The following is a 144,179-nucleotide window of genomic DNA, read 5'->3' on the forward strand; positions in this document are numbered from 1 at the left end:
TCTTTGCGGCACTGGTGGTGATGACAAGATGGATTTGAGCTCGGCGAACGCTTTCTCGCATTCCTCTATCCATTGAAACTTTTTATTCTTCGTTATGGTTTGGAAGAAGTGGTATGATCGACTTGATGCTGATGGTAGGAACCGAGATAGTGCTGCTATCCTTCCTGCCAATTGTTGTACTTCTTTTATTGTTTTAGGGCTCGTCATGTTAAGTATTGCTTCGTATTTTTCAGGATTCGCTTCGATTCCTCGTGAAGTTAGCATGAATCCGAGGAATTTGCCTCCTTGCACCCCAAAGGCGTATTTCTCTGGGTTGAGTCTCATCTTGTATGCTCGTAACTGTTCAAATATCTCTTTGAGGTCGTCGCAGTGTGACCTCTCGTGGGTGGTTTTGGCGACCATATCGTCGACATAGATTTCCATGTTCCACCTATTTGGTGATGGAACACCTTGTCCATCAGTCGTTGGTAGGTTGCGCCTGCATTCTTTAGACCAAATGGCATTACTCTATAACAAAAATTTCCATGTTCAATTATAAATGCTGTTTTGCTTTGGTCTTCTGGATGCATAAGTATCTGGTTGTAACCAGAGTATGCATCCATGAAGCTCAAGCTTTTGAAACCTGATGCACTGTCTACGAGTTTATCGATGCAAGGTAAAGGATAGGTATCTTTAGGGCATGCCTTATTTAAATCTGTAAAGTCGACGCACATGCGCCATTTACCTGAGTTCTTCCTTACCATTACCACGTTCGAAATCCATGTGGTGAATCTGATTTCTTTGATGAATTTAGCTTTAAGAAGCTTTTCGGTTTCTTCTAGTGCTGCCTTTGATTTTTCTGCTCTGAGATTCCTCTTCTTTTGAGATACAGGTCGGCTTGTTTTGTTTGTGGCAAGCTTATGGCAGATGATGTTCGGGTCTATTCCTGGCATGTCCGCTGGAGTCCAGGCAAACAGGTCGGTGTTGTCTTGCAATACTTTTACGAGCTCTGATCTCTCTCTTCTTTGTAGTGCTTGACCGATGTATGTGACCTGTTCTGGTTTCTCCGTCAATGGAACTTTTTGGAGCTCGTCTGCTGGTTGAGGCCTTTCTTGGGTGTCCTCCCGAGGATCAAGCTCCGCTAAGGAGAGTACCTCAGTTGTGTTGTGGATTGCTTTGACCTCTTGCGGGAACTCTGGTCTCGGAGCCGACTTTTTTAGACTTGCATTGTAGCATTGCCGAGCTTGTTATCGGTCTGAATGTAGCGTCGCTATCTTTCCATCCTGTGCCTGGAATTTTACACATAAATGAAAAGTTGAAACTACTGCCCTGAACATGTTCAGAGCAGGTCTTCCGAGGATGATGTTATAAGGACTAGGACAGTCGACTATAAGATATTGTGTGTCAATGGTTCGTGACAATGGGTGGTTTTCCATCATTGTCTTCAACCATATGTAACCTTTAATTGGCACTCTCTCTCCAGAGAATCCGACTAATTCTCCAGATGAGGGTTGTATAAGTTTTTTAGATATTTTCATTTTTAGGAAAGTAGTGTAAAACAGAACGTCGGCACTGCTACCTGGGTCCAGAAGGACTTTTCTTACCAATAATTCGCCTGTTTGGATAGAGATTACCACTGGGTCGTCTGAGTGTGGCGCAGCCGAGCATATGTTCTTCTGGTTGAAAGTGATTTCTAGGTCTGAGGCATCCTTGTTGCTGTATGGTGTTGTTCCTTCTATTGCTAGCATTGCGCGATAGTTACGCTTTCTTGCCGAAGTTGTTTCTCCTCCCCCGGCGAATCCTCCTGATATGGTGTTTATGACCCCCTTAGGTGGTGTGTTGTTTGACCATTTATTGGTTTCTTTGCTTCCCGAGGTTTGTTGGCGTTCTTCCCTATCGTCCTCTTTATATTTTCTTCCTTCGATGTATTTGTCTAGGAGGCCCTGCCGGGCCAATCTTTCTAATAGGTCTTTGGCTATTACGCATTCATCGGTTGTGTGGCCGTACTTTTGGTGAAAGGCACAGTGCTTGCTCTTGTCGACGAATCTCTAATCTTGATAGCTCCCGGCTCTTGCTGGTGGTTTTATAATTTTAGCATTGGGTATTTCTTTGATTATTTTTTCCCTCCTTGTGTTGAACTTAGTGTAGTTGTCAAACTTTGGGGTTAGCCTGAAGGGCTTTTTGAGGTCTTTGACATTTGCCGATCTTGTGGCTTTGTCATCTTCTCTTTTGGGTTGTCTTCTCTCCATTTTTTCAGCTTCACGGAGTTCTTCAATCTCCATTTGTCCTACTGCCCTCTCTCGGAATTCTTCCAATGTCTTCGGCTTTGTTACCGCAATTGTTTCTCTAAACTTTCCGGGTCGGAGTCCGGCCTTTATGGCATGTAGGTGGACGGCGGGATCCAGGTCGGGAATCTCCATTGTTGCTTCTGCAAACCTGGTCAGATAATCTTTCAAGGTTTCTTGGGGACCTTGGCGGATGGTGCCGAGGTAATCCGATCCGTGTACGTATATCCTTGCTGCAGCGAAGTGGTCTATGAATGATTTTGCCAGTTCCTCAAAAGAAGAGATTGATCCTGCAGGTAGTTTTGAAAACCAAAGTAGAGCTGCGCCATCGAGGTAAGTAGGGAAAGCTCTGCAAAGAACAGGTTCGTTATTAGGGCCATTAAAGAACATCATAGATTAAAATTTCTTAATATGAGCCCGGGGGTCACCAATCCCCTTATACGGCTCGAGTGAAGAAGGTAGCGTGAAATGTTTTGGCATCTAGTAATTGGTGATCTCTTCCGAGAACGGATTGTCCAAGGTCAGCTTCTCCTTTGGTGGGTCGACGCTCAGTAGGTTTGTGTTGCCGTTTCCTTTATGGCCATTATCCTCATGCTTACTAGCGTTGTTTTGGGTGGATAACTCGGCAAGCCTTTTGACTTCCGCTTGCAGCTCGGCCATTTGAGCCATGAGTTCGGCCTGAGTGGGTTGATGAACTCCATTATCAGCCATGTGTGAAGGTTGAGAACGCCTGCGTAAAGAGAAAACACAAAGTGCTATACAGGAGAAAGAGTGGGGCTAGTATAACTTTCGGGCCCCACTGTGGGCGCCAGATGTTCCGTCCGGGAGGAGCTGAGGTATACGACGTCTTGCTAACTACTGGACTTCGCGGAAGAGCTATAAATCGTCCAGGAAGCAGCGCTATAGAGGGACCTCAACACCTTGAAACACAGAGGCGGGAGCACCTGCAAAAAGCACTCCGACGCTCAAGTTAGAATGAGAATTGTCAGTAAGTGAAGGGAGTAAACTAGAGTGAGTTATGTAACCTGTCTTTTCTGGGTTATTTGGGTTTGGTTTTATAGATGGATGAGGTGATGTACGTTGCTTGGTTGTTTCGTTATTGGTGGCTTTAGAGAGTGTGTTCTGTTGTTGTTGGTAACGGCTAATGGATAGTTTTTGACTTGTACGTGTATTTAGTCAAGTAGTTCGTTTCTGTTTTGATTTATCTGTTTCTGAGATTTATGGTCGGTTATTGATGTTGATAGGATTTCCGAGCTTAGTGGGGTACACGTCATAGCCCCCAAGGTCGGCTAGCATTGTGTGTGAATGGTAGGCGAGCTTTTTTGCTTTGCGTTCTTGGACTTTTCTCAAATGAATTTTAGAGGAATTTTGAGTGACCTTGAAAGACTCTCGCTGTTTCTTCTCTTGCAAAACGTGCTCGCTTTTAATGTGCTCTCTTGCCATTTGGGTTTTCCACATTTTTTAGTGGTTGCGGTTTAAGTTACCCATGAAGTTAGTGGGCTTTGCAATAATTTTTCTTTGTTTCGGGAATTGCTGTTTCAAATTCTTTCTAGTACCTGACTCTTGCTATGACTTCCAAAGATTTGTCCCTTTCTCTGTAGTTTGTTCTTGTTTCTCTGTTCTTTCTTCTGAAATGGCGAGAGATAAAGAAAAAGAGAAGGTTGTGGAAGACGATGAGGTGAATCCGTATCATTGGGTTCATGATGACGTGAAGACTCATTCCTCCTCATTTGTTAGTGCTGACTCTATGGGTGAGATTCGGGGTTTGAATGTTGTAAAGGAGGGTTCGGGTGCTGTTGTTGAGTTCCTCCCATGCTCTAGTGAAGATAGGGTTTGTGAAAGGAGGGAAGATTGGTAGTATTTTTACTTTTATACGCCTTGTCTTGTTGAGCTTCATGTGAAGTTTCCTTTTTCTGCATTTGAGTGCGACGTTTTAACTCAGTTAAACTGCGCGCCTTCACAGTTGCATCCCAATTCGTGGACGTTTCTGCGTGCTTTCCAATGTTTAATGAGCTTTCTGTCTGTTCCCTGCTCTCTTGCTGTATTTTTTTCTTTGTTCCAAGCGAAGGGGGTTCAAAAGGGTTTGTGGGTATGTTTGAGTAGCTACCCCGGTCGTTCTCTCTTTTTTCTTTATAAGTCTTCCTTCAAAAATTTTAAGTCTTTGTTTGTGAAAGTAAGATCATTAGAGTCCGAATACCCTTCTATCTTGATGACGAATTGATTGAGAGGTTTCCCCTGTATTGGTGCTCGGAACCCTGTCAGATTCTCGAGGCTGTGGAGCGAAGTGAGGAAGAAGAGCGTTTGTTAGACTTTTTGGTTGAGAGTTTTGCCGGGGGGGAGTGTTTGTCTATTCCTGATCTTCTTCGCTATCATGACTCTGGTGACGTGGAGGGTTTGAAAACATATTTAGGTACTTCTTTGATTGTTCTATGTTTATTTCTCATTCGTTTTATTTATTCTGACCTTTTGCTTCTGTGTAGGTGGGCGAGTTCCTCTCCTTGATCTGTCACGTCTTCAGACTTTTCTGAAGAAGAAGAAAGAGAAGCTTACTGATGCCACTATGGCCGCGAATGAGGGGGTGGTGATGCTGCTCAATCTGTTGCTCAAGCGGCGTCCTCTTTCAAAAGGAAGAGGGATGTTGCTGAAAAATCTGTGGAGGTAATTTCGGAAGAAATCAGGGAGGTTGTTGGAGGTGGCATGTTTGCTTTTGATTGGCAGAAGAAACTTCATGGTTTCATCCCTGGTTCTGGTTCGCATTCCCTATGGAGCGATCAATTTGACTTTGTCGATCTTGCTGATAGGGCGTCTCAATATCCTGGGCGTCGGTCCGCCGGCGCTGTGCGCCGGTTCATATTTGACACCCTCCTCAAATTTATGATCTTTTGAGATAGGACTCTAAGTTTGATTTTGAATTTTTCAAAGCTGTGAAGAGAGAGAGGTTTGATAAGAAGGTCTGCTACTTGGTCAATTGGTGGAATGTGCACTACAATAAGTTGTTTTTGATTTACTCTTTATCAAATAGAATGAAGATCCAAATCAAAGTGCTTGGTTTTGTTGTGTAAAACAGGATTGACAGTGAGCATTATAGCACTAATATTGTCATTGTAAATTACTAAAACATGACTGTAGTTGATCTGAAGTTCTATAAATAGGTTAAGAATCCAGCGAACATCTGTTTCTACAGCTGCAATGCTCCTAAATTCAGCTTCGGCACTAGATTTGCTGACTGAAAGTTGCTTCCTACGTGCTCATGAGACCAAATTGGTTCCTAAATAGACACAAAAGTCTGTGGTTGATCTTCTATCATCTTTGTCTAAGCCCCAATCCGAATCTGCAAAAACAAATAATCTATAGTCAGTACATGGTTGAAAGAAGATTCCTTGATCCTTAGTACCAATCAAGTATTTTAGAATTCGTTTGAGAGAGGATTGTGTATATATTGTGAAACTTTATTTACTGCACATGCTATATTCAGACGAGTAAGGGTGGCATATTGTAAAGCATCTATAATAGATCTATAAAGAGCAGGTTTATCAAAGGCTTCTCCAGCATAAGCTGAGAGTTTAGTAGTAGTAATTATAGGAGTATGCACTGGTTGAGAGTCATACGTATGTTCTCTAATTAATAGGTCTTGTATATACTTTGTCTGAGATAAAATATATGATCCAGTTTTAGTTTTGGTTGCTTCAATGCCTAAGAAGTAGTTAAATTCACCTAGGTCTTTTAAAGCAAAGAAAGAGTGCAACTCATTCATGAACACACCAATTTCATTTTCATTATCGCAAGTTACTAAGATATTATCCACATATACGAGAATGTATATTGTTGTTTTGGATGTTATTCGAATAACGAGAGAAAAGTCTGACCTTATATTTTTTAAACCAAAATGAGAAAAAGTTGTAGAAAGCTTAGTAAACTAAGTTCTTGGAGCTCGTTTTAATCCATAAATAGCTTTGTGAAGCTTGTAAACCTGAATTTGTTTGTCCTTGAGAAAAGGAGGATAGTTGTTGCATAAACACAGTCTCTTGAAGGTCACCGTTAAAGAATGTGTTACTAAAATTTAAATATAAATAAGTTATAATTTATTTTATTAACTAGAATTTTTTATTTTTAAAAATTATTTTATTAAAAGTAATTAAATTAATTTTATAACTATTTGAGTTTAATTAAATTCAGATTCTTATATATATTTTTATTATGATAAAATATTTTACATAATTAACACTATAATTTTAGTAATTTATAAATAATAAAAATTATATATATTTTAATTTGAGTAATTGATATTTTTAATTTAAAAATAAAATTTAGATAATAATATTATTATCGAACTAGATATCCGCTGATATGAGTAAATATCGGTATTTTTCGGTGAATTTAGTTTTGTTAATGCTTCACCATATATTTTTAATATCATTTATATTAGTAACTCATATATATTATTACTTGTGTTTTAATATATCCAATTTTCATAATTATTCGTTTAGAATATTTATAACTTGAGTCTTATAACGCGGACACCTAACCCCATTCTTTGATAACACATTACTACCTTAATTAATCATTATCATTACCCTTCGTTCTCTCTTGGAACCGAACCAAGAAGAATTAAATAAAAAAAAAAAGAAAGAAGAAGGCCGTGAGGGAGAGAGAAGGAGAAACCATGGAAGCCATGAATTTTCGACATTCGATTTCTTGAGATTCGTAACTCCAATCAAGAATCTAATCTGATAAAAGTGTTTGATGGTTATCAGTGGCTAAGAGAAGGGGATTGAATCTTATCCCCTTTTTTTGCTTATTAACACTTGCTGGCCTTTGAAATAATTTTTGGAGATTTTTTTACTTTTTGTCTCGTACCTAACCACAAGACTTTTTCTTTTTATCTCGTAACCAGGCAAGAGATATTTTTCAATTTTATCTCCTATGCAGCAGAAACAGAAATGGAGTAGAAGATAGAGAGAGAATCACACCACGAAGTATCCTGATTCAGCTGCCAAGTGCAATGCAACCTACATCCAGTCTCCATCACAACAATGATGGAATTTCACTATAATCATCATGATTACATACACCAATTCTCCTTAGGAACTACCCTTCCTATCCGGGACAAGTCCAGAATCTAACCCCAATCCTGAACTTGACTTGATTACCTACTAAGCTTTCAACTGCTAAGTGCTAACCCAACTTGCAAGGGGATTCCCACAGAATCATGAAACACAACACAGATGTACAAAGGACATCTAGGACATCTATGACTTTTTCTTTTAATTTTGTATACTCTGCCTTTTTTCGCTCTATGACTTTTTCTTACAAACCTCACTGTTTGCCTTTTTCCATGAGACTCAAGACAAACAAAACTAAACAGAAAAAATACAAAATGAAAAATATTGAAGGAGAAGAACTTCTGTTAAATTGGGTAGCTATGAAAACTCTGTGCTTTCACTCTTTTCTCCTTGCCTCAAGCCCTGGCTGTTCTCCCTTATTTATAGAAGGGGAAGCCTCCAAGGTTGAAACTGTTGAACCGAGCCAACTTCTTCTTCTTTATGCAAAAACCGGTTTGGCCAAAGAGAGAAGAGAGGAAATCGAATGCAATAACTAACATGCAATTACCTCTGTGTCATCCCTTCTCACCAAGATCCATCAATCCAGGCCTTCCATCTTGACTTGCTCCTCAAGAAGGATTCCTAGCCCTTGATGAGTCCTTAATTGCTTTGACAGCTCCTCCTGCTCTTATCTTCTGCCTCATTCTCCACGTAGCTACAGTAGCTACCTCCTATGGTAGTTGAGCAAAAGTAGAGATGAGCCACTTCCAAGGGATCTTCTTCCTCTGACCGAGATGGATTTCTTCCATTTTTTATTATGGAAGGCTTGAGACTTCTTCACCACACCTTACCTTTAGTGGCAAAGATCTCAGTCACACTATACTGTAGATTTTCTTTTTCTTACCGCCATCATCACACTGGCTTCATGCTTGAGCCTGGCTTCTTCTACCTGCTTCTAATAGCTTGTGCTTTCTTCCATTTTTTCTGTGAAGTGACCGAAACTGATGAGAGAAAGGAGAGAGAAGAGAGAAAATTTTCAATGTGATTTGAACAAAGGAATTAAATTGAATTAATTTTCACTTCCCTTTTGCTTAGTAACGTGTAGCACATTAAAGGTTATCAAATCAATTTCCTCTTTCTCTTTCCTATTTTCAATATCTGCATTAATATGCATTTAATCAAAATTTGAAATCTATCAAATGATGAGAGTGAGATCCGTTAAAGGCATGCAACTTTGGCTTTCTTCTCTTTTTGATTTCGAACCAAGTTAGTTGGTCTCTCGTCAAAATTAATTTGGGCTAATAATTATTAAGTCTGATCTATCTAGTACAATAACAATTCAGCCACAATTTTTTAAAATATTTTTTGTAACCAAGGCTGAATATTAACTTTCCATTGGGCTTGCTATTTTTCGACCCAAGCTAAAATCTGCACCACACAAAATTATTAATTAACAAATGTTAATTAAAGATCAAGTTCGGTCAAAAAGCTTCTCCGGAGCTTCTGTTATTTTGATTTCATACAGAAGTAGGATTTCATCGGTAATAAATTCTCAACGATTAAATCTATATTGAATAAGTGATTTGATGTTGTGATTGATTATTGATTGAATTTATGTTGAATTTTTGTGATATATTGATGTATTTGTGAAGTTCATGGCTTGACTATGATAAAACCAGCAGGAACCAAACTATTTTGGTGATTTTTGGGCTGGAATATCGTTGAAAATAAAGTAAAAATTGGTGAAGTGTGATGACCGAGAGATTAAATTAAAAGTTACGAAGAATCAGTAACCAAAAAATCAAAAACAGATTAAAATACAAGTAATATTTTAAAAGAAAAAGGCTAAGAGTTTCGATTTTGGTATAAGAGGGATATTAGTATTAAATTTAAGCAATATATTAAATATTTGATAAAAGCTACTAATATATACATATATATATATTATATATCATTTTCAATCCGCTAGGTGAACTAACACGTGCCTATGCATGATGCTTACATTTCATCCAACATGACATTTTCACAATTTAGAGTAATAAAAAAATCCTCACGAGTTTCACCTCACTAGTAATTATATTATGTCAAAGCGTATATATATTAAGTTGAATTATAATATCCATAACTTTTATTAGGTTAATGTATAATTTAGACTCTTGGTTACATTCTGTTAGCTAGTATGTCTCACAACAGAGTATACAATTATTTAATCCCGTTTATTTACTTTTATTTAATGATTTTATGTCATATTACTAACAACTACCACTTTAAGTAAAAAATTATGACATAAATGGTTTAATATTCTGAACAAGTTAAAACCCACTTGTTTTCTCTCTGTCCTTTGTATATCAATATATGTATAATAATATTACTACTGCAAATTATTGCAAAGGTCAACAACAATAGTGGCCATATGAATGTAATCTACTCCATGTGTATGCATACAAATTTAAGATCAAAACTTAGATGATTTATTTAAACTCTCATCAATCATTAACAACGTTCTTTTAAAAGTGTCACAAATAATCTTATATATACTTCTATTTGAATATTTAATATCGTCATTCATCATCATGTTAATAACAACAAACATTACTCTTAAAATTAAAGTCTATAAATTAGTTATATTGTTACTAATAAAACTAAGTCATAAATATTTTTATGGTACAATATTTTTAAACTTTTGAATATTACGCTGAAAAAAATAATTTTTAGCTTATAACATGTTAATAGCAATCAGAGACAAGTGTCTCATACATAATACAAAATGACATTATATGTAAGCGAGTATTTAATTTAGATGATGAAGCCATGAAGATTTCATGAAATCAAGAATAATGATGTGAAATTGGTTTTTCTATCGTCCCAACTATTTCGGTTCTTATCTCACGAAAGAGGCCCCAAAATTCTTTTTCAAATCAGTCTCCAAAAATTTTAAAATTGGATATTTTAATTTCTAAAAAAAATTAATATACAGATAAATTAGTCCTCAGTTTATTTTTGGCAGAGAATTATCCAGATTAGTCCCCAAAAATTTAAAAAATAGACATTTTAGTCCTCAAGAAAAATTAATGTATAAATCAATTCCCAACGTTTCTCTACATTAGATATAACAGTCCTCTGTCCAAAAATAAAATAAAATAATAATAATAATAATAATAATAATAATAATAATAATAATATTATTATTATTATTATTATTATTATTATTATTATTATTATTATTATTAATTGCATAATAATATTGTACTATAATTTTTTGTATTTTTTGGACAACAATAATGATAAATTTATTTATTAGATTCTTATATATATATAGTCACTCATCAATAATAATAATACTAATAATAATAATAATAAATAAATAAATAAATAAATAAATAAAATTACCAGAGATTATTTTACAAAAAATTAAAGGTTAAAATTATTTGATATTTTTATTTAATATAATAAAAAAAATATTATTTTAAAAAATATGTTTGTATTAAAAAAAATATGTATTTAATATAAATTTAAATTAAAATTTTATATATATATATATATATATATATATATATATATATATATATATATGATGGTTTCAGTGGCTAAGAGAATGGGGGTTGAATCTTAGCCCCTTTTTGCTTGCTAACACTTCCTGAATTTAGAGGAGACTTTTCTGTTTTTAGCTCGTCCCTAGCTACGAGACTTTTTCGTTTTGTCTCGTCACTTGGCACGAGACATTTTTTGTTTTTGCTCCTGTGCAGTAGAAAACAGAAATGGAGTAGGAGAGAAGAGAGATTACACCCAGATATATCCTGGTTCAGCTGCTAAGTGCAGTGCAGCCTACATCCAGTCTCCATCACAAACATGATGGAATTTCACTATAATCTTCCAGATTACAAACTGTAAAGTTCTATATTCCCACAGAATCATGAAACACAACATAGATGAACAAAGGAACTCTAAGACATCTATGCCTTTTTCTTTTAATTTTGCACTCTCTGCCTTTTTCCGTTCTATGGCTTTTTCATACAAACCTCACTGTTTGCCTTTTTCCATGAGACTCAAGACATGACAAAATTAAACAAAAAAAATACAAAACAGAATACATTGAAAGAGAAGAAAATCTGTAAGCTTAGGTAGCTCCGAGAATCCTGTGCCTTGCACTCTCAATGCTTACTTCTAACTCCTTGCTTCAACCAGTGACTGTTCCCCCTTTTTATAGAAGAGAGAAGCCTCCACACTTGAAGCCAAAACCCCAAGCTAACTTCTTCTTCCTTCAAGAAACCGGTTCGGGCACACAGAGAGAGAAGAGATAACCATGCAAAACCCAACATGCAATTACCTCTAGTTCTTTCTTGATCATCACCCTTCATCAATCCGAGCTCTCCATCCTTGGCTTGCTCTCCAAGATGGATTTCTGGCCCTTGATGCTTCATGATGATAATGACTTCATCTGCTTTAATCTCTGCCTCAACCATCACTTCGCCACTCTAGCTACTTCCTGTGGTGGTTGAGCAGAATCAAAGACAAGCCATGCTTCAAGAATCTCCCTGGCTGGCCGTGATCTTCTTCTTCCTTTTTGAGCATGGAGAAGCCAAGATTACCTCACAAAATCTATCCAAATATAGTGATAATCTCAGCCACAGCTCATTTTTATTTTAGTATATTTTCTTGCCATCATTGTGATGGTCTTTAGGCTTGCTTTCTCTTCCTTTCGGTAGCTCATTTTTGCTTCCATGGCTGCCAATATTTTCTGTGTAATAACCGAAGAGAGAAAGAAGTGAGAGAGAAGAAAGAATCTGAAGAAAAGCAATTCAAAGTTGTTAAACTAATTAATTGAAAATAGCTTGCTTTTGCTTCCCTTAGTTGGCGTGTAGCAATGATGCCTTTAGTCAAATCAATCTTCTCTCACTTGCTTATATTCCCAATGTTTAAATTAGCTTTGAAATCCTTTCAGGAAGTGTAATGGAATCCGTTGGAAGCATTTGATGATTTGTTTTTCTTTGCTTCATGGATTCGGACAAAGCATGAGGAACTCTCATGGAATTGGGCTTAGTTGCAATAATAATTAAATTTCTGGCCCAATAATAACATTTGCTTTCCTGATGAAATTTGGATCAAGCAATGAGCAATTGGGAAAGCATGTAACAAACTTGGGCTTAGAGCAATCAAAATCATTTGGGCCCAAGTAACATAAAAATCAAATCAGTCATATTCATCATATATTATCAAAACCAAAGGCTGAATGTAATTTAGGCTTGCACCAGAATTTTATTTTTCGGCCCAAACTGAACCTGCATTGCAAAAATTAATTTAATCATTTTAATTTAATATCAATAATTTTTGCAACTGATTTTATTAATAATGTTTGATCATCACATAATTGGAAATAGAGTTTTCCAAACTCATCAATCTCCCCCTTGATGACAAACATTATTAAAATTGAAATGAAAAGAAATTTAAAAGAATTGAGTATGAGTACTCCCTTTGAAGATTGAATTTCTCCCCCTTTCTAAATGTCACATGGCTCCCCCTTAGTATATACCATTTTACCAAGGGAAGTACTAACCTGTAACATTTCAATCAAGTTTCAAGAACAATGTTATTTAGCATGTTATATGATGCTAAATGCTTGATTTATGAGCAGTTTTAATTGATAATCAAAACTCATTTGATATCATAAACTGATTTACTGCTCAAACCATACAACAAAACAAAGTTGTTTAAAAATTTCAAATATTTTCCAGTCAAGATATCAGAGCCATATTATTCAAGTAAGGAAAATATTTTGAATCACATATGATCATATCAAAACATGGCAACAATTTAAAAGAACTGCCAAAAATAAATTTTCAAACCAACATGTTTACCAAGATGCATAAGAATATTCCCATTTCAATACAAGCATGTTCATCAAAATGAAATAACAATCAGGCATTCATATGATCAATACAAACATATTGTCAAACATCATTATAAGCCAAATGCCAAGTGCATTTCCAACAGCAGTAACCATAGTAAATGCAATAACAACATGCATTCTTTAAACAAGGGAGATCATGAATTTTCAATTTGAAAATTTCATCCCCTGTTTCAGCAAATCCTCCCCTGTTTTATTAGTTTCAATTTCAATTTTGGAAACTAATTTTCCTCCCCCTTTTGTCATCAAGGGGCACCTGCACAAAATGTGAACAACAGAACAAAATATCCATAATAAAGTAACAAGAGAGTAGCAAAGTATCATAGATCAGTGAGTATCAAGTCATGCCCCTACAAAAAACAGATTGAGCCTAATGGAGCCAATATCAAATAAAGTAAAGAAACAGTCATTAATCATCAGAAAGATTGATCTCTGAACTGGAATCATCATCATAATCCCCTGTTCCCATGTCATCATCAAAGCTTTTAATCATGAAACCAACTCTTTCGTGACATTTCTTCCAAGCCCTTTCCTGTTCATATTCCAATTTCCGGGCAGCTTTGTGAGATTTACGCATTAGCTTGGCCATGTTGCGAAACTCTTTGAGAACTTCCCGGATTGATTGAGTGACATCTGAGGGTTCAGGACGGCTCTCCAGATCACTGAGAGATGGTTCAGAGGGAACAGATCGCTTGCCTTTCTTGCCCGAAACTCCTCCTCCTTTAATCATGGAAATCTTGTTTTCAACAGATTCATTAGACAAATCAACCTTAAAGTACTCAAATATGCATGTGAGAAACATGCCATATGGAAGATTAGCCTTTTTAGTACTCTTTACTGCTTCCCACATATGATGTATCATAATATAAGCAAATGAAATTGGGGTAGAAGTAATGAGAGCAAATAGGATAATAGAATCAGAAACTGTTACTCTATGGTGAGAACCACTTTGAGGAGTGAGGATATGAGTGATGATACGGTGCAATAGAGAGTTTTCCGGGCCGAGTGCTTTGTGAGTTGGGATTAATCCATCTAGTCCAAAAAGGTTTGCACAGATGTGTTGCAAGACAGCTTGTTGTGTGACTCCTACTTGATCATCCCATTTATCAATCATGTAAACTTTTGGTCCTTCATCTTCATACCCAAGAGCAGCACCTATAGTTTGAGGATTGAGAGTGATGTAAACACGCTTGACGTAAGAATGGATTGAGCCATCAATCAAACGCATGTTTGCATAGAATTCCCAGACCAACCCCGGGTAAACCAGTTTCTGAATATGAACCAGAGGGGTCCATTTCAGAGCATCAAACAGAGAGGAAAAGTTGATTCCTTTGGTGGCCAGATTTTCAAGATTCACCAAGTAAGAGGGGCAGAGATGGCGTTTCAGCAGGACTTCTTTGTGAAATTCATAGAATGCACATGAGTAGAACCTAGAGGGATCAAAATGGGAATGAGGTTTGTGAAACTTGTTCTTGAATTCGAGTGACTCCGAATTCGCAGGTTCGTTAGTATCATGCAACACAAAGCTTTTCTGCCTCTTTTGAGAGCTCCTTGCATGTGGGGTGGATCTTTTCGGCGATGATTGAGAGGGCGAGGTGTGAGCCTCGTCTTTATCTTCTTCAACACTAGGTTCCTTGGCCTTTCCAGATTTGCCTCTTCCAGATGTTTTCTTGGCAACAACCTTACGGCGCATGGTTTCGGTCCTTTTGGATGGAGGGGAATGAGTAGAAGAGGAGGTAGAATGGAGATGGATATGTGTATGGGTTGGAGGTGATGAAAAAGGTGGGTTTTTTGGAATGGGGGTTCGGTTACTTCTCCTAAGTGCAGTTTTCTTTTTCATGGTAGGAGAAATGAAGAGTTGAATATGAAGAGGTGAGTGCCGAATGAGAGGAGGGTGGAAGGAGGTTAGTGGTGCAATAAAATGAGGATTGGAGAGAGATGATGGGAGGTTAATGACCATAATGGTGCGGTTATTAACCACATGGGAGTTTCAAAAAAGTGATAAAGAGAGAGTTTTCCTTGAATCAAGGGATTAGTTGGAAGGAAAAGATATGATTTGACAACATACTTCTTCCAACAAGATTTGAAAAGACAATCCAAGGGATTTTGTGATTTTATTTTTCAAAGAAGGAATAACTAACTAAACTGCCATGGTAGGGTCAGGAATTATTAGGTGGGGCCCATGAGAATTTAAATCTGCGTTGCCTCCCCCTTGATCATAGCTCCTCCATCAAGCTTGCGTTTTTATCTCGTTCAAACCTACGAGACAAAACTGAACAGAGTTAAAAATTCACAAATTTTTAATGAAACTTAAATCAAACATTCCCAAACTTTTTCCTAAGGTGCAGAATCTGTCTTCACAGAGAGGTTTTGTAAAAATATCAGCAATTTGGTCTTCAGATTTTACAAATTGAATATCAATAGTTCCCTTTTGCACATGTTCTCTAATGAAATGATATTTAATTTCAATGTGCTTTGTTCTTGAGTGCAAAACAGGATTTTTTGAAATGTTTATAGCACTCATATTATCACAAAATAAGGGTATACTATTGATTTTTAATTTGTAATCTTCTAATTGTGTTTTTAACCAAATTAATTGAGTGCAACATGCAGATGCGGAAATGTATTCTGCTTCAGCTGTGGATAAAGCCACTGTGGCTTGTTTTTTGCTTGACCACATATTGAGTGAGCTTCCAAGGAAGCAACACATGCCGGATGTGCTTTGTTTATCCACTCTATCTCCCGCAAAATCTACATCACAAAACCCTACTGCACAAAAGTCATCAGATTTAGGATACCATAATCACAAGTTCCCTTAATATATCTAATGATGCGCTTAACAGCCGTGAGATGGGATTCTTTTGGGTGAGATTGGAATCTTGAACATACACCCATACTTTGGACAATGTCCGGTCTAGAGGAGGTAAGGTACATGAGTGAACCTATCATTCCCCTATACCTTGTTTCATCCACATCTTGACCATCATCATCCTTTTCAAGTTTTGTGTTGGGATGCATTGGTGTACCCATTACTTTGGAATTTTCTAGGCCAAACTTTTTGATAAGCTCTTTTGCATACTTTCCTTGGTAAATAAAAGTACCACTAGGAGTTTGTTTAATTTGGAGGCCAAGAAAGAAAGTAAGCTCTCCCATTAAACTCATTTCAAACTCACTAGTCATGAGTTTTCCAAACTCTTCACACAAGGAAATGTTGGCCGATCCAAATACAATGTCATCAACATTAACTTGAACAAGGAGTATATCGTCATTAGATGCTTTAATAAATAAAGTAGTGTCGGTGGTACCCCTTTGAAATTGATTTTCCAACAAGAAGGCACTAAGCCTTTCATACCAAACTCTTGGAGCTTGTCTAAGACCATAAAGAGCCTTAGTTAATTTGAAAACATGATTTGGAAACTCTTTTTGTTCAAGACCGGGGGGTTGTGCCACATACACTTCTCTATCATTAAAGCCATTAAGGAAAGCACACTTAACATCCATTTGAAATATTTTGAAACCTTTATGGGCGGCATAGGCAAGAAGCAATCTAATTGCTTCCATTCTAGCTACCGGAGCAAAAGACTCATCAAAATCTATACCCTCTTCTTGATCGTAACCTTGGGCCACTAATCTAGCTTTGTTACGAACAACTTGTCCATCCTCACCAAGTTTATTTTTAAAAACCCACTTAGTACCGGTAACTTTCTTACCATCCGGATGAGGTACTAGTGTCCAAACCTCATTCTTGTCAAATTGAGCAAGCTCTTCTTGCATTGCTTTAACCCATGATGGATCCTCAAGAGCTTGTTTGACATTGTTGGGCTCTATTTGTGACAAGAGAGCAAGATTGCTAGGTTCGGCTTGCCTTTTGGTGGATGATCTTGTTGTTACACCATGAGAGGGATCACCAATGATGAAGTCATGAGGATAACCCCTCATAGACTTCCATTCTCTAGGCTTTCGGACAGGTGTAGAGCTTTGATGATCTTCTGGTGGTCTCACTGTTTCAGTTGCTCGTGCCTGCTCAGGAGCCAAAATGGAAATGTCTCCTCCAATCTGACGAGATAAAACCGGGCTGACAGATTCTTCACTTTGCACAGATTTGGGATTTTCTTTATTTGTTCCAGCCTCTTCACAATCTGAATCAATATCCTTCACAATACTGGGAATTAAGTTAGAATCACAAAAAGTAACATGTATGGATTCCTCTATTGTCCTATGCTCCTTGAGATAAACTCTATAGGCCTTGCTTGTGGTGGAATATCCAACAAACATTCCTTCATATGATTTTGGATCAAATTTTCCAAGGTTTTCCTTATTGTTAAGTACAAAATATTTACATCCAAAAACATGAAAATACTTAAGATTTGGAGGGGTTCCTTTCCATAGCTCATATGGTGTTTTCTTTAACCCTTTTCTAATGATTGTTCTATTCAAAATATAACATGCTGTGTTCACAGCTTCAGCCCATAAGAATTTAGGAATTTCATTCTCACATAGCATAGCCCTAGTCATCTCTTGAAGGCTTCTATTCCTTCTTTCAACCACCCCATTTTGTTGGGGGGTTCTAGGGCATGAAAAATTATGAGAAATCCCTAAGTCATCACAGAATTTTTCAAAATCTTGATTTTCAAATTCTCTTCCATGATCACTTCTCAAATGGGCAATTTTCAAATCCTTTTCATTTTGAATTTTCTTACAAAGGGTGGAAAAAGCATGAAAAGCATCATTCTTATGAGCAAGGAAAAGTACCCAACCAAATCTAGAGTAATCATCTACCACCACAAGACCATAATATTTACCTCCTAAACTTTGAGTTCTAGTAGGACCAAAAAGATCAATATGTAACATTTCTAATGGCCGTTTGGTTGAAATTCCATCTTTTGATTTAAAAGATAATTTTACTTGTTTGCCCAATTGACAAGCGTCACAAGTAAGATCCTTATCAAACTTAATGTTTGGAATTCCTCTAACCAAGTTTCTTTTGACTAGCTTAGAAATTTGATACATGCTAGCATGTCTCAACTTTCTATGCCAAAGCCATTTTTCAGATTCAAAAGATGTAAAGCATGTTACATTTTGTTCCTTTAAATCCTCAAGAGTTAATCCATACACATTGTTGCATCTTTTAGCTTCAAGAAGAACATTCCCAATTTTCTCACACACAACTAAACAAACAAATTTCTTAAAAATAACTTCAAAACCCAAATCACAAAGTTGACTAACACTAAGTAAATTATGTTTCAAGCCATGTACAAGGAGAACATCATTTATACAAGATGAGAGATTTTTACCCACTTTCCCAACAGCCACAATTTTTCCTTTTGCATCATCACCGAAAGTGACAAGCCCTCCATCATATTCATCAAGCTTTACGAAGAAGGTTGTCTTTCCGGTCATATGCTTAGAGCATCCGCTGTCCATATACCACATATTTTCCTTCCTTTTGGATTCTAGGCACACCTACAAAACAAGCTCAAGTAACCTTAGGTATCCAAATCTTTTTGGATCCTTTTACGTTAAACCATCTTCTATGTCCTAAGCCATTGTAATCAAAAACAATTTTATAAACCTTGTCACCGACCATTCTTTCACCGAAAAAGCATTGAATGGAAAAGTGTCCATTCCGATTGCATAGTCTACAAAATATTGGAGTTGATGTTTTGTTAAGGTAGGTGGGATCTTGAAATCTTGTATCATTAGAAGATGAAGCAATATTTTCAAAATGTGAATTTTCAGATTTATAGAACCCCAACCCAGCCTTATCATAAAAAGGTTTTTGACTAGCCAAGATGTGATTTAAACTTTCGGAACTTTGTGTAAACTTGGCTAAGTCTTCCTTAAGTCTTTTAACCTCTTTAAGCAACTCTTCATTTTGCTTAAAACAATCCACATATGCAAGGATAGAATGGTTACTTTCACAGCTTCTAACTTGGGCTCTTAACTGCTTATTCTCTTCAACAAGGTCACAAGCAGTTTCGGCCTCTCTTACTTTTTCTTTTAAAAAATTATTTTCAGCCTTGAGAATGGTGATTTGTTGTTCAAGTTCTTGATTTTCCAGCAAAAAATAGCTTATTTTTTTAGAGAGGTGGTCTATCATAAGATAAAGATCTTCAGTATTAGGGTTATGAAAGACTACCTGATCTATGTGGTCTGCCATGAGACATGTTTGTGACTTGGTCTCGGTTTCTTTATTATCATCATCAGAATCATTCTCCAAGTCTTCCCATGTGGCCATCAGACTTTTCTTCTTTCCTCTTTTCGGCTTTTCCTCCTTCTTCAGCTTGGGACAATCAGATTTGAAATGCCCCATTTCTTTGCAATTGTAGCAAGTTACTTTGCTAAGGTCTTTCTTCACTCTCCTTGAGCTGCTGCCTTTGCCTTTGAGCATAGCCATTTTCCTGAATTTTTTTGCAAACAACACAAACTCATTCTCAGAAGAGTTATCACTGGATTCATCATCCAGAGGGTTAGTCACAGAAGAAAAAGCAATTCCTTTCTTTTTTGTATCCTTTTTCAAATAGGTATTTTCAAAAGCAAGAAGATTTCCTCTCAGATCATCAAGTGTCATGGAATCTAAGCTACTGCTCTCAGAAATAATTAAAGCTTTAGTTTCCCACTTTTTTGTGAGACGTCTCAACACTCTTCTCACTAGCACAGAATCAGAATGTGTAATTCCCAGAGCATCTAAGCCAACAATGATAGCATTGAACCGTTCGAACAGTTCATCAATGGACTTTCCTTCCTTCATTGCAAACATTTCATACTCTCTATTCAACATGTCTGTCCGAGTCTTCTTTACAATGGTGGTTCCTTCATGGGTGATTTGCAATTTGTCCCAGATTTCCTTTGCCGTTGTGCATCTTGATACCCGTCGGTACTCCTCGAAGCTTATAGCACAGTTGAGCAGATTTATTGCCTTGGCATTTAACTCTACCTTCTTCCTATCTTCTTCTGTCCATCTTGCTTCAGGTTTGAGAGAAACAACTCCTTCGGCACTTGTAACAGTTGGATATTGTGGTCCTTCCAAGATGATTTTCCATAGTCTGTAATCCACTGCTTGTACAAATATCTTCATCCTCTCCTTCCAATAGGTATAATTTTTCCCATTGAAAAGAGGGGGTCTGTTGCTTGATTGACCTTCAGTTAGATTATAAGACACCACATTTGCACCACTGTTTTCTGCCATGAGGATCTTTGCTCCAAGCTGCAAAGCTTGATCTCTTTGAGACCAAGCTCTGATACCAATTGATGGTTTCAGTGGCTAAGAGAAGGGGGGGTTGAATCTTAGCCCCTTTTTGCTTGCTAACACTTGCTGAATTTAGAGGAGACTTTTCTGTTTTTAGCTCGTCCCTAGCCACGAGACTTTTTCGTTTTGTCTCGTCACTTGGCACGAGACATTTTTGGTTTTTGCTCCTGTGCAGTAGAAAACAGAAACGGAGTAGGAGAGAAGAGAGATTACACCGAGATATATCCTGGTTCAGCTGCTAAGTGCAGTGCAGCCTACATCCAGTCTCCATCACAAACATGATGGAATTTCACTATAATCTTCCAGATTACAAACTGTAAAGTGCTAACCCAACTTACAAGGGAATTCCCACAGAATCATGAAACACAACATAGATGAACAAAGAAACTCTAAGACATCTATAGCTTTTTCTTTTAATTTTGCACTCTTTGCCTTTTTCCGCTCTATGGCTTTTTCATACAAATCTCACTGTTTGTCTTTTTCCATGAGACTCAAGACATGACAAAATTAAATAGAAAAATACAAAACAGAATACATTGAAGGAGAAGAAAATCTGTAAGCTTAGGTAGCTCTGAGAATCCTGTGCCTTGCACTCTCAATGCTTACTTCTAACTCCTTGCTTCAACCAGTGACTGTTCCCCCTTTTTATAGAAGAGAGAAGCCTCCACACTTGAAGCCAAAACCCCAAGCTAACTTCTTCTTCCTTCAAGAAACCGGTTCGGGCACACAGAGAGAGAAGAGATAACCATGCAAAACCCAACATGCAATTACCTCTAGTTCTTTCTTGATCATCACCCTTCATCAATCCGAGCTCTCCATCCTTGGCTTGCTCTCCAAGATGGATTTCTGGCCCTTGATGCTTCATGATGATAATGACTTCATCTGCTTTAATCTCTGCCTCAACCATCACTTCGCCACTCTAGCTACTTCCTGTGGTGGTTGAGCAGAATCAAAGACAAGCCATGCTTCAAGAATCTCCCTGGCTGGCCGTGATCTTTTTCTTCCTTTTTGAGCATAGAGAAGCCAAGATTACCTCACCAAATCTATCCAAATATAGTGATAATCTCAGCCACAGCTCATTTTTATTTTAGTATGTTTTCTTGCCATCATTGTGATGGTCTTTAGGCTTGCTTTCTCTTCCTTTCGGTAGCTCATTTTTGCTTCGATGGCTGCCAATATTTTCTGTGTAATAACCGAAGAGAGAAAGAAGTGAGAGAGAAGAAAGAATCTGAAGAAAAGTAATTCAAAGTTGTTAAACTAATTAATTGAAAATAGCTTGTTTTTGCTTCCCTTAGTTGGCGTGTAGCAATGATGCCTTTAGTCAAATCAATCTTCTCTCACTTGCTTATATTCCCAATGTTTAAATTAGCTTTGAAATCCTTTTAGAAAGTGTAATGAAATCCGTTGGAAGCATTTGATGATTTGTTTTTCTTTGCTTCATGGATTCGGACAAAGCATGAGGAACTCTCATGGAATTGGGCTTAGTTGCAATAATAATTAAATTTCTGGCCCAATAATAACATTTGCTTTCCTGATGAAATTTGGATCAAGCAATGAGCAATTGGGAAAGCATGTAACAAACTTGGGCTTAGAGCAATCAAAATCATTTGGGCTCAAGTAACATAAAAATCAAATCAGTCATATTCATCATATATTATCAAAACCAAAGGCTGAATGTAATTTGGGCTTGCACCAGAATTTTGTTTTTCGGCCCAAACTGAACCTGCATTGCAAAAATTAATTTAATCATTTTAATTTAATATCAATAATTTTTGCAACTGATTTTATTAATAATGTTTGATCATCACATAATTGGAAATAGAGTTTTCCAAACTCATCAATATATATATATATATATATATATATATATATATATATATATATATATTTACGTAGGACATTTTTTGATTATATTAAATACAAAAATATCAAATGGTTTTAACTTTGAATTTTTTGTAGAATAATCTCTAATAATTTTATTAATTATTATTATTATTATTTTTGAGTGACTATATATATATATATATATATATATATATATATATATATATAATGAATAAATTTATCATTATTTATGTTCAAAAATACAAAAAAATATAGTACAATATTATTGTGTAATCAATAATAATAATAATAATAATAATAATAATAATAATAATAATAATAATAATAATAATAATAATAATTATTATTATTATTATTATTATTATTATTATTATTATTATTATTATTATTAATTATTATTATTATTATTATTATTATTATTATTATTATTATTATTATTATTATTATATTTTTGGACGGAGAACTGTTATGTCTAACGGAGAGAAATGTTGGGAATTGATTTGTACATTAATTTTTTTGGGGGACTAAAATGTCCGTTTTTAAAATCCTTAAGGATTGATTTGGGTAATTACTCTACCGAAAAATGAACTGGGGACTGATTTGTCTGCCGGAGTAAAATCTTAGGGATTGATCTGTGTATTAATTTTTATTGGAGATTAAAATGTCCGATTTTAAAATCTTTGGAGACTGATTTCGGTAATTACTCTTTTTTTTTTATAAAAAAATTAACCAGAAAAAAAGATTATTAAGAGTATATATTCAAATAGGTTCTCAACAAATTTTGCATCAGACATTTTTTGTTTTTTAAAAAAATTATTATGTTAAGATTTTTAAATTTTACAAAAATACGATATATAAGTTTTTATTATAGTCAAATTTATTATTTTTATTTGGATAAATAATATGTCTTTAAAAGTATGATAGAAGAATCTATATATCTTAATTTTATAAAATTCAGAAATCTCAATATAATAAAATTTTTATAGAAATAAAAACACCTGATGCAAAATTTTTTAAAAACCTATTTAAGTATATATTCAAATTATAAACTCAAAAAACAACGTAACATACATTCAATTTGTACACATAGATCCTAAATAATGAGAAAGATAAAACATGTAAATTCATGTTTGATCATTTTTCTTGTTCACAATATATAACTAAAATTGACTAAAAAATAAAATTTCTTTTCGATTTCTATCATTTTTTTAATTTAGACAATTCGTATTTTAATAATTAAAAAATAATAATTTATCCTTTATTTTTTCTTTTCATTAGACGTATGAGCTCTTTTATGAGAATTTTCAACCAAAAATGACGAAAATTTATGTGTGGCATAACTTATATGACCTGATATTCATCAGTTTTACGTGGATGATAACCATTTGGCTGGAACTGTTTAGCTCCTACACAATCATCAAAAAGATGTCCAATAAAATGGTTACCACATCCCTTGTAACGTCATTTTGATGACTGTATGTATAGGTGATAAACAATTCTAATCAAATGGTTATCATCCATGTAAAACAGGTAAAAGTCAAATTAATCATACAAACTAATGTCACAATGCATGTAAATATTTTTTGCCAATTTTTTGCCGAAAATTATTCTCATAGAAAGGCTCATACGTCTAACAAAAAGAAGAGATGGAACGAATTGTTATTTTTCAATCGTTAAGATATAAGTTATCTAAATTAAAAAATGAAAGAGGTCGAAAAGAGATTTTACTTAAAGAAAAAAAAAAGAGATTTTAAGTGCGACGAAGCAGTTAATTGGATATATAATAAGTTCTTTAAAATGCAACAAGCCTATTGACAATCTTAATTATAAGTATAGAATAAAAAAATATATAAGTATGAAAATTGAACATATATATAAGTGAGGAATCATTGAAAAAGTCAAAAGTAAAAAAAAAGCAAGAAAGATAAGTTGATAAATGTCATAAGTTTTATTTTTTTTATAATGGTATTTTTCGAATGCATGAAGTAGGTTCTTAAATTGGGTTAGCACTTAAAAGTTAGTTGGACTTAGTTGCAGTTTATTAGTGGTGATTCAGAGATATGAACTCAGGTGAAGATTCATGCAATCTTTTTTTTTTAAGTTGAATTAGCACTTAGAAATTTGGTTATATTTGGTGTGATTTTAGTGGTTTTGAACTTGGTTTGGGCTCTAAGATTTTAGATGAATTAGGATTGTAATATTAGAATTAGTAAATGTAATTGATTTAATTATAATTAAAATTCTACTAAATTTTTTATGAAGGCTGGATATAGATTTTATTTTACTCAAAAGGTAAACTAAGATCTATGGTCACTTTTTTTTCTTCTCTTTATATTTTGATATGCAATATGAGATAAAAGAAAAATAAGCTCCTACATAATCGTGAGTTGTACAAGTTGGCATAAAAGATTTAAAGTTTGAAGTAACTTTGAGTCAACCTTGCTTCTTAGGGTCCAATAAAACCATCAGTCTAAATGTAATCTTTTATAGAATGACATATATGTCTATTGGTGATCGATGCATTTGATACATATGGACTAAGCTTATGACTTAAGAGTAGGTAAATATAGTTTCAGCTTCAGTTATTCTTAAGTACTTTGAGGTTAGGTGTTGGAATGAGTGGAAAGAATCTTGAGGTAGTGTCATAACTTGTAGCTGTTAATGTCTCAATAAGGACCCTATGGTGGGTTGGGGTGGTGTGTGGGACAACAACGGCTTCACAATTGGTTGCTTTGATCTGGATATACTTTTAAGCAAAATCAATAACAAATATGAGAGTATACTGTTAACACAGGATGCCACCTAGAAAAGAAAGAAAATGAAGGAAGAGTGAATCAAATCCTGTCAGTGAACACAAACCTAGGAAAGTTTTGGAGGAACATTTGAGATATGCGAGTGTCACAAAAAATTAAAAAATATTTTTGTGGAAAGCAAGTCACAATATAATTTCGGTAAGAGCTAACCTGGTGAAGAAAAGTATTAATGTGACCCCATTTGTTCAATTTATTTGCAGGAGAAGGAAACGGTAGAGCACTCTATACTCCTATGTGAGTGGACAAAATTAGTTTGGTTTAGAGCACAAATCCAATTATCCCCAACCAAAAATTCTATTTCAGTTTCAGCTATAGCAAACTGGCTGCAATTAAAAGTGTCCAATATAAAATTTTTGAAAAACTTATTTAGATATATATTCTTTGGTCTTCAAATTTTATTTTGTCTTTTAGCATTCATGTTATCGAAAACAAGAGCTTTAATTAGGTAAAAAAATATATTAATGGGCACCTACTTTAGAATGATTAGCTATATGGCTTAGATGAATGGAGAGCTAGAGCGTTTTTGTTTTTCGATCAATGAGCTAAATGGTTTTTTTTTTTTGGTCCAAAGGTACAGCTTATTGAAGTTGGTATTTATTGTTGGGGCTATTTTTTCTTACTGGCCTGGTTGTGGGGCTTGTGTATGTTTTATTGTGGGGTTTTGTTATTTCTTTTTTCCTTTTTAACTGATTTTTTGAGTGGTTGGAATTTATAGCTTGTGTCATGTGGATTTGTACTTTTTTGAAGTGATGAATTCAATTTCTTTTTTTTTTGGTTATACAGGAGAAGTTGGATCTAACAACCTCTAAGAGGGGGGGAAACTTAGGTGCCAGTGGAGCTTGAGCTCATTGGCAAACTGCTGAATTAATGAAAATACGTCCAGCTTAATTTGTGTTTTAGATTTCAATGGAAAATCTCATGAAACTTTTAGAAATGCCAATTCTACAGTTAGATGAGCGAGGGAGAAAGAGCCCAACATGTGAAACGGATATATAAATTAGGAACAAAATAATTGCCAACTAAATTTGGATTATTAACTTGCATTTGTAAACTTGATATGATGCTGATCAAAGTGAGATTTTAATGTCATAGTTTCTGTTTATTAGGGAATCCTCGTCTTAAAATTTAGTTTTACAATTTTTTTTTTTTTTATGTTTAACGTTGGATCAGCAACTTTCTTTACAAAAAATTTTGTAAATCAAAAAGTGAAAGTGAAATCTCGAATAATCCAATATATATTCAATCGATCTTATTATATGTATACTAAAATCAGCTATTAAAATTAGTCATTAACGTAAAACACATTAAAATATAAAATACACATTAAAAATGAGTTAAACTATATCTATTACATATTACTAATTTTATAATTAAAATGTATTACATGTCACTCATTGCAATTAAAATCAAATATTTTTTTCTAAAATTAAAAGAGTTCTATCCTCCTCTCCCTCCCCCCTTTCTCTCTCTCCACCCACTCTATCTCTATTATATATTATTATCAATGACTAATTATAAATTTGATTATCAAAATGTGCAACATAATATTTTTTAATTGTAATTAAATTAAAATTAAATTTAAAATATAGATGTATAATATTATTAATTTAACAACCAAGATGTGTTACATAACACCCTCTCATTAAAATTGGAATGAAATATTTTCTTTCAAACTTAATAAATTTCTTTCCTCTATCCTCTTATCTATCTTTCTCTCATTCTCTATTTTTCTCTATCATTTTCACTCTATAACTTATCATTTTCACTCTATTTTTTATAAATTTAATGTATTATAAAAAATACATTAAATTTATAATTAAATATAATTAAAAAATAAAAAAATATATTATTATTACTATTATATACACACTTTTTTAGTTTTTTTATTTAGTTTCAAATTTTTCACTGTTTATCTTTTTAATATATATTTTTATTTTTTAATATTTATTACATATAATTTGGAGAGAACAGTAATGTTGTGATTAATAATTAGAATTGATATTCAATTGTTTCAAAAAAATTATTTTGAGTTAATCTTATAACTATGAATATAATTTTTTTATACTAATATCTAATTATATATATATGGAGAGAGAAAAATATTATTTTTAAATAATAAGTACAAAAATTAATTATTTTTATTTATGTAATAGACTTAACATCTAATCAAATATAAAAGTATACACATTAAATTCTTTCAAATTTTAGATAATGAATATTAAAATTAATTAAAAAAATTAAATTCTTTCATATAAAAATAATAACTAAAAAATTTATTATTTGATTTATTTTATTTACATAAATCTTGATTTTCTTAGCTGATGAGGATTTTTGTCTATAAATCTTATGTGCCATAATCTATAATGTCAAGATATAGATAATGTAATTTTAAAAGATTTATATTTTCATAATGTTATTACGAATAAAATTATATATATATATATATATATATATATATATATATATATATATATATATATATATATATATATATATATACGAATACATGATGATTGATTTTAGTAGCTGATTTTAACGTGCAAATAATATTTTTGATATTCAATAAATTATTGTTTACATATCCACTACACACCTTAGCTTTTCATCAATGTAATGGTTCATTGTGAACCTTGAAAATTACCAAATATCTACGTTTTTTTTTTTTTCATAGAAGGCCTATGAAAAAGAGTGAGATATATAGTGGGAGAAAGCAAAGGTAAGTATTTTGTCTCTATAACCTATTCTTCAAATAGCTTCGGCTCACCAAAATAAGATATTATTCGATGTGTTTTAATTAGGTTAACTTTTTTTAATATCTTCTTATTAAAAAATAGCGTATATCTGAAAAAAAATGAAAATAAAAAATTAGGTTTTAGCTGAAGATATTTATTAAAGTTACTAAAATAGAACATTTTTTATTGAAAAAAACAAATAAAAAAAGTTAATATAAGTCCATCCAATGGACTTATTATTTTAAAAACTTCCAAAAGGAATTTATTTTAAAAAATCTTAAGGAACTAATAAATAAGAGGATTTTTTTTTCTTTGGTCGAATTGAAGGAGGAACAAAGTAAATAAAGTAAAAAAAAAAATTACTTTGTAGTACAGAAAAGGAAAAAGGTGATTTATTTGTAGGAGCTGGAATTAGTTTTTGAAATTCAAACAGAAATAATGTCTTTATTTCCTTTGGGATTGTGGATACTGGCCAGTGAGAGACATTAGAGCATTTGTACATTCTTTAATTATGTAACGGTTATAACATAATTACAAATGTTCAATTTTTGAGATAAAGTTGTATAATAATTATGAATTTATGATTATGAAGGCCGCTAAAGCACTTGACCTGCTTTTCCTATTTGCTATGTTATTGCTACTTTTCCCTTTTCTTTTGCATATAATCATTCTTCTTTTGACAATAACATAATTTTCTGTGTTTCTCATCATTTGATTTTGTATCAACCTTTTTCTGTTGTTGGAGTCTCATAAGCAATTTAGATAATAAAAAAGCTCTACAACCAAGCATTTTAAGGAATCAAGTCATACCAGAAATTCTAACTAACTGATTTTTAATGTTTTTTCGTAATTTCATTGAGAATTTTTTGTTATTCTTTTCTGCCTTTTTAGATTTTTTGCTCTTCTTCTCTGCGTTCTCAGATTTTTTGCCTTTCTTCTTTGCGATCTCGTTTCCGATCATTATTTTACTGTGTTTTTATCAAATATTGAGAACAAACAATGTGTGATGCAAGTTTAAGTGCGTTGAACCAAGACGAGTTGGATGATGCAAGTTCGAATACAATGAACAAGGACAGTTAGATGATTTTTTTCAATCGAATGTTGTCGACGAGGTTTGATTGACAGAATAAACGTAGTTAGTTTTTGTTACGTTTATCTTCGTTAAAATCCGTGTTGATGATTAAGGATTTAAATTTGATTGAAATATGAGTTTTGAATTGTTTTGAATTTGATTATAAAAATATGTTTATGTTACGTTTAATTAGAGTTTCGGTATTTTTCAGAGATAAAGAATGGTGTTGTACTGATAAGTTCATTTTTGTTATGAATTGGTTTAAAAAGACTAGTGTTACTGATTTGGTGTTTTGTACATTAAATTTCTGCGCTAAATAGAATTAGTGATTGTGTGTTTAGTTTATGTGATTTCCATTTAGCAATGAGTTGATGAAATTTTTTTATTTCAAATATGAATAATCTCGTTGTTGTTTTAAGTTAATAATGCTATTGTATTGACTAGTTTTTTTGTGTTATTGCAGTTTGATGTTAATGAGTAGTTATTGCAGTTTGATGTTGATGAGCAGTTTTTACAAAGATTATGCTAAAGTTGTAGGTTTTGCTACCAAAATAAGAAACACAAATAGAAAGAAAAATGAAATCAAATTAATTACATGCAATAGAGAAGGAAAATGGAAATCCAACATATCTCCTACTGAGAAGACAAACCCGTCAGCTAAATTAAATTGTTCTGCAAGAATTTATGTACATATATTGAAGGAGATTGGTGTTTGAGTTATTTCCAAGGTTGTTTTAAATCATTCACATACATGCTATCTAAATCAAGAGGAGATGCTTAAACAACATAGGCAGCTAAGTATGTTTGACTATCGCACAATTAAGAATAACGACGAAGCTGGTATTAGGCCAAGTAAGACATATCAATTCTTTGTTGCAGTAGTAGGAGGTCATCGTGAACTAAAATTTATTGAAAAAGATGTTAGAAATTATATTACGAGGAAAGTTTATAATGTTTCTGAATAAGGTGATGCCAAAGAATTTGGGACATACTTATTTAATGAAAGAAAAGAATCAACTTTTTTTATAAGCTTGAACTTGAGGCTGGTGAATCAATTAAAATGTTTTTTGGGCTGATGCATGAAGCTAGTCTACTTTTGAGTATTTTGGAGATGTTTTGTTTGATACCACTTATAATACAAAAAGGTACTTTGCTAGTCTAAAATATTTTCAGTGTCAATTATAAATAGTTATTGTGATTTTAGAAATACATATATGATTTTTGTTGTTATGTTGTTGAGTTCAGGTATAATTTGATTTTTAGTTCTTTTGTTGGTGTGAATTACCATAATCATTTTACACTTCTTAGATGTGCTTTAATGAAAAATAGAAATTTTTTGGAATAAAATAAAAAAATTATTTCCACAAAAAAATATTCTGGGATTATTATATATCCGGAATCCAATTTTTTTGGGTGCGGGCAAGTTCACCGTAACCCTCAGTGAACGTTGTCAAATTCATAAGGTCTGCCGTGCTTTTCGGCAAACTTCACAAAAAATGTATGGCGATTTTCAAGGTTTCTGTGCCTTTAATTTAAGAAGAACATATAATATGACTAAAAGTCTTAATTCTGAAAAAACTAGTTTGGGTGAGTGGGGAGTTGAATATTGGATAGACAACAAGCATGACTTCTTTAATACCATGTGGCGGCAACGACAACAAAATTATCATTGTCTCTATTTGAGGAATACACAGGAACAAGCCATTTTAAGAATATGTACTCTTGAAAACTCATAAAAAATGAGATGAAATTACATGTTCAAGTTATTATTTGTTCAATTGTGTGTGACATATATGCAGGGAACAATGGTGTAGCAGGAATGGTGCTTCCCAATACTAAGATGGAAGCGGTTATGAAACTGATACTTTTTTGTGAAGTTCGCCGAGGGGCATGACGAACTTGTCCCTCACAAAAAAAAAATTGAATTTCAGGATACAATCTTAGAATAATTTTTCTGTGGAAATAATTTTTTATTTTATTTCAGAAAAAAATCTTGAAAAATGAGGATATTCAATAATTTAAATGGTTATTTGAATGTTAGCTTCGTTGCATGGGAGGAAAGGCTCCAAAAGGCATTTTTATCGATCAATGTACGTCAATGCAAAGGGCTATTGAGATTTGCATGCCAACTATAATTCATAAGTGGTGTATTTGGCATATTAAGAAGAAAATTCCACAAAAATTAAATGACTACAAGAGACATGAAGAAATTCAACAAGCAATGGGTCATGTCATTTGGAACTCTTTTACAAAAGATGCATTTGATAGACAATAAGTGATTGTCAAGTAACAGTGGCTTTATTAGATATTTCGGTGTTGTTGAATTGTAATAACATTGCGAAATTATATACATTTTGGGTGTTGTGCTGTCTGATTTACTATTTTGATGTTTTTTCAGAATTTTTTGAAGATTGGCATTTATAGATAATAATATATCTAGATCACCATTTTTGGGCTGGGATGAGAAGCACACAAAGGAGTGAGAATATGCATGCTTATTTTCTAACAAGTTTATTACACACAATAGCTCATTGATTCAATTTGTTAAACAATATTATAATTGCCTAAAAAGTAAAGAGCAAAAAGAGAGAGAATCTGATGCTGCAGATTTTCATACTATCATACCTTGTGCAACAAAGTCACCAATAGAAGCTCAATTTCTGCACGTGCATACTCATGTGAAGTTTAGGGAAGTTCAAGTACAATTCAGAGGAAAGGTGAATTGTATCACAAGATCAATAGAATTCGCTCTAGGTTTCACAACATATGAAGTTTTATAACAGGTTTTAAACTCCAAATTCAACAAGTTTGTGGTTACATATGATGCAATATCATGCGAAGTAAAATGTCAATGCTTATTATTCGAGTCAAGAGGCTTTTTGTACCGTCATTGTTTGAGTGCATTAAGTTTTAAGCGAGTAGATAAAGTGGCACCATGATGTATATTGGAACGTTGGAGTAAGAATGTAAAGAGGAAGCACATGCATATCAAGAGCAGTTATGGTGAGCCTTTATTGGAACTAAGAAGTAGGAAAATTGATAATTTGGTGATTCGATCACACAATATATGTGAATTTGCATTAGAATCGGAGGAGTTGACTGCGATTTTGCAGTGCGCTTATGATAATGTGATGACTGAGATGCAAGAACATAAAGTCAAAAGTAAAGAAAAATACTTGTTATCACATGAAAATGCTTCGTTGGATCAGATTAACGACCTTCAAAGTCCGCCACTTGTGAGAATAAGAGGACGTCCCAAAAATAGAATGAGATCAAATACTGAAAATCAAATTGCAAATGCATCAAAGAAAAAGAAAAAGAAAAAGAAAGCTGTTAGTGAGATAAAATTAATGTGCTTTGATTAGGTAAAATTGAGGTTTTGCATATAAATACTTGTGCTAATATATGTTTTAACTTTTGTAGTTGAACTTTTTAGATGGTGGATCAATGGCGCAGCCAAATTCAAGCCTTTATCACAGACAAATTATGAATTATCAATTCAGAGATTCAATGCAATAAAATAGGACCTTTGGTTAATTTGAATGGCATTCGGTGTTATCCGTTTAATATAATGAAATTGATGTTTGCTTTTTGAATTATGTTGTGTTAATGAATATTGAATTTTAGGTGTTATTGTGTTTGTTGAATACTGAATTTTAGTTTTCTACAATTGTCTGGTGGTAAATAGTTTTGGATTTTAATATCAGCAATTTTTGGTGTTTATTATAATGAAATACAACTTTCTTTTCTGCAATGGTGTTGTGATAAAGAGTTTTATCTGTTAATATTAACTAATTTTAGTGTTGCACCGTATTAAACAATTTACTATCTATCATTTTTCATCAAAACACATCCAAAAAATATAGAATTTTCTAATATACGGACCTGTTATTTTTCAACATGTTTACAAAGAAACATTATCCATAAAATTCAAAAAGAGAAGTATTTTTCAATATATTTACAAAGAAACAGATCCATAAAATTCAAAAAGAGAAGTACAACATTCATCCTATTTACTTTCTATATCTCCTGATAAAAATTTACAGAAAAGGCTTATAATTGCAGTAGATGGCTTGGAGAGTCTTACGGCTTCAGATTCTTCGATGGCTTTTTGCTTCAATTTATTTGTTTCGTCAAAGAGAACTCATGAAGCATATTCCTGTCTAAAATGATCAACTTCATCCTATAAATGAAAGAAAATTATTAATCTATTTTAATTTAGAATTAGAGAATTAACTATGTTTAAATATACATACTTGATGGTTATCAGTGGCTGAGAGAAGGAGTGTTGAATCTTAGCCTCCTTTTCTCCTGAATATTACTTTTTTCTTTTTCAATGAAACTTAGGTGATATTTTTATTTTTGTCTCGTATTGAGTTGAGAGACATTTTTATTTTGTCTCCTGAATAACAAAAATAGAAGCGAAGTAGAAAAGAAGGAGCAACACCCAAATGTATCCTGGTTCAGCTACTTAGTGCAATGTAGCCTACATCCAGTCTCCATCACAACAGTGACAGAATTTCACTATCTTTCAACATGATTACATTCAACAATTCTCCCTAGGATCTACCCAATCCTATCTGGGACAAGTCCAGATTCTAACCCAACCTGAACTTAACTAGGATTCAAACATAGCTTTCAACAGCCAGGTGCTAACCCAACTTGTAAGAGAATCCCCTCAGGATCATGACAACAAAAAAAAATACATATAAAAGATTTTTGAGATAACTATGGCTTTTTCTCCAAGTTTAACCCTCTGCCTTTTTTCACTCATTGGTTTTTTCTTACAAAACCTCACATTTTGCCTTTTACCAATGAAACAGATAGACTAAACTGAGAAAAAGAAATATTCAATGAAAACCATGAAGGAGAATAATTTACAACTCAAAAAGCTATGGAAACTTAAACATGCGCTCTCACTCCTTGCTCTAATCCTTGGCCGTTCACCCCTATTATAGAGGAGTGAAGCTTCCAGGGCTTGAAACTTTCTTCAGCACATGTTGGTTCTCTTCTCCCAATACACAGATGCAGCAGCGGCGTTCACAGAGGAGAGAGAGGGTAAAAGTAGTGACATACAACCATACCTTCAATCTTCTCTTTCAACCTTTTTCTTCAAGAATATTGAATATGAGCCGTGCATTCTTGCTTTGTCTCCAAGTTTGTTTATTGACCATAGATTCAAGCAGAGCATCATTGACTTCACATTTTTCATATTTTTCAGAACGGTGCTTGTGACCTAGTTGATTTCTTCAATTATCCTTGATGAAGCACAAATGGGGAAATTACCTTTTTGTGATTCTCCTTTTTGAAGGAATCTTCCCTCTTGTTGTAGTCCTGAAACTTGCTTGAAATTGGCAACAACCCTTTTGTTCTACACCGAACCCTAGTGGCAGAACTTTTCAATTCATTCTTTCTTCTTTGTTCAAAGAGTGATGTGATAGATGAGAGAGGAGAAAGAAGAGAGAGTTTGGCTTTTTGGTGGATGAAGTGAATATAATGAATTCAATTAAAATGAAATAATTTCATGTGATGGTTCCAATGAAATGGAATTTGAATCACTTAGTTACTGTCTAAGTGAATGAATAGATTTGAATATTAACCACCGTTGGACTTTGGTTTGATTATGGGTTTGCTTATGTTCTTGGGCTTATTTGTTTTCTTTCTTCCTCATGGTTCAACCATTCAATCTTTGGATCAAGATTGTTGGAATGAATAGTTTGTTCAAGCTGAACTTGATATTGGGCCATATTTTTTTCTTATCTTCCTTGTTCAGATTGCTTGCCTTCATAGCCATTCATTATATGATATGAGTGTTTTGTTTAAATCATATTGGGCCAGATGTAATATGGGCTTATTTTTCATGCTTCTTAGCCCAATGTGAATTAATTAATTTCCTGCACACAAACACAATAAGACCATACAAACAAATAACCCAATAATATTTAGTCATCGTCTTAATAATAGTTTAGTTCTCTAAACTCAACAATCTCCCTCTTGATGACAAACATTATTAAATGAATTAAAATTGAATGAGAGCAGTTTTTAGAAACTTTCCTTTGATATTTCCTTTGGTTTGAAGCTCCCCCTTTCTTTTGATCTCCAAGCTCCCCCTGAATGTTTGCTTTTCATAACCTGATACCAACAAGCTTTACACTGAAATAATGCCAAACATCCAATAATTTTCAAACAATTTTGTATCTTAAGGAACCTGTTCAATCATATGTCAAAGTTTGCAAGGCTATTATCAATTCACAAATACCATCAGCCAACCTTGAAACAAGCATGAATCAGAGCTAATTCAACTATTAATTAAAAGCTATTTATTTCAAAAGCTCATATGCTAAGCTATAAACAATATTCACAACCAGATTCAAATTGCAGATTTTAAAACACATTCAAATTATTTAAACACAAATTCACATTATAAACAGTAGCTTCAAACATCGTCATCATAGATCAAGATAGAAACAGACAACAGCCTTTCAATTCATCTTTCTTTCTCCTTTTTTTGTCATTAAGGAGGGACACCTGCATGGAGAAACAACTAAAATCCAGATAAAAGTGTAAAGGTTAAGTGATAGTCATTCAACAGAGTTCAACCACTAAAATCCAGAAATAGAACAAAAACTAGTGATAAACCAATGTTTCAAAAACAGTTTTTCAGCAGCAACATCATGGAGCAGCCTTAATAAAAAATTCAGATACCGAAACAAAATCTATAATAAGTATATGCAATATTCACAATCAGAGTAATATGAATAATCATAGCTACATGAAATAATGGTTTAAAACAAAGAAAATTTGCAGCCAATCTCAAGCATCATAAGTTCAACAATTTCAATATAACTGTTTCAATTTATTTTTACACAATACTTACTCCTTCTTTTGTTATCAAGGAGGGTAAACCTGCACAAAAAATAGTTCAATATGCAAATCACAAGTGCAAAACAGGTAATAGCGTTAGTATCATAAAAAATTGTAAGAAAATAGCAGCATCAAACTGGGCTAGACATCAGATCCCTCATAAATCACACAATTGCATCTCAGTCATCACATTATCAGAAGCGCACTGCAAAATCGCAGTCAACTCCTCCGATTCTGATGCAAATTCATATATATTGTGTGATCGAATCACCAAATTATCAAATTTCCTACTTCTTATGAATTAGTAGTAAAGGTTACCATTATATCTAGTGGGATGCAGTATATGAGCTCTTGAAATCTTTTAGATTTTTCTCTATTTAGAATATAACATATTGCAAAGACCACCTATGAAAACAAATAACACAAATTTTTTAAATGCATGGCACAATAACTCATAAGAAAAATCATTAATGTTATAGCACAAGAACGTACCACATTTTCTACATGTCTTGTTGGTTTTAGAGACATGAAGTGGAATCTATATCCCTCGTATTGAGATTTGTGATTCAACACGTATATGATTTTGTACTCATTGCTCTCCCCATTTTTGTTATTTTTTATTTATTGCCCAATGGTAGCATTTTTCCTTGAGCTTCTCTGTTATTTTGTTCTGTTTTATTGGAGTCTTGAATTTATTAAGAAAGTTCAAAGTTGGCTAAACATTCTCCAAATTTTTCTCTGGATCATTCTTCTTAGCGTAGTCCAATGCTACTTCAACCTCAGCATCCATCACTTTAACCAAATTTTCTATCTCTTCAGTCAGTGATGAGTTGGGTTCTATAATAGTACTATAGTAGTTTTAGTGCTTATAGGACTTATGCCAAGGTCAAATAACGGTCCATAGAAGTTACTATCCTGAGAACTGTAGGATGACACAGAAAATTGTTTAGAATAAATCAATACTATGAAGCAATACATCACAGAATAACTAATAAAATAGCACAAAAATTATAAAAAAAAATATATATATTTAACTAAAACTTATGCATAAAGAGATTCTTGGGCTTGTTGTTCAGGTTATAGAGGATTAGAGGTGGATGTGTGTGTTTGTTGTTCTTAGGCTTGTTGTTCAGTTGGTGGAGGATTAGAGGTGGATGCATCTACTTGTTGTTGAGGTGGTATAGGATGAATTGTTTGAATTAACATTCTAATGAAGGCAAACAAAAGTGCATATTATTAAAATAGCACCAAATACAATATAGAATAACTGACGGAATATCACCAAAATTTTAAAAAATTATACTTAACTAAATGAAAAATATTAGATTCATTAAAATAGAAAACTCATGTATCATCCATATGCATTTGTTGTTCAGCATCAGTCTCACTCCCAAAATTAACAGTTGGGCTACTAATGTAAAACACAAGAATTTATTTTGTGAGACATGAATATGGTCTTAATAACATAAAAAGTGTGCAGTATCAACTCAGAGATAGGATATGTTACTTACTTGTCAGACTTTGGTGCATCTTCAAGTTTTGGTTCCTCCTGGATTTCTTTTTCAGCAGGAGGAAAATTTTCTTCCTCTATTGTTGCTTCTTTAACTTGGACATTTTTCTCCACTTTTTTTTTTGGCACTTTCAAGCTGAATAGCGCCAAAATTATATCAAAATAGCACAAAAATTATTGAATAGGAATAAAAGAATTATGTTATATATGAGAACTTATATGGCTGCAGGAAGTAAACTTTTTTTTTTCCTTTTTTCATGTTTTTTTTCTTGAAAAAAAATGTAGAGGGGATTTTTGTGTTTTTTTATAAGAAAAAAGATATGAATTTATGAACTAAGCTATTCATATTAAAAAATACATAAGTTACACAATGATAACACAGTAAATTTATATTTAAGAAATAAAAAAAACAGTAAGAGAAATTATATGGGATCACTTGGTATATTTAAAGACCCTTAATGCTTGACTGTCTTTGAAACATAGGATCATTCTCACTCAAATTGACAGTCGGTATTCTAAGAGAAAAGAACATCGTTTAGAAAATTATATAAAGAAACAAAAAGAAAACAATATAAAATCTTGATTTTACCATTCTGAAGAAGTACGGTGAACTTCTGTTGAGTCTTTTTCACTTTTTTGTTGATTAGGCTGAACAACCTTTCTTTTTTTCTCTGTTATTTTTATGGAACATCTTTCTCATTGGCCTTCACTTCTATAGGTTTGTCATTCTTCTTTGTCCTTCTTTTTGGTTGTTTTCTTTTTTTAATTTTCTCCTTTCTTTCTTTTCTTATTAAATAGAAAAAATTTTGATCAATAAATAGAATATATTTTTAAATAAATATATAGCTTCTGAATCTTATTCATAGTTAGAATCACTCCTTATTTCTGAAGATGAAAGTTCTATAACAAGCTTCTTTTCACTCTTCTTCTTTTTATCATTTTTTTTTGCTTGAGCTCTGCTTTTTTTATGAGGCCTTAAAATAGAAATTTAATTAATTAGTATATTTAGTACAATAAGACAGAAATTTAGGTGTTAATTTGAATGACATTTGGTGTTATTTTGTAAAGAAATAATGATATCAAAATTTGAAAGAAATGAGTACTTTTATTTTACCATTTCTTCCTTCTCCTCATGTTCAATCCTGTCAACAAGCAACTCTCTTGTCCAGTGGGCAACCCACGGTGGTCTGGGTGTCGTACTGGATGTGGTATCAACAAATTTGTGCTCATGAAAGTATACAATGATGAGTGCAAAAAGACACCCATCAATCGAGTATTTTTCTTTATTTTTGTGACTCTTTATTCCTTTAATTAGGAAGTTCAGCACATGAGTAACCCAATTCCGCCCTTGTGTGTTTTCAGTATTAAGGATTGCTAGCATGTAAATTGGGTAGACTTTGCTCATGATTGTTGGCAATAAGAAGCATTTTTGGATGAAGAAAATGAACGTTCTCTTGAATTTCAACATATTTTCCTCTCCATCCATGCTCATTTCCAACAAAGATTTTGTCTAAGAAGACAATGAAGAGCCTTTGAAGCTTTCAATAACTTTCTTTTGCTCCTCAGTGATGCTTTTATTTATAATCTTTTCTGGAAAAATAACCCCTACAACAATACCAAAACAGGTAAACAATACCAACGTCATCAAAGAATAAAAATACCAAAATTTGATCATGAGAATAGATTATAGAAGCAAAATTTACCGGTTGTATTTAAGCCCAGGGCATCCCTTGTTTTCATAAAAATCGAAGGAATTAGTTAGTTCCTTCAGAAGCTTGTGTGTCACATTTAAGGATGGGATATGGCTCAGAGTACCAAATACCATTTCATCCACAATAACTTTTTTCTCTTTACTCAGTTTTCTAAAAAACATTAGCTATAGTTCTTGCAGAGCACCGCAATCATGAGTTTTCTACAAAGTAATTGGAAATTATGTTATAAAATTTATTTATACAATAAAAATAGAGTTGTTTTATTGAAAATATGCTTACATCATATTGTGGTGCCTTCTCAGCTTTAATGTTCTTCTCAGCAACTATCTTCTTTGTCATTTTGTCTATAAGGAATAAAAAGGATGAATCACACTAAATCTAACTCATAATAAAACTCGAAAATTATAAATGATTACACCAGAAAACTCATCAATATGGCTTAAATCACATAAGAAACAATACAACTATATAGAGACTCCAAATCCAAACCTATGACATGAATCATACTGAATTTAACTCATAATAAAATCTGAAACTTGCAAATAATCACACCAAAAAATTCATCAAAATGACTTAAATCATATAAGAAATAATACAACTACATAAACATTCCTAATCCAAACCTATGACAAGAATCACACTAAATCTAAATCAAAATGATATCGAAAATTACAAATGATGATATTAGAAGACTCATCAACATGAATTAAATCACATAAGAAACAATATAACTACATAAAGACTCCAAATCCAAGCCTATGACAAGAATCTCACTAAATCTAAATCACTAAAACTTGCAAATGATGACACCAAAAGACTCATCAACATGGCTTAAATCACATAAGAAACACTACAACTACATAGAAACAGAAATGCACGATTTAGAATCAAGTTACCTTCAATAATGCTTCGCCTTTTGTCTTTTAGAAATGCACAGAGAGATTTGCTAAGAGCTTTTTCATTCGGTGTTGTTGTTGATGATTTGAAATCTAGCCAGAGAGCTTCGGTGAGAGATTTTTCATTCGGTGTTATTGTTGATGATTTGAAACCTAGCCAGAGAGCTTCGGTGAGAGATTTTTCATTCGGTGTTATTGTTGATGATTCAACCTATCACAGAGAATTTTGCTAAGAGATTTTTGAGAGTTGTTTGAAGTTGAAATGAGGTTTTGAAACGGTCTTTCGTGTTAAAGAGTGTGCATCAAAATGTCGTGCGTGTTAGAGAGTGAAAGCGTGTTTGCACGCACTAGGTAATAAATGCGACAGGAATCAAGGACTCCATGATGATGTGACAATCATGACTTTTGAACCCAGCAAGCCTACCCTGTGACAAGTTTGCACACCTGCCCAGGTTAGAGGCGTAACCATCGAAAAACCTTAATCCTCTAATCCACTTACAAATATTTTGTCTCTGCTCCTTCGTTAGAGTGAATACTACCTTGGGTTTAGCTCACCGCTCGTTATCAAGTCTCTTTAAGTTCAGATATGGCCGCCTTATCATTGTCCTTTATTCGCTCATCGTTCATTACTGTGTGCATGATATTATTAAACATGTTTTTTTCAGTGTGCATCACATCAAGATAATGTCAAACCAAGTTGTCTTTCCAATAAGGAAACTCCCAAAATATCCTCTGTTTAGTTCAATTATGCTCCCTGCCATATCCCAAATGTCTCAGACCTATCTCGTTATCGACGATCTGTGGGATTCTTCTGACACGCTGCCAAACTTGCCTACCACCCAACCTCACAGGTGTCTCTTCTTGTTCAGTTTTATTCCTTTTGAACGAGTCCTTGTTGTGACGAAAAGGATTATCCATATCGAGGAATCTTTGATGGCAATCAAACCACAAATTCTTACCGCCATTCGTCAACCAAAATATCTTTGTATCCTCCATACAACTGGAACATGTCATTCTGCCCTGAGTGGACTAACCTGACAACATGCTGTATGCAGGAAAGTTGTTAATGGTCCACATCAATGCTGCTCGCAGTTGGAAGTTTGTCTTCATCGAAATATCATATATTTGTACACCATGGATTCACAATTCCTATAATTCGTCCACCAAAGGCTGCAAAAAGACATCTATTTTGGTTTTTGGATTGTTGGAACCAGGTATAATGCAAGTTAGGAACATGTATGTGTCCTTCATGCACATTTCGGGACTCAGGTTATAAAGTGTCACGACTGCAGGCCAATAAGAGTACGTGTTACCAAAATTGGAATTTGGTGCGAACCCAGAAAGCTAGTCTAACGTTCTTGGGCTCACTCGTAAATGTAGGATAGACCCAATCAAAATGCTTCCAAGCTTCTCCGTGTGACAGATGCATCATGATTCTATCATCTCTCTTGTTGCTACTATGCCAGGTCATGTGAGGGGTTGAACTCATCGATGCATACAATCGTTTTAACCTGCGGATTAAGGGCAAGTAGTGCATCCGTTTCATTGAAATTCTTTTTAACTAGCATTTACCAAGCTGTTCTCTCTCGACTTGGAACCTCAGTGATATACAAAATCTGCATTCATTAAGGTCTACATCTGTCTTGTAGTACAACATACAACCATTCAAATAACAATCAATTTTCATCGCATTTATATCTAATTTTGAAACTAGCTTCCTTGCTTCATAGTGGTTTCAGGGGATGCCAGTTGACCCTACAGGTACTAGTTCGTTGAAAAGGGTGGCCCACTTATCAAAAGACTCTTGGGTATGATTTGACTCCGACTTAATACTCATTATTCTAACACACACAGATAATTCTGAAAGAATGCACCCTCGTATAAAGGTTTCACAGTATATTCTAACAGATGATAAAATCTCTTCACTTCCGGGTTAGGCTCTTCTTCAGCCTCTTCAAATTTTGTAACACCTGTTGTATCACACACTATCTCATTGTATCTCTCTTGGTTAGCTTCCCAAGTTATTTCATCCATGTTTAGGTTTCTCACCACCCAAACCCTCGTTGATTGACAGCCGAACCTATTCAAATTAGAGGCCAGTTGATTCCCTACTTATCCACTTCTCCATGTTCCGTCCACATTCAATACCTATCCTTGAACCCGTTTTGGTAGAGGTGAAGCGTTATGTCTGCAGGTCCTAACCACTTAGTCAACCGACACTTTTGACATGGACACCTAGATACCCCTTCAGACATAAATGGTTCCATGTTGAAGACATACACGACAAACGCGTCAATTCCCTCAAAGAATTCGAGTTTAACCCCCCTGGGCCATCATTATCTCTCTCATACATCCATAAACGATGACTTGGAATCATACTGAAACACACACCTTAGAATTCAATGAACAATAGAAATTATTAATTTTTTTAGAAAATTCAGCAAAGTATTCCCTATAATTAGAATCTCCTATCGAATACAATTATTATTTTCTAACAAACAAAATACGTTTTAAACAATTTAGACAATAATTCGACATAACTTTTCCTTAATTCAGCGATATCCAACAAATAAATACGACAATTTTCACATAGGAAACAGCTGCAGGCATAAATCAACCACATGCATGCATTCAATAAAACATCAAATCCTAACTGTTCTAGTGCACAATCCCTTATTATAATTCCATAATTTTCCAATAAACAAGGTTTTCAAGAAGGTGCCACTACGTGACCTTCTCCCACTTCCGACCTAAAAATCTATCCTAAGAAAAGTAAGTTCAACATAAAATTTAAACAATTCATTATATTAAGAGATAGAAAATTAACCTGAAATATTACTGTACATGCAACAAATGGAGGAAACTCCAATTGAGCTTAGAGGAAATAGCACCGTCCTAATAAAAAAATTACTTATTAAATTCACAAGTTGAAACTAATTCGAAAATTAATTTAAAAGAATAGGTAAAACTTGTTATTTCAATTAATTAAAATCTAATTCTTAATTCAATGAAACTAACAAGAGGCATGACAAATTCTAATTTTTATTTACATTAAATTAACACAACAACTCCTAATAACATACTTCATTAAACAAGTTTAACCATTGAATTTATAACAACCCTAGCAAAATGTTAAACTCACAAAATAATATGAAAAATATAATAACGATACCAACAAACCAATATGAAGATAGTGGTTGCAGTCTCATATATATTTCATGGTGATAGAGGCGGCAGCGACGACGATGTAAACAGCAACTGCAGGGGAGGGTGCGACGGAGACAGTAGCAGTAGCAAATTCGACGAGCACAAACAGCGGTGGTGAGAGCAAACAAGGAGAGAGAGAAGAGAGAGAGAGAGAGAGAGAGAGAGAGAGAGAGAGAGAGAGAGAGAACGGCGTCATACAAGTGAAGGGGAAGGGCTTTGCATTTGAATTTAGTCTCAATTTTACCGTCGGATTCACCAAAACGATGCGTTTTATTAAATGAAGATACCATCGGATTCTTCCATCGCTAAATCCGATAATAGAATTGTTACACGTGAGTTCCGTCTTCGCGCCAACAATTACCGTCGGATTTAGCGACAAAAAATCTGTTTTGACAGTAACCCTTTATGGCGACGAATTTCTGCCGATACATATTGACACTAATTTCGACGATAAATCTCACGGTACTCAGTGTTTTCTTGTAGTGCGTGGTGGGCAAAACAGACGCGGAGGTGTAGCGGGAAGATGCAGAGGCGGGGGAGCAGTGGGGAAAAAAGGGGTAAAGGAACTGGATATAATTAAAACAATCTTAATTCTATAATTTTTTTTTATTTTCAAATTACCTTAAAGTTTGTTTCTGTATTTTAAATTAAATTTGAATTCTAACATTTTAATTTCATTAAACAAAAAATTTTTAACCTTTTCAAGTTAATCTAAATATGATAATTTAATATTTTAATATTAAATTTAAATTTTATATTTTTAATGCATTTAAAATTTTAAACAGCATTGTCTTAATAATATATTTTTGTTTTTTATTGATATTTTATAATTTTAAAATTAATTTTTAAAATAGATAATTTTTTTTAAATCAAATCTTAAATTTTAAATTTAAATTCTAAATTTTTTTAAGTTAAATTAAATTTTTTAATCAAATTAGAAATTTTAATATTGAAAAACGTTTTAGTCTTTTTTTCAAAAATATTCACTAATTAAGATTTTTCAAAATAAAAAATTAGAAATACTTTTAAGGAACAAACAATGTTCTTCTCCTTTGTCCTTCTAATTAACAAGGGAGCAGAATTTAAACTAAAAAAGAAAATTACATTTTGAATTTTGAATAGAAGGTAAATTTTTTAATTCAAATAGTAAATTAAAGGTTTAATTATCCTGTCAGTCTCTATAATTTCACCAAATTTTCAATTAGCTCCTTATACTTTTTTTTCTTTTAAATTAGGTCTCTATACTATATCAGATTTTGTAAGTAAGTCCTTACCGTGACAAAAACGTTGAAATTAATGGAATATTCTGTTAAACTATATAGAATATTCAGTAAAGTGTTAGATATATTCGGTTTGTTTAACGGAATATTCTGTTAATTCCATCGTTTTTGTCACGGTAGGGACTTAATTACAAAATTTGATATGGTATAGGGACTCAATCGAAAAGAAAAACAATATAGAGATCTAATTAAAAAATTAGTAAAACTATAGGATCGACAGAATAATTAAACCTAGATTAAAACAAGATAAGTAATAAAGAAAAAAAATGTAAATTTCTGTGCTTATACACCTAAATTTTATATTTATTTTATTTATATAAAAAACTCTAATATTCTTTCATAAATATATGCTTACACAAAATAAATTTTATTTAAAAGGGTAGTTTTATTTTTTCAAAATCAATTATAAACTTGTTTTAGTTTTTTATAATTAAATTAAATTTTTAATTCAAATTAAATAAATTAAATGTTAAAACATATTTTAGTCTTTTAAAAATAATCTTAAAAGAGTATTTTTTTTATCTTTTAATTCTTTTAACTCTTTGTTTCTGTTTTTGTCATAATTTTATAATAATTTAATATTAATTCAAAAATAAAATAAACTCAAATTAAAACAATAAAATAAAAAAAATTAGTCTAAACAAAATGTTAATGTTCTATTTTTTTCTTTCTTTTAAATTATGGAGTAATAAAACTTTATATCCATTTTTTTTAGTTAAAATATGCTAAAATTCTGTATAATTTTAGAATACTAAACCACATGTTTACTATCTTATTGTTAAAGTAATCAACTTATCATTTTATTATTTTAATGATTTTTTATTTTTAAAAATCTAGATACTCAAGCCAATCAAGTATAACGTAAATAACATAATCTCTTCATTTTTAATCAGAAGTTTTAAAATTGAGTTCACTTTTAATTTTAGAAAAAAAAATTAAATACCAAAAAAAAAACTATATTGTAATTGAAAGGAAGGCAGCGGTGAACCAAAAAGAAAGGGAAGATAGCAAAACCGACACTGATCAATTTAGTTGAACTAAGTTTCCCAATGTTGCGGAACGATGACATATTTTTTGTTTTTTTTTTTGTTTTTTTTTTTGTCCAGGTACGATGACTAAGATTAAAGATGATAAAATGGTGAGATTTTGTAGCTGATTTTTTTGGATATGATTTGGGGGTGTGAGTTATGCTGGGATATGATCATTATGGGTGATTTACACTGTTATGACGGCGTTGCTTTTTTGGAATTTTGGGGAAAAGAAATCGGACCCACCGATTTCAAGCCGAGAGAAAGTAACACAAATCGGTCCCACCGATTTGTGTTAGGGAGAGGTTGAGGAGCATGAAATCGGTGCCACCGATTTCTGGGTGGAAAAAGACGTTAGCTGAAGAGTGCAGTAATCGGTGGGACCGATTACTGGAGGCAGAAAATTTTATTTTAATCCGGAGTGCACCAATCAGACCCACCGATTTGGGGGTGCAGCGGTCGGTCCGTCCGATTTGCCCGTTAGTGCATACAAAACCGGATGGTGAGTTCACAAAAGCCCCATTTCTTCCTCGCCGGTCTCAGCTAATGTTCATCCTCTTCTCTTCTCTTCTCTGATTCTTCTCCTTCATTTTTGTAAAAGAAATTTCTGTGAGGTTGAGAATAGTCAAGTACGTGTAGTGTTATGGATGATAGAGTTGTATTGAAGATTTATTATTACGGACAGATCTTATTGCAAACATATGAGGGAGTTCAATTTGTGTGTGAAAATCCATTAGATGTTGTTATTCCGTTCACATTGTCATTTGAGAAATTGAAAGGTGTGATTTGTGAGAAGATAGATTCTCAAAGATGTAGGAGAGTATCGTGTATTTTGTACAGGTATCATTTACCTGTGTTTGGTGGGTTTGTTCAATTTTAGACCAAGTACGTGACGGACGAAGCGAGTATGCATGAAATGTTTTCAATGTACATGGAAAATCGCCACCGAATGTCGTGCATCGAGTTATATATTGAGTTTGAGCAATCTGAAGCGGACCGTAACATTGAATTGGAAGATTATAATAGTGAAAGTGAAGATGAATTTGAAAGTAACTATGAGATCGTCGGTCCAGGTGAAGACGAAGATGAAGCTGGCGGCGCCATGAACGCAGATGTGGCGGAAGTTGCAAATGCACTAGCAAACCCGCATCCGTTTCAGGAGCATTCTTTCATGCGGTCGTTGGATTTGGAGGCTATGCACGCACCGGAATTTTTGCAATATATGAATGCATGTGCGTAAACCTAGGTAGCTATGTGAAACTCTGAAGGAGAAGATCAATAAGTCGGATGAGTAATGTATGTGATATGTGACCAGGCATTTGTGACCATAGCGTTTGATTTTTTATTAATTAATAGTTCTTTGTTGTGAATGATATTTAGTTGTTCTTTACGTAGCTGGAATAGCGAAAAATAAGACTATAACGATCTTACATAGTAAAGTGTGTTTATTAATTGAGTTGTAATAAAAGACTTCTTACTGAGTACATAATGAAGCATTTATTACTTTTGATGTATGCAGCGCCTCCTGTTGTGGCGGATGATGAGTTCACAGTGGGATGGAATTCAGTTCAAGGGAGGCAGTAATCAAGGCAATGAAAGATTATACCATCCGGAGAGGTGTGGAATATCGGGTATATGAGTCGGAACCGACGACATTCTATGCCAAATGTACAGAATATGGGAATGGTTGTGACTGGTTGATCAGGGTAACCAAAATGTAGAAGAAGTACTGTTGGGAGATAAGGAGGTACAATGGAAGTCACACTTGTACCAGGTCTACTATTTCTCAAGACCATTCGAAGCTGGATTCCAAGACAGTTGCAGAAGCAATAAAGCCGTTGGTAGAGGTTGACCCGTCTATAAAGGTGAAATTAGTAATTGCTGATGTCCAGTCAAAGTTTAACTATACCATCAGTTATCGCAAGGCTTGGTTAGCAAAGCAGCAGGCGGTCGAATCAATTTTCGGAAGTTGGGAAGCATCGTATGAAGCTTTGCCCATATGGTTTGAGACCATGTGCCACAAAGAGCCATCAGCAGTGGTTCACTTTGAAACAATGCCTGCTTACCAGGGGGATGATTTGGTTCCTGATATACATGTTCTACATAGAGTCTTCTGGAGTTATTACCCCTGTATAAGGGCCTTCAGACACTGCAAGCCAGTGGTGCAGGTGGACGGGACTCATTTGTATGGAAAATACAAGGGTTGTTTATTGGTTGCAGTCTCACAAGATGGTAATAACAACATCGTGCCTATTGCATTGGCCATAGTGGAGGGAGAGACTTCTGATGCATGGTACTATTTTCTGAGCAACCTGCGTCAACATGTGGTGACACGTGATGGTGTGAGACTTATCTCTGATCGACACGATTCGATTAGGTCAGCTATTGAACGAAGTAATGGGGCGTGGTCTCCTCCTAGAGCTTTCCATATGTTTTGTATCCGGCATATTGAGTCCAACTTCTTGAGGAAGTTCAAGGCACCTTACTTGCAGAAGCTTATCGTAAACATTGGTAAGTTTGAATAGAATGAACTTTGAATTTATTGTAAGTACGATCAAATAGAATGTTGTTCATAGTTGACTGAATGTTTTTCATAGGATACTCGATGACGACCAGAGAGTACCAGATGCGCTATGAATGATTAAAGGAACGGGGTGAGGCTTACACCAACTGGCTTGATCGGATCCCTCGTGAGTAGGGGTGGCAGGAGTACCCGAATCCGCGGGTACCCGACCCGCCCCAACCCGGTCGGGGCGGGTTTAAACCCGACCCGGAGCGGGGCGGGGCGGGGTCGGGGTCAGGCTAAACCCGCCCCTACCCGCCCCGGAGTACATATATATATATATATCATTTAAGTTTTTAGGGTTTCTATTCCTTATAGCCACCAGCCTAACCTAACACTGTACTCATTTCATTTTTCCATTCCATTTACGCGTTTCACCCTCCCCAAAGAACCCTAGCGGAGAAGACTGAAGACTGAAGAGGGAAGGAAATTAACTTCCTCTTCTCCGTAGTGAACCTCAGATCTAGTGACCTTCACTGCGCCATCGAGCCTTCCGCCGAGCTTGTCGCCGTCGCTGCACTGCCGTCCTGCCGAGCCCGTCACCGAGTCGCTGCCACTGCGCTGTAGTCCTGTTGGCGCCGTGTCGTCGCCCTGCTGAACCCTCGAATTTACTCATCATTGGCTCCTTGCTGCACTACCGAAGCTACTGAGTGAACCCGTCTTTCTCACCGTCTTCCTCCAAGTGGTAAGTTTCCCTGTTTGCTGTCTCTGCGCTGCTCTCCTAGAGATTGCCTTCACAGTATCTGTAGCTTTAATTAATTTTAATTTCATAGTTTTAGTTAGAGTTTAACTAGTTAGAGACTTAGAGTTTTTACTGTATTCCCTGTTTGCTTGTTAATTTTAATTTGAGCCTTTTTGATGTGCCAACTGCCCAGTGATGAATTTAAATATTGTATATCAATTTATATGAAACTCTAGCATAATAGTCACATAAACCACAAAAGATAACACCATTGTAATGCCATATTCAGATTATGGACTTTAGGCAATAACGGAAAAATAGAAGAGAGAATTAAGACTATCTGTAGTATAAAAATATATAGGTGTGGGTCAAATTGAGTATGTTGTGCTATGATACAAAAACAAAATACAAAGCACTATTCCCTATTTATAATAATATTACAAAATCAAATCTTATTTAGATGAAGAAACAAATCTGAAGTATAAGGAAAATATAAACATGAATCCTAAGAGATAAACTGATAATGTAATATTTTAAGATATGATATGAGACATTATGTGATACTATAAGATACAGTATAGACATTTCTAAATTTCCAATTTATTTGTACCTCTCAAGCATTTACAGCTATAAATGTAAACAGATCCAATTTTAATATAAGAGTGGTGTTTTCTCTTCTATTTTTTTGCTTATTGTAACCAAAGAACTTCATATATTTCTAATTTAAATATTTAAAAAGTTTGATCTATTTAATTTGTGGTTGGTTAATGATTAACCATAGCTTTATAAAACTTCATGCATCTAATTCCCACTTTGATGGCAACTCCCCTGAAAGTTGATTTTAGAGCATACCTATGGTGAAGACAATGCATGCTTATTCTAACTAACTTGCTGAGTTTTGTGCTAAGCATTATGATATTGCAAAAATTTGGAAGCATATACACATGCACCTCATTATTATGGACTACAACTATTGGTGGATGAGATAGGTGTTGAGGTTTCTAAGATTTAAGCTTTTGTCCTTTTCTTTATGTTGTACCCAAAAAGCAAAAGAAAACTCATTTTTCCACTGCATTAACACTTGCTGCTTTTCGAGATTAAGCTCACCAGAATAAGTAAAGGATATCAAATCGATGAAAAGAAAATGTACTGCATCCTTAAAAGTAAATTGCTACTATTCTCCATGAATTACTTAGCGGTTGGAATTTCTAGAGTTTAAAGCTAATGCTAAATATTAAACAATAGCAATATTTGTATTGCATATCTCTGTCCCTCAAGATACATGTTATGGCTCTTCCCTTTCTTACTTTGCATGAAAAATCTTGTATGCTTAATTGAAACGAGCTGATCTTGTTTGCATTTCATGTGGAAATTTTATAAAGCTATATCTTCTTCATTCAACTATTGTGCTTTAAGGAAAAAAAAAACATTTTGCTTTGGTTCTGGTTGTGGTTGCCTGCTGCATAGTTCAATGACTATGTCAAGTGGTTTATGTGGTTTATTATGATTTTTAGTGTACTTCAATTTGTGTTTACTTATCTTAGTGGCTTAAACTTCCAATTCTCTACTATTTCACTTATGCATTCTGATCTTTATGCATTCATTGGTTGGATTTATGTTAATTTTATACCCTCAGTAATTTTAATTTTATTGATATAGGTAGTTTCAATGTAGGTTTGTTAAGATAATTTCATGGCTAGTAATGCTAGAGAAGACACACAAAGCAATAATTTTCCTACCGATATTGAAGTTGAAGTTCAGAGTAATGCTAATCCAACTTCAGAAACTCCACAACCAACGGATAATAATACCTCAAATCCAGAAGGATCAAATCCTGTTGAAGGTGACAATAAGGCTAATGTTAAGAGTGCTTATTGGGAGTATTTTGATTGTTTTAAAGTTGAAGGTGAATGGAAGGCAAAATGCAAATTTTGCAAGAGTGTGCTTAGTGCAAATCCGAAGAATGGTACTAAGTCATTGAGAAACCATGTGGACCGCTACTGTAAAAGAATAAAAGTGATGAACTCAAGGCAATCATCAATTGTTGAATCACTAGCAAAACAAGCACATGTGCAAAAAGTAAATGAAGATGGCTTTGTGTTTGATCCTTCAAAGACAAGAAAGTGTGTCGCCGAAATGATTATACTGCATGAGTATCCTTTGAGTTGTGTGGACCACCATGGACTGAGGCGATTGGTTGCATCAATGCAACCAACATTTAAAATGCCTAGTCGCAACACGGTTAGGAAAGACATCTTGAAGATGTTTGGGGATGAGAAGCTGAAGCTAACTCTTCAACTAGATGAAAATGATAGCAGAGTTGCAATAACTAGCGACATGTGGACTTCCAATCAAGAAAAAGGTTACATGGTTGTCACAGCTCACTATATCGATAGTTCGTGGAAGTTGCAAATGCGCCTATTGAGATACTTCATAAACTTCTATATATTGTGTTGTATTAGTATGTTGACATCTAAAATTCATGCATCTTTGTTTTATTTTTTAGCTTTTGTTATGTTCCTTGTCCCCATACAAGTGAAGTTCTTACTCAAACATTGATGAAAATATTGTTAGAATGGAATGTTGATAGAAAACTGTCTACTGTTATATTGGATAATTGTTCTACTAATGATGCTATGATAGATGAATTGTTGGGGCGGATAGATTCTTCATTCTTGATGTTGGGGGTAAATTGTTGCATATGCGTTGTTGTGCTCATATACTGAATTTGATTGTGAAGGATGGTTTGAGTATAGTTAAGGAAAGTATTGAAAAGATTCATAGTAGTGTATTGTATTGGACTGCAACGCCGAAAAGGAACAAAACTTTTGTTAGTTGGTGTGCTAAAACAGCGATTCCATTTACTAAGAAATTGGTTCTTGACTGTCCGACTAGGTGGAACTCAACTTATTTGATGTTAGACACTGCATTGTTGTATAGAGCTGTCTTTCCTAGGTTAAGACAAAAGGAACCCCAATATAAAACTGTGCCAAGTAATGAGGAGTAGGAACTTGCCAAGGAAATATGTGATAGATTGAAGTTGTTTTATGATGTTACTCAACTGTTTTCTGGTTCTAAATTTCCGACTGCCAATCTTTATTTTACTCTCGTTTGTAAAATAAAAGTCTCATTGGATGAATGGCAACTTTCTAGTAATTCTTTAATTGCTAATATGGCATCTAGTATGAAGAAGAAATTTGAGAAGTATTGGGATGAGATTCATGGCATTATGGGTGTTGCTGCTGTTTTAGATCCTAGGTACAAGATGGTTGGGGTTGAATTTCAATTTGGAAAAATGTATCCAGATCCAATAGAATGTTCTAAGCAAGTTGACAGAATTCATCAGTTGTGTAATGAGTTGGTTAATGAATACAATCAAAAAATGAGTTCTGATGTGTCACATATTGGTACAAAAGAAGTTGATGAAAGTGGAAATACAAGCGTATTTGGGGGTGATGATTATATGGTGTATCTTAAAAGAAGAAAGATGATAAGGGGTTCATGTGTGAATGTTGAGTTTGATCATTATCTTGAGGAGGACATTCATCCTCCAAATGATCCTAACTTTAATGTTTTGAAATGGTGGAAGAACAATCAAATGAAATTTAAAGTTTTGGCAAAAATAGCCAAGGATATATATGCCATTCCGGTATCCACTGTTGCTTCTGAATCTGCTTTTAGTACAAGTGGTCGTGTGATTTCTCCTCATCACGGAAAGCTCAAAGAAAGCATAATTGAAGCTTTAATGTGTGGCCAAAGTTGGCTGTGGGCAGCTTTAGGGAATAAAGGTGACATATTACTTAATATTCATTTATGTTAATTTTTTACATTATAGTAATTATTTTATTAATTGCTATCTCTTTTGATTTTTAGGTTTAAATCTTGATCTTCAAACCTTTAATGATGATGAAGTGTGGAAAGTGATCAAGAATAAAGATTGAAGACTTTTTAATATTTTAACGATGTAATTTCTTTATGTTTGTATTTTAATTAAGTTATTTGACATTGTATGGACCTTTTTAAATTTCAAGTTATTTGATATTATATGAATCTTATGTTTGTATTTTAATTTAATTATAAATTTTAAGTTTGTATCTTAATTTATAAATAAATGTGTAAAAAATAAAATGTCATTTAATTTTTATAGGGGCGGGTAGGGGCGGGCGGGTACCCGTGGGGGCGGGTTAGGGTACAGGTGCTTACTACCCGCGGTAGGGGTGGGGCGGGTAGTAGTGGAATGCAAGGAGGGCGGGGTGGGGTCGGGTAGGGCTAAAACCCGCCCCTACCCGCCCCACTGCCACCCTTACTCGTGAGCAGTATGCTTTGGCATTTGATGGTGGTTACCGATGGGGTCATATGACCACCAATCTTGTGAAATGTATCAACTCTGTCTTAAAGGGTGTACGCAATCTCCCAGTCACTGCACTTGTTAAGGCTACATTTTACAGACTGAATGAGTTGTTCACTAGGAAAAGAGCCGAGGCTGAAGCCCGAATCAATGCTGGACTTGTGTTCTCTGAGATGGTGACAACCAAGCTGCATGCAAATCAACGAGCATCAGATAACATACAGGTTAGCTATTTTGATAGAGAAAATGAAGTCTTCGAAGTACGCGAGATGCCTAGTGGGGTTGAGTATGCAGTTGACATACGCCACCATCGGTGCGACTGTGGTGAATTCCAGGTTGACCGAATTCCATGTCGACACGTGTTTGTGTGTTGTGCAAATCAGAGGTTGGATTGGCAAGTGTACGTTAATGACGTTTACAAGATGGACCAAGTTCGAAGAGTATACAGGGCTAGGTTTAGACCACTGGAAAATCCGGCAACGTGGCCTGCTTATCATGGACCTAGATTCGTTGGAAACCCGTTCCTCAGACGGGTAGCCAAAGGTCGGCCGAAGATGACCCGCTTCTTGAATGAGATGGACACTCGTATGTTGCGTCGCCCGAGGCGATGCAAGCAATGCGGTGCCGAGGGCCATAGTCGCAGTAGATGTCGTCAAAGTGGTGGACCGAGTGCAGGTCCAGCCGAAGAGTAGTAGTTACCTTTTTTTACATTTCGTTTGAATTTACATTTATGTGACAGAATTGTCCCAAATAACAATATTATGTGACACTTTACATACATCTGCATGTGCACATCATCATTCAACACTATACGATCTTTCAAACCCCTAAACCACTTTAATTTTATAAAGCTCCCTCTACAGTCCGTCTTCCTCGGTGCAATTCCAAATTGGTGCAAGCACTTGGCTTCCAATGCCTAAAAGCTACTCATGGTCGGACCTGTAACCGGAAGACCATTTGTCGGCAGACCGAGAATTACCGCCACATCCTCCAAGGTCACGGCACACTCACCAACCGGAAAATGAAAAGTGTGAGTCTCGGGCCGCCATCTCTCAATCAGAGCATTAATCATTGCTGACTGACCTTTAATAACTCCAATTTGGGATACATAATAAAATCCAGTCTCGCGTAACTGTGACTCAACAATTTGGTTGTATGGATCCGGCGGGTGTAAATGATCACACATCAACATCCTTGAAGCCTACAATATCACATTTTCGTTATAAGAACAAGTATAATATAACTATATTATTCAAAAACACAATTATCCTTAACATGTTCATTATAACTAATTCCCAACATAATTGCATTTCAAACATACACATTAAATATGTTATACAAAAATCCTTCAATCATATTCATTACCTTATAATAGAAATTAATTAACCTTACACAGTAAATCAGCCTCTATTATTATTATTATTATTATTATTATTATTATTATTATTATTATTATTATTATTATTATTATTATTATTATTATTATTCAAACAGCATACATACTAATTTTATTATTATTATTATTATTATTATTATTATTCATATAAAACAGCATACTAATTTATTATTATTATTATTATTATTCAAACAACATACATACTAATTTTATTATTATTATTATTATTATTATTTAACACAGCATAAAATCTAAGTTTAGTTATTACTAATTTATTGTCTAAATTTTACTGAATTAAAATTCAATTGTTAATGATTATAAATAAAATAATTAATTAAATTTTTATTATTAATCATAATAATTAATTAAACTCAATTACTAATACTGATAATAACAACAACAATATATCAATATCCACCTATTTCAATCTAATATGTACAGATCTTATTTTTCTTTCTCTTTCATTCATTCATTCTTTACATGTGTCATTTATTTTTTCATTTTATTTTAATTAATATGCATAAAAAAAAACCCAGTTCACCCTCACCGGTACAATTTACTAACTAACCATATCATTCATACATACATACATACATACATACATACATACATACAAGGTTTATTCCTATTTTAATTTCTATTTCTAACCACTTAATAATAAAATCATACATACATATATGTTTAATCTCTACTTAGTGCCATTATAATATATATTGCTAATAAAATCTAAAATTATCACTATTATTATCATTAAATCAGATTATTAAAAAATAAAAACTTACATAATTTGAATGTCCAAGATAATTAACAATATGAAACTCTGGTTGATTTACTTCCTTAATTTTTCGTCTTCTTGACATTTTTATTCAAATTTTTCACTAAGATTGTTGTGGTCCAACAATGGTGAAACGATGGGGTTGAGAATAAGCAGAAAGGAATAGTTTGTGTGAAAGTGAAAGAGATAGTGTTGGGAGGGAGTGAAACACGGGTTTTGGAGGGTGAAACACGGATAGAGAGTCACGGGGCCACCCAGAAGCCAAGTGCATGCGCGACGCGTGGCAAGGAGGTCACCAATCGATGCCACCGATTTGTGCACCTACCACGCCCTGAAATCGGATCCACCGATTTCCGTCTCTCCATTGGTGCCACCGATTTTTTCGACAACGCCGTCACATCTTAATGAAACACCCCAAACCCCCATAGCACTGTGAAACTCCTTCACCGACTCTCCATATCAAAATAAAAAAAGTCAGATTTTGTTGGTGTTAGTAGAACTATAGAAGTATAGAACGGTGAAATTGTGAACACTGAACACGTTTGACCATCTGAGCTTTGTTGTCACTTTCTTCAATTCTTTTTTCTTTTTAAATATTATAAATAAATGTGATGTCTTGTTACCGTTGACAGAAGAGAAAACTTTGTCCCCACCCAATCGCTACTTGTTGTGGGTCCCATTCTCGAAATTGAAGGCAATAACTCCGCTCTCAGCTCTCAACAACACAGACACTCACACTCTCTCTTCACTCTGCACTCTTCACTCTCTCTCTCTCTCTCTCTTTCTAGCTCAACGGTTCATTTGTTCATTCCATGGAGCTTGACGGTGGTGGAAGAGCTGAGATTGATACATCGGCGCCTTTTGAATCCGTCAAGGAAGCTGTTTCTCGATTTGGCGGCCTTGGTTACTGGAAACCTATTCCCAATAATTCCCACATTCTACTTCAGGTAACAATTTCCAATTCCTACTACAACCTAATGCCTTTACCTAGGGTTTCCGATCCTAAATGTTCCAACTTTATATCTTGTCTATGTAGTTTGTGTGCTCTGTGCACAATGTAAATGGGATCATATTCTTATTTTCAATTTTTAGTTCTGGTTTTGTTATGTTTCTCTGTGATCCAGAATTCATATATTATCTATTTATGGCTAGTTGTAATGTCAATTTGTTCATAAATTTCTAATATTTGGCATGTCGGTATTTAATTTGTGTTACACTATTATGGTGGTAGTCTAATTTTCTGTGAATGTTTATTGCATACCTATAAACAAATCATAAAAATTGAGAGTAGTTTAATTTTTACTCACTTAGTCATCCAATTAAATTCACTCTTTTAGATGACTATTTAAGTAATTAGTATGAAAGTTAGATAATTATTCATAATTAATCCTATATTTAATTTCACAGTAATAAGTGAAAATTGCTTTCTCTGTTACCAATCTCTATTCTCTAATGTTATACATCTTCATTTTACTCCAACTTTTAAGTCATTTGTATTGACTATTGAGCTAATTAGTGAAAGTTTCTTTTCTTCAAGCAGCGCCAAAATGAAGAGCTTGACCCTGGAAAACTGGAAGAGCAAGCAGCAGTTATGGAGAAAGAACTAATAGTAAAAGAAAGGGAAACACTTGAAGTCTTGAAAGAACTCGAAAGTACCAAAAAGCTTGTGGAAAACTTGAAATCAAAGCTTCAGAATGAAGAATCCGAAGCAAATTTGAGGCTTCAGATGAGTGTCTGCGATAACGTATCTTCTGTCAAGGACATAGAAGAGGATAAGGAAAACCGAGCCAATCTTGTTCTTCAGCTTTCAAATGAAGGTTGTATTTCATCGTCTCCGGGTTCAATATTAATGGAACTGAAGCAGGCGAAACTGAACCTGAACAGGACTACAAATGATATCGCTGATGTGCGGGTTGCTGTGGAATTGCTTAACAAGAAGTTAGAGAAGGAAAGGATCTCCCTAGAGAAAACCCGTGAGAGGCTAACTCAGAATTCTTCAAAAATATCTTCACTTGAGGAAGAGCTAAACCAAACTAGAATTAAACTACAAGTTGCAAAAGATGCTGAAATTAAGGGCAGTTTAGATGATCCTTCCGATATCACAAAAGAGCTACAGAGATTGAGTTCCGAGGCAGATCATTTCAAGAAAATGGGAGAAGCAGCGAGATCAGAAGTCATGAGAGCAATGTCTGAGATTGAGCAGACCAAGGCTATGATAAGAACTGCCGAGATCAGGTTGGTTGCTGCCAGGAAAATGAAGGAAGCAGCTATAGCAGCCGAAGATGCCGCGCTCGCAGAAATCAAAGCCTTATCACATGGTAGTTCACCCGGAGATGGTGAGCAAAAGCATGATGGGATTACTCTTTCCTTTGAGGAGTACACTGCCCTTACTGCCAAAGCTCGAGATGCCGAGGAGCATTCCAAGAAGAGAATCGTTGATGCTATGCTTCTAGTTGACGAAGCAAACTTATCGAAAATGGACATCTTGAAAAGGGTAGAGGAGGCAACAGAAGAAGTTAAAACCAGCAAGAAGGCCTTAGAAGAAGCTTTGGAGAGGGTAGAAGCTGCAAATAGAGGAAAGCTAGAAGTTGAAGAGGCTCTAAGGAAGTGGCGATCCGATGGTCACAAAAGGCGTTCTTCTATACACAACTCTGCCAAATTCAAGAATTCATACCCGTCTCACCTCCGTCGAGATTCGCGATTGCTCGACGTGAATGGGCTAAATCTGGAAAACAGTGAAGTGAATCCTGTTCTAAACCCAACCCTATCCATAGGACAGATATTGAGCCGGAAGTTAATGGTGCCAGATGATTTTGAGGCCAGGAGAAGCTCGGCCGAAGCAAGGAGAAGCTCGGCAAAACGGAAGGTGTCGCTTGGTCAGATGCTCGGCAAACATAGTTATTATGACCCAGATCAACCTTTTGACAGGCAAGTTGAGAAAGAGAATGGTCATCATCCACAGTTCTCTTCTGCAAAGAGAAAGAAATTTGGGTTTGCTAGATTCTCTCTTCTTTTGACAAAGCAACAAAAGAAAAAGAAGCCAATGCTGAACTTGAGGTGAATCAATATCATTTGGTGGCAATCTCTTGTTTCCAAGACAAAGAAAAAAATGAGAAATGGACTTGGTCTTTCAATTACTGTTTGTTGTGTTTACCTTGATTGGTTTGAAATCCTTGCTATGTATACTACTAACTAGTGTTTTCTTTCTTACCCTTGGCTTGCTATGTATGCTACTTGTAGAGATTATTTGTATGAATTCTTTAACTGTTGTAAGCTGGTGTTATATAGTTTCCATGTTCCTAAAGAACAGTCTTTTCTTTTTCCCTTCTTTTTACTCTATATTTATACAAAGTTATGCTATATTGGCATCAAATAGCCTTGGGATCAACTACACATGATTTCAAGAAGTACTTAATTTTGATTCACTTGCCACTCTTTTGAACCAAGTATTTTGTAATTATATATATTGGTTTCATAGAATTATTGTTGTTGGTTTTTTAGAATATTTCTTAGTTAAACCACTTTGAAGACCAGAAAGCTTCCCTATTTTAATGTGTTTTTTCTTTAATAAGATGTTCCATCCAATCGATGTATTGATTTAATTTCTTTTTGTTGATACATTTATAAAGTAGTGTACTTAAATATAATTTAATTTCTGTCTAGTACATTGATTTGTGAATAATATCAAAATAACCCAAAAAGACTTATATGAAATGAATCAATTAATTACCTTCGATAAAAGGTTTAATATTTATTGGAAACAATATTTATCAGAAGATTTTCATAATGAGTATTCAAACTCTAAATCAAGAAATACAAATAAATTGATTTATGAGGAAATATCAAATTCGGTCCGGTCTAATTTTATTTTTTATTTTATCTTGTAAGCCACCACCAGCTAGGAAGAAAAACATTACAGAACAAAACAGCCATGAATCAATAAGAACTACCTTTCTTTGCCTTCTTTCCTTGTCCTCTTTGATTTAGTTGCAACCGCACAGACACATATATTTCTAACACATTGCCCAATCATTCTTCCCTCATAAGGTACCATTCTAGTCTTCTAATTCCTCACATTAACATTGTGTAAATTTGAATTAAATTTTAAAATTGCATGTGCGTTATTAGTTAGTTCTTCCTTAATTTAATGATTTTGTGTAGACATAATACATGATACGATTTAACGATAGAGTTTCATAAATGTAACTACTTCTAACGAGTTTTAAATTTTCTAATTAGGGATCCAGAGTTTTTTATTTTTATTCATATATGTACATCTTTGGAAATCAGAATAGCATTTTTAACATATTTATTGCTATTTTCTAAAAGCAATTGTTTAGTTTTAATATTAGGTTATTTAGATTTAAATTTATCTTTATTATAACTATTTTACTTTGATGCAATTTAAACATGGGATTTTGAAGTGGTTGTGATTTCAGGCACCATGGAGGGAAGAATAATGGGGTTCTTGTTTCTGATTGTGTTGAGTGCTATTTGGACTTGTAATGCAAATGAACTTGCAAAACCAGATGAATGGAGCATCACCATAATAACTGCTGGTAACTTTTCTATTTTTGTTTTTTATTTATTTGTATTTGTATAATTCTTCTAGCTCCAATTAATTAGCCTTAATTAACATTTGATTCTTAGCTGATGAACAAACACAAACACATTAGTTTAGGTTAAGTGAATAATTTCTGTATATATATAGTATGGTTTTGGAATTTGAAACAAAGATGCATCAATTAATAACATATTCAAAATGCAGAACTAAACAGAGATTCAGGTATGTGTGAATTTTGTGAGGAATACGTGGCTGAGGCACTTGATTATCTTAATGATAACAACACACAAAATGAGATTGTTGGTGTCCTTCATAATTGTTGCTCTTATATGCAGTTTTACAGCAATAAGGTCAGTACTTAACTTGCCTTAACCATGTGAACGTAATAAATCCATTTTTGTTGGGAAAATTATGATCACTTTTTTTTAGGAAGTTATTGTTTGAATGTTGAATGAATCAAAACTTTAGCACAAATATTAGTAACAAAATCAACACTTTGTCCATTTTATATATTATTCACTAATCTATAGTATGTGGTTTCTTCTTATGCATTTCACAGTGCACCAAATTGGTGGATTATTATGTTCCTCTTTTCATCTCAAAAATAGCTTCAATTGAACCTCAAGAACTTTGCAAAGACGCTAACATATGTCCATTCATTCTAAATGTTCAACAAGATAGCTGTGCCAAGTGCAGAGCTACTGTTTCCGCCATACTCATTAAGTTGAAAGATCCTGAAACACAGGTTAGTAATCACAAATTTAAAAGGGCGAGTACAATTAATATAAGGCTCTTCATGGTTGAACTATTTTACTATTATAGTTGGAATTGATGGTTTTATGGAACATTGAAGCTAACAACTTGCTTGCACCACAAAACTACGTTAACACATAAGAGATATTTTTTGCTTGCAAATATTTTAGAAACTTAATTCTTTAGATATATAAAACTTGTAATACAGTAATATATATGAAATTGCCTTTCCTTGAACTTTTTGTTAAATATATAACTAACAATTTATATTGAAATTTCAGATAGACATAATGAGGGCATTAATGAAGGCTTGCAACAATATGGAGGACTTAAAGGAGAAGGTAATACATTACTTGTTATTGCCATATAGAAAGTATACAAGAACATAATTTTATTTTCACAAACAATTTTATTTTCCCCTTAATTTGTTGATCAAAACCTTCCAACTAGAAAGCATGTTAACAATGTGGGAATATGATATTGTTTGCAGTGCATGAGGGTGGTTTTTAAGTATGGACCTTGGGCAATTGTAAACGCAGAGAAGTTACTCAAGACAACAGATATATGCACTCAGTTACATGTTTGCAAGGAAGAAGCCTCAATCATGGAAGAAACACTCTTTCTCTCCGACTCTTAACTGTGTTTCATATTCGAACTCCACAGATAACATACAAAAACAAAAATTAAAATAAGGTCACTAAAATGAGTTTGAAATTGGAAATATAAATCCGACAAGGTGTTTGAAGAAACAAATTTTTTATCGGTCCCGCTACGTTACCAACAGCATATCTGCCAATTGCTGCCAATTCTTATTTATAACTGTTTTATGGAAGTGTCTTCGTGGATATGTCTAATAAAAATGTCATTTTATGACTGTGTTTAATAGAAGTGTCTTTATAGATATATTTTCTGGATGTGTCTCTTTATATATATATTTAAAATATAATAATTAATTATTGTTGACAATAAATTGACAGATAATATGTTGATACCTGTACTTTCCAATTTCTTATATTCCTTGTTAATTTTACAAAAGTAACATAAATTTTCCATGGTTCTGTCGTGTGACTCGTGTCTCACTTAAATATTGATGAAGTCCGCATTCATATTTGCCACACGTGGTCCAATGTAATTTGCTGGGTTTCAAAAGATACAGAGTAATATTTAAATTTGTTTCTAACAATTTTTTAGTAGAACAGTTTAGTTTTTAATAAATTTTAATTATTGAATTAATTTTTATTAAACAAATTATTTTATATAAGATTATTCGTTTATATAAAATGACTGATATACAATTTTAATTTTTTTTAAAAAATATTATGTCTTTATTTAATAATAATAAAAAATAATTTATTTAGCTTTTTATTAAAATTTGACATAAAAATTAATCTGTGTAACAACATAAAAAGTTAAGAATTAATTTGCGGCTAAATTTGTTAAAAATTAAAGTCTGTTTAAAAGTTTATTTGAGATTTTACTTAAAATATATATAATACCAACTTGTGATATTATTATATGGAGAAATATTAAGGGATTAATATATTTTTTATTAATTTTAGTCAACAATTTGGGCTAATATTATATGTTTATATTATTAAAATTTATATTTTAAAGTATGAAATTTAAAATTTAAAATTTAGTGTTTAGAGTTGGCTAAAAAGTTAGTACTCATATTAGTTTTTAAAATTATATTCGTAGTTTAATTTCGTCCTCTAAAATTTTAATTTATTCAATTTAATTTTTCATTTTGACATTTGTAATTTACGTTAGTTTTTGACTCTGTTTGTCTCATAAAATTGTTAACGATGTATTGAAATAGATAAACGATTGCTACATTAAACTTTCTATCGGTTATTTAATATGATAATTAAATTTTTTTTATCCTAATTTACTTATTAAGAAGCCTCTAAAATGCTTAAGCAAACTTAGGATTAGAGTTTAAAGACTTGATGATAAAGAGAAAATTGAGGTAAAAAAGTTTTAATTATCACATCAAATCGCAATTAGAAAATCTAGTGTGATTATCGTTAGTCTATATTGATATGTTGTTGACGATTTTGTGACAAAAATAAAATTAGGGATTAACATAAATTACGAATACTAAATTAAGAGACTAAATTGAATAAATCAAAATTTTAAGAACTTTATTAAAGCATAAATATAATTTTACGAACCAATATAAATATTAATTCATTGGTTAAATATTAATAAAAAATATTAAATTCTATCGGTCATCACCTAGTATTGTTTTATTGTATATTCATTTTTCTTCATCTAACGAGAAAGTAGTCTTTCTAGATGGATTTCCTATGGTGATTATGTGTTGCACAAATATGAATCCTATTATTGGAACCACAATCATCAAATATAGAAAATTCAAAGGATATTTTATCTTTGAATTTTGTTTTATATTCAAAACGTGCAATGATTAAGAGATTAAATAATTGCCTGACCACTCTTTAATTACATAAGTATTTCATTTGCAATACGCGTTATCATATGTTTCATCTAAAAACGAAAATAAAGTTAAAAAAGGGTCCCCTTTCCATAATTCACAATATGTAACTTCTTAAAAGAAATTATGATTATTAACAACATATAGAGTCTTTTCATGTTTTGTGAAATGCTGATGTTTAATTTGTCTCACATAAAACATAAACTTCAAAATACACCGTCATGGATGTGACACTACCGTGAAGCTTTTTCTCAATCACTCACTTGGATCGTTTCCCTTGCTTATTTGTTTAATTAATTGCGTAATAAGAAACATATTATTGTCATTACTCAACACATGATTAACTATCATCTCTCTAATCTAATCTCTCGCTTTCACCATTTTTTTTTTGTCTGTTTGTGTGTTTCTGTGGTGGCAGCGTGGCACAACATAAATCATACACATTCTTAAAGGATGTGTTGTGATTGTTTTCTAGCATTGCTGTCGTGAGAATAATAAATCACATGTGTATGCTTAATTTGTTGAGGACTTGATGAGGTAATGAAAATCATCAATGAAAAAGAAATATATATTGCCACATATGTTCTTTTAAACTCAATACGTCACTTATTATAATAAGGTAATATCTTGGACTCGTTTGTTGAATAATTTATTTATAAACATATAGTTTTGTAAAGAATTGAAAAAGAATTAAGTGAATCTTAGCCTAGGCCAGTTAATTAATGGGGTAGATATAGGACTTAATGACTTATTATTAACATGTTCGCCAGAATCTGAATCTGGAAGAGACTGCTTCATGCTCTCCACCAATCATTGTATTACACGTGTCAAATTGTTACCCAGCAACACGGGAAGGTTGCACCTGGAGCAGCTACTATCACGCCACGTGTTTCAATGTTATTGGATCGCATTGAGTCCAAGGAAGACCATTATTCTTTGCTTGTTTGGTTCATAGCATGTACGAATATGGGCTTCTTTTTAATTTAAATAATTTTTTTATTTCTCAATTAAATGATAGTAGAAAGACTAGAAACTATTATAATTTTGTATATTATATTTTAATTTTTCAAAAAATATATTTTTATCTTAATTTTCAATTTTGTAATAGTTCTTTATATGTCAATGAACAAAAGAATATTTTTAATAAATTAAAAAAAATCGATAATTGTTCTGTTTGAAAATTATAAGTTCAAAATGCATATTTTACTGAATTTGAACTAAAACAAAATTTAAATTTCTGTTTTTATTATTTTTTATTTTTTATATTTTATATAAATTAAATGAGAGATATTTTTTATATTTATTTTTAAAATTGATAAAAAAAATTTAAAAATAAGAAATATTAATAAGTGGTTGAAAATAATAGAAAATTGTGCAGTGAACTTGATGATATCACTTTTTCTTCCTCAGAGTATATACATTTTTAATTTTGCTTTGCAAAATTGCACTATTCTTTAATTTTGCAGACTCAGTTGAATACTTACAAAATTGAGTATAATAAAAAAAAATACAGTTCAGTTATACAAATTTTTTGAGCAAACAAATCTAAATAAATTAATCCTAATCCAATAAAATTTATTTACGTAAGTAATTACGTAAAATTATATCATTTTTCTATTAACATTTGTATTCTGCATTCCTCCTCCTTCTCCTTTTTTTTGTTTCTTATCTTTTTTTTCACGTTCCTTTTTCTTTTTTTACATGTTTCATTCTTTTTATTATTTTTTTTATTATTGCTGTTATTGCTACATTTTTTTTCTTTCTCCTCTTTCTATTGATTTTGTAATATTATATATATATATATATTTTTTTTTTTTGTTTAATTTTTTCCTACCAAAAAATTATGAGAAAATGAAATAAGAAGACGAAGAAGAAGAAGCAGTAGAAGATAAAGAAGAAGAAGAGGAAGAGATTTGAATTGTGCAGAACTTATTAGTACAAATACATCAAAAATTCTTAACAATACACATAAATGTCTTAGTTTTACACCAAAATTTGCTACAAATACACAAAAATGTTTTTCTTAATGCTGTATTTTTTTTTTCTTATTTCTTTCTTTCTTTAAGTTGAATGAATGCAGGTTCATCTTCTTCCAAATAATTTTGCAACATTATGTATTTCTTCTTTTTCTTTGTTTAATTTTTTTATTTTTATTCTTATTAAGAGAATAAAATAAGAAAAAACGTGAGAAGGTAGAAGAAGAAGAAGAAAAATTTTGAATTATGCATAACTTATCGATACACAAAAATATCTTAGTTTTACACCGAAATTTGCTACAAATACACAGAAATATTTTCTTTAATATTGCATTTTTTTCTTCTTCTTTTTTTCTTATTTCTTTCTTTCTTTTAGTTGAATAAATGTAGATTCATCTTTTTTCAAGTAATTTTATAATATTATATATTTTTTCTTCTTTGTTTAATTTTTTTGTTTTTATTCTTGCTAAAAGAGTAAAACAAGAATAAACTTGAGAAAATTCTATGGTAAAAATTTTGGATAATGATAACGACAACAATAACAATAACGACGATACGTATAAGAAGAAGACGACAATAACTATAACAATGATGATCATGATGGAAGAAAACGAGAAAAAAGGAGGAGGAGGTGACGACGATAACGAAAAAGAAAAATAATAAAAAAGAAGAAGAAGATGACGAAGGAGTGATGAAAAAGATGAATCTGCAGCAGAAACACATGAGTATAAATGAATTATTAAATTTATTTGGTTAAATGACTTGTATGTAGAGATTAATTTAAAAATATAATTCATTTTACTATCACTTAAAAAAATATAAAATTTTTTATTTAAATAGAAAAAAGCGGTTTGAAAAGGCATCACACTCACAGGAATAGATCCTCTCAATTGTTTAAAAAAATTGAGAATGTAAAGTGTGATTTCTAATCTTTTATTGCTCTCTCTCATATTTATTATTGGTCCCACTTATAAAATTAATGATAAAAGATCACATTTTATCTCTCAATTATTAAAAAAAATGGAAAGTATCTATTTCTCCTTTCTTCCCAACAGATTCACTATTATTAAGATGAATTTTTTTTTTAATATTTAAATAACTAACCAAAACAAAACAAAAAAATTTCAACCAGATCGTTGTAGTCCTTTTTCGAAAATGCCATACATTAATGTGTTTTCCACTTTTCCTTTTTCAAAATATTTTAGACGTAAATATAAAGTATAAATTTATTATTCAAAAGAATATTAACTTCCGAAGTAATTTTAACATTTATTAGTATATATTATGAAAAACAAATAAAAAATAAAAATATACAAATGATTGGAGTGTTGAGAAGCAGTATAGAATGCGTTAGAATATTCTATGGTTACATCATTTTCTTATCATACTTACATTTCTCTCTCTCTCTCTCTCTCTCTCACACACACACTTTAAAAGGGTTCTCTCAAGTTCCAAATCTCTCTTTCATTATTCTTCATCATTGAATTTGCATCCAAAACACACCACATTCAGAACAAAACATCGCCATACATATACATCTCACTCAAATAATTAGTTAGCAGGTAAATTTATTTAACAAATCTATGGACTATGATATGTTTTCCTTATGCATGTTTAATTCTCATCGTTATCTATGTTAAACTCTTCTCCTACTCTTCAGATTCTGGAAATTTGATATAATATTATATCATTGTGGAATTGTTTTCGGGTTTTGTTTAATTTGTTCATTCAGATTTTTGTTTCTCGAGTTTTTAGTTTTATTTCTAGATTTATTTTTTCAAGGCTAAATCGTTCACCTTTTTATGATATCTGAGATTCTCTGAGCGTTGAATTAAGCCTTTTTAAATGACATTGATATATATAGCACCTTTTTAGATTAGATTTTGTTTATTTTTTCTCTTCATTTATTTATTTTGTTATTCTTTGGGTATTTGCTTTTTTTTTTTCACACCTAATCTTATTCAGTTAGTTAGTTGTTCGAGGATTTTGGTTGATTCTAAATCAGTGTTTGAGAAGTTATGATAAAACTGAATGAAAGGACTTATTTAGGTTTAATTTAACCACAATCTAACTATATGAACTGAAATCTTATGTGTACAACCAAAGTTATATATCTTTTAAAACCATTCATTTTTTTTAATATACTTTCTGTTAATGGGAATTTCTTGAAGAAGATTTTGTTTTTCTGCTTTTGTTGCTTCTATTCTGATTTTATTACAGTATTACAGACACATGTGATAATTGTTTTTGGAATCTTGATCACAACACTTTGCCCAATTGTATGATAAGTTGATAACAACAACTTGTGACATGTGAAAATGTCAAGAAAATAGTTAGATAGATTGCCAAAGTTTGTTCTTGACTATAAATATATAATGGAAGTTGAATCACATGTGTATGGAAATTGGAAAATGTTGGCAACTCTTTGCTGTTATTTTGCCTAATTGCTACCTTACAGAACTGAACTTTTTTTTCCCCTTCCAAAACTATCCCAAATTTAGAAAATTGAGTTGAATCAATGCATGATCATGGTTTTATCTCTTGTTTAATCCAAAACAAGATTTAGGTTTAGGATGTTAACATGTCTTCTTACTCTTTCTTGTGAGTCTTAATATAAATTAAAGGTTATGGTTAAAATTAATTAGGATCTTCTGAATCTTATGCTGCTAAGGGACATAAAACTTTGATGTAGTTTACTTATTAAATTTTTCCTTCTTTCTTTGTTTCTTTGTTTCTTTCTTTCAGGTGTGCCTTTCATATATGCAGAGTAATTGAAAGGTTTGCTTTACTCCTTGATTGTTCTACAAAATTTGTAAGATTCTCTCTGTTTCATCACAAAAACCAGGGAATGCTGAAAGATGTGCTTGATAGTCGAAAGTTCCTTCTCCGAGGATAAAGTTCTTTCACTTCCATATGAACAACCCTTATTCATCTTTGACAAGATTGAATGTTTAGTTCACTGCCCTTATCATCAACTTACTGATTTGAATAGAGATCTTAACCATTGTATGATTTCAAAATACGATGTTTGTGAGGACGGTTAAGCTTTCGACATCTTGAGAAGCAGATTCCGGTTCCAGCTGCATAGTTATACTTATTTAGTACTATTGGTATAGAAGAAGGTGCTGGTAAAAATGGAAGAGAAAGGAGGCGTGCTTATGCAACGATACGAGTTAGGGAGATTGTTAGGCCAAGGAAATTTCGCCAAAGTTTACCATGGAAGGAGCCTTATAACCGGAATAAGCGTGGCGATCAAAATAGTCGATAAAGAGAAGGTTCTGAAAGTGGGGATGATTGATCAGATTAAGCGCGAAATTTCAGTGATGAGACTAATCAGGCATCCACATGTGGTTGAGCTTTATGAGGTAATGGCCACCAAAACCAAGATCTACTTTATCATGGAATATGTTAAAGGTGGCGAGCTCTTCAACAAGGTACTAAAAGGAAAGATCAAGCAGGATGATGCTAGAAGATATTTTCAACAATTGATCAGTGCTGTGGACTATTGCCACAGCCGAGGCGTTTGCCACCGGGATCTCAAGCCGGAGAATCTTCTATTGGATGAAAATGGGAATTTGAAGGTCTCAGATTTCGGGCTAAGTGCGATTGCTGAATCTAGACACCAAGATGGACTACTCCATACTACTTGTGGCACCCCTGCCTATGTTGCTCCAGAAGTGATACTTAGAAAGGGCTATGATGGCTTCAAAGCTGATATATGGTCTTGTGGAGTCATACTTTATGTTCTTTTGGCAGGTTATCTTCCTTTCCGAGATTCGAATCTGATGGAAATGTATAAGAAGATTGGAAAGGGACAATTCAAGTTTCCGAGTTGGTTTCCTCCGGATGTGAAGAGATTACTGTCTAGAATCTTGGATCCTAATCCAAGGACAAGGATATCAATGGCTAAAATCATGGAAAGTTCATGGTTCAAGAAAGGGTTAGAGAAGCCAATTGTTACTAATGACAATGAAGAGAAAGAGTTAGCTCCCTTGGATGCTGATGGAGTGTTTGGATCATGCGAAAATGGCGGCCCTGCTGCTGAATCAACACCTGAATTTTCAAAGCCAAGCAACTTAAATGCGTTTGATATTATCTCCTATTCGTCTGGATTCGACTTGTCCGGCTTATTCGAGGAAACTGATCAAAAGAAACAAGTCAGGTTCACATCTAACAAGCCTGCATCCATCATAATCTCTAAACTAGACGAAATTTGCAAGCGCCTTCGACTGAAACTTAGGAAGAAAGATAGAGGTTTGATCAAGCTAGAAGGTACTAATGCTGGCAGAAAAGGGCCATTGGGAATTGATGCCGAGATTTTCGAGATCACGCCGGTGTTCCACCTTGTTGAACTCAAGAAATCAAGTGGAGACACATTGGAATACAAAAAGCTGCTACAACAAGAAGTTAGGCCTGCACTTAAGGACATTGTTTGGAACTGGCAAGGAGAAGAACCACAAGGAATGCTGCAGATACAGCAACAAAATCATTCACAATCTGCCCAATCAGATGTGATAACACAATCAAATTAGTTAAGAATTTAGAATATGGTGTTCCTGAATTTTCCTTGGTTGGCTATTACTTGCATCATTATCATTTTTATTTTATTATTTGTTTTATGTTAGTAACCATAGAATGATCAATATGGAGGTTGTTTTAGGCAATAAGCATGTATGGTAATGTACTAAGCTTTTATTCAGATTGCATTATTTTTCTTTCAAAAAATTTTCTCCATATGTTGATTCTGCTGGAAATGGCATACGAAATTTACGAAAGCTCTTTGTGACATATGTTTGAGCCTTCTCTAATCATTATTTCAGTCCTGTTCTCTGTATTACTGACATAAAAATGAAAAAGAAAAAAAACTACTTTTGATTTATAACTCTTCTTCGAAGGTTAATAATTTATAGAAGCAACTTATAACTTTATTTTCCCAGGAATTTAAAATTTTTTCACAAACTATACACCTCCTTGAGATAATTTTATCTTTTAGGAATAGTTAATTACGATTTTCATTTATTTTTTGTCCTATTTAACATTAATATTCACAATTTCTATTTACAGTTTACACTAACTATCCCTGGTATTAGTATAATATACAAAAACATAATAATATTAAGGTAAATCACAACTAATTTTTTAATTAGCCGTTTGAAAATATAAATAAAAAATAAAATAAAAATTATTTTTTACAATTCATTCGGCCCTGGCTATATTTGATTAGAACGAAAGAAATAGAGAAAAAGAAAAAAAAAGAAATTAAGTGAATTTTTTTTTTAGATGTGTTTGAATGGAAAGAAAATAAGAAGAAAATAAATGTAATAAAAAGACAGTTTTATTCTTGTATTATAAAATATATTAAAAAAATAAAGGGATAATATTGAAAGTGTTACGAGGGGTAACTGGAGATTAGTGGGCTGGACTCGTTGGGTTGGCCCAATCGTCTGAGGGAGGAAGCTTCCGAGTAGGTTCGCGTTTCGGAGCCTCCGTCCGACTAGTATGTGAGAGAAAGTGGGGGGTGGTACCTGCAAAGACACTCTGATGCTTAAGTCAGCAAAGATCTAAGCAAGTCTATAGAGTATTGGGACTTAGAGATACCTGAGGGGTGTCAGTGTATTTATAGTGGTGAACCAATAACCACCGTTGAAGTAGTTCCACCTTTTAAGGAGGATAACTATCCCTTTATCTTAGGGAAGTTGAGATATGGCTCCTGGAAGTGGGTTGAGGGATTTTAGGGGCAATTACTTATTTGAATGAGTGTTATCTGCCAGCTAATCTTCGTCCCCGACTTCTTTTGACCAAGTCGTTGTTGGGACCGACTTCTTAGGAGAAGGTCGGCGTCGAGTGAGAGCCAATCTTTGGATTGGGTCTTTTATTTGGACCTGGGCCCTAATGTTGGGTCAGGGTATGAACAGTGCCCCTACTCGAGTGCAATCTCTTTTAAGAGTTGGATTCGAGTATTTTAGCTCGGGCTTGTAGCCGACCTGATGAGGAACCGACATGATTTTTCGAAACCGACGTGATTTTAAAGTCTCAACAGTCGCGTCTAATCAAACGTCGCGTCCGTTAGGAGTTTGCGTATTTACACGCGGGGACTAATTACATTGGTAACGGTGCATTTCTTTAATGACCGTTTTTGACTTTTACTATTATGCCCCTGGCGTGTTTATAAATACTTTCCCTCTCTTTCTTTGTTTCGTTTCTGGAAACTTTTTTGCCTTCATATTCTGTTTGAAAAGAAATTTCTTCTGCTCCTCTCTTCTACGCGTCGCCGTCGTCTCTGCCTTTCTTCGCTTAACAAAGGTCAGTTCTTTCTATCCTCCTCTTTTATTAATGAATGCTCTTTACTTGCATGCTTAGAGGAGTGTTTGTAGCAAGTCTGGCTGTAGGCCTAGTGTTTCTGTTTCACTGAGAATCTTACCTTGGCCCTATAGAGACCCTGTTTTTGACTCTTTTCCCTTTTTTCTTTGTAGGTTCCATCACCCTCTTACTAGGAAAAGATGTCTTCTTTAGAGTCCCTTTCCCAGTGGGTGGATGTTACAGTTCTTGGGGAAGAACCCCTTGTAGATACTGACTATATTACCGATCTCCGTACTCACCATAGAATTTGTGTTCTTGATGAGGATGAACCAAAATATGAACTAATTACCCCAGGTCCGGAAGACCGGATTTGTTTTGGAAGGGTTTCTGATGCGGACCTTCATTTCTTTTTTATGTATGAGAGCCTTTTTACCCGTCTGGGAGTCTTTCTGCCATTTTCTGACTTTGAAAAAGCTGTTTTGTCTTACTGTCGTATTGCTCCCACTCAGCTTCACCCCAATTCTTGGGGTTTTATGAAAATTTATCAACTTATCAGCCGTGAATTAAATTTTCTGACCTCTTTGAAGATTTTCTTTTTTCTTTTTTATATGACCAAGCCCTTTAGCGGGCAAAACAATAAGCAGCAATGGGTGTATTTTCGAGCCATCCAAGGCCGGAGAGTCTTTACCCTTTTTGATGAATCTTTCCATGACTTCAAAAATTTCTTTTTTAAAGTTCAAGCCGTAGAGGGTCACCACCCCTTTTTCCTGGATCAAGATTCTTCTCCCCGTTTTTCCCTGTACTGGTTGGAAGCCTCTCCTATGGAAAAATATAGCCTGGATGATCTGAACGAGGTAGAGGAGGCTATTGTGGAGTTCTTCCGAGAAGTTTGGGGAAAAGCCCCTTATCTTGATACAAAAAAGTTCCTCCAAGAGTCTCCGACCTTTGTACAAACTCAATTAGGTAGATATGATTTTTTTTTTTTTATTTGCTCAGACTTGTTTTAATTATTTCTGACTCTGGAATTCCGATTTCCTTGTAAATTGATTTTTTGCCTTCGTCTTTTTTAGAAATGGTGAAGAAAGCTTCTGCCTCTTCTTATAAAAAAGTTTAAGATGCCAAGAAAAGATCTCGGGCGTGGGTGTATGCGGCAAGGGCCATTGGCAATCTTCCTCCTCCTCCTCCTCCTCCTCATAATTTGGGGACTTCCTCCCATCCTATCATGGTATCCTCTTCCTCTACTTCCTCTCTTCCTTCTCCTCCCCCTTTGCCCCGATCTTCCCCTGAACCCGAGAAGAAGAAGTGAAAGACTTCTGGCTCTTCTTCCGGGGTTACATTCGATGGTCTCCAATTTGTCTGGAACCATATTTTTTCCCATTCATCAATTAATATGGATGATGCTATGGTTCAGAACCATCTGAATGTTATAGTTCAGGGGAGCGTCCGGACGGCTGGGGTGTGTACAAAACTCCTGGATATTTTTGAACATACTCCCCTTAGCTCTTTGGGTTCTGCCCGAAAGGTTGAGGAGCTTGAGGGGACGATTTTTTTATACCAGGGGGAGGAGAAGAAGTTAAAGGAGGAGGTTACCAAGTTAAAGAAGGAGAAGGATCGAGTTCGAGATAGGGAGAAGAAGTTGATGGGCCAGTGTGCCATGGCAGAGGGCCTTAAGAAGAAGGCAGAGCAGAATTACATTAGGCTCTTTGGGGAGAATCTAGATCTGAAGAAGGAGCTTTCTGAGTGTCGGGACGCTTTCTAGGACTTGGAGGATTCGATCGCTGAGGGTGCAGAGGAGGCATGGAGAATATTTAAGGAACAAGTCGGAGTTATTGCTCCCGACTTGGACCTCTCTCCATTAGATCCTGACAAGATCGTAGTGGACGGTGCCATTGTCTCCCGTCCCCGACCTGCAGCCGATTCCGAGTTGAAGACGAGGGGGCAAAGAATAATGGAGTTTCCTCCTCGGGGGGACGTGCCGAGCTCCTCGGGAGTTCCTTCACAAAACCCTGATCAGCCTGTTCCGCCCCCTCCTGGTGCTGTTCCGACTTCTCTCCCTGGTCCTGGTGGTGATGGCCCTTCTCCTGGTGATGGTGATCTTCCCTCCTCTTAATTGATTCTGGCTATATGGGGGCCCGGCCTGTGGGCCCCCTGTTTTTTAAACAATTTTGTTTCTTTGTGGTGGCGGTGGTTAGTTGACATTTCTTGGCCTTTCGTGGCCGTAAACAAAATATTTAAAAATACCATTTTTTGGATAAGGGTTTAGGATATCTTTTGCGGTGTGCATGCTTTCTGTTTAGGTTTTTCCAAAACCCTTTTTGATCTTTTTACTTTGAAAAAATTATTTATCCTGGCTGGCTGTCTTTTGTCTTAGCGGTTTTGAGTTTTCTCAGAGACTTGGGATAGCCTATGCCTTTGGTTTTTGTTGGATTTTCTTTTTCTCTTTTCATATTCCTTGTACTCAATTTTTTTATTTATTGAGTTTTCGTGACTTAGGTTATTTCTGCGATGCATTTTTCTTCTCGGTTTTCCTGACTTGTAGGTCAGGTAATTTCCGAGTTTATCATGATCTACTTTTATGACCTCTTTACACCGACTTGTACCTCGTCGTTTCATCCTGACGACCATCTAGGTCGGTTCATGGGATTTTCATGTTTTGTCGAGCTTAAGTCGGCGCGTTTCGTAGAAAGAATAATGTATAACGGAACTTATAAAGAGATGTAGGAAAAAGATCTTTATTTATTTGCGAAGGTACTTTTTGCTACTAAGGGCTTTGACAATTTGTTTCCCTTAGTCTCCACTTTGATGCCTCGTTAAAAATCTTCCTTCAGGAAAACCCTTTCTTTGGGAAAAAACCATGAAGTTGGGAAAATAGTACATCAGTGAGCGGGGTTCGCTTTTAACTATAGTACCTTTTCATATTACAAGCATTCCACGACCTAGGTAGCTCGGTGCCGTTTAAGTCGGTCACCTTATAATAGCTTTTTTCTAAGACCTCACTAATTTTGTATAGTCCTTTTCAATTGGCAGCGAGCTTTTCCTCCCCAGATTTGTTGACTCCAATGTCATTTCTAATCAAAACCAGGTCGTCTGGGGTGAAACTTCTTTGAATGACCTTTATTATATCTATTTTTCATCCTTTGTTTCAATGCTGCTTCTCTTATCTGGGCTTGTTCTCGGACTTCAAGGAGTAACTCCAGTTCTTCTTTGTGCCCCTGTATGTTTCCAACCTCATCGTAGAAACTCACCCTTGGACTTTGCTCGCTGATTTCAACTGGTATCATGGCTTCTACTCCATAAGCAAGTTGGAAGGGTGTTTCCCCTGTGGCAGACTGAGGCGTAGTCCGATAAGCCCAAAGTACTTGTGGAAGTTCTTCAGCCCAGGCTCCCTTTGCATCTTGTAGCCTTTTCTTCAACCCTGCTAATATGACTTTGTTAGCTGCCTCAGCTTGCCATTTGCCTGTGGATGTTCTACCGAGGTGAACTGATGCTTGATCTTCATGCTGGCTACTAGGTTTCTGAAGATTGAGTCGGTGAACTGAGTGCCATTATCAGTGGTGATGGAGTGAGGTACCCCATACCTTGTGATAATATTTTTGTAGAGAAACTTCTGACTTCTCTGAGCAGTGATGGTGGCCAATGGTTCTGCTTCTATCCACTTCGTGAAGTAGTCTACTCCCACTATCAAGTATTTTACTTGTCCAGGTGCTTGGGGAAAGGGTCTTAACAGGTCCAATCCCCATTTAGCAAAAGGCCATGGAGAAGTTATACTTATGAGCTCCTCGGGGGGAGCGATATGGAAGTTTGCGTGCATTTGGCATGGCTGACACTTTTTTACAAACTTGGTGGGGTCTTTCTGTAAAGTCGGCTAGTAGAACCCAGCTCGGATGACTTTCCTGGCCAGTGACCTCGCTCCGAGATGGTTTCTGCGGACCTCTTCTAAGACTTCTGTCGTCCTTGAGGTCGGAACGCACTTTAATAATGGTGTTGATATCCCCCTTTTGTAGAGGTTATTTTTCACCAAAGTATAGTTTTGTGCTTCTTTCCAGATTTTCTTAGCTTCTTTTTCCTCTTTGGGTAGGATGTCGAATTTTAGATATTCGATTAATGGGTTCATCCATCCGAGGTCCAATCTGGAAACTTCAAGGACGTCTTATTTGGCCTCTGTTTTTGCTACAGAGGACTCTTGGAGAGTTTTTTGGATCAGGCTTCTATTATTCCCCCCTAGTTTGGTACTTGCTAGCTTGGAGAGGGTGTCTGCTCTGCTGTTGAGATCCCGAGTTATATGCTTGATCTCGGTTTCTGCAAAGCGCCTAAGATGCTCCAGGGTTTTATCTAATTATCTCTTCATGTTGGGGTCTTTAGCCTGATACTCTCCGTTTATTTGGGAGGTCACCACCTGAGAGTCGCTGAATACCACTACTTTCGTTGCACCGACTTCTTCTGCCAGTTTTAATCCTGCAATCAAAGCTTCATATTCTGCCTGATTGTTAGAAGCTAGGAATTCGAACTTGAGGGAGACTTCTATTTGTGTCCCCCCTTTTTCGACCAGTATTATGCATGCATCGCTTCCTATTTTGTTTGAGGATCCATCTATGCATAACTCCCACGTAGTGGATTCTTCCTCTTGGTCTCCTGCATATTCTGCTACGAAGTCGGTGAGGCACTGGGCTTTTATTGCTGTCTGAGTTTCGTACTTTAAGTCGAACTCGGATAGCTCTATTGCCCATTGAACCATCCTACCCACAATATCCGTCTTCTGGAGGATTTGCTTCATGGGTTGGTTCGTTCAGACTCTTATTGTGTGAGCTTGAAAATAAGGTCGTAACCTTCGAGAGGCTACTATTAAGGCATATGCAAACTTTTCAAGTTTTTGATATCTTAATTCAGGGCCTTGTAGAACTTTGCTGGTGAAATATACAGGATGTTGCCCGACCTCATCTTCCCGTATTAGAGCTGATGCTACAGCTTTGTCTGCTATCGACAGATACAGGACGAGTTCTTCCCCGATTTTAGGTCGGGTTAGAATGGGAGGTTGGTTTAAAAACTTTTTGAACTCCTGGAATGCTTCTTCGCACTCAGGAGTCCATTCGAACTGGCATCCTTTTCTTAGTAGAGAGAAGAGTGGTAGGGATCTTAATGCTGATCCTGCCAAGAACCTAGAGAGGGCGACAAGTCGGCCGTTCAGCTGCTGGACCTCTTTTAAGCAAGTCAAACTTTTCATTTCTAGGACTGCTTTACACTTGTCGGGATTAGCTTCGATTCCTCTTTGTGTAAGCATGAATCTTAGAAAATTTCCGGCCTCTACTGCGAAGGTACATTTTGCGGGATTCAACCTCATCCCATGTAGCCTTATGGTGTTGAAGACTTGCATGAGGTCTGTCAAGAGATCGGTCTCATCCTTGGTTTTTACTAGCATGTCGTCTACATAGACTTCCATCAATCCCCCAAGGTGAGATGCAAACACCTTATTCATCAACCTCTGATATGTGGCTCCAGCGTTTTTTAGCCTAAAAGGGCATAACCACATAGTAATAGTTTGCTCTAGGTGTGATGAATGATGTTTTTTCTTGATCTGGCTTGTACATCGGGATTTGATTGTATCCCGAGTATGCATCCATAAACAACAAGTATCGATACCCTAAGCTGGAGTCTACTAGAGTATCAATGCTTGGAAGTGGATATGGGTCTTTGGGACACGCCTTGTTCAGGTCAGTGTAATCGACGCACATCATCCACTTGCCGTTTTGTTTTTTGACTAGCACTACGTTTGCCAGCCATGCCGGATATTTGAACTCTTTGACGAACCCGGCTTCTAGGAGTGCTTGCACTTGTTCTTCCACCACTTGAGCCCTTTCAGGTCCGAGCTTCCGCCTTCTTTATTGAACAGGTCACGATCCGGGGTAAACTGATAGTTTGTTCGACATGAGCTCAGGATCTATTCCTGGCATGTCGGAGGCTTTCCAGGCAAAGAGGTCAGAATTTTCTTGTAGGAGTTTTATAAGCTTCTCCTTCAACTCTTCTTTCAAATCGGCTCTTATATTGGTATTTTTTCCTTCCTCTTTTTCGACCTGTACCTCCTCAGTTTTTCCCTTAAGTTGTGGTCGCAACTCTTCCTTAGCTCTGACTCCTCCGAGCTTAATGGTGTGCACCTCCTTTCCTTTCTCTCTCAGGTTCAGGCTTTCATTGTAGCATTTCCTTGCTAATTTTTGGTCTCATCTGATGGTTGCTATTCCCTCTGGTGTTGGGAATTTCATGCAGAGATGAGGGGTGGATACCACTGCTCCGAGCCGGTTTAGGGTAGTTCTGCCTATTAAGGCATTATAGGCTAACCCTACATCAATGACTATGAAGTCGATTCTCAGAGTTTTGGATTTTTTTCCTTTTCCAAAAGTGGTATGAAGGGGTATGTATCCCAGTGGTTTTATTGGTGTATCCCCCAGTCCATACAGGGTGTCGGGGTAGGCTCTCAACTAATTTTCATCCAACCCCAGCTTATCGAATGCTGGTTTGAAAAGGATGTCGGCTGAGCTTCCCTGATCCACTAGAGTTCTATGAAGATGGGCATTGGCAAGGATCATGGTTATCACTACCGGATCGTCATGTCCAGGTATGATTCCTTGTCCATCTTCTTTAGTAAATGAGATAGTGGGGACGTCGGGAGTCTGGCCCCCGACCTGGTAAACTTCCTTCAAATGCCTCTTGCGAGCCGACTTTGTGAGGCCACCTCCCCCGAATCCCCCTGAGATCATATGTATATGTCTTTCTAGGGTTTGCGGGGGTGGAACTCTCTGGTCCTCATCGTCTCGCTTCCTTTTCCCATGATGGTCCGACCTTTCCATGAGATACCTATCAAGCCGACCTTCTCTGGCCAACTTTTCTATCACATTTTTAAGGTCGTAACAATCATTCGTTGAGTGGCCATATATCTTATGGTACTCACAGTAGTCGCCGCAACTCCCCCTCTTTTTGTTTTTGATGGGTCTATGGGGTGGTAGCCTTTCGGTATGGTAGATTTCCTTGTAGACATCAACTAGGGAAACTCTTGGAGGAGTATAAGAGTGATATCTCCTAGGCCTTTCGGGGCCGACTTCCTCTTTTTTCTTGGGTTCTCTTTCTTTCTCTTTTGATGAGTGAGAGTGCCTAGGTCGCCAACTTGGTTCTTGCAGTCTGGCATTTTCCTCCATGTTGATGTACTTCTCAGCTCTCTCTTGTACATCGTTCAGGGAGGTCGGGTGCCTTTTTGATATGGACTGGGAGAAGGGACCTTCTCGAAGTCCATTTACTAGCCCCATAATTACTGCCTCCGTGGGTAGATCTTGAATCTCCAAGCACGCTTTATTGAACCTTTCCATGTAGTCCCGTAAAGGCTCTCCGACCTCTTGTTTTACTCCCAGGAGGCTCGATGCGTGCTTTACTTTGTCTTTCTGGATAGAAAACCGCATTAAGAACTTTCACGAGAGGTCATCGAAGCTAGTGACCGACCTTGGAGGGAGGCTGTCAAACCACTTCATCGCTGCTTTCGACAAGGTGGTCGGAAAAGCTTTGCAACGAGTAGCATCAGAAGCGTCAGCCAGATACATCCGACTTTTGAAGTTGCTTAGATGATGCTTTGGATCCGTGGTTCCGTCATAGAGGTCCATATCAGGGTTTTTGAAGTTCCTCAAAACTTTTGCCCTCATTATTTCCTCACTGAATGGGTCTTCACCTCCCAAGGGGGAATCTTCTCGGTCATTACGAGAGCTTCGATTTTTGAGAGCGGACTCTAGCCTTAAGAGCTTTTCTTCTAGCTCCTTTCGTCGCTCTATCTCATTCCTCAGGTTCCTCTCCGCCTCTTGCTGTCGTTCTAGCTCCTGCTCCAGCTGCTCCAAACGTCCTTGGTGGCCATGGAACAGTCCCATGAAGTCGGTTGCATGGGGTTGTCCTTCTTTTCCGGACTCGCGCCCTTCAGAAGAGTTTTTCTTTGGGTCTTTCAGCCCAGAAGTGCTTTCTCTGTTCTAGTTGGTCGCGCCTTGGTGGGTGGCTATGTCCGTGTCGTTGTTTCTAACATCGAGATTCTCTTGCTCAGAGTCAGACGCCGTATGACCATCTTCTGTTGAATTGTCCGCCATTACTGGATGATCTCTCGGGTCCCCGGCAACGGCGCCAATGTTATGAGGGGTAACCGGAGATTAGTGGACTAGACTCGTTGGGTTGGCCCAATCGTCTGAGGGAGGAAGCCTCCGAGCAGGTTTGCGTTTGGGAGCCTCCGTCCGACTAGTATGTGAGAGAGAGTGGGGGGTGGTACCTGCAAAGACACTCCGATGCTTAAGTCAGTAAGGGTCTAAGCAAGTCTAGAGAGTATTGGGACTTAGAGATACCTAAGGGGTGTCAGTGTATTCATAGTGGTGAACCAATAACCACCGTTGAAGTAGTTCCACCTTTTAAGAAGGATAACCGTCCCTTTATCTTAGGGAAGTTGAGATATGACTCCTTGAAGTGGGTTAAGGAATTTTAGGGGCAGTTACTTATTTGAATGAGTGTTATCTGCCAGCTAACCTTCGTCCCCGACTTTTTTTGACCAAGTCGTTGTTGGGACCAACTTCTTAGGAGAAGGTCGGCGTCGAGTGAGAGCCAATCTTTGGATTGGGCCTTTTATTTGGACCTGGGCCCTAATGTTGGGACAGGGTATGAACAAGAAGTATAGAGAGAAAATAATTTTTTCTCTATTTTCTTTCTAACATTGGAGAGAAAAAAAATTAGTGAGTCCTACCAAATTTTTTTCATCTCTTTTTCTTTCTCTCTAATTTCCTTTCTCAACCAAGCAACGAAAAATAATCTGTTTTTTTTTAATTTTCTTTCCTCCATTTTTTTCTTTTTATTTTCCTTTCAAACAAACATAACTTCTTTAACTTTTTGGGATTCACTTTCACCATCGTCCAAAGTCAATTCATATATTACAAATGTGGCAATTGATAATTCATAATGGGTACTATGAGGCTGTTACTTAAACTGTTACTTAAACCAAAGAGTGAGAATAACAAACCCCATCCACTCCTAAAAAATAGCATTGCAATTAGATATCTTTTAAAAATTGTCCATCATTTAATCTTTAAAAAAGAGAGAAATTAAAAAATAGGTAACTTCTCATAAAAAATAAATAACTTTCTATGAAAATAGATATCTAAAGATAGAATAATGGACAATGTTTAAAGGATATCTAGTTGCTCTACTAAATCTTTCCACAACATAACCAAAAGAACAAATCCTTCTTTCACTTCCTCTTTTTTGTTCCCAAACATTTCTCTCTATATATAATAGGGGTGTTCATGGTCTGGGCTGGACCGAAGACCCAATTCGGTCCCGAACATTTTAGGAATTAATTTGGTGTGATTTCACCGGGTCTAAAATCGGGTATAGACCTCAAAAATAGACCCGATCATTATTTCGGACCAAATCCGAGTCAAGGCGAACCCGGCTTCACCAACCCATGTGCACCCTAAGGGAACTAAAAAAGGTATATATGTTTTAAATTAATTTTAATATTATGTTATATTAATTATAAGCTTATTGTTTTATTTTTAATCACACTTGTTGAATTAGAAAATATATCAAAGAAATATTAAATTAGAATTTATGGATAATTTCAACTTCAAATATGGATTTCAATTTTTCGATAACAAGTTTCTTCTTTATAAATAAATGCATCATAAATAAGTTTCTTCATAAATAAGTATCTTTATAAATTATTGTTAAAGCTTTAAAGACCCAGTTTTTACTCGGTTTGAACTCGGTGTAGTTATGACTTGAAAATATTTAAATTTTATCGGATTTAGAGCCGAATTAAAATATAAAAAATAAATCTGGTGTATATTTAGAACTGAGTCTAGGTTTAATTACTCTGTTGGTCCCTATAGTTTCGCGAAATTTTTAATTAGGTCTCTATACTTTTTTTTTCTTTTAATTAAGTCCTTGCACCAATTTTTTTTTAATTGGGTCCTTACACTTTTTTTTCTTTTTATTTAGGTCCCTATACCAATTCTTTTTTCTTTAGTTGGGTCCCTATAAAAAAATTAAGCCAATTACTACTAAGAGTGACTTAATTGAAAAAAAAAATAGTATAGAGACCAATTAAAAAAAAATATAGAAATATAATTAAAAATTTTACAAAAGTATAGTACTAACAGAATAATTAAACTAGACTCTTATATAACATCGTAGATTCAACAATTTGCATAATCTGCATCGCTTTCTCATATAAAAGAACCGTTCTTTCGAATTTTTCGCGCTCTCTTTATTCTCTCTTACACTCACCTCACTCCTCAAGACCTCAACTTCGTTTCAATTTTTCTAGATTTGTAGATTCTCGTTTACCCCTAACCCTAATCCGAACCTAATTTTGCGCTTAAATGTCCAATCTCGCTTGCTTGTTATCTCAATTGACGTATATATACAAAGCCTTCCTTTTATTTCATGTTTAATTAAGAGGAGAACACAGAATTTTGGGAGAATTGTATATAGTTTTTAGGTTTTCATTTTTACTTTTTCGTTCAACTCTTTTTGGGAAAGTATGGAATCTGAGTTCCTTTTTATTTTTTAGGGGGTTCTTTCGAAAAAAATGTTTCCCCGTATTACGAATAAGGGTCAATATATAGTATTGTGGGAAGAATTGTGTTCAGCTATTTATTTTTTCATTCTTTTCCCTAATTTTTGTTTTTGGGGACATTTTAAGATCTGGGTGTGTCTTTTTTTTTTGGGGAGGGGTTGTTAATAATTATTTTGGTTGAAATAGTTCCTTTTATGTAAGTAAAAAAAGAAGATGAAAATTTGGTAGATTGAGTGTAATGTTGTATAATAGTATTAGGGTTCATGGCTGACCAAGGATTGGAGGGTAGCCAACCAGTGGATCTGACCAAGCACCCCTCTGAGATTGTGCCTATCCTTCAGTGAGTATCTATCTGATCTTGATAATTTGTTTTCAACACCAAGTGTTTCATGTTTAGATATTACTAAGTGGTCACTTCATGGGTTGCAATGAGATTGCTAAGTCAGCGTTTTTATACGAAGGTCTTGAGCTCTTGAGCTATTGGTTGCAATTTTATCATGAATAAGTGGCCTGATGCTGAATTCCAATTCAAGCAATGTGTTCTAGTAATTGTGTCGGAGCATGCATTATGAACTTGTAACTAGTTAAACTTATCAAAAAATAAGACAGAAATTGTAACTATATAGTAAAAATCTTGCTTTTGTGAATTACAAGCTGAGTGGTAATGTTGTATCTCTGACTATGGTATGTCCGGTTGCCTTCTGGTTACATCTTCAGCAAACGAGGTTATGGGTTTTTACGGTTTTTTATCTTGGAGTATGTAATCACTTTGCTTCTATAAGCATTGGAACATCTAGTGATTTTGCTTAATTGAATAATCTGATAGTCAAGTTATTTGTACTTCAAAAATATTGTGTCAACGGTTAATTTGGACTGTAAGTTGGACCTCAAAACGATTTCACTTCAAGCTCGTAATGCAGAGTACAATCCCAAAGCAAGTTTCACTTAGTTGATATTGAAATCAACATATGCATCTTATTCAAAGCTTTACAAGCACTTTACTCTATCATAATTATGGTTTGCTTAGGAACTACATGTATTTTTTCCATGTATCTTGCTTTCCTCATTCTGGTTCGCCATTTCTACCCTGTGCTAATAGTTGTGATATCATCCCTTACAGCGTTTTGTTGCAGTGATTATGATGATCAGAGAACCAAAAACAACTGCCCTCATTTTTGTATCTGGCAAGATGGTATGTTTCTTAATATTCACCTAGTACTTCTGTCATAAATGATGATAGTGGATATCACTGTACTCAAATAAAAAGTTGGTGAAATTTTTTATCGAGAAACTATTTTTGCTAATTTGAGCGTGAATCTTTGATTCATTGTATGCTATCATGATTTCAATAATGCTCATGCTTTGTGATTTTATTCATGATTTGATGATCATTGTTGCTTTAGTTGAATTTGTCTCTTTATGCTTTGGCTTGCATTCCTAAAGTTAATTTCCATTGGTATGGCTAGGTTTGTACTGGAGCAAAGAGTGAGCAACGGTCTAAATTGGCTGCAAGAAATTTATGCATTATTCTTTTCTATTTATCATGTATGTTCCTGAATATTCCTGAAATGGAGCTTAAATAGACAGGTCAAATATGTTGTTTGTTATAGTTTGGTTATAACCCTGCTCATTCTGTAGTTTGGAGTAGAATAAAGTACTTATTTGTCTTCATCCTCTTTGCATTTGCATGAGTATCCATTTTCTTCTTTCTTCATATGGCGGGGTTAGGAAGCTCTTTATTCCTACAAGTTTGTATCATTGTCTAATTTTACATTTTCTTCCTTCAGTATGCTCAAATTATCCAGAAGCTTGGTTTTCCGGCCAAATTTAAGGTAATACTTCTATTATATCTTGTTATTTTTACTAAATATTTTCAGTCTTTCCTGTTATATCTAATAGTATTTGACTCATTTTGTTTCATGCTTCAGGATTTCAAGATTTAGAATATTCTTATCTCTTGTGATGTCAAGTTCCCCATAAGGCAGGCTTGAGGGTCTTGCATATTCCCATACTGCTTTCTCAAGTGTAAGTTATTAACCTATTATTTAACAAACCAGGAGTGCTAGGTAAACAATGACCATCTTGAACAATATGAACAACCACCAATCAAATAAAAATACAATATATCCTAATTTAATGCTACTAATTAAATTTAGAGTAAAGTATCTTTTTGTCCCTAACATTTGGGGTAAGTCCTATTTGTGTCCGTAACGTTTAAATCGTCCTATTTGTATCCTTAACGTTAATAAAAGTGATTCAATGTTATTCTACTATCAATTATACTAACAAATCAGATTATATTTTTCAATTATTCTCACTTGGATGTATTCATTCTCAATTAGATCTCACTTGGATGTGTTCGATTTTAATATTATATCCACTATTTGTGTTTAGATTCAATTATGTCCATAGAAAAGTGAATTATATAAATGTTGTAGGAATTAATTTCAACATTTGATGAGCTATTTTTCGGAGTAGATCATCGATTCTATCCCAGACATTTGTATTCTAAGTTCAAGAAGAGATTTTTAAAACTCAAACCATGATGTGTAATTGACGGCAGGATAACATTGAATCACTTTTACAAACGTTAGGGATACAAATAGGACGATTTAAACGTTAGGGACACAAATAGGATTTACCCCAAACCCCAAACGTTGGGGACAAAAACGATACTTTACTCTTAAATTTAGGATTAATTTATTCTTTTAACTCTATTAATTCATATTGTTCACACATTGTTCAAAAATATTGTTGATTACCTATATTTTTCCTTAACATTATTATTTTTTGAACGGTTTTGGGTTGGTTTGGGCATCTCATGACTTCTACATTAAAAATTATTACATCGAGATTGAATTATGTACCCTTTGAGATATTATATATAGAGTGTTAATGTTGCAAGCATGAGGAGTCCATGAAGTTAGTCTCACATCAAAAAAAGTAAAGAAGAGTGAGTAGTTTATAAGATGAGATAATCCATTAAAGTTAATTCTCTCGTTTGATTCTTCCCCAAAATCTCCCTAATAGTCAAGAGCTTCCCAAAGTAGTCCAACAAAACTTGTTGGGGGACGTGTCCCGTGGTGTTTTGCTTTGCTGTGTGATGGTCTGGTGGTTTTTTTCTAGCAAAAGGTTGTTTTTTCATGTTTGCCTTGTACACTAAGTCGACACTCTAACTCACTTCTCGCCTTTGAATGTGCGTGGTATTCATTCATTTAGCAGATTCCACACCCCATCCAAGGGGAGAAAGGGGATGCGTGTTAGTTTCAGCACGAGACTACAAATATCATCTCTCTCTTTTTTTTGTTTAATTTTTATTTTAAGGGTCCTAACGAAATATTTGATTGAGACAGATTTTTGTTTAAGGGCAGGAGTAAAGTGCCACTAAAGGAATGAAGTTCCATGAAACTGTAAATATTAAGACAAGAAAAAAAAAAAAGAAACATCTAGATTGAGAGGGGTAAGTCCTATTTTCTAGACTTCTAGTAAAGTGAAGCACATTGTTGTCCTAATCTAATGTACATTTCAAAACAAAACATGATTTTGTAGAGGCAGAAAAGAGTGAGAAGAGAAAAAGACAAAAAAATATGGAGGAGCTAGTCAGAAATAACATTTTTTTTTACAATAGTTTGACAACATTTTAGACTTGATTTATTTATTATTATTATTATTATTATTATTATTATTATTATTGTACTATTAAATGTTGCTTTATTTAAATTTCTTCCAAGTCAAATTTACCGTCTAAAATTACTAGTGAAATTAAGAAGGGAAAATGGATTGGAAGAAGTTACTTACGATAAGTTAAAGAGAAGTTAGTAGTAAAAAATAGAAATATATGAATTTAAATTCCTCTATTTTACTTAGTATCCTATAACTGTAACCTAACTTTGAAAAAAAAAAAAAAAAAGAGGATGGTCTGTAGAAGGTATATCGATTTTCATTTCACGTTAATATCAACAAAAACTAGTAGTTTGTCTTGATGAGCTTTCTATTGATTGATTGTGAAAGCTGATAGTTGACAAAGTTAAGATTAAAATAAATGATATCTAACCATGAATACAAACCGACCTTAGCTCAGTTGGTAGAGCGGAGGACTGTAGTAGGAATACCCTAATAGAAATCCTTAGGTCGCTGGTTCGAATCCGGCAGGTCGGAAACTTTTTATTTCTAACGTTTTTTGGTGGTTTGGAGATGGACAAAATCCTCTGGATTTGAATTACCTAGGGTCCAAAGTTCATTCTTACGGGCCTAGAATCTGAAACGGGAAATATAAACAGACTTCACCATGGGTATTGACAAAAATGAGCAATGGATTTACCTTTTTGAAATTATTGTAGAACCCACTAGTGTAATCAAGCCTATGATGTAGGAAGATGAATAGGGCAAAAAGCATGACCCAAAAAAAAAAAAAAAGAATAGAGCAAAGGAAAACAAAAAGTAAAAAAAAAAAAAAAAAACATAGTGTTGTAAATAGATAAATAAAAAAGACAAAATAAATATAAAATAAAAAACTTTAGTATTCATATTTACTAATATTATTAGCTCAATATAATAGAAGGTTGTAGAAGGCTTAGAGAACGGGGGTTGAATCTATGACCTTCTTTTAAGTTACTGTAATAACCCTTTTAAAACTAACTTGAAATCTGAATCTGTTTGAACTCAGCAGCGGATAATTTATGAGACAATTTCATTTTGTCTCATGAATATCAGAAAACAGAACAGAGCAAGAAAGAGAGAAGCTGACACCATCATGTATTCTGGTTCGGTTGCCTTGTGCAATGCAACCTACGTCCAGTCTCCACTACAACAGTAGTGGAATTTTCACTATAGTTAAAGTATTACATACATCACAGGATTCACACAATCCTTTCACACTCAAGTTCTAACCTAACTTGACTTGGTTATGCTAATACCTAACTCTTCCTCTTAGTGCTAACCCAACTAAGAAAGGGGTACCTCACAGGTATAGGACACAAGACACAGACTTAACCTAAAGAAATCTGAAATAACTCTAGGGTTTTAACTCATGTGTATCTCTCTATCTTTTTTCTCTCTTAGACTCTTTCAATGACTCTCTCATTTAGCCTTTTACCTCAAGAAATTACAGAAAGATAAATATTGAAAAGTAAATTACAATCTGCAAAACATGAAGGAGATTGACTTAACAACAACCTCTTTGCTATGTGATAAACCATATTTGCTAGCTTCTGATTCAGTTCTTCATTCTGGCGGAATGCTCCTTTGACTAGGAAGCACTGTCCAAGTAGATGAACTTCTTCAGAGAGCTCTTCTCAGAAAATACACCTCAAGAACACTGGTTATCTTTCCTTGACTTCAGAACGGTGAGAAAACCTCTTTTGTATCTCCTTGCATGTTGCTGAGTTGCTCTCTCCTAGGTCAACTCTCGAGCTTTGTGCTTCACCAACTCACCATCTCACTTTTTTCCATTAATCCTCAAAATAGGAATATTGGTTCTAACCTTCTCTTGTTGACCGAAAGCCGTATATGCACAGTAGTGAAGAGCAGCGATCATCTTTCTCATGTAACCCAGAATCAATAGGCAGAACGTTGAAGATGAAGAGAAGAAGATATGATGCATGTTTACAGAAATGGAATTATCTTTTAGCTTCTGACTTCTTGATACAGTTTGATGTGGATGATTAGACTTCAACCTTTTGCTTAACCTTCTCTTTCTTGCTTCTTTGGTGAACAACTTAGGGACTAAGCTTTCTCTTTCTCTTTCTAAGTTCTGACTGAATAGAAAAAAGTGTACGTTGCTTTTGGTGAAGGCAAATTGGAAAGGTTTGAATGAGAGAAGCAATCGGGCTTGGATCGGGTTTGATTTGCTTGGCCCGTCTGATTCTTTTCTACTTTACTCCTTGGAGAATACAGCTTGAGAGGGATAACTTGGGTTTGGATTATATTCACTTACCATTCAACCCATTTTGAATTCCTTGCTTAATTAATTTGGGATTTAAGTGAGTTCTAGTCCGTTTGTGTTTCTGGTTTGATCTCCATTCTATTGGGCTGCTTCTTTCTTTCTTTTGGGCCTGCAACACTTAACCAAATTCAATTAAAACTAATTGGGTAATTACTCCAATAATCTAATGTTTGTCATCATCAATTATGTTAGTTAATTTCTTAGAGAGAGAGAGAGGAGTGTCTTATATATTGTTATTGTGTTGTGTATGTATCTCAGACTATGACTTCCTATTTATATAGGTATAATGTTTATTTTTTTAAACTTTATTAAGTTCAGTTCATATTGAGAATTTGAATATTTCATTATAGAAAAATTGAGTCGCCCATTTTATGAAGAAAATCACAAATTATTAAATAGGCATCTATCCATACCAGATATCAGAACACATGGAATCTTATCATGCTATAAGATAAATAATAAATTATTCAAGAATAGCTGATTCTTTTTTATATTATTAATTGTAGAATAATCAAGTTATACTTAGTATCCTATTATAAATAACTATGTTAGATATATATTAAAATTAGTCACTAATATATAATATACATTAAAAATAAATTAAATTATACATATATCTATACAAAAATATATAATTGCTAATTTTAATATACATATAAAATCTTTTCACAATTTGTTGTAACTTTCTACAAATAGATCAGGTAATAAGTATGTTAGAGTCCAATTTCATATTTTCTTCCACATTTCTTCTAGTCAACCTTTCGGCTAAGATCGAACATGTTTAATTTATAAGAGATCAACCATGCTCCTAACTTAAACTTGACACTAATGATTAAAAAAACAAAACTAGTAGTAAAATATTTACCCTTTTCATTGATTCAATGGATTTAGATTACCCTTATCATTGATTCAATGGATTCAGCATCCACATCAAAATTTGTTGTCCATGTGCAATATAATTCACTTTCATAAGACGATTCATATAAGTTGATAAGTTTTGTCATGTCATATGGATTCACAATCTCATATGATCTATTCCTATCAAATTCTTCTGTTTGTATATATCTAGGACTGCTGCTATTTGTAATATTCCACCAACCGTTATTATTATAAAAATATATGTTCTAAAATTTTATTTCGGTGACAACAAACATGAACGAAATAAGTTGTAGTGTCGAATTTTGTTTTTGATATTGCCGTACATTTAAAAAAAGAAAAAAAAATGATCATCTTTTTTTTTGTAATTTTGGACAGTTCAACATCAACTACTATTATCTACCCTAAAATTGATTCCTATAAATCATATTTAGTTTATATTGGATATAATTAATAACTGTTGAAAAAAATAATTTCTTTCATTTTTATGAATATTTTTTTAGATGGCGGCCGTACATGGCTTATGACCTAAACAAGTGATAATTAGAGTGGCCATTGACCAATATTAGTTGGAATCTGGTGATATCAGTTGTGTTCGGAATAATTAAGATTCAAATTAATGTTGTTAGGCCATGTTTGACAAGCATTGGAATTGTGATTGTGGAGTGAAAAAATGGCAAAATGCTAATGGTTGAGATCACCACATACCGTGGGTATGGATATAAATAACTTATATATGGATGGATACGAAGAATATATAGATAACGAAAAATAATGTTGAATAAGTGTATAAAAAGTTTTACAAAAAAAGTCACAAAAAATTTATTTTAAAATGGATACAATTTTTTTTTTTAACAAAATTACATAAATTTTTTTTAAATAATAGAACATAAAGAGAACAAAAAGAAAAATACATAAACAAATCAGCAACAGAATAAAGAGGAGGAAAAAAGAAAAACATAAAACATAAAACATGAGAGAAAAAGAGAAAAAAAAAAGTCTTGTTAATCTATTACTATTGAATTATAAAAACTCTCCCACTCATACTAATTTAATTTTAATAGCAAATCTTAACTCTTAAATTTGTAAAAATTTACTCTTAAAATTTGACTTATTAAAAGTGAAATCTTGTGAATTTATAAGCTAAACCTTAATTAAAATGTGTTTTCGGTTAAAGACAAGACAAAGACCGAAATAAAATTATATAGATAAATTTTTGTTAATGTTACAAGTGTGAGAGTATATGAAGGTAGTTTTACATCAAAGAAAACAAAGAAGAGTAAAAAGTTTATAAGATGAGAGACTCGTTAACTTGACACCTTAAAGTTTTAAGTTTGATGTGATGTCTTATCATTTTATGTTCTCTAACAAAAAAGATTGAGGAGTTTATAAGATAAGAGATTTATTAACTTGGCACCTTAAAGTTTTACGTTGGATGTGGTGTATTTTCATTTTATGTTTTCTCATTTAGTTCATCTCCGAAGTCTTTCCGATGATTAAGAGCTTTCCACGGCACCCCAACAAGTTGGACATTTTCTCTTCTTTGTGAGGCTCAAGCCCAATTTTTTGGGGTGTCTCCTTGCACCCTTGTGTCACTATCCTAATTAGATTTTTAGGGGTTATTGAGAGTGAGAGAGAGAGTAGCCATAAAGTGAGAGAGAAGAAGAAAAAATAGAATTTTTATTTTTGTGCAAAGCAACAGATTTCAAACGATAGTTTCTCATTCATTCGGTCTGAAATTTGAACTGCAGCTTCACTTCATTTTGTTCTTCATTCTAAATGGTAGAGATTTTGATTGGAGATCTACATAGGTAGAAATCTATTTTGAACAGTAGCTCTGTTATTGGGTATTTTTTCATCTTGTTACTCATTTGTCAGTTTTGGTACTTTGGTATTTTGGCTGATTGTATGCACAATTTATGCTTTATTTAATACTCTCTTGTACCTCATATTTGATTATAGCCATTTTCCTGATTTTGGGGACTCGTGGTTTTTACCTCTCACATTGAGGGAGATTTTCACATTAAAATATCTGTGTGCTCTTGTTGTTACTTTAGTTGATATATTTAATTGCTTATAGTTGCTGCCATGTTATGTTGTGAGCGCTTCCATATTGTTCTTGTATTGGATATTTGTATTGTTTTTTTTATTGGGCTCTTTCATATTGGTATCAGAGTTTGTTGGTATTTTTCTGGGTTTGATTCTGTGAACAATAGAGATTAATACTAATATTAGTAGGATGATCACTTTTAATGGCCCTAATTATGATTTGTGAAAGTCGAAGATGGAAGATCTGCTTTATGTTAAGAATTTTCATCAACCAATTTTTGGTACAAAGAAGCCTAATAATAAATCTGATGATGATTGGATTTTGATACATAGACAAGTTTGTGGATATATTAGGTAGTGAGTTGACGATAATGTGTTGAACCATATTATCGGAGAGACACATGCTCGGACCCTTTGGATTCAACTTGCATAGTTGTATCCTTGAAAAATTGGGAATAATAAGATGTTATTAATTAAACAGTTGTTAGATTTGAAATATACAAATGAGATATCAATGACATATTACTTAAATAACTTCCAAGAAATCATGAATCAGTTATTTTTCATGTGTATCAAGTTTGAGGAAGATGTTCAAGAATTGTTACTTCTTGGCTCTTTACCAGATTTGTGAGACATTCTCAACATTTTATTGTCTAATTCTACTCCTGAGGGTGTAATCTCTATGAATCTAGTCAAGAACAATGTTTTGAATAAAAAAATGAGAAGAAAGTCACAAGATATATCAGCTACACATTTAGATGTTTTGGTTTTTGAGTCTAGGAAGAGAAACAAAAGTCGAAGTCCTAAAAGTAGAGAACAAAGTAAAAGCAAATCTCGAGGAAGGTATAAAAATATTGAATGTTATCATTATGGTCATAAGGGGCATGTGAAAAAAATTTTTGACAGTTAAAAAAGGAGAAAGTCAAGGCAAGTAAAGACAATAGCACAAATAAAGATAATAGTAGTAATGAAGACAAGGTCAATGTAACTCATGATTTTTTTTCTTGTTGAGGAGTTTGAATCTGTTAACTTTGTTGATAATAGCACTAATTGGTGATTGACAGTGATGTTTCTATTCATATTACATCTAGCAGAGATTTGTTTACGTCTTATACTCTTGGTAATTTTTGCTGATGTGAAAATGGATCATCAAGGCATTCCAAAGTGTGTCGGTGTTGGACATGTAAAAAATATAAAAAAATAAAAATAAAAATAAAAATAAAATAACATTATAACAGAACTATAATCAACTCAGAAAACGAATAAAAAATTTAATAATAACAAAATTATTAAAACAAATATTGTAAATAAGATAAACAAATCAACTAATTTTCAAGAACATCATTTTTTACTCAAAAACAAAAATTTTTCGGTTTAACAAAATATTTAAGAACTCCAAATGTACAATAAGCTTCCCAAATTGAAACCATAAGATAAAGATCGCGATGAATCATGAACACTCAAATCTAATAAGATTTAACATGGTGAGTGGCAAAGACAAAGACGAGAAGGAGAAGAAAAAGACACACTGCGAGTAGAAGACGACAAAGATGCGATGGAAAAAGAGGAGAAGATGAAGATGCGACGCCAGGACAGACGAGAAAAATGCGACGTTAGGAGGAAGAGGAGAAGATGATAGCGGCGTTGCGAAGAGAAGAAGAAGCCTTTGGCAACAACAGCGTTTGGAGACGTTCGAGGCGTCGCGACGGTAGCGACTGAGAGATGAGTGTGCGACAACGGTGGTAAAGAGAAGAGTGTGGCGATGATAGAAGCTCAGAAAAAAACGATCGAGTTTATGAGTTCTTTGTTTTTAGTAATTAGAGCTTTTGATTGATTTGGGGTAATTTGGAGCTTTAGAATTGGCCCTGACCCAACTCTTATTTTAGGGGTCTGTTTAGGGTTTGGGCTTTTATATATATATATATATATAGGACCATGGGCTAAAAAAAATTAAAGGGCTTAGGGTCAATTCTAAGGTGAAAATTTGGGAGGACAATTGGATATTAAAAATGAATAAATTACAGGAATATAGAAAGCTTGAAGTTGAGTATGTCAAAGATTTGTTAAAGGAGGGAGAAGGGTGAAATTTAGGTAAGCTCACTACTTGGTTCAGACAAGAAGATATAGAAAAAATTATAGAACCCTAGTTAGTATTATCGATAGAGAAAAAGACACATTGCGAGTAGAAGACGACAAAGATGCGATGGAAAAAGAGGAGAAGATGAAGATGCGAGGTCGGGACAGACGAGAAAAATGCGACGTTGGGAGGAAGAGGAGAAGATGATAGCGGCGTTGCGAAGAGAAGAAGAAGCCTTTAGCAACAACAGCGTCTGAAGATGTTCGAGGCATCGCAACGGTAGCGACTGAGAGATGAGTGTGCGGCAACGGTGGTAGAGAGAAGAGTGTGGCGATGATAGAGGCTCAGAAAAGAGCGATCGAGTTTATGATTAGGGTTCTTTGTATATATATATATATATATATATAGGGCCATGGGCTTAAAAAAATTAAAGAGTTTAGGGTCAATTCTAAGGTGAAAATTTGGAGGACAATTGGATATTAAAAATGAATAAATTATAGGGATGTAGAAAGCTTGAAGTTGAGTATGTCAAAGATTTGTTAAAGAAGGGAGAAGGGTGAAATTTAGATAAGCTCACTACTTGGTTCAGGCAAGAAGATATAGAAAAAATTATGAGAACCCCGTTAGTATTATCGACAGGAAAGATAGATTTATCTAGCCTTGTACATTTGAAGGTTGTTATTCTGTTAGGTCAGGGTATAAGGTGGCGAGAAAAAAAAATTTAAGGGTTGGAGTAGGGAGCCCTTTGCCAAGTGAGGATATTAAGAATTTATTTTAGAAAATATGAGGATATCAGATACAAAAAAAATTAAGATGTTTTAATGGAAAGCTACCCACAACATAGTGCCGGTGTATGCTAATTTGCATAAGAAAAAAATTACTAACAATTTTATGTGTCTCATTTGTTTGTAAGAACCAGAGACAATAGAACATGCAATGTTATTATGTCCATGGACTAGGGCACCATAGTTTGGATTCCAAATTCAATATAGTCCAACGCCACAAACAATTACAAGTTTCGGTACATAAATGCTTAAACAGATAAGAAGAATTAGAAAAGAGGGGAGAAAGTCAAAATATGCTCATCAGTAAACTAGCTTCCCTAACATGAAAAATATGAAAATCAAGGAATCAAGTAATTCATCAAAATGTCAGCATCAATCTAAAGACAACTATAAAGAGAACCAGATTTATGGAATAGGACTTCACAGGTAAGGAAGAGTAGCAAAAAGTTGAATCACATAGGACTAAAAGGGACAGGGTTAGGAGGATTATCTGGAGACCACCACCATTGAACTGGGTCAAGATTAATATTGATGCGGCATACAAAAAGAGTTCTGGAAGTGGAGCAATATTAGTAGTAGTTAAAGATCATAGGGGGAAGATGATTACAGGTTCTGTAATGAGGGTCAAGGCTAGTTCAGCACTAGTAGCAGAGGCAATGGTAGTTAGGAATGCTCTGATAATATCAAAAATTTTGCAAATGGAGAATGTAATCTTTGAAACTGATTCACTTACCATAACACAAGTTGTTAAATCCAGAGGTAATATAGGTGAAATACAACCTATACTCCAGGACATTAAAATGCTGATGGAGAATTCTGATAAATGTGGTCTGACATGGGTACCCAAAAAAGATAATGTCTTAGCCCATTTCATAGCAAAATTAGCTGCAACGAATAATCTAGGGTCTCGATAGAATGATTTTGAACAGAGAGACAATAAGACCAATTCGAAGTTATGAAGAGCATATCACAAGCATAAATGCAGACAATTTGGACATTGAAGCTGACAGAAGGGGTGATAGTGAAGAAGGAAGCCATGACCCAATTAGGAGAGGAAGGAACAACAATCAAAATTTACAGCGGTGTGACGTCAGATCTTATGCTGAGACTCAAAACAACATGCAGCAGTATCAACCTTAAGAATCGTCAATGGTGGGCAAGCTTAACGGAAATGGAGGAGAGAGAATTCTGCAAGATGGAGTAGATTAGAGGGTCATGAGTATCGGCAACGAGGGAAGGCAATTGTGGGTGAAAAACACTGGCGCAGACAACAAGAGTACTCATCGGCAACATCAGGAAGACGGCGGTCAATTTTGCATGCCAAGAAGTGTAGCAGAAATTGAAGCAAACCCAGCAAACCTGATTAGAGATAAGTCAGGAATTCTATGCCATGGCCAGGATGGCATCGTAGCAAGTGACAATGAAAAAAACATGGTGATGTTTTCCAACGACAATGGCGGTTCACACTACGGCAACGCACAGAGGCAATAGACACGGTGATGACGAGGTATAAGAGCTGCGTCTTCTTCGCATGAGGGAGGCAACATTGCAGTGTTGATTTATTGGAAGTTTTAACCATGGAAATGGAACGGAGCTGCAGCCTGTAGATTTGGGAAAGAAGGAAGATCAAGTTCAGGTCGAGTTGGGATATGAGTGTTGTTGGTCTGGGTCTTTTTGGGCACCAGACACTGACAAAAAAAATTATATGTATGATTTGTGTTTTATTTGAGACTCTTGTATTTCATATTTGATTATAGTGGAACTATTTTTTTAATTTTGGTGATTTATAATTTACTTCTCACAGTAAAGAGGTTTTCTACGTTAACTATCGATATGTTCTTGTTGTTACTTTAATTAATATATTTACTTGTTTATAATTATTGTCATATTATATTATATTGTGAATGTTTTCATATTATTTTTGTATTAGATATTTATGTTATTTTTGCTACTGTATTATTTCGATTTTATTATTAGGGTAACATTATGATGTTGAAAAAAAAATTTTTCAGTTAGTGCTAAAAGTATGTATTATAAGAAAAAGAACAACACGTGTCTATGTTGTTGGTAAAGTCCTAGACAATTCTACAGTGTGGCAGAGAGTACTATATGAGATAATTAATTAGATAATCTCAACTCATGCGTTAATGAAGATGATCATGATTTTGGGGTTTTTTTTATGGTCCAGCAACAATTTAGTAAATAATGGGCTTACACTAAGGTTTGGATTTTTTGGTTGTAATATTGAACAAAGATGAAGTGATTAAAATATATGATGGGTTGTATTAAGAATGGAGTTATAAAAAAAAAAATTTTAAACATATATTTAAAAATTTTTACTGGACTAATTTTTTTTGTCAGTTTGATATAGTATGCAGTTATTTTTTTTATTGAGAAAAATGGTAATTGTTAATTTAGTTATTGGAATTGTTATGACAAAAAAAATTAAAATTGTAAAAAATAATTTATTACTATTAAATGTGTGTTTAGATTGAAGTTTATAAATGAAAAGTTGCATAAAATTAATTTTGATTAAAAATAAGCTGAAATTAGCATAGTTTATGTTTGTCAAGTTTTTATATTAAAATAAATTATAATAAACTAAGAAGCCATTTAGATTATATTATTTAAAATTATTTTTAAATAAAAAATTATTAAAAATATAAATTTAAATAGTTATTTGAATTAATCACATTTGTAATAAAAATTAATATTTATTTAGTGAATTAAAATTAGCATAAGAAATTGACAAAATGTTATAAATATTATTTTAATATGATTCTATTGTTAGTTAAAGTTAGTTTTTTTATTTAAAAATAAAAAAATTAAAATTTGTAATTTTTTAAATTTAAAAGTATTGATAATTAACGTTGTAGAATAAATTTTAAAATAAGTAATTTTAATTAAAAAAATATACTCCTAAAATTTAAGGGTTATTATTTATTGAGTATTATTAGTAGAAAATTATAAAATTCAAATAAACAAACATAGCAGAATAATTTTAGAATTTGAAATTATTAAAGATTTGAAAATAGATAATTTTAAATTTCAATTTTTTTTAATTTTAGATTTTAGAATTTAAAATTATTAAATGTTTGAGAATAAATAATTTTAAATTTTATATTTTATTTAATTTTAAAAGTATTGAAAATTAAAGTTGCAGAATAAATATTATAAGTAATTTTACTATTTCTAAATTTATTTCGAGAGTATACGTTGAGAATAAATAATTTTGAATTTTATATTTCCTAAATTTCATATTTACTAAAATAAAAATTTCGTATACGTTGAGAATAAAATTAAATACACTAATACGTAATGATATTTAAGTGTGTCGGAAGTGTATCCAAAAAGAAATTCATTTTTTTATTAAGTTTGACACATGTTATCACGTATATTTCAATTTTTTAAATTTAAACTTCTCATTTCTTAAAATAGTACGTTTGTTTAACTTGATTAATTAAAATTACTTATAATATTTATTCTGCAACTTTAATTTCCAATATTTTTAAAATTAAATAAAATATGAAATTCAAAATTATTTATTCTCAAACATTTAATAATTTCAAATTATAAAATTTAAAATTAAAAAAATTAAAATTTAAAATTAAAATCTTTAATTTCAAATTCTAAAATTATTCTGCTATGTTTGTTTATTTGAATTTTATAATTTTCTACTAATAATACTCAATAAATAACCCTTAAATTTTAGGAGTATATTATTTTAATTAAAATTACTTATTTTAAAATTTATTCTACAAGGTTAATTATCAATACTTTTAAACTTTTTTAATTAATTATCTTATATAATACTCTTTGATATACTGTAAAATTGTCTAGGACTTTACCAACAATATAAATACGTATTGTTCTTTTTCTTATGACACATACTTTCAGTACCAATTGAAAAAATTTTCTTTCAGCACCATAATATTACCCTTATTGTTATGGTTAGTTGAAATTGTCTTAATGAGATTATTACTTAGTTGTATTTCGGGGTAGCATAAATAATTAGAACACTAAATAATTGTGATAAATTGCTTTGCTGTTGATAATTTGATATGGATAAACTAATGAGTAATGCTAGGTAACTAATAACATTTTTGAATAATATAAATAACTGTTAATTAAATCAAAATATATTATATCTCTAAATTATTTATCTAAATTTTAATATTAGAATAATTATTCACACACCTAATAAAATAAACATCTAATATATTTATCGTTCATATTTTTATTATCTACCTATACTTTTCCTAAAACAAAGTGTGTGATAATGATATTAACTAAACGAGATACTTATGTTTAATGACTTTGTATATATATATATATATATATATATATAGTAAATGTTTAAGTCAACTATTTTAATAAATATACAACTACATGGTTAATAAAAATTAAAATATTTTAACATTAATAATGCACCTAACTCTTTAATTTCTAAGGCTGTATTTAATTTTAAAAACAGAATAAAATTTAATATTAAGAACATAATTTAAAAAATAAAAATATAAAAATTAGTATTTTTATTTAATAATAATTGAATATAAAATAAAATAAATAATAAAAAATTTAATTTATCTTAATTTTTTCTTTCACACAATTTAAAGAGAAAAATAAGATAACAAAAAATATAATTATAAAAATTAAAAAATAAATTATATTTTCACTCATTATTTCTATTTTTTTATTAAAAAATATAAATATATTAATTTAATATTTTAAAATATAATATTTTTATCTATATTTTATTTATCAAATACGATGTTGTATATTTTATTCGTGAACGACGCAACATAAGAGAAAAAAAGAAAGGCGAATTCTTCTGTGTAGAAGGGGTGATGGCTTCTACACATGTAGATGTGTGCTGGTAAACGAAGAAGATGACAAGTGTCTTTTTTTTTTTTTTGTAGGGAACAGGAAATGACAGATCAGGCGCATATACAGAGAGGATGCAGGAAAAAATCACGTGATGAGTTTCAAGATTTTGTTGGTTAATTATTTTATTATCATTAATGAGTATTAACATAATCCTGGCCTGTAAGTTGGATTTTATTTTCTTTTTAGATAAAGGTATGTATTTTTGTTTAAGGTAAAAAAAGGTTTTTATTTGTCATATATTCATTGTTAATAAACGAATAAATATATTGTTTATTGTTGTAATCTTTTTTTCTTAAAGAAAAAAAATCCAAAACCCAGCACCACCGAGTATTGTAGGTATCTCCCCAATACAGTAGCATCTCGTATATGAACTAAAAATTGACTATATAAATTCAAGTGAATATTTGTATTTGCTAACAATAATAATATTTGTATGAATAATATTTTTTATAATTATAATATTAGAATATTATTATAATAATATAATATTTTTTTATAATTGTTTCTATATTATTAAATAAATAAATATTAGATCCATAGAAATAATTTTAACATTATTTAATGAACTTGAATTGATCTAATAGTTAATTCACTAGCCACTAGTCTATTTAAGTAAATATAAAAAATTTAAATTTTATTTTATACATACAGTAATTTATTATGTAACTACATTTTTTTTAAACACAATTTAAGGTATTTTTATCTTTTAAGTTAAGCTTGAATTGGATATTTTAGAACATTAGAATTAATCTTTAAAAGAGGTATTATTATTTTACTAAATTCAAATACAAATCTTATTCTTTAAAACAATCAAATAACTCTAATTCTAGAATAATGAGTATTTTTGTCTTTTCATTGATTTTAACATTTTCATGTTGTTTTGTCCTTTTTTTTTTTTTTTTTGAGATAAACAACAGGGCATAAAAAATATAGATTACACATTAGTCACTACTTTAAAAAATATGATTCTAACCATATCTGCAAATAAGTTAAGAAAAATACAAGAAGGTAGAAAAAAAATATATGACAATTATATACCAATATTTACTTTTAAAAAATTCATTTCAATACGTAAATTATGCAATATATGATTTCATCAATAGTATTACTTTTTGATTCTGTTTATTTTATCTCCAATTGAGATTGAATATTTTATTATTATTATTATTTTCAGATTCAATAATATAGAAATAATTATAAAAAAATATGAGTTATCCTACGTATACATTAAAATCAGTCACTAAAATTAGTCACCAGTATAAAATACATGTTAAAATATAAATACACATTGAAAATAAATTAAACTACATGTATTTATATATAAATATATTAGTAACTAATTTTGGTGACAAATAATATTTTCCAATGGAAAAGTCTAGGGGGCCAGTAATTTTATTGAATTTTGGCCAGCATGTAACCAACAGAAAAAGATGAGTCATTAGATGAAATCTCACACTAATCTCATACCATTAAATCATCATTGATGGCTATTTGATGGCTACCAATCACAAAAGTTATTAGTCCCTAGCATTGCTCATTTCCAAAAAATATTATATCATTATAATAATATTCTAATATTTTAATTATTAGAAATATTATTCATACTGAATTTATATAGTTCAATTTTTAGTTCATATAGATTTTGGATTTTTTTTTTTAAATATTACAACAATAAGCAATATATTTATTCGTTTATTAAAAACAATGAGTATATATACGACAAATAGAAACCTTTTTTTGCCTTAAACAAAAATGCATACCTTTATCTAAAAAGAAAATAAAATCCAACTTACAGGCTACGATTAGTCGATTATGTTAACACTCATTAGTGATAATAAAATAATTAATTAGCAAAATCTTGAAACTCATCACGTGAGCTTCTCTGCATTCTCCCAGTATATGTGCTACAAAAAGAGCCAGACCTGTCATATCTGTTTCCCAACGAAACACTTGTCATGTTTTCTATTTGCCAACACACATCTACGTGTGTAGAAGCCATCACCCCTTCTACATAGAAGAATTCGCCAAAAAGAAATATAGAAAGACATTTTAAACAAACATGTAGATGTAGGTCTTGTAGACCATAAAGAGTTAAAGACTTCAAAACAAATTTGGTAAACCATAAAGTTCAAGATAAGTAGTACATTTACGGTGCTGATAAGCCGTCGCTTTCAATTTTATATATCACATCGTTTTGCGATTTTGCTCTCTTATATATGATAGATTTCTTCTGCTTCTGGTCACCAAAAAATATATAGCCACCAAAAATATGATAAATTTCTTCTTAATTTATTACGTCAGACTATTTGAATCTTTTAGTTTACTGGTGCTCCCAATCATGTGCAAAAGTCTAATTAATCTGAGAGGCTATTATTTTATCAAATTTATAAATAAATTTATTTATAATTAAAATTTTAATTCATTCTCAAACTATTCTTATAATAATCTACAAAATATGAATACTGACACGATATAAAATACGAAAAACGTAAATATACGAATTTTAATTTTTTATAAGACACAGAAATACTATATATATATAAAAAATAAAATATTTTTTAAATAAATTATAATAATATTTTAATATTTTTTAATTATATAAAATATTTAAAATAATTTTTTACGTTAATAATAATATATATTATTTATAAATTTATTTTAAAAATATGGTTTAAATATATATATATATATATATATATATATATATATTTTAAAAATATAAAAAAATAAATATTCTTTACTTATTAGAAGGAAAATTAGGAAAATAGTCTAAGATTTCCAATTTTTTTAATTTATTCATGAACTAAATAAAAAATGTGTTAAAAAAAAACCTTACAAGATTATTAGATTAAACATATTATCTTTTAGTATGTTATTAATTTAATATTGTGAAATATATATTAAAATTGAATGTTATACAACAATTAACTAAACTAATTAATAGTGTAATCACCATAGTAAATTAAAATTAACCAAGAGCTAATATATATTAAACTTGAATGAAATCAAATATTATTATTTGGGATCATCAACGGAGAGCCAATTCAAGAAGTAAAGGTTTCAACCTAGTCCTCCAAAAATTTCCACCTCCCACTTTTTTCTCTTTTCTTTTGACCTCAATAACCACCAATTCATTCATTAATCTATAAATCCTAACAGCAATTACATAATTACCATCTAACCCTTCCAACCTCACACCTTCACAAGCATTTTCGTCTTTTTCCACTCTCACCCTTTCCATCTTAGCCCCCATTATTTTCACCCTCTTCAATATACTTTCCGGTTCCTCTTTAGAAACAAACCGCTCCACGCAATTCAAATACTCCGAGTGGGTCAGCAAACCCGAAATGTCAAACCCGGATGAGAAAGAAATCAAATCAAATGCGTTCAAATCCTTCAGCATCACATGATCCTCATCTAACTCGGGCACCACTCGGGTCGGGTACTTGTATCCGCCCTGACAAAACCATGGATCCTTCAAAATCTCGTCAATAGTAATTCTCGTCTCTGGATTCCTATCTAACAACCTGGAGACCAAGTGTTTAAAATCACAAGAGACCCACTTAGGATACCGAAACTGCCCTCGATAAATCTTTCGGTACAAAAGGGTAATATTGTAATCATTGAAGGGTAAATACCCCGCAACAATAGTGAATAAAATAACACCACATGACCAAATATCAACACTTCCTCCGCGGTAGCCTTTTTTCGCGAGAATCTCAGGTGCCACGTAAGCAGGAGTACCGCAAATCGTGTGTAACAAACCGTCTGGCCCGAACTGACTCCGACCCGCACTCAGCCCGAAATCCGTCACCTTCAGGTCCATATTCTCGTCGACGAGGAGGTTCTCAAGCTTGAGGTCGCGGTGGAAGACGCCGTGAGAGTGGCAGTACGCGACGGCGGAGATCAGCTGCTGGAAGTATCTTCTGGCGAGATTCTCCGTCATCCTTCCGGCGGAGGAGACACGGCGCAGAAGCTCGCCACCGGCGGCGTACTCCATGACGTAGTAAATCTTCGCCTTCGTGGCAAGTACCTCAAAGAGCCTCACGGTGTGCGGGTGGTGCATCCGGCGCATGATAGAAATTTCGCGCTCGATTTGCGCCGCGTAACCGTCTATAGTGCTGAGCTGGCGCTTGCTAACGGCCTTAACCGCCACGCTCTCGCCAGTATCGACACGCCGAGCGTGGTACACCTTTGCTGACGCGCCTACTCCAGCCAATTCCAGAATCTCATATTTGCCGAACAAAACGACGCCTTTTGACGCAGATGCCTCCGTGAACGTGTCATTTTGTGTCCCCGGCATGTTTATTTTTAAAGAAGAAAAGATGAAATTAAGATGAGAAAAATGAAAGAAATAATAATAATAAGAAAAATAATAATAGGGTTGATGAGAATTTAGAGATTGATAATCGTGGAAGTGAATGTTGGGTTATGTGTGAAGCAAAGCTAAGGTTTCTTTGCTTACAAGTATTATTATTGTCACTAATGCTTAAGAGATGGTGAGAAATTAAGGGAGAGAAGCAAGAAGCCATGAACTGTTTGGTGAAGAATTTGACGGTAGAGTGGTGTGTGGGTGCATGGTATATATGTACGAATGAATTGGTGATGCTGCTGATGAAATAATTTATATGACAGCTCTATTAGATACACAACAAAAAATCTGAATAACGTGAATCATGAACTGATTTTTTGGCCCACCGGTAAAAAAAAAGTTCATTCAAATTAAATAATAAAAAAATTTTTTATCTTACTTTTTTAAATTTTAACTATCTACTGCTGTTATTGATTTTAAAATTTTAAATTGTTAATTTTTAAATTTTAAAATTTATTAATAATTATTTAATTAATTAAAAATTTTAATTTTAATTTTAATTTTATTTTTCTTATCATTGTCCATATTGTTGGCTATATATTATTTACCTATATTTTTTCTTTATCTGAATGATTAATTTTTAATTGGAAAAATAATGAGAAGGGAACATGTGAGTGGTCCTGCATGTAGTGAAAGTGATAAGGGCATGGTAAACTATATTTATGAGGAAGATTCTAGTAAGAACAAGAATTATAAAACATCGTCCTTGTTTGAATTATATATATTTCTTTTACCGTAAGTCAATATAGCATTGTATGTACGGAGGATTTTCGAAATGGCAGGCGTACACGGCTTAAATATCTTAAATTGGTGATTAGATTAGATTTGCCAATTAATATCAATTGAAGATTATTGTTGACATGGCTTTCATTTGAATCATTTGGAATTTTAATTTGTTCAGACATACATAAGCCAGATTCTAATTAATGTTGTTATACATTGGGCTATGCATTGTGTGCCGTGAAAAACATGGAACGATGTAAAGAGGGGAACGTGTAGGGTCAGAGTTTGTGTCTGAGTGAGAGAGGACATAGGAGGGACTAAACGCCTAAACTGAACCTATGGTGAAGATAGGAGAAGTCATGCAACTGCAATCTTATATTGTCTTTCTCTCTATACCAGACTCAGGTCCAATAATTAGGATATGGATATGGATATAGATTCAACTTATCAGCAATAAACATCCCACAGGATTCATCATGTGTGTGGTCTAATAGTTTATTTATCCAAGTGTTGAGAATTCGAATACCGTCTTATTTATTAATTAGTGACGAATTAATTTTTGACCTATTAGATTAGGTAATACAATAAAAATTCCAAAAACAAAAATGATAAGTATTATAGTAATTTTTTAACAAAATTTTAATTGATTCCAATTAAATTGTTAGTTGATCAAACTTTTATAATTTTTAATTAAAAAATGTTAGATGATGAATATTTTTTTATATTTATTTTATATTTGAGTTATCATCTAATAATTATTAATTTTTTTATTAAAAATATTGACTTCTTTAGTATTTTTCTTCTCGATTGTTCTAATTCGGGTGGATTAAGGGCAAATCATGAAAGGAGTAGAAATCAAGATCGCGAATACTTTGGTGATATATTTAAAGATATAAGTATTTATATACTTTATCCTATCTATTAATTTAAATTTTTAGGAGATATTATTTTATAAAAAAAAATTACAATAATATATATATATTTTTTAAGGAAAAGTCTAGGAGACCAGCAATTTTATTGAATTTTGGCCAGCATGTAACCAACAAAAAAAGGTAAACCATTGGATGAAATCTCATACCAATCTCACACCATTAAATCATCATTGATGGCTATTTGATGACTACTAATCACAACAGTTGCTGGCCCCTAGCATTGCTTTTTTTTTAATTTTATAAAAAGTAATTGCAATAATATTTGTTTCCACCATTAATATTTTTACCCAAATATATATCAAATGGGATCCACAGTTTAACAAAATTTAATTCTAGGGTAAACTGTTAAAAACAGATCTTTTAATTAGCTAAACTCGAGTTCTTATATTATTGTACAGTTTCAATATCTAGGATAATAGTACTTCGGATACTGCTGTATATAATTAAAAAGGTTCCTAATTTATAATTAACCATTGTCCCTCCCAAAGTTTTTGAATTATTATCTGTTTTTTATTTTAATTACTATAAATAATAAATATAAATAAATTGACGAATTACTAACGAATTATAATTTAAATGGTATAATTTTTTTATCTTTATTTAAAAATTTTAAATTTGAGTCTCACTCTTCACTTTAGAAAAAATATTTTTGATGAATTGCTTGTAATAACGATGAAGTAAATAAAAGGAGAACATAATGGGGTAGAGAATTAATAAAAAGGATCGGAAGCAATAATAATCCAGCTGGTACAGTATATGTTTGGATGGATGTGTCATGTGGTTACACGTTACAATAATTATAGGACTTTGATTTACATTAGGACATAACAAAAATCTTGATATATAAGTGTCATGAATTATCAGATACGTACTACATTGTCACATGGAGATTCATTGGCTCATTATAGCAACCCCACAAAAAATTAGAAAATGAAAGAGAATTATTGATGCCCGAGAGAAACAAATAATGAAAATGACAAAAAATGAGAAATCCTCAATTTTTTCTCAATATATTTATTATTATATTTCATCATGCTAAGAAACTTAATTCAGTCAGATTAGAATAGTTTAGCTGGACTGTGCAGTATATTGCAGAAGTGGCATCCTGCATAAGATGAATCTAAAGAGAAGAGAAGACAATATCTTGTTATGCAAGAAACTGTAGGAGTGAAAATTTCATTAGTGTATATTAGTGAACTTATACATGAGTTTTCTATATATTAGAAGACTGTGAATAAAGTCTTTTTATACTAAATATCTTGATGACTTAGGTTACATTTGGAAGAAAAATTGAGAGCGATTGAATTAAATTTTTATATTGTATTTAATGTAAAATGTATTGAATTGAATTATATCTCAATATCGTGTTTAGTTTAAAATAATTATGGAGATTTAGGTGTAGATTTAGAATTTAAAAAATTAAATAAGAGTATTTTTTTAAAAAAAGTTATAAATGTTTCGGTCTCCATCTCTAAGACTGTGTTGTTTACAAACACATGACACTAAGATAGAGATACAAAAACACAAAATTGTGTTTGACAGATGAGACATAAATAGAGATATTGTGTTTAGAAACATTGAATTAGTATATTTTATGTTCATCCTAATAGAAAGAACAAAGAAACACTAACAAAAAATACTACACCAAATTGCATAATATATATATGTGTGTTTACCCATATCCCCCTCAAATACAGAGTGATGTTAGGAACCACTATGAGTTTGATTTTCAACTTTTCGAAAGGAAGAGTAGACAGGGACTTGGTTAAAATATCAACAATTTGTGAATTTGCTGGTATATGCACACAATGAAGCTGTCCTTTTGGAGGAACTTGGTTAAAATATCAACAATTTGTGAGTTTGCTGGTATATGCACACAATGAAGCTGTCCTTTTGGAGACTCTATCTTGAATAGAATAGAGGTCAATTTCGAAATATTTACTTCGATTATGAAAGACTGGATTATCAGCGAGCAGCACTTGAGTTGTTACAAAAAATTATAGGAGCAATTAATTTGGATACTCCAATTAGTTTTTATATTTTTGTTTTAAGGGCAAAATCATCAAAACATTATTATTTTTTGTGAAAATGATGATTTTAAAACTGTTTCTAACCTTAAAAATAAAATTAATAAAACAAAAAGTTGAAACGATTTTAATTTTGACCAATAATCTTAAAAATAAAAAAAATACTTAACCCGAAATAATTATATTACTTATTACTAGCTGTTATTATTATTATTTGAGTATGAGAATTTTGCAATTACAATTTTTTTCAACAAGGGATCGGATAATTTTGTTATACTTGTCAATAATATTTATAAATAATAATAATAATATAATATTTATATTTGAATTCTGTCTTCGTATATATAGTTATTTTTTAATCAATAATAAAATTTTAAATAAAATTTCGATTCATAACAGATTAATTATTGACTTATAAAAAATATCATGAAAAAATAAATATAATAATTCATAGAAATAGGATAAGATAGACTAATCAATTACAAATTAAAAATGAAATTGTTTCATTCTATTTTTCTTTTATCATATATGTTATTCTACCTACAGTTAAAATTAAATGGTCAAATTAAAATATGTTATATAAACATAAAATAAGAAATGATGAGACATTTTATGTATGTAAAATTGCAACCACATATATATATGGAATACCAGCTATCACAATTCACAAGTTGTTGGACACATCTGGTTTTGATTTAGACCGTACGTAACTACTTATATATGAGAACAAATTAAACTTGGAATCTTTCTTATTAATCAGAAACATTTTCTATCTCTACAAAACTTGCTTAATTAAATCACTATTGTAAGAATATTATAGTGCGTGTCAAAAGACATACGGTGGTCCATAGCTATAGCCTATAGCCTCCATGTGGACGCATAAATTTTTTAATAATTCAAAGAAAGGAATCCAATGCAGTGAGTGGCACATCGATTCAAGAAATGTATACATAATTTAATTTGTTCAATCGTTTTTCTCTAATTGAACATAAATTACCGATATCGGAAAATTTTGATATATGAATTTTTTTCTAATTAAATTTCAGTTAAGCAATTTCTTTTTTTTTTTTTACCAAAGATAGGAGATTCGAACCCGCAACCTCTTAATTGAGTATGGAGAGACTATGCCATTTGAGCTATTACTCATTGACTCAGTTAAGTAATCTCTTACTCAATATTAAAATACATAATTTTACGCTTCAATAATAATAACATAGATTTATAAATTATTCGAACAAGATATTTAAACAGACCACTTTTTTTTAAATTTAAAATGAAAGAAAAAATATATAAAAAATTATATCTTCAATACTTTTTTATATAAGAAATTTTTTTTTGGTTTATGTAAATTTTTGTTTTATTTTCTTTCTCTTTTTATATATGTAGATCAATCAATAAAAATTAAATTTCAAATATTTAGATCATAGAAATTTTGATATATCATGTTATTAAATTATTTTTTAAATTTAAACGAATAGAAAAAAACACTTGAATATCTCTATTAGAATAGTATTTATAAATAAGAAAAATAAATACATAAATAAATAAAAGAAGATCGAATATAAAAAATTAAATTGAGAATCACAGAGAAATAATAATAAATAATGAATGTACGTTGCAATTGAAAACTTGACCACATTCAACTTGTATACGTAGCAATCCTAAAATAATATTTAGAATTAAATTAAATGCTGCATATTAGTTTAAAAATATGTTCTAATCTATCAAGTCGTTCTTTAATTTCCAGTGTATTCAATGAAATTCAATTCACAAATGGAGACAGTGCACATTTTATCCGAGTCACCATCACGGATATTATATATTAATTTTTTCTTAGAAATTTTATTCTGTCATATAATTATGATTAAAAATGAGTTATATATGGTTCTAGAATCTTGATACGTTAAAGGAAGCCAATTCAAGTGGATATAGAATATATAGCATAGATGAGAGCTTTTCAGCAAATATTTCTTTTGAATACTGTGATGAGATTCTTCAGATTTGGATATAATATTGAGCTTATTGACAAAAGAATAATGTCACAATAATTTATTAATGCAGATATATAATATATAATGAGAAATGTTAGGCCAGCAACTTTTGTGATTTGTAGCCATCAAATAGTCATCAATGATGATTTTAATGGTGTGAGATTGGTGTGAGATTTTATCCAATGACTCACTTTTCTTTGCTGGTTACATGCTGGCCAGAAATTAATAAAGTTGCTGGTCCCTTAGACTTTTCCATATATAAATTACCAAAATTAACCATTTAAGATTTTAAGTAGATGGTTACTAACTTTGAAAAAAGTAAAAAATCTAGTTAAGAAAAAAGACAGAAAAAAATAAGTTCAACATATTTTAAACTTATGAGAAAAAAAAAATTGTGAATATAGCCACGTAATTTATGAGAATAACTTAAATATTCGATGTCTTAAATTTTTTGTGTTAAACATTTCATTAGAACAAAACCTGCTTTAGGTTAAGAACATGGTTAATCATTATGGACTTATGGTTAATTGTAATATTGGTGGCTTAAGCTTTTGTTGGACATTGGTTTTGGGTATTCAGAATATGGGCTTGAATTGAATAGCGGATCAGAACTGGCAATTTTTGGATTTGTTATTTTCTTTTCTCGCAAAAAATAGTCTCAGAGAATTTAAATACTAGTTTCAACGTTTTATGCGCCATGACCAAAAAAAAAGTTTTATTATGTGGAGGCCTAGGATACAAACTTTGATGGATGATAGTAATAACTAATAAGTCCTGCTAGATTTAATTAATTTGGGTTAGTCTAACGATTAGTTCGTTAGTTTGTTTAAATAAGTATTGAAATTTTAAATGCCGTCTTATATATGCAGTAATTTATTGACCAACGATAAATCTTTAAATGAAACTAGATCCATGATAAAGTAGTCCTTAATCTAACCAACTTGGGTTGGTCGAGTGGTCAGCTCATTCGTCCGCTTAAACAAGTGTCGGGGGTTCGAATCCCACCTTGTGCATGCAGTAACCTATTGGCCAGCAGCAGACCCTTAAATGGAGCTCAGATCTGCGACGGATTAGTCAATACTGTGAAAAATAAAAAAATAAAAAGTCATGCTAGATTTTTTGTTTTGTTTTATTTTATTTTTTAATTTCTGTTCGCCAAGTATGGTAGGATATATAGATTAAACATATTTATGTAAATCTTGAGACTTATAACACTACAAAAAACATCGTTAAAATTGACGGTCAAGTTGTCTATAATACGACAAAATCGATGGCAGAAGTGGTCGCTTTTAAACTTGTCGAATTTTCAAATTTTTATTAAAATCAACTATTTGCCAAGATGTCGATAATAATCTAATAAAATCGACAGTATTTCCGTCTATAATATGAGTTTGAGAATTTTGCTTACTTAATAAAATCGATAACTTTGCCGTCGATATTATTATATAAAATCGACAAAGGGACTGTCGATTTAATTATTTAGATATTGACAAATGTTTAATCAAATGGACAACATTGCCGTCGATATTATTATATAAAATCGATAACATTTTTGTCGATATTTGATTCATTAAAATCGACAAGATTGCCATCGATTTAATTATTTAGATACCGATGGCTTCTTTTTCTGTATTTTGTTTTTTTTTTTTTGTCTATTTTATATTAAAAAGCGACAACATTGCCGTCGATTTTAATAACTATATTTTTTTAATTTTTTTTCTATTTGAAAAATAGTAGACAATTAATACAAATAAACTTTTAAATATAAAAATAAAATTTATACAAAATACTAGATAAATAAACTTCTAAATATAAAAATAAAATTTATATTAAATATTAGATAATGAGTTTACAAACTTATCAAAATAATAAATAATCCTCTAATATAAAGACTCAAAACAAGATAAATAACTAAACTTAGACTTATATTCGTTTAAACTGCAATCTACTAATAATACAAAATATTCAAAGCAAAGTAAATAATTCTACTCATACTCATCTAAATAATGATGTATTATGTTTGGGGGACCCGTGAAAATTGTTTCTTCTTGTTGCAAGGTATGGCCTCCAGTTGGTACTAACCATAAATTTCACCTGAATCCATATATTAGAGATTAACTAAAGAATCCATATATAAAAGCTTAATAGTAATAATAAATATGAGAAAAACGAATTAGGGTGGAAAACAAATTTTATATTATACTGTAAAATACTGATTAAGTATCTTGCCTATAAACCGTGAAGGCATGAATAAATTAGAATCTAACAAGAAGGTATTTCTATAAGCAAATACTATAGTTGTTGATTCAATAGAAGTAAAGAATCACATACTATTAATCACTCAATTCATTAGGAAACCATGTGTTATTATTATTTTTTATCACAAGTACAAGAATCAGTTTGCAGCAATGTTAAAAGAGATTATTACGAATTTTGCTACAAATATTTTATTGCACAACAACTACAAATGTTCCTCATAGCTTTAAACTAGTTGACATTATGATCGAGTGCCACAAATGTAAAACTACTAAGAAAACCTGAACTTTATCTTAATGGTTTTCCAGTTTAGATCATAATGATGTGCCTAATATGTATTCATCAGAACACAATTAAAACATTTTTTGCAAATAACTAGTCCTATGCTCCTACACATGGTGAATTTTGCTGATAAGGACGATATAAGAGAATGAAGAATGCCTTTGGGCACACCCTTCTACCTCCCGCCCTCATTACCTCTAAAGATTTTGATATATCTCAATTGTTTTGGTAGGCAAAACGCAAATTTTAAACCTATAAAATCTAATGCAAGAAACTAAATAAAATAAAATCCCAACAGAAAAGCTTCATGAATCAGATCCTGATATGCATTATATTGGGAGGTAATGGCTTGAGAACAAATTCCTGCAATGTGAACCAAACTACCATGATTGTATAGTTAGTCATGTTCTCTAAGTGATTAATGCACAACAGCAAACAGTTCACAACAGAGTCAACTACACATTTTCCAACCAAAGCAAAAGAGAACGAGATTGGAAAAGAAGCCAGCAGAAAAAATTACAATTGAGGTGATTTACGTACCTCCTTGCCATGTTTAGCAATGCATTCTTTATGGCCCAAAGTTACCACAGCCCTTTTGCAATACTTAGCTAGAAATTCTAGAGCAGCAACTGGATCGGCATTATGCTCATCCCTAAATGGATGTAATGTATCAAAAGAGTGGAAAAAGACTGGAGAATACACATGAAAATTATGACAATTAATAGCATGAAAAATGGTTTATTTATTCATTTGGGGTTCAGGAACCTCCTATATGCCGCAGGGTACAATCCAAATCCAAATCCAAATGACAGTCACCTCACCTTAGAAGTTCCGTTGCTTCATCCTGATTGGCAAAACAGAGGTCTATATTGCCAGACTCCAATAACTTCATAAGTGGTGGCTTAAATTTTCTCACCATCTTGTCAAAGAAAAGAAGTATTAGAAAACAGTTAGCTTCATTAATTTTTTCATGGAAGAGAATAATAAAAGAAGAAGAAAAACAAATTGTGGTGGTTAGTACCTCAAAACTGGCCAAATCCAAAGAAACAAGAAGACCTTCCTGTTTGGCCAAAGAAATTGTTGCTTGAATAACTTTCAAATTGAGAATTGCATACCTCAAAACCAGCCACAAGTGCTACAAAAAAGAAATAAATGTGATTGCTTCTTTATAATACAGAGACATTTTAGGAAACATGTGTAGAGGATCAGTGAAAACTTACTCTTGAGAAACTTCGATGCATTTGGAAATGTCTTCAATAGCTGAGAAGTTTCAGAAATAAATATATGAAAAGGATTGATCACATTTAATAAAAAATCATGCTTTGTAAGAAGACACTGATGTAACAAATAATTTTAGTAGAAGAACCTTGGGTATCTTCTTTTCTTCTACAAAAGCAATTGAGATCTCTCCATGGCATATAATAAACTCCACTGCTCCAGCACCTGAGCATACACATACATATGAATGCTAATAAAAGTTAAACTTTGAAAAATAAAGATTAAAATACTAATACAGAAGATATTCTTGGTATGAAAAGAACCTAGGAACAAAAGTTATAAACACTAAGGCTTCTGATATAGTATATCTATTATAAACGAGATTCTGTGTTCTTTAAACTTGGGACAATGAATTCAAACTTAAAAGGATCTTTTAAATGATTAGTCATGCTAAAGAAGTTAAGGACTCACCTAATGTATCATACAAAGGAACACAATAAAGTCTATGAGCATTACAGGCCTGTAGTTATGTTGCACTTAGTCAACAAGAAACATTGAGAGGATGAAGAAACAAAATGTGAAAGCGAAGAAATGAAAATGAACTTCCATGCTTATTATCCACCCAAGGCAATTGGCACCATAGATACCGCATTTCACTCCCTGAAAATTGGCATCATATTAATTAATCTCAGACTACAAGAGATGATTCTTCCCTAAGAAAAATAAAATAACTAAATGATCATTTCTAAGCTCTTCATGAAAAGATAGCAGCAGCATCAAAGAAGTACCATACAAGAGCATTGATCAAAACAAGTGGAAAAAAAGGTTTCCTTTTGTGGTAAATATGCATAGATGACTTACTTGCCCGTAACCACAACTGCGGATAGAGCTTCCAACTTTCTGTATCACCTCGTACACTTCTTTGTAAGTTTGTCACTTGTACTTGCCAGTCTATAAATAGTGACACAAAATTCACAACACAATGGCATCAGAAATGATCAGTAAACTTTTTATATAACTCACATGTCCTTTATGCAGAAGCTTAAAGTTTCTCTAATATCCCTAGTAAAAAGCGTTGCAAGACACTGAAGTTCTTTACAGATTTCTTCAGCATAAAACGAGGTTACATATAGTTGATTCGCACATTGAATCTAACTTAATAAAAAATTAGAGAACTAACACCGAAAATAGAGAAGAATCCTATAAATCTATGTCAGTCATGAAGAAAGAATACAAAATTGCAGGATAACACAGAAAAATGAACAAAAGTAGTGATAACACCCGCAATGCCTTTCTTTCTTCATCAATATTTGAATTGAAGACCTATATCATTGAGAAAAGTAGTGAATCATCTACAAATGCTGAGCAAATTTTTTATTGATGAAAAAAATCAATTGAAGAACGAAATAGAGAGAGTAACTGATTTTGATTGAGCACGGTCAATTTAAGGCAACAGCAACAACGGCACAGAGAGACCAAGCGATTAATGAAATGTGATGAATTGATTATGCTAACTAGGTTTCAGTAATATTGATGCGATTGTTATTAACAAACGCAAATTCAGAATTTCATTATGAAAATAGTAGATACAACAACTGCAAAAATAAGTATAATAATCAGAGAGACTGAGAGGAACTTACATGAAGAGGATGGTGCGGTGGCGGGCTCGGCGGAGGAGGAGAAGAAGAAGAAGAAACTCTTCTCTCCGACGGAGGACGGCGGGTTTTCTCAGTCGTTGGAGAAGAAGAAGCTCTACTGATTTGCTCTCTGCCTCTCTTCGTGACGGTGACTCCGTCTCTGGTCTTTACTCTCAAGCGTTGGAGAAGAAGAAGCAGCAGTAGCTTCACTCTGAACTTTGATTCTTTGAAGGTTTGGGGTTAATGGTTGGGAAATTGATCGAAACAAAGGATGCGGGCATAATTTTTTGTTGATAAAAATTGACGGTAAGTTCGTCGATTTTAGTTAAAACAAAAATCAACATATTAACCGTCTATTTTATATAATAAATTTACACCGTCCATCCTATTTTAAAAGAAAATCTCCATCGTTTAAATTTATCAACGGCAAAAGTTGTCGATATTATAATTATTAAAATAGACAACTGATCTGTCGATTTTAAAGAAAAATAATTCTCACCCATGATCTCGTCGGCAATATGACGATAAGAGGAAGGTATTGAAAGTTGCTAAAATAATAGACAGTATTGTCGTCGATTTTAATATTTTATTTTTAATAATTTCTTTTCTTATTTTATCGACGTCAAGCCGTCGAAAAATATCAACGAAAAATTTGGCCGTCGATTTTTGTCGTCGATAATTACATTATTTCTAGTAGTGTAAGTAGTAGTTGTTTTGGTTGTTTAAGTGTCATATTCTGAATTCGATTTTTAGAGACAACGTGTATGTAACATGTTTCATAATTAGTTCCAATCCACGTAAAATGGATTCTGATTTGGGTTTAGGATCATTCTATGATACTGAAGCAAGATCCATTTTTTCTACAGAATGGTTCGTATTATATTAAACCTAAAATGTGTCCCTTCGATCTTATTTTTTCTGCATAGCTGCTACTATTGGTGTAGTTGTAGGCCCAATTTTTTTTTTCAGGACTTATCTCTGAACAAGCGTTGTATCCTGAACAAGCGTTGTAATATGTGTTAAGTGAATCATGATAAAATGTTAATTAAATGAGTTTGAAATATTAATTTTTTCTTGGTCTTGGGCTAAGCCCAAAACCCTACCCGAACCCTGACCCACCCGACCCAAAATCCTAACTAAATCCTCTATCACTTCAACGCCACTGCAGGAAGATGCTCCCATTTTTGCTATTATCTTCCCTTGTTGCAACGAACAGACTACAAGCTCCTTTTTTCCATTTGATTACTGGCTTTGGATCAAGCATAGTTGTAGTTGAAACAGGTCCGAATAGGTCTCTCTGTTGGCGTCACCTCCGCACAAAGGTCCGCCACAGAGGAAGGAGGAAATACACACAAGGCCGCAACCATGCTTCACCGGCAATCTTCTTGCTTTCAATTCCATCAACCTCTGATCTCGTCCAATACTCTGAATTCCATTTCAGCATTAGTTCGAGCCTGCAAAGTCTTCCTTTTGACACTTGCAACTTTCCTTTCATCTCTTTTGATGATTCTTGCTAATTCCTTTGGAGGTCTCACACACCATTGTCGCCCTAAAGCTCCCGAAGAAGCCATTTCTGCCATTTTATGTGCCAGGTCATTACCCTCCCTTGGAGTCCAGGTTAGACCAACTTCTAGATAGTTGTTTATCAGTTCGAATATGTCATTTAACACTGCATCGATCCAAGGCTTGCTTCTTGACTTAATTGTTTGAACTAGTGCTAAACTATCTGTTTCAATCAAACATCTCCCTAATTGCAGATTTTTTGATAGAATCATGGCGTCCCTCATGGCATGAGCTTCAGCAGCTAATGGAGATTGTAAGACCCATAATTTTCGAAAAATATTATTATGAGTTAATTTCAATGTATTTATTCATTAAAGACTTTATTTTTAGAAACTATTTTATTAAAAGTAATTAAATAAAGTTTTGACAATTAAATTAGAAATTTTACTTAATTTTATAATTATTGAATAATTTTCTATATTTAAGTTATACAGCTTAACAGTTGCAAAAGAATAAGAATTTTATACAATTTAGTTAAATAATAGAAACTCTAGAATTTAATACTTTAATTTTATAAACAAAGAAAATTAATTATATTATCTTTAATTTTAAATTAAAATATTCGATTAAAAGTCAATTAGTAAATTAATAATCAAATAACATTTTTAAAATAATTTTAATAGATTAAATTAGATTTTTAATTAATACTCTATACCCCTAATTTTATTAAAATTACCTAAACTACCCTAATCCTAACCTTCTACCCGCACCGTCTTACCCTTTCCCCAAAACCCTAACCTTTCCCAGCTTCAGACAAAAGGAAATGAAAGAAAGAAAAAAAAAAAGAAGAAGAAGAAAGAAAGGAAAGGGGGAGGAAGAAAGGGAGATCTGAGAAAGAAGGAAAGGGGGAGGAAGAGAGGGAGATCCAAGGGTGAGAGCGCGCCGGTGGAAGGGCGCCGGAGCTGCTAGGCCACGCCGTCGGGTCGCCTTGGCTGCCGTTGGGAGTAGAGACGCATGCAGAGGAGAATCCACCACTGCCTCACTTTCATCGTCATCCTCGCCAGGAAGCATGTCGCCGCTGCTGTCCGTCCGTCCAGCCCGAGTCGTCGCCGTCGTTGCTGGTCCGCCTTGGAGCCGCCGTCGTCACTATTGAAGCCGAGGAGAGAGAGACGCGGTGAGAGGAGGGTCACACCCAGTGTCGTTGCCGCCTTTCTTTCGCCATCACCGAAGCTACTGGGCTCGCCGTCGATGCACCCATGTTGCTGCTGTGTCGCCGGAGCTTCACGCCGCTGTACTGGCCACCGGAGAACGCAGATGAGGCCTCTGTCTTCTTGGGTTTTGATTGTTGCTAATTACTCGATTGTACGCCGTTTTCGGAATCAGGCCAGATTTACCGGTAACCACTTTCTCCTTTCTTGAATTTATTCCATTTTTATTTTGCCCCGCTATTCTGATTTTGCTGGTATCTCTACTGTCTTACCGATCAGAATGGTGTTATTGCCACTAGAACAGATGCACAGGTCCCTGATTCTCTTCTTTGTTGCCCCATCGTTCTATTTTCTATAGCTGCAGTAAGTTATTCTAACCTTGATATCCTTACCGCTGTTATTCTGCTATAGATTTTTGAGAATTTTGTGATGTTGACGTTCTAGAGTCGAGTTCCAGTAATTGCATGGTTAAAATAGAAGCCGTTTCTGTTGTTGTGGAAGTGAACGGAGTGGCAGATGCAGCTGCCGTTGAGTGCGAGTCGAGAGAAAAATGTTTCTTGGACGTATTTGATTTATGAATTTTGATTATTCGAGGTAGGGGCACTTTTCTTAAACTTGTTTTACTTTCCAGAGTTGTTATAAATCGATATTAATGCATAAAATACTTTTTTTGTGATTTCGTAAGTCTTGTGAATTGAATTTAGTTGCTTTGGATGAATGAGATTGTTAGTTCGATTGATCGATCGATTGAGAAAGTTGAATATTCTGATTAATTGACTGATGTTGTTAAAGTGGTTTTCCTTGAATTATCGGAATTTGATTTTGAAACAAAATTGGAAAGTACTTGATATTTGAAAATTGTTTCTTTATTGAGAATGATTTGCTATTTTGGAAATGATTCAAAAAGGGTTAGAGGAAGGGTTTGGTTTGAAACTGTTTGAGAAGACCGAGAATTCTTTATTATTGATTGATGCTGTTGATTGAAGCTGGTTTAAATTGCGATTTATAGATTGGTTGATTGAATTCTGGATTTTATAATTTCTTTGGGTTGAGTGTTGTTGTTGTGATAATGGTTATTGGAAGTGATTTGAATGATTTACAGGCGTTTGGTTTGGTTTGGTTGGGACCCGAAAAGGGTGGCAGAATCCGAGTTTTAGAGGAGATGCTGCCGAAATTTTATAAAATTGAAAGTTTCATTTGAAGTAATTATTTAAAAAGATTTGGTTTTAAACATTATATGTCTTAAGATTGATTTATTTATTGAAGAAAGAATTATGTTTTGAATTGAGATTTGTTAATAAACGAAATGGAAAGAAGGATAATGAGGATTTTCTTTGAAATATGGTTTCTGAATGAATTTGGAAAATGAGATTTGGATTGATGAATGATTATGGTGTTGAGAATGTTGAGAATGTTGAGATATGAACTTTGAATTATTCACATGGCTTATGAATTTGAAATATCTGAGATACGAGGTTCCCTGGATTAAGTGCCGTGACTTGCCACCACGTGTACCAGGTTGAAAACTCGATACTCTGTTGACCCTACGACGTAAGTGTGACCGGGCACTATATAAATTCCCGGGAATGTTACCCCCATTGAGCAATATTGATTATTTGAGAAAAAGCTATGCATAGACTCTTGGGGATGCACGTCGGGGGACAGCCTAAGGACAATTCAGACTTGTCGGGTTGGCTGGATAACCGACAGATGAGCCTCATCAGCCATAGGACAGGCATGCATCATATGCATTTGTATGCTTTGCTTGGGTTTGAACTTTCTTTGGTTTGCCTAATTGCTAAACTGTTCTTAACTGCTACTTGAACTATTTGCTGTAACTGCTTCCTACTTGTGTTTTCCTTATCTGTATTGCCTGTGTTTGTCCTGGCGTGTTACATTTGAGAATGGATTTTTGGTGCTGAATTAATGATTGTGTTGTTTGATTGCGTGGTTGGTTTCTGATTGAGATTTGCTTATGAGAAAAGAAAGACTTTGGATTTCTGAAAATATTAAACATTGTTTCTTGAAATGGTTTTGAACGACTAGCTATTGGATTTTAAAAGGATTCATAAGGCAATGATAATCACTGAATTTGAAAACAGTTTTCTTATTGAGTATCTTCTTATGACAACTTTGAAACTCTGTGGTGAGACCGTGTGGTTAGGTTCTCACCCCCTACAGCTTTACCTTTTCAGGAACCAGATGAAGAAGCATTAAGAAGAGTTATACTATGTTTGGTTTATATGTTGTTGTATTAATTAGATTATTTTCTTCCCTCATCTTTGTTATTACAAGTTTGTAAGAGGGATAGGAATTGTGTGTTTTATATATATATATATTATATTGAGTTATTATGTAATGAGTCTTGTATAAGAATCTATGCCTGCTTGTAATTTTCTTAAAATGAAGTATTTATCTCCGGTTTTTCAAAGAAATCAGCGATACAGTATTGAGTTACAGGCTCCTATTCTAGTATTTAGTATGTAAAGTAGTCGTAATACTTCTTGCTATCAGAGTAGCGCAGCCGGAAGTGTGATTTCTGATAGTGAGGGTGTTACATTATGGTATCAGAGCGGTCTTTCCTGTAGAGCCTTGGGATGGACTGATTATGCTTCAATTGCATATTCTGAGAGTCTGTCATGTAGTAGGTCTTGTTTAAATAACGAGAATAGAACTTTATGTACATGACTGCCTATTAATTAACACTGTTAACTTACCGTTGCATATCTGTTGATGTTAAGTCTGGCCTACTTAATACTGATGACTTATGTGAACGGGAAGTTAATAGGTTATTATAGGCGAATCGAAATTGATAAGAAATAGGTAACGCTTATCACGCGGCTTGAGGACGTTAGGAGTTAATTCTCGAGGATTTGTTTTTGTCTGTTCAGACTCTTTATTTATGTACTCTTTTATGTGATTTTGAAAATCGTTTAATGTATTAGGAAGGTCTTTGAAATCTTTAAGAAATTGCTATTGACTGGGTTGTTCTTCTTTAAGAATTTTGTATTTCTTCGACTTAGCTGAGAATTTATTCGATTTGTCATGTCTTGTGAATTCTGTTCGAATTCTTTGATTTAATTTTCTTTCTCAAAATGTGAGTGGCTTTCCTTTCTTACATCTCTCAATCTTCTTAAATATTTTTATGAGATTGTGATTTCAAAATATATATATACTTGGAATTTTAGTTTTAAACTTTTTAAAAGAGATTTTCGATTTTCTTAGAAGAAAATTTTAACTCAATCCTTTCTTACCTTATTCTACCTATAATCATTCTTTAAATTTTGATAAAGGTATTTTGAATTTGGCATGTTTTTATTCATATGTATTTTTGAAATCATTCCTCAAATTTTCTTTTTTAAACAGAATTTGAAATTCCTTTCAATTTTACTGTAATTTCTCTATATATTCCTAATTGACTAAATGCATGAGTACCTTTTGAGATTTCTAAAGAATTATTTTTGGTTCTTAGTCCAATTAGATTCCATCTTTCAAATTTCACATATTTTGTCTTTACCTTAGAAATAGTTTTGGCAAAAAATAACTTGATTTCCTAGTAACATCGTTTTGTTTTTATGCAAATTCTTAATTGATTATGTAAAGTACCTTTCAAGGTTGTCGAGAAAACATTTCATCCTTAGCTTAGCTAATTTTCATTTTCACAAATTCTTCATAATTTAGTTCGACTTGAATTTGTTTTAATATCACACAATATTTACGTTTTTGATGATTCTCTTGAATTATATAAAGCAATTACCCTGTTCTTCTCTATAATTCTTATTGGAGTTCTTTGAAAAAAAAAATTTTCTATTTGCATTTTGATTCTCCCTTCTGACATACTTTATGACTTTTAACCATTCTTATTTGTTGGTCATTTCAGCCATTCCTTCACATTTTTGTGAACCTTGTACTCCTCTGATTTGGTTTTAGTTTATTTTGATCTAATTTACTACTACCATTTTCTTGTACCTTTTAGAATTCCTAAATTACATATTTCTTGTTATTATGCGAAATGACTCTTTCCAAAACGTTTTCTTGTGCCTGTACATCATTGCTTAGTTGCAATCTTACACCTCCTTCCAAATTCATGAGAAACATAATTTTATTGCTTATTCTTCTCTTCCTACGAATTGTATCTCTTTGAATGTACTTGTACTTATCTCAGTGTCACACGTGGTCCTTAGAGGTAAAAACCAATGAGTTAGCTCTTTAGGGAACGACTGGTAGAAGAGGAGGTTTAAGTTTTCAGTAGCTCGATTGAAAGCTTGTTCGATGTCTTATGCCTAGTTGATCTTGTTTGAACTCCCTTAATTTAAGATCCTTTTTCATATGGCCTGATTTCTTTTTAAGTACATCTTAATATTCTCGAATATTCTTTATGTAATGGCGAATTCATTTTGATATGAACTTTTAAAACAAGTTTTAGATTCTCTTCTTAAGAAAGTTAAATCAATTTTTCTCGCTTAAATTGCATCCATAGCTATTCTTTAAATTGACAAATTTATTTTAAGGTCGGCATGCACTGTATTAAATAAAGTTTCGAAACCGACTTATAAGCAAATTTTTACTTTAGAATTTTTTTCTAAATAAAGTTTAATTTCTTTTTCCATATTTGCTATAATTTTTATACACACTTGATTGAATATAAACCTTGAAAATTTTTTTTTTAAACAAACGTTTGATTTTCTTACAACCTTGCCATGATTTCACTGTATACCTTTATTTGATTGAATACCTAAATGTCTTTTAAGATTTTCGAAAAATTGTTTTGGCCTTAACCCAATTAACTTTCCCTTTTCAAATCTCACCTATTTTATCTTTAACTTGTAGATTATTTTGACAAGAGGCAATTTGATTTCCTTCCGAGTTTTATGCCTACTTTTGGTTAAGTGGTTCGTCTAACTATTTTTCTCAAATATTTGAGAGAATATTTTTGTTCTTAGTCATATCGGTATTCATTTTCTTTCAAAACTCTACATAATTTATTTTAACATGGAATTGTATTAACGTAATGCCATAAATATACTTTTGTTATTTCTTTTACAAAGTGTTTGATGCGCACTTTTCCTTTGAAAATGTGAAAATAATTTTTGAAATGTTTTTCATTCTCTATGCGCAATTCATTCGAAAATATCCTTAATTCTACTCGAGACTTATGAGCCTTGTCTTTGATCTTAGACAGTTTTTTTTTTGTAAACCTCATATTCCTTGACTCGACTTAATTTTGCTTCAAACTACTGCACTACTTTTTCTTTTGCTATTCCTATCGGATTTTGTTGATTCGGGAATCATTCTTGAGAATTGTCCAAACTAATTTTCTGTCTCACACTCTTCAATCCTTATGCATTTTTGATTACTTGTGGTTTCAAGAATCTTTTCAAGCCCTGGCGGATTTTGTCGCTTATCTTTTTCCAAGATCTTGTGTTCTTTGAAACAAATTTGAGGATTGCCTTAGAATTACATACGACTTTTAGAGGTAGCAAACGAAACTTTAAGATGCCATTCGTAAACGTGAAAGATGGATTAATAAGTGTGCAACGTTATGAAGAGTATAGCAATTCGTTCCTCGTAAGAGTTTGTAGATGTTAGGATTTTGACGGGTTGTGGAGTTGTGAAATGATTGATGGAGTTGGGGAGTTGAAGTTCTGAGATGGGTAAGAGATCTGTGAGTGAGTCTTATATCCGTTGTTTTATACCAGCCTGCTTTGTAGCCCTTTCGCTACACTAGCTACTGTTTTGTTTTGTGAACGCGTATCTTGATTTGCACTCTATTTTGTTCCTCCAAGCTTTTGTAAAATTTTGAACATTTATATATGCATACTAAGATTTCATACTTTTCTATAAAGTGTTTAAAAAGTAGAGAGCAAAGACTATGTATTACCTTGTATATTACTTTAATTTTCGAGGGCGAAAATTTTTATAAGGTGGGTAGGATGTAAGACCCATAATTTTCGAAAAATATTATTATGAGTTAATTTCAATGTATTTATTCATTAAAGAATTTATTTTTAGAAACTATTTTATTAAAAGTAATTAAATAAAGTTTTGACAATTAAATTAGAAATTTTACTTAATTTTATAATTATTGAATAATTTTCTATATTTAAGTTATACAGTTTAACAGTTGCAAAAGAATAAGAATTTTATATAATTTAGTTAAATAATAGAAACTCTAGAATTTAATACTTTAATTTTATAAACAAAGAAAATTAATTATATTATCTTTAATTTTAAATTAAAATATTCGATTAAAAGTCAATTAGTAAATTAATAATCAAATAACATTTTTAAAATAATTTTAATAGATTAAATTAGATTTTTAATTAATACTCTATACCCCTAATTTTATTAAAATTACCTAAACTACCCTAATCCTAACCTTCTACCCCCACCGTCTTACCCTTTCCCCAAAACCCTAACCTTTCCCAGCTTCAGACAAAAGGAAATGAAAGAAAGAAAAAAAAAAGAAGAAGAAGAAAGAAAGGAAAGGGGGAGGAAGAAAGGGAGATCTGAGAAAGAAGGAAAGGGGGAGGAAGAGAGGGAGATCCGAGGGTGAGAGCGCGCCGGTGGAAGGGCGCCGGAGCTGCTAGGCCACGCCGTCGGGTCGCCTTGGCTGCCGTTGGGAGTAGAGACGCATGCAGAGGAGAAGCCACCACTGCCTCACTTTCGTCGTCATCCTCGCCAGGAAGCATGTCGCCGCTGCTGTCCGTCCGTCCAGCCTGAGTCGTCGCCGTCGTTGCTGGTCCGCCTTGGAGCCGCCGTCGTCACTATTGAAGCCGAGGAGAGAGAGACGCGGTGAGAGGAGGGTCACACCCAGTGTCGTTGCCGCCTTTCTTCCGCCATCACCGAAGCTACTGGGCTTGCCGTCGATGCACCCATGTTGCTGCTGTGTCGCCGGAGCTTCACGCCGCTGTATTGGCCGCCGGAGAACACAGATAAGGCCTCTGTCTTCTTGGGTTTTGATTGTTGCTAATTACTCGATTGTACGCCATTTTCGGAATCAGGCCAGATTTACCGGTAACCACTTTCTCCTTTCTTGAATTTATTCCATTTTTATTTTGCCCCGCTATTCTGATTTTGCTGGTATCTCTACTGTCTTACCGATCAGAATGGTGTTATTGCCACTAGAACAGATGCACAGGTCCCTGATTCTCTTCTTTGTTGCCCCATCATTCTATTTTCTATAGCTGCAGTAAGTTATTCTAACCTTGATATCCTTACCGCTGTTATTCTGCTATAGATTTTTGAGAATTTTGTGATGTTGACGTTCTAGAGTCGAGTTCCAGTAATTGCATGGTTAAAATAGAAGCCGTTTCTGTTGTTGTGGAAGTGAACGGAGTGGCAGATGCAACTGCCGTTGAGTGCGAGTCGAGAGAAAAAGGTTTCTTGGACGTATTTGATTTATGAATTTTGATTATTCGAGGTAGGGGCACTTTTCTTAAACTTGTTTTACTTTCCAGAGTTGTTATAAATCGATATTAATGCATAAAATACTTTTTTTGTGATTTCGTAAGTCTTGTGAATTGAATTTAGTTGCTTTGGATGAATGAGATTGTTAGTTCGATTGATCGATCGATTGAGAAAGTTGAATATTCTGATTAATTGACTGATGTTGTTAAAGTGGTTTTCCTTGAATTATCGGAATTTGATTTTGAAACAAAATTGGAAAGTACTTGATATTTGAAAATTGTTTCTTTATTGAGAATGATTTGCTATTTTGGAAATGATTCAAAAAGGGTTAGAGGAAGGGTTTGGTTTGAAACTGTTTGAGAAGACCGAGAATTCTTTATTATTGATTGATGCTGTTGATTGAAGCTGGTTTAAATTGTGATTTATGGATTGGTTGATTGAATTCTGGATTTTATAATTTCTTTGGGTTGAGTGTTGTTGTTGTGATAATGGTTATTGGAAGTGATTTGAATGATTTACAGGCGTTTGGTTTGGTTTGGTTGGGACCCGAAAAGGGTGGCAGAATCCGAGTTTTAGAGGAGATGCTGTCGAAATTTTATAAAATTGAAAGTTTCATTTGAAGTAATTATTTAAAAAGATTTGGTTTTAAACATTATATGTCTTAAGATTGATTTATTTATTGAAGAAAGAATTATGTTTTGAATTGAGATTTGTTAATAAACGAAATGGAAAGAAGGATAATGAGGATTTTCTTTGAAATATGGTTTCTGAATGAATTTGGAAAATGAGATTTGGATTGATGAATGATTATGGTGTTGAGAATGTTGAGAATGTTGAGATATGAACTTTGAATTATTCACATGGCTTATGAATTTGAAATATCTGAGATACGAGGTTCCCTGGATTAAGTGCCGTGACTTGCCACCACGTGTACCAGGTTGAAAACTCGATACTCTGTTGACCCTACGACGTAAGTGTGACCGGGCACTATATAAATTCCCGGGAATGTTACCCCCATTGAGCAATATTGATTATTTGAGAAAAAGCTATGCATAGACTCTTGGGGATGCACGTCGGGGGACAGCCTAAGGACAATTCAGACTTGTCGGGTTGGCTGGATAACCGACAGATGAGCCTCATCAGCCATAGGACAGGCATGCATCATATGCATTTGTATGCTTTGCTTGGGTTTGAACTTTCTTTGGTTTGCCTAATTGCTAAACTGTTCTTAACTGCTACTTGAACTATTTGCTGTAACTGCTTCCTACTTGTGTTTTCCTTATCTGTATTGCCTGTGTTTGTCCTGGCGTGTTACATTTGAGAATGGATTTTTGGTGCTGAATTAATGATTGTGTTGTTTGATTGCGTGGTTGGTTTCTGATTGAGATTTGCTTATGAGAAAAGAAAGACTTTGGATTTCTGAAAATATTAAACATTGTTTCTTGAAATGGTTTTGAACGACTAGCTATTGGATTTTAAAAGGATTCATAAGGCAATGATAATCACTGAATTTGAAAACAGTTTTCTTATTGAGTATCTTCTTATGACAACTTTGAAACTCTGTGGTGAGACCGTGTGGTTAGGTTCTCACCCCCTACAGCTTTATCTTTTCAGGAACCAGATGAAGAAGCATTAAGAAGAGTTATACTATGTTTGGTTTATATGTTGTTGTATTAATTAGATTATTTTCTTCCCTCATCTTTGTTATTACAAGTTTGTAAGAGGGATAGGAATTGTGTGTTTTATATATATATTATATTGAGTTATTATGTAATGAGTCTTGTATAAGAATCTATGCCTGCTTGTAATTTTCTTAAAATGAAGTATTTATCTCCGGTTTTTCAAAGAAATCAGCGATACAGTATTGAGTTACAGGCTCCTATTCTAGTATTTAGTATGTAAAGTAGTCGTAATACTTCTTGCTATCAGAGTAGCGTAGCCGGAAGCGTGATTTCTGATAGTGAGGGTGTTACAGAGATATTGTTTTGAAGTTCATTGTTGATCCAGATAGAACCTTATCATCACAGTTTCTTATCACTGCTACTGATGCTGCTTGACCAGTTTCTTTATCAAACGATGCATCTATGTTAATTTTCATCCAACCATCCGATGGTGGCCTCCAGGTAATTTGCTTCCTGTATCTATTATTTACTACTTCTTTTACTTTTTCTTCATACTCTATTGATTTCCTGCATTCTGCTTCCTTGTTGGTCGCCATAATAATTGTTGTTTTTTGGGCTAAGCTGTTTATGTTGAAATATAAATGAGTTCCTAGCTTTCTAAATAGACCAACTTATGAAAGCTAAGTTGTTAATCCTATTCTGTGTTCCACACCCATCTTCAGCCTTTAATCTATTGACTATTGCTAGTAACCACTTCGCGAAAGATGTGACATTATTAGGGGTGGGTGAACATTGAATCTGAGATCCAAACCACATTGCTCTAGTCCATGGGCATAATAATAGCGCATGTTCCACTGTCTCCTCTGCCTCTTGACAAATCCTATAGGTAGGATTTTTCACAATTTTTTTTTGTAAATAGATTATAATTCACTACCAAAATATTATGACAAGCCTTCCAAAGAAACATTTTTAATTTTTGAGGAATATGCATTCCCCAAATTGTCTTCCATAACTCCTTCAGATCCGTACTTGATGATGCCTGATTTCGAGCTTGAGTTATCTTCTCTGTCCTTACTAGATGATACCCTGTTTTCACCGTATATTATCCGTTTGCCTTATATGGCCAAATCAGACTATCTTGCTTATTTATTAGGCTTATCGGTGTCTTCATAATTCTCTCGCGAACTTGATTTGGAAAGATGTTCTGAATTTTTCTCACATCCCAACCCTCTCCCTCTGTCAGGAGTTCCTTCACCTTCATATTTCTTTCTCCAATTGGGAATTCTAATCTCCCTCTTCCTTCAATCTAATTCTCGGCCCATACATTCACCTCTGATCCATCACCAATGCTCCATCAACCTTTTCTTCTCAAAAAGTCTCTCCCTTCCAAAATACTATTCCAAATCCACGAAGCCTCCTTACTCCTCTTAGCTTCCTAAAAATTTTCATTCGAAAAATAAAGAGTTTTGAGAATTTTTACCCAAGTTGCAATGGGCTTTGGAAGGTGAATTTGACGTGGGTCATTATATGAATATGTAATACACTTGTTGGTATGGTTGTTGGATTTATAGAATTTATGCAGATAAGAACTGAAGCCAATTCCATGGGCTTGATGTTGAGTTAAGATTGATTTTGATAAATAAATTATGATGACAAACATTTATTGGATTAAAAGTCCAATTGTAGTTTAATGTGCGTTTTAGTGATGCTGACCCATTATTCTTTTCTCAGCCCAACAATGTTGCTTAAGTATTCCTTTAATGCTTCAATTCGATGCACAAGTCCAAAGTCTTTAAACAAGCACCGATCAGCAAAAAGGTGCAAAGGAAGAAGGCTCTGCATTTGCAAAGTGATAAAGGGACATTTGTCTTCATCATGGAAAAAGGAAGACATATGAAACAAAAGGAAATTAACGAAGCAACAAGACACAAGGACATTTGGCACTATTATAGGACAGCTGTGACTCTAGAAAGGAAAAAAAAAACACAAAAAATATCACTACTCCAAGGACAACTCAGAATCAAAATTCAGAAGATCATTAGCAAGTTTGGAAGAGCAAAACAAAAATACATAGTTATGGACAGCAATTGGAATGGCTCAAAAATGGAAGTGCTATGTATGCCAAAGAAGACAGCAGATCTAAGTACAACAGAGTTGGTGGAGCAACTCCTCCAACAAGTAGCATTAGTGGAGTAGAATGGAAAAAGGACGGCATGCCAATGGACATAGCTCCAACGGGTTGATGGTACAAGGAATTGGAAGAGGAAAATTGGAGAGCAAGCTGAAAATATAAAACAGACCTCACTTCAACATTTGAAATCAAGAAAAATAGAGTGATACAAGAGCATCATCTCAAAACACTTGAGCTGAAATCATTCTCCTTCAATTTGTGCTTCATTTCAAATTTTCTTTGGTATGGCTATCTAATGTCATCTTTCTGTATTTGAGGAAAAGGCTTGAGAATGTGAGTTGAAAAAGTCATAAGAGAAGAGGCAAGAGAGATGCATGAAAAAGCCAAATGAGTTCTTTCTGTGAACTAAGGTTTAGTTCCCCTTACCAAGTTGGGATAGTACTTGGTGGTAAATTGAATCTGCGGATTTCCCTTGCCAAGTTGGGATAGCACTTGGTGTTTCTGAATCTGGCTAGGTTCTCCTTCTAAGTTGGGGCAACACTTGGGTTGCTAGGCTTTGGGGTAAAAAGCTTAGTGGAAGATACTAGATGAATTGGATTGTAATTCATTAGTATTGGTGTTTGTAATCTGTTTGATTATAGTAAAAATTCCATCATGGTTGTGGTGGAGACTAGATGTAGGTTTCATGGGACTTAGAAACCGAACCAAGATACATGCTGGCCTCTATCTCTTCTTTCCTTCTCTGTTTTATTTCTGAGCATGAGACAAAACGAAAAAATCTCCTGCATATTTAGCTTCTGCAAAAACAGAACTTCAAAAGTTAATTTTGGGCCAACTTGATTCAACCCCCTTCTCAAGTTCAAGTAGTTCCATCACTTGATAATGAAAAAAAAAACTTATAATATTTTTGATGTGATTATAATGGTTTTATCGTGAGCTTTTTCAGTTACGTTGCATTTGTGGTTAATCAAGAGTAAAATTTTAATCAAAATTTTATGAAAGTTTAGTTTTTGAGGTATAATTGTATATTCTTAGAAGGATTAGGTTATATAGTTGTGGTGATTACAATAACATCAAGTGATTACATAAGGCAAGGATTGAAAGGTAGATGATGTGGTGAATTCGCTTGGATTTTTATATTAGTCATAAACAAGTATTTTATAGATTTTGTTTTTACACATTGCCAATGTACGTACCATGAAATATTGGATATTGGCTAATATGGATACGAATCTTGATATTTCTTGAATCCAATTTTTTAGACGAATACAATGTGGCCTAACAAGTCGAAAATAAAAAATTACGACGCAAGCCTTTTTTTATATCATAAAAATTTTGTTATTTTATCCCACAAAACTACCACCAGCCCAAGTCCATCACCACCTTCACCAATTTCACACGACCCACTTTACTGCTGATACGTATTTCAAACGTTCGTGATATGAAAAGTTTAAGAATTATTTAGAAGTTATTAATTTATCTTTTTAAAATATTGAATTAGTTTGATGTATTTTAGTTTTGTTTATTTAGTTACTAAAATAGACTTTATGTTTATGGATTTAGTGTTTTTTCTTTATATTAACCTAATAAGAGGTTATAAATACATCATAAATTATTATAGTCGTCATTCTGTGATTAGAGATTTGAAAAACCTTATAGTGATGAAACTATGGTGTGAACAAGTGAGGTTGAATGAGTCCCTCTTTCATTAAATCGAAAAATTAGGTAGAAGGTTGAGTGAATCTCTTCGATTCAATTTTCAAATTATGGTGTGGACAAGTTAGATTGAGGAGTTCCTTTCTTGTTGCATCAAAAAATTAGATAAAAAATAAAGTGATTCTCTTTATATTCAATTTCAATCTATCTTTTTTATATCCCATTTAATTTCAACGTATCTTTTTATTCAGTTTAAATCCCTATCTTTTAGTTTATCTTTTATTTCATATTATTTGGTATCAATGTATCATAGTTCAAGTATTAAATTAATTTTTGTTAATCTATATTTGTTCTATTTATACCTAAAAAAAACTTGTTCGTCCACTCTGTTCTACTATATCTCTTTCTCTTATTGTGTTTTTCTTCCTCCTTTGATTTTTTTTTGTTCTTGTTTATTTTGATCCCTTTCTTTTTTTATTCATTCTCTTTTCTCTTGCTATTTGTTTCTAGCCAATGTTCTTCTTCTTCGTGGGTCGTTACTTTTAGTTCTTGTTATTCTTATTATTACTTTTTTTTATTGATTAAAAACAACAACAAAAGCATTTAGTATTAAGCAAAAAAAATAAAAATACAAAAAAATGAGAAAAAATTATCTTCCTTATATTTATCTTTTTCATATACTATTTTTTCAACTACAAAATTTAAGGATGAATTTTTTTTTTGAAAAGAAAGAAAATGATACGTGCTTTAAATATTCGTGATATAAAGAGTTTAAATAAATTATTAGTTTATCCTTTTAGAATGTTAAATTTAGTTTGATGTATTTTAGTTTTGTTTATTTGGTTACCAAAATAGACTTTATATTTATGCTTTTAGGGTTTTTTATTTATTTTAAAATAAAGAGGTTATAAATACCTCATAAATTTTTGTAGTCATCATTCAGTGAGTAGAGGTTTGAAAATCTTTTTAGGTTTTGTGATGAAACTATGGTGTGGACAAATGAAATTGCATGAGTCCCTCTCTTGTTACATTAGGGAATTGGGTAGAAGGTTGAGTGAGTCCTTTCGATTCAATTCCCAAATTACGGTGTGGACAAATTAAGTTAAGCAATTCCTTTCTTGTTACATCAAGAAATTGGATAAAAAATAGAATGATCCTCTTTATTTTCAATTTTAACCTATTTTTTTGTATCCCTTTCAATTTTAATGTATTTTTTTATTCAGTTTGAATCGTTATCTTTTTGTTTATCTTTTATTTCGTATCAAGTGCCCTGCTAGGTCCATCCTAGAATTATTGACAGTCCACCAACTTTAAATTAAAATAATATATTCCTATCTTAGTTAATATTTATATTCATTTTTTACCAACCCTTAATATTCCTCTAATATTATCTCGTCAGGCTCATTCGCAAAAAAATTATCTGATGTATGAGACTTAGTTTTGCAAACTGCTGACCCTAAACCCTATCAAAAACAGTTACAAAGAGAAACTAATATACAAGGACACGTTACTTTTTAGGACGTGACATGCAATATCAGCATGCAAGGAAAAAAAATTTTCATCGTTACCATAGATTTTTTTTTCAGTTTTATTGTTAATTGCTACTAGGATTACTGGATTTAGAAGTTCAATTAGTAAGTTTTATATGTATACTAAAAGTACCTTAGCGGATAAGATGTGAGAGAAACGAGTAGCTGGCGTGTTCAAACGGTAAAATTTCTGGCAAAAAAATGAAGATGTGGTATATACAAAGATACTCCGATGTCCAAATCAAAATAATTGAAAAAGAACAAAGATTAAGATTAAATATATCATACCTAAAGAAGTCGTGAGCTCCCTATTATATGATACCAGTAAAGGTGTATCAAGAAAGTATATTGCTATTTATGATGATTGGATCTTTTCGTATTTGGTGATATCCTTCGCTTGCTGAGGATGTACCCCTCTCTTTGAGGCTCAGCTCGTGCGGACCTGAATGTAGGTGGTCAATCTTGGGCTAAGCCCAGATCCACCAAAAGTGAATGGGGTCATCCTGTAACAATATACACAAAGGATTAAATATATCATGCCTTATAAGTTGAAAGGAAAGAAATAAAAAAAAAAAAGTAGAAAGGAAATAAACAAAAAAAAAGTTGTGTAAATTTTTATTTTTGTAGATATATTTAATCGAAAAGAAAATAAAAAAGAAAGAAATGTTATAATAAAATAATTTTATTTTTATATTATAAAATATATTAAAAAAATAGGGACAATATTAGACTAAATAACATAACAAGTTTTCTATTATTTTTTATCTTATATTAAAAAAAATTAGTGAATTTTATCAATTTTTTATACTATTTATTTTTTTTTAATTTCTTTCTTCAATCAAATAATAAAAAATAATCATTTTTTTTTCAACTTCTTTCTCTCCTTTTTCTTTCTTTTTATTTTCCACTCAAACAAACAAAACCTATCAAAGCCTAAGAAAAAATTAATACCCATAACCTTAAACTATATGTATCGTCTGCATTTATATTGAGTACTAAAATTAATATTAGAATTGTTATGATACATCGTGGTGGCTCACCGCACCTTTCTACGACCGAGAATGCTATATCCTGGTGTCCTCATCATTCCTAACATTGCTATTTTGATGTTAATGATTTCCTTATCATAATACATGCTGTCTAATAATGTCTTGTTTTGAACCTTGAAATTTTAGTTTTCAGGTTTTAGGCATAGTGATGATATCTTCTATCAAACACTTATCATTACAATTGTCATATTCATGAAGCTTTAGGCATAGTGATGATATCTTTTACCAAACACTTCTCATTACAATTGTCATATTTATGAATCTTTTTGGAACTCTTAATGTCCTTTTTCCTCAACTAAACCAATATTAACATATTCCTATGCTTATTCAACCAAAATTGTGATATAGTTAGCCATATATAAGTAATTGTCCTACTTTGTCAAATAATGTTAAATAATTGAGGCTACATATATCATATATGAGTGATTCTTATATATGATGACTATAGTTGCTCCTTTTTACTTGGCTTTATATATATTGATTGGCCTTCTTCAATATTTCAATTAAAAAAACAAGTTGCTATACTATTATGAATATATGGTTGCTGTTGGAACTTTGCAATCTATTAGAACAACCAAACAATATTCTATTTAATTTCGAGGATTGTACATGTCAAACAATGTTTTATTTGGCATATCTAAATAAAAACCCTAGATAAAACCCTTTTCTTTTTTTGGAAAAGGGAGTGAGAGAAATGAAAGAGGATTTTAATTTGAGCAGTTTTTAATATCATAGCTTTACAATAAAATCGACAATTGAGTATATATCGATAGCTAAAGCCAATGGCGGAGCTTAGTGTAAATAATGGGACCATGGCTCTCAAAAATTTTTTATAGAGTCTTTATAGTAATAAATTTATATAAAATATGAATTGAGTTTGGTTGGTAAAAATTTTATATATATATTATACTAAGTGTCTTGTGTTTAAACCTTAATTTTTTTTTATTTTTATCATTTTTTTTAAATTGGTAGATTAATAGATTATCTTACTATTTTTTTTAATTAGTCGCACTAATAAACTAACTAAAATAGACTTTTATAAAGTAATTGATACAATAAAACTCATCATCATAATCATTATAATAATTAGTTTATTTTTAAATGTTATTTTATGTCTTATTAGTTTTATTTTAATTTTTTACACAAAAATATTAAAATATTTTTTAAGTATTGATGTCATTTTATTGGTATAAACTAATAGAGAATTTTTATAAGTTACAATTTTTAAAGTTTTAATCTTTCAAACTAAATTCTAAATAATTATATTTTTTCATATCATCTTTAAGAAATTAAATAATTTTTTATATCTAATTAATTTGGTATTATTTTATGCTTTGTTAGTTCTTTAATTAAATCTTTTCTAAAAAAATATATTTAATATTCAATAAATATTGTAATTTTTAATATCTATCATTCTAACTATAAAAAATTTAGTTTTGATTTAATTAGTGAATATTTCAAACATTCAAGACTCGAAGAGTATATTTTAAAATATTTTTTTATAAAATTATTCATTTATTATCATCTTAAAAACAAATTCTAAAAAGAATTATTTTTATAAATTTTGTTTTTATATAAATATTATTATGTATATTTATGTTAAAGTTTTGATCCTCCAAAAATATTTTTGAAGCTTGACTTAAAACATCTATTTTTATAAAATAAAATCTAAACGATTCATTCACTCTGAGGAGGGATCTGCATCGTTTAAATTAGGGGGCAAAACGGGTTGAATCCGTCAGGGCGACTCGCTAAAAAGGGCGGGTCGGGCTTGAACTTGAAACCCGCCAAATTAAAAAAATTCGTCAAACCCGAACCGCTAAATTGGCGGGGCGGAACGGGCCGGTTCGTCGGGCAAAAATTTTTTATTTTTTTTATTAAATAAAAGAGTAATTACTATTATAAAATTAATAATTATAAAATTTTCAAACACTTTTTTGTTATTTTTGTTTTTATTCTTCTTTTAATTATTAACTTTATTTATTTTATTTTACAATTTCGTATATTTTTTCGAATTATGTGACTTGTTTTTTAAAATAAAGATAGTTCTATTGACAAATATTATTTTGAACAATTTTATTAAAGTTAAAAAAAAAAAAAAGATAGTAAAAAAATTATATTATAATTTGATTATTTTTTATTTGTATTTAATTTTTTAATTATTATTTTTTAGTTAATTTTAATGAATTTTATTTTAAAAAAAAAAAAAGTCAAGCGGGCTAACCCGCCGACCCACCAATCCGCCGTAAAGCGGGACGAGCTAACATTTTGAACCCATTTTAGTTGGCGGAACGGGACGGATCGGGACGGGCCAGCCCGCTTTACCATCCTAGTTTAAATTTATTTATTGATTTTAATTTTATCTTTTTAATAAATTAATTTATTGATAAGTCATCGATAAGTGTCGAAAATTATGGACACCGACAATGGCTGTCGCTTTTTTTTTTCCAGCTATATTTAGTACTGGTCTTGTAGTATGATCTAAGTTACGTTAATTTGTATTGACACCACTCTATGCTTCTTAAATTTTGAAATAATATAATCTTTAACTACTTTATATAATACTACATTTTTTTATTCTTTAAATCATGTTAGGCATCCTACTAATAAAACCTAATTTTAAAAGTATAAATGCAATCGAATTCCCAATGTGAAGTATACATCAACTTCAACCTCAAGTCCTCAACCACAACCTCTTGGCCATTCGGGGAAAAACCTAAGTGAACAAAATTTTATGTCAATAATTTTTTTAACTCAAAAGTGAAAGGTAGGAAGGACAAAGAATCTTTAACTTCAGGGAAAACATGAAAATGCATGTAAAATAATAGAAGTGACTTGACACATTTGCATTAGATTAATAAGATTGTTAAGCAACTTTTATCATTAGCAACACTCAAATAATGGAAAATTTAGCTTTCAAGACTGAAATTGGATTCTGCTTTATAATTATTTGTGCCCATTATCTATTATGTCAACCTCAATTGCTTTTTTGCACTTTTACTCTTTTGGGATAAGTTACTTTGCCAACACAATTTTTTTTGAATAAGTAAAGCAACAAAGCATATTAAAGCATATAATTTGTTTTTTTCCCTTTCTTTTATGTTAAAATAATAATTTGGTACATATAATGCTTTTTTTTATTTACTTTTCAAAATCCAATACTAATGCGCTCCAAAAAAAAAATTAAGAGTGCATGGTTTCCTGAAAATTAACCTGCTATTGCAGATAAAAAAAAACAAAATATAACATCATAAATATCTAAATATTAAACTATAAATTCTAAATCTTAAATTTTAAAACATAAATTATAAATACTAAATTCGAGTTATTGATATAAAATATAATAGATGAAGAACTAAAATTTATTTAATTAACAAAATACAGTACTTCTTATTTAATAAAAAATATTTAAAAATGAGCAATTTTCATAATTTAAAAGTATAATTTCACATTCAAGAAAAAATCCCCTGAAATTCAATAAAAATCCTCTGACCTAAGCTGCATTAGGTAATTTGGTACATATATAATTCTTATTATATGACAATTTATTTCACTAGTTTATATATATACCTAAGCTACAACGTTGTCATTTAGCTTAGATTGTTGGAATGACCAAACCATGATCATATTGTATACCATTGCTGGCTTGGAACCTTCTCAATGATGCAAGTTTGTTACAACTAACTCTAATTTAAAGTTCCTTTGCGGTTCCTCAATCAATTACTACATACCCACTCTCTCACATGCATTAAGTATTTGTTACTTCTCATGGAATTTCTTTTGGTAAGATTAATGATGCTTATAAGGTTGGGTACGAAAAGCAAGGAAGGACATAGAATTTCATGTATTATTAGAAATTAAAGAGTAAGCTAAGTTAAACGTGCAAACATATGTATAACGAAAATAGCAACTAATTATCTTATTTCTTGTTTGGAATTGGTTACCCTTGTAACATTTTTTATATTAGATGATATTATATAGATAATATACTATCTATCTAGCTATTATACATATTAGTAGAAGTATGTATAAAGCTTTCTTGTGGTGGCCGAAGGCGGCGACAAGTGACGGCCAGGGGCTGTTAGGCGGTGGTAATGGGTGCCTGATGAATGATGATGACGGATAAAATTGTGAGATCGAAAGGAAAAGAGATTTTTAAAAAAAAATCGAAAAAATAATGGTTGGTAGCGGTGCAACAATTAGTGGCTAATTTTTTTTTTTTTTTTGATATAGAGAAAATTAGTGTGTAATATAATTGTTGATATTAGGTCTTGTTTTGTCGATTTTTAGCAAATCGATAGTGGTTCGATTCTAATAGTATGGGAGCAAAACCAACTCCTCTTTTACAAGTATCAATTTTTTAAAAGTGCATTAAAGACCATCGAATTAAACGGAATTAAAGGAAAAGACTAAAGAGGCAATAAATAAATAAAATGTTTTAAAAATAAAAATGACAGGAATCGAAATAGTTTGTCTTGAATTTAAATAAAGCAATAAAATATCTTCGATTAGATTGAAAGACTTTGCCCTTTCATTCGTCGAATAGGTTGTTTCTGACGGGCCTGTTCTTTCTTGTGAGCCAATTCTTTCTTCATCATTTCCTTTTCAAAAATTGCTGCAGCTTCAGCATCGAAAACTGCATTGCATCGATGACACAGAAATACGTCCTAATCTTTTAACTTCTGCTATACCAGAAAATCCAACAACTCATCTCCTGCTCCAAGGTATACAGATCGGACATCTGACTCAAAATTTCTCAGAGCCATATCAAACTCATAATACATTCCAACCATATTCATACCAAAATATGGTTAAGCAAAACTGGTTTCAGTATCGAAAGGATCAGAATCAACTTTCATTTCCTTTTTACTATCATCGAATTTCAACCACCCTTCCATAATGGCTTCTTGAATTAAATCCCTGAAACGAACGCAATTGTTAGTCGAATAACTAGTTGCTTGGTGAAACTTACAATAAGGTTCCCTTTTAAATCTTTCACTGAAAGTAAAGTTCTGCTTTCCGGCAAAACTAATTGTTTATCTTTAAGCAACACATCAAAAATCTTATCAGATTTTGAAATATCAAAACTATATCTTTTTTCACTTTTCAATTTTGAATCATTCGACTTTTCATTGTTAGGGAGTTTCTTAAGTAAAGAACAAACATAAGGAAGGTCTTTCTTAAGTTCAACCAAATCAACTTCTGCCTCTAAATCGGACTCCTCGTAAGAGGATTCCATGGCTACATAAGCGACTTTCTCTCTTTGAGAAAAAGATTTACTCTTCAACCTCCTTTCATTCTTATATTTCTCCTTTTCTTTTTTCAGAATTTCTACCTGACGAACTCTTTTAGCCAAATAGGCTAAATCAGGAATATGCACATTGAGTAATTTTCGACGCATATAAAATCCTAACCCCATAACTGCTATCTTTACTACTTCACTCTCAAGGAGTGATACATAACAACGACTTCTAGCGTTTTTGAAACAAATCATATAATTATCAATGGTTTCACCATCTTCACGTTTCAAATCCACTAATTCAGTAACTACCACGTTCAATTCTCCCCAATAGAATTGGGCATGAAAAGTAGTTTCTAACTGAGCCCATGTTGTTATCGAATTTGGTCTAAGATTCAAAAATCAAGTAAATGCATTCCTCGTTAATGAAGAAGGAAAAAACTTCATTTTTAAACTTTCATCATTGGCTAAATTTTTAATCTCGACCAAATATCAAGCAACATGTTCAGTAGTTGATTCTCCAACTTCTGCAAACTTCGTAATTATTTTAGGATTTTTCACTCCCCTTGGTACTTTAGCCATTTGAACATTATGAGAAAAAGTTGACATAAAGTGGGGTCGATTCATGAATCCTATATTGAATCCAACCCTATTTAGAACATCTTCCAAAATTCTGGTAACATGATAGTGTTCACCGACTTGATTAGCTCGTAATTGAGCCAGGACATCATCTACATTTTGACCACGAGGAATTAACTGAGGATTTTCTCTGTTTCTAAAAACATCATTCTCATTTTGAAATAAGTTCTCAAAACCCTCATTATTTTCTCTGGCATTCTGCCTTTCTCTTTGATCATAATCAACGATTCGGGCAATTCGCTCGACTTGCCTTGCAAGATGATCAAATTTCGATTCGTAATCAGCCATCATAGGATTTAGAATTATGGTCATTTGCTGGGTCAATAGATTGACCAGATTATGATGACTTTCTTCTACATATTATCGAAATGCTGCTATTGAATTAGAAGCATTCGATGTAGAACCCACATTATAATCTCGAAAAAATTCATATTGCTGTTGTGGATTTTAAACATTATTTACTCCATTTACGCCCCCAAATCGGATCGGAGGAACAAAATCACTCACTGGCGGAGTATAACCAGGAGGAAGGTCATAAGGAGGCCAACTAGCAGTTACTTGTGGCTGAATTGGTGGTGGACTATCACGTGGACGAATATTATGTCCGTTATTTCCAGTCTGAACATTTCTAACTGCCACACTTTCACTGATAACCACCCCTTTCGAATGTGAAGTAACATCCGAAGGTTGTACAATTACTGGTGCACTGTCATTAGTGGACGAACCACCATTCACATTCGACACTTCATCAGTCATGTGGACAATTCTTCCACTTCTTAATTGCATACACTAAGTGACACCAAAATCATTTGACACACTTCAAATTAAAAAACTGTCCCACCAGGCATGCCAATTTGTTTTGTCGATTTTTTGTAAATCGATGGTGGTTTAATTTTAATGGTCTGGGAGCGAAATCAACTCCTTTTTTGCGAATACCAATTTTTTAAAAGTGCATCAAAGACCCTCGAATTAGACGGGATTAAAAGAAAATACTAAAGAGGTAATAAATAAATAAAAGGTTTTGAAAATAAAAATGACAGGTATCGAAATGTTTTGCCTTGAATTTAAATAAAGCAATAAAATGCCTTCGATTAGATCGAAGAACTTTGAATTCAAAAATAACAATACGAAAATATAAATTTGAACAAGAAAATTAAATGTTACTTGAAAGATAAATTTACGAGAAAAGTAAAGTTTGCAGAAAATATAAATGGAAAGTAAAACAAGTGGAAGGAACCCTACAGAAAATTGACTCGAAACAGACTCAGTAAGTCGCTGGGAATATGAGTGTGCGTGAGTAATTTCTGAAGCAAACTTCCAACCCTTGTGACTTCGAGCCTTCTAGTATTTATAACCATTTCCTTAACTGACTAATTTGAAATAAAACTCCCACGTATGCGAAAACGTGAATAACTATTGTCGCTCTTTTGCCTGATCATGTGACGGTTCTAGAATGACTTTCGATTTCAGTTTTTGATCTTCTTTGTTAAATACCTCTTCGATTTGCTAAGTCAATCGGACTCTTACTTAACATTCCCAAACACGTGTGTCCTTCGATGCTAACTTTTCTCCTAAAGTTCACTTAATTACTCGAATAACCTTCTCCTTCGAATTCAATTATTTTTTGGCCAACAAATCTATATATTAAAAATTTTAAAAAATTAAAGTACAAAAATCTGAGAATCAAATTTATATTTTAAAAAATAAATTTAATAGTTTAATTTATATTTTCCACATCTTAATTAAACACACCATATTCTAATAATGTTGTAAAATACCATCTTCTCCTTAATATCAAAAATAAAAAGCGACAATTAGTTATTCACTAAATTTGCTGATTCTTTTATTGATTCTCCAGAGGGTTTGAATTTATTTACTCTTAAAAGAAAGTTAGATAATAAATTTTAAAGTATTTTCTATTCTAAAATTAACATAAAATTGTGTTTGAAAATTAAAGGTATTTGGGGTGCAGGATTTTGCCAAAAACACCCATGCAAGCAGCGTAACGTGGACAACAATGAAAGAATGCTTGATCTTCTAGGGATAAATTAAGAGGAAGAAATTAAAGTTGCTTTAATATTTACTCAACTTATAAGAAACCAATAAAAATAGAAGGAAATATAAAATGTGTGACACAACGAGTCAAATTAACAATATTCCTTTAGCTGGTGATGAAAGGCATAGCCCACAGAAAATCACCAACCATGTTATTCATGTTTATTATTAGAGGTTTTCAAGATTCTCTTTCGCCTAATAAAACAACAACAAGGTTGGTTTTGTATACTCTACACAAGAGGCAAAATTAGGAAAATAGATAATGGATGAAACCTGAAGCTTGATCAGAAAAAGACAAAACAAAAGAAACTGTTAATTTATATTATTGAATGTACTATTAGGTTAATTAAGAATCATATTATTTGTTTTAAAGAATTTCAATTTAACTTATTTTTGTAAATTGTCTATGAAAATATATATTTGTTTATATTTATTTGAAGTTTTAAAGTTTAATTTGTAGAAATAACTTATTTTTAGGAATAATTTTTTGACGAAAATGTAGTTTTATTCCCTCTAAAAAGATAGATATTTGATCTTTTTATGTCATATAAAAGTTTATATATAATTATTATTATATCTTTCAACTATTATGTATGTTTCTTGTGAAGAAAGAGTTCATCATTTTGTTGATATTGGAGTTATCTTAAAAATTAAGAATCTATTTCTACGAATATGTGTAATATATATATATATATGATATTTCGAGAATATATAATTCTTTAGAATACATTTCTATTTAACCTTGAAATAAATCTCCTCTTTAAGGTAGATGTAATTTTATTTAATTTGTTTTAAAATTTTTATAAATTGTACTTTTTATTTATTTAGTAAAATTATAGATATTTTTCTATTGGATGCAATTATAATGCCATCCGAACATTTTAAATATAATAAAATACATAGCTTTTAATATCATTTTTCGGATAACGCATGAAAATTCAGATTTATAATCCGCATTCTAACTTACCAACGCAATATTTATTTACCTGTGCGATAAGTCACTACAAAATAACATGCAAATTTAGAATATAATAATCTTATCCAATTAATAAGAAACAATAAGATGAGTGGGGGTGGGAGGCTACGTTTATTAGTGCGTGCTTATTAAATCAAAGTAACTCGCACAGAAAGAAAAGTCAACATTCGTTTCATCAATTTTGGGTCTTCCACTTTCGGCGGCTAAACAATGGAGCTAGTAATAATCTCATGCTTGAATTCCCCTAGAGTGGGCACCATTAACAAATGCTTATAATATTCATACAATAAACGTTTCTAATTTCTTCATTTAATCGAATTATATAACACTTTAATCTGGTGTCGTTAGCATCTCTTTCAAGTAAAATCCATACATATAGAGTTTTATTTATATATGATGATTATTTCAAGTAAATACAATGAATGGTTTAATTTCTTGAGACTTTTTTTCTTTCTTTTTCTTTTAATTTGGTGAGCATAACTTTCATAAGACGTCAAATGTACTAACATACCTTTTTTTTTTTGCTATATATTAATACTTCAACCATATAAAAACCAATTATGAATTCAAAACGTATAGTATATTGGGAAACCCCATCAAAAAACATTAAAACGGGATTACTCTAAATAGATTAACATCTTCTATTAATCAAAGACATTATTGTAAGTTGCACCTTATGGTAACTAATTTACATTATATTCTCCATAAGAGACACTATACAATGATTAAACCCAATAGATATGAGAAAATAGATGAAAAATTTTGCAAAGATTGTGGCAATTCTCTTTTACACAAAAGTTTGAGCTGGAGATTAATCATTGCTAATCATATACATGCTGTTTTAATACGCGTGTATATATATGCCTATTCCCTCTCATAACTATACACTTTGCTTTTGCAAGATAAAGTTGTAAAAGGAAAAAAGAATAACAAAAGAGAATAAAATAAAGGGTAAGAGGAAAAAGGAAGCATTGTTAAATATTTAAATATGAATTTGGATAGGTACTGAAGCAAAGTGTAATCTTCGAAATAATTGATTGGTTCAACCAATATTTTAATACAATCATACATGACCCCATCATATAAATTATTCAGAACCAAGTCCACAACAACCCTTACCAATTCGTAGCCATCCCAACTTGATCAAACCAGTGCCAACCAGTTCATACAAAGTCAAGAAAATGCTAACAATAACAATATTAAACATTAAACAAATTAGGAACTAAAATATTACAAAAAAAATAAAATAAATAAAAAAGTGTTGCTGGGTAACACATTACCCACCACCATTTGCAGGGCCTCAACAAATGGCATGTTTTACATACATAAATCTTCAATGAATTCGACCACAGAATTAAATGTTTGTCAACTAGGTAATGCTTATCTTGATTAAATGACAAATATGGATTAATTATTTACCATGTAAATTAAATCAAGACAAGAAAGAAAATTGTTTAAAAAGTGCAAAATATTCAAAATTGAAACAAATGCAGTCAAATACCAACAAATGTGCATTAATGAATAGCTATTGACCCATCTTTCATTGTCTTTGCAAAAGGTTGAGTTTTACACGCAGACAAAAACAAACAGAAAAACAAACAAACCCAAGTTGTTACGGATAATATCATATCATCTCATATCAATATCATATACTATATGAATTAGTATTCACATTGCATATATATAAAGATATAATATTAGTTTTCCAAGTTTATTATTTTTGTTACTAATTCCAATCATCTTCCGAATGAAAAGTCACCTCCTTCTTCTTCCTTCACTCTAAAGAACTTCATCCAAACTCTGCGTTTTGCAACCAAAAAAGAAAAGTAAAGAACGTGATGGCTATTTCACCGCAAACTTTCCCTCCCAGAAAACGACGACCCTCAGCAGGGTCGTTTATCTCGCCGAAGCTAAACGACATCAACCTCCTCCACTCCCTCCTCCATCTAACGACACAAATAAGTTCCATAAACCGTTCAACGACACTGCTTCTGCTTAAACGCAGCGCCAATGCTGTCGTTCGCAAGGCGAAGCTACTCGCCGTTCTATTCGAGGACCTAATACGAAATTCCGATTCTGGCCTCACTTCTTCTTCTTCTTCGTCATCGTTTCTCCTCTGCCTGGAAGAGACATACATCGTTCTGCACCGAATCAAAACCCTAATTGAAGATTGCTCCAACGGAAGCAAGTTCTTCTTCCTCATGCAAATCGAAACCGTCGCCGACAACTTCCACAAACTTACCGGAGAACTCTCCACGCTCCTTGACATCTTCCCGGTACACGACCTAGACCTGAACGACGACGTTCAGGAGCTCGTGGTTCTAATCAGAAAACACTGCTTGCAATCGAAACCGGTGATAGAGGATTCAGAAACAGAGCTCCGAAACGAGGTGGTTTCGGTGCTCGAGAGTATCAAGAACGAGATCGTACCTGACCGGAGCAAACTCGCTTCGATCTTCGAGAGGTTGGAGATTCGCGATTCGTCGAGCTGCAGGGCAGAGATTGAGTGCTTGGAGGAGGAGATCCAGAATCGGAGCGAGGAGAATTCCAAGTCTGAGATCGTCGCCTTGATCGGTCTCGTTCGCTACGCAAAGTGCGTCCTCTTCGGCGCTTCAACCGCCGCCGCGGCGTCTTCTTCAGTGGAGGTTCAACGGCGGAAACAGCCGTCGGAGTTAGTTGTTCCGGCGGACTTCCGGTGTCCTATAAGCCTCGAGCTCATGCGTGATCCCGTCGTCGTGGCGACAGGGCAGACGTACGATCGTGAATCGATCAAGCTCTGGATGGATTCTGGACACAACACGTGTCCAAAAACGGGTCAGACCTTGGCCCACACAGAACTCATACCAAATCGCGCGTTGAGAAACATGATAGCATTGTGGTGCCGCGAGCAGAAGATTCCCTTCGATGCAGAAACCGTTACCGGAAGGCCTATAAGCCGCGTAACAAACAAGGCCGCGCTTGAAGCCACGCGCATGACGGCGTTGTTTCTGGTCAACAAACTCAAGGTCCCTATAACTAACTCTCAGTCTATGGAGGACTCAAACGCCGTCGTTTACGAGCTTCGTTTTCTGGCCAAAACAGACTCGGATAGCCGAGCCTGCATCGCGGAAGCTGGAGCCATCCCGCTTTTGGTTCGGTATCTCAGCTTCGACGTTGGGGTTCATAGTCCAAGCCTGCAGGTTAACGCCGTTACTACGATATTGAACCTTTCAATATTGGAGGCGAACAAAACGAGGATAATGGAGACTGACGGCGCACTTAACGGAGTTGCGGAGGTTTTGCGTTCGGGTGCC

General features: G+C 33.0%; 9 protein-coding genes, 2 long non-coding RNA genes, 1 other non-coding gene and 1 pseudogene across 16 annotated transcripts in view; 9 read left to right on the forward strand and 4 right to left on the reverse strand.

Moving 5' to 3' along the window:
* The window catches only part of LOC140176856 (uncharacterized), a 3,610-nt gene extending 1,883 nt beyond the window's left edge, over nt 1–1,727 (reverse strand). The window contains exons 1-3 of the mRNA XM_072208411.1: nt 1,315–1,727; nt 741–1,200; nt 1–507 (exon numbers count right to left, since the gene is read on the reverse strand). The exon at nt 1–507 is cut by the window's left edge and continues 96 nt beyond it. Of these exons, the coding sequence (XP_072064512.1) occupies nt 1–507; nt 741–1,200; nt 1,315–1,727 (1,380 nt within the window). The remainder of the gene's footprint in view (nt 508–740; nt 1,201–1,314) is intronic.
* Nucleotides 1,728–47,011: 45,284 nt separating this feature from the next.
* On the forward strand, nt 47,012–48,060 carry LOC112730486 (uncharacterized). Its single transcript, XM_025780570.1, has 3 exons — nt 47,012–47,050; nt 47,141–47,930; nt 48,017–48,060. The coding sequence occupies exons 1-3, from the start codon at nt 47,012–47,014 to the stop codon at nt 48,058–48,060; spliced, it is 873 nt and encodes a 290-aa protein (XP_025636355.1).
* A 7,579-nt stretch (nt 48,061–55,639) lies between these two features.
* Nucleotides 55,640–58,487, forward strand: LOC112728142 (WEB family protein At2g38370). Of its 2 annotated transcripts, none has more exons than XM_025778172.3 (2): nt 55,640–56,130; nt 56,724–58,487. In XM_025778172.3, the coding sequence occupies exons 1-2, from the start codon at nt 55,996–55,998 to the stop codon at nt 58,242–58,244; spliced, it is 1,656 nt and encodes a 551-aa protein (XP_025633957.1). In that variant the 5' UTR covers nt 55,640–55,995; the 3' UTR covers nt 58,245–58,487. The 2 variants fall into 2 exon arrangements, with proteins under 2 accessions (XP_025633957.1, XP_025633956.1); XM_025778171.3 differs by having other exon boundaries at nt 55,805–56,130; nt 56,721–58,487.
* A 584-nt stretch (nt 58,488–59,071) lies between these two features.
* On the forward strand, nt 59,072–61,405 carry LOC112729388 (uncharacterized). 2 transcript variants are annotated; one of them, XM_025779612.3, is made up of 6 exons: nt 59,072–59,230; nt 59,623–59,742; nt 59,952–60,097; nt 60,307–60,492; nt 60,782–60,841; nt 60,991–61,405. In XM_025779612.3, exons 2-6 carry the CDS (start codon nt 59,628–59,630, stop codon nt 61,135–61,137), a joined length of 654 nt encoding a protein of 217 aa, XP_025635397.1. In that variant the 5' UTR covers nt 59,072–59,230; nt 59,623–59,627; the 3' UTR covers nt 61,138–61,405. The 2 variants fall into 2 exon arrangements, with proteins under 2 accessions (XP_025635397.1, XP_025635398.1); XM_025779613.3 differs by having other exon boundaries at nt 59,104–59,230; nt 59,608–59,742; nt 60,991–61,325.
* Nucleotides 61,406–66,273: 4,868 nt separating this feature from the next.
* On the forward strand, nt 66,274–69,719 carry LOC112728143 (CBL-interacting protein kinase 2). Its single transcript, XM_025778173.3, has 2 exons — nt 66,274–66,493; nt 67,677–69,719. The coding sequence occupies exon 2, from the start codon at nt 68,066–68,068 to the stop codon at nt 69,461–69,463; it is 1,398 nt and encodes a 465-aa protein (XP_025633958.1). The 5' UTR covers nt 66,274–66,493; nt 67,677–68,065; the 3' UTR covers nt 69,464–69,719.
* Nucleotides 69,720–75,567: 5,848 nt separating this feature from the next.
* LOC140176857 (uncharacterized) lies at nt 75,568–76,005 on the reverse strand. Its single transcript, XM_072208412.1, has one exon. It carries the CDS (start codon nt 76,003–76,005, stop codon nt 75,568–75,570), a length of 438 nt encoding a protein of 145 aa, XP_072064513.1.
* A 5,445-nt stretch (nt 76,006–81,450) lies between these two features.
* On the forward strand, nt 81,451–85,495 carry LOC112730487 (TATA-box-binding protein-like; annotated as a pseudogene).
* Nucleotides 85,496–85,879: 384 nt separating this feature from the next.
* Nucleotides 85,880–85,971, forward strand: TRNAY-GUA (transfer RNA tyrosine (anticodon GUA)). Its single transcript is given in 2 exon segments — nt 85,880–85,916; nt 85,936–85,971. It is a non-coding gene; the product is annotated as a tRNA-Tyr (tRNA).
* A 15,422-nt stretch (nt 85,972–101,393) lies between these two features.
* On the reverse strand, nt 101,394–103,085 carry LOC112728144 (CBL-interacting serine/threonine-protein kinase 11). Its single transcript, XM_025778174.3, has one exon. The coding sequence runs from the start codon at nt 102,732–102,734 to the stop codon at nt 101,460–101,462; it is 1,275 nt and encodes a 424-aa protein (XP_025633959.1). The 5' UTR covers nt 102,735–103,085; the 3' UTR covers nt 101,394–101,459.
* A 7,201-nt stretch (nt 103,086–110,286) lies between these two features.
* LOC112728145 (uncharacterized) lies at nt 110,287–114,223 on the reverse strand. Its single transcript, XM_025778175.3, has 9 exons — nt 113,873–114,223; nt 113,094–113,183; nt 112,704–112,892; nt 112,381–112,457; nt 112,235–112,274; nt 112,036–112,149; nt 111,836–111,933; nt 111,555–111,666; nt 110,287–110,570 (listed from the first exon to the last, which is right to left on the reverse strand). The coding sequence occupies exons 5-9, from the start codon at nt 112,253–112,255 to the stop codon at nt 110,472–110,474; spliced, it is 444 nt and encodes a 147-aa protein (XP_025633960.1). The 5' UTR covers nt 112,256–112,274; nt 112,381–112,457; nt 112,704–112,892; nt 113,094–113,183; nt 113,873–114,223; the 3' UTR covers nt 110,287–110,471.
* An 812-nt stretch (nt 114,224–115,035) lies between these two features.
* LOC112728146 (uncharacterized) lies at nt 115,036–119,015 on the forward strand. 2 transcript variants are annotated; one of them, XR_011868866.1, is made up of 6 exons: nt 115,036–115,486; nt 115,627–115,685; nt 116,180–116,768; nt 116,860–116,943; nt 117,025–117,174; nt 118,762–119,015. It is a non-coding gene; the product is annotated as an uncharacterized lncRNA (long non-coding RNA). The 2 variants fall into 2 exon arrangements; XR_003166140.3 differs by having other exon boundaries at nt 118,776–119,015.
* A 3,491-nt stretch (nt 119,016–122,506) lies between these two features.
* Nucleotides 122,507–128,455, forward strand: LOC112728148 (uncharacterized). 2 transcript variants are annotated; one of them, XR_003166144.3, is made up of 5 exons: nt 122,507–123,597; nt 123,689–123,772; nt 123,854–124,003; nt 125,605–126,113; nt 127,344–128,455. It is a non-coding gene; the product is annotated as an uncharacterized lncRNA (long non-coding RNA). The 2 variants fall into 2 exon arrangements; XR_011868865.1 differs by having other exon boundaries at nt 122,986–123,597; nt 125,591–126,113.
* A 13,410-nt stretch (nt 128,456–141,865) lies between these two features.
* Nucleotides 141,866–144,179, forward strand: part of LOC112728149 (U-box domain-containing protein 16-like) — a 3,138-nt gene continuing 824 nt past the window's right edge. Inside the window, exon 1 of the mRNA XM_025778180.2 lies at nt 141,866–144,179. This exon is cut by the window's right edge and continues 824 nt beyond it. Coding sequence (XP_025633965.1) covers nt 142,725–144,179 — 1,455 coding nt within the window. The 5' untranslated portion in view covers nt 141,866–142,724.

Source organism: Arachis hypogaea, chromosome 12 (assembly GCF_003086295.3).
Source record: "Arachis hypogaea cultivar Tifrunner chromosome 12, arahy.Tifrunner.gnm2.J5K5, whole genome shotgun sequence".
In the NCBI taxonomy this organism is placed as follows: Eukaryota; Viridiplantae; Streptophyta; class Magnoliopsida; order Fabales; family Fabaceae; genus Arachis; species Arachis hypogaea.

Coding starts and splice junctions, on each gene's coding strand:
- LOC112730486 (XM_025780570.1), top strand. CDS start 47,012: ATGAAAGATTATACCATCCGGAGAGGTGTGGAATATCGG. Junction 47,051..47,140: donor GGAGAGGTGTGGAATATCGG/GTATATGAGTCG, acceptor ACCAAAATGTAG/AAGAAGTACTGTTGGGAGAT. Junction 47,931..48,016: donor GAAGCTTATCGTAAACATTG/GTAAGTTTGAAT, acceptor TGTTTTTCATAG/GATACTCGATGACGACCAGA.
- LOC112728142 (XM_025778171.3), top strand. CDS start 55,996: ATGGAGCTTGACGGTGGTGGAAGAGCTGAGATTGATACATCGGCGCCT. Junction 56,131..56,720: donor ATTCCCACATTCTACTTCAG/GTAACAATTTCC, acceptor CTTTTCTTCAAG/CAGCGCCAAAATGAAGAGCT.
- LOC112729388 (XM_025779612.3), top strand. CDS start 59,628: ATGGAGGGAAGAATAATGGGGTTCTTGTTTCTGATTGTGTTGAGTGCT. Junction 60,098..60,306: donor TGCAGTTTTACAGCAATAAG/GTCAGTACTTAA, acceptor TGCATTTCACAG/TGCACCAAATTGGTGGATTA. Junction 60,842..60,990: donor TGGAGGACTTAAAGGAGAAG/GTAATACATTAC, acceptor TATTGTTTGCAG/TGCATGAGGGTGGTTTTTAA.
- LOC112728143 (XM_025778173.3), top strand. CDS start 68,066: ATGGAAGAGAAAGGAGGCGTGCTTATGCAACGATACGAGTTAGGGAGA.
- LOC140176857 (XM_072208412.1), bottom strand. CDS start 76,005: ATGAAGCAAATCCTCCAGAAGACGGATATTGTGGGTAGGATGGTTCAA.
- LOC112728144 (XM_025778174.3), bottom strand. CDS start 102,734: ATGCCGGGGACACAAAATGACACGTTCACGGAGGCATCTGCGTCAAAA.
- LOC112728145 (XM_025778175.3), bottom strand. CDS start 112,255: ATGCATCGAAGTTTCTCAAGA. Junction 111,934..112,035: donor TGGATTTGGCCAGTTTTGAG/GTACTAACCACC, acceptor TTCTTTGACAAG/ATGGTGAGAAAATTTAAGCC. Junction 110,571..111,554: donor TTGCTAAACATGGCAAGGAG/GTACGTAAATCA, acceptor ATATGGATTCAG/GTGAAATTTATGGTTAGTAC.